Source organism: Lonchura striata, chromosome 5 (genome assembly GCF_046129695.1).
Source record: "Lonchura striata isolate bLonStr1 chromosome 5, bLonStr1.mat, whole genome shotgun sequence".
NCBI classification, from domain to species: domain Eukaryota; kingdom Metazoa; phylum Chordata; class Aves; order Passeriformes; family Estrildidae; genus Lonchura; species Lonchura striata.
In genome coordinates this window covers 51,627,446-51,771,624 of record NC_134607.1, presented here as the reverse complement: position 1 = coordinate 51,771,624, position 144,179 = coordinate 51,627,446, and the positions used below count along the sequence as shown (strand labels likewise).

Below are 144,179 nucleotides of genomic sequence, written 5' to 3'. Positions count from 1 at the left end.
TGTTCTGATAAATTTGGTTGCAATTACAGAGTAAGTTCAAAAATTGAGAAAGTATAGCAAGAGATAAATAGTCCATCTCCATCATATAACTTAAATTATATCTGCCAAATCAAATGCACTGGGAAAAAAATAGGCTATATTAGGAAAAAAAATAATTAAATCAACTTTTAAAAAATTGTAGCAGAAAACATAATTTATTAATAAATTTTAGCATTATTTAAAAGGAGAGATGAAAGATCAAGTAGGCTTCTCATAAAATAAGTAACAGACAGCACGCCTTTTCTATTTACTACCTATTATTGAAAATGTTTGTAAAAAGTATAGGGTTGCTTTTGCAAGGATATTAACTTAGGAAATTTTTGTTTTTTAATTTTCTCAAATCAAACCAAAGGATTGATCTATTACAGAAAAAACTGAGATGATTCCCTTTTCACATACTGGTGACAAGAACAGTATGTTTGCTAAGTTAATGCCTAATAAAAATTCAGTTGGAGAGCCAACCCTGGTATCACTGGCACAGTGGCACAGCAGATGTTTCTTACTCTAACACAGCTGAAATGGCTCTTAACTGTATCCTAGAAATGAAAAGTACAAGGGGGAAAATTTGACAAGAATATGGTACTGTGATTGATAATATCTGGACATCATAGAAAGACTCCTGAGAAAATGGAATTGTTTCCTTAGCTCAGGGAAGTCTCTTGTCATGGACTGACTTTGTTCCCATGCTCTTTGATGAGAAAACCTTTTCATAGTGTTTTTAGTAGTTTTCTCTGGATCTTCTTTTAAAAACTTCATGTTATTTCACGAATCAAGATTGTATACTTCATATTCTGTTCTCAAAACCATACAGCTTGGTACCATTTTTGGCCCTGAGCCCTGCTCCAACAATGGGTTTAAATATTTAATGAGATATAGATCAAGGTTCCGATTTTTCCTGGGGGGTAATCCAGCTATCCATAGATGCATTATTTCTTCTGGGATTTAAGCTAGTACTGCCTCCCTTTTCAGGAGGACACATCCTACAACTTTGAGCAACACTTAGGTCTGATCAGGAATTCCTGACATCCATTGCAGGGCACATGATGTCAGCTACTCCACTTTTGTACTGCTTAGCACAATGGAGCTCTGTTCTTGGATGTCCCTGGGATGCCACCCTGTTAGAAATGACAATATTCTTTCCTGCTCTCTGACCATCTGAATTTCTCTGAGAAATTCTGAATACTGATGGCATTACAGACAGAAAAGCCAAAAGTTTCTTTGAGTTTTATTCTTGATATGCTTCTCAAAATTAAATTATTGCCCTAAATGTCATGGGCGATGTCTACAAGTCACGAATTTTTATACTGATTTTCACAGGGTTTTTTTGCAGATCCACCAAGAAAGGAAGTACAGGAAAGATTCATTATAGCTTGCACTCTGCTTTCAGTAAAGGGAGGAGCAGTCATATGAGTAACTGCTGGTAAATATTATCTTCCCTTTCTCACATTAAAATATCTTTCACCTACAACCTGAACAAGATGTATCAAATTACTACATTATAAATAATCACTTTCCACTCATCACTCAAAGTGCTTCTTCCTCTATTAGTCATTTTATTTCCTTGTAAGATATGTAATTAACTACTCAAGATGAAATACAGAGGCCATTCCAAGTTCTGAGCAATGACAAGTTCTGAGCTTTATGTGAACTTAGTGTGCTGTCAAAACTCAGTAGGATTTTCTGTTTTTCTTTTTAATTTTCCTAAAATGAAATGCAAACAGTTGTAATATTGAATAGTCAATGAAAATGGGTTTATTTTTGATTTGTAGAAGCCGTATGTCAATCCCTCAAAATCACTAGATTTTTATATGGGTCGCTGTCCTTAACAGAACTGACTACAAGCTGTGGGCTCAAAACACCATTTTAAAACATATTTGAAGAGATAATTCTTTCTATGTTGGGTAAATACCACACAAGAAAAAGACGTGTTCAAGTTTTTGCTGTCTTCTATGAGTATGCTGTAAGTTGATAATTCCTAACTTGAATAGAAATCCCTGTCACATGTTCTTTCAAACAAAGGAACTGTAGAATCCTAGGAATCTGACTGCTGTGGACATAAGGTATGGTTGGATGGGGTTATGCTGATGTGTATCTACAAAGAAGAGGAAAAGAAGCAAGGAAGCACCGCTGGGCTAAGACCTCTCAGATGACTAACTTTTTGCAAAAAAAAGTAAGTACCTTGGGAAAGAAAAAGCATTTAAAAAAATTTAGAAAATAGTTTTTGTTTCCTATAACCACAGCAGAATTCCCAACCCTATTTATCCCCATGAATGAAGAATTCAGATTCTAACACCTGGTTAAAAGGATTCATAATGCCCACTACTGTGGGAGGACATGGACATCTCTAATTGCAAAAGCACCTGACAGGTAGAATTGCACTGGCAAAGATAAAGCTCAAGAGGTTTCAGGCAGAAAATAGCTTGTAAGAATGACACTTGGATTTTTCAGCCGTGCCATATTCATCAGAATCCTGACATGGCCTCTGTTGATGCTCTCAGAGCACTGGCACAGCCAAGTGCTACTGGTGGTTTGGGAGACAAGTCCCAGGATCTTATCTTCCAGTTCCCATGAGGTCTGTTATTTTCCAGTGCTTTCTTGTTGTATAAGCTCACCAAACTTTTCTATTGCTAAAGTATCATACATCCACTCAAGTGTAAATGTGAACATTTACATCTACTATTTTTACATCTATATTTTTACAGATTTTTAATTCTTTAACAAATATGTAAGCCTACGAGTATTATATCTAAAATGTCTACCTCCTGTCAGTAGTAGACCTGATTAATCAGATAGGCTGGAAAAAAGTAAAAATTCAGTGGAAGAAAGCATGACAATCTAAAATCAAACATATCAGAAAACAATAGTGATCAGTTACCATATCTAAGTGCTGTAATCAGGGCTTTTTCATATTCAGTTGAATTATGCTAGCTTGGTGTGTCCAAGTTTTGAATGCGTATCCAATGTGTCTCATAATCAAAGGCAAATACTGTTCCTCAAACAACAAATATAAGGTATCATATGTAGTGTATAAAAGATGCACTGCCAGTTCAGCCCCTCAGTTTCTCTTCCCTAAAATCTGTTACTGGTTCCAAAGACACTAATCCTTAGCTTTCAGTGCACACCTTCACTACCTGCTGTGAAGCCCTGTAGCACATCAGCCTTTCAACTTCATGCGCTCTACCTCATCTCTGTTGAGCACATCATCAATGACATTTGGTGGGATCACAGATATTTCACTTGTCTAATGAGAACTCTGGATTTAAATTCTTCTTCCTACATCTGATGTGCTGCCATGGTTCAGGGCTTTGATGAAACAAAACAATGACTATCTATAACCACTAACTACATGCAGACATAAAATAAATAGTTTTTGAAGAAGTTCTTCACTTTTGTTTCTTGTTTTGGAATCTCCAAGGGATCTGACTCCTTCCTTTCAGGCTCACTTACAAGAGAGTAACCCTGGCAGTTAAAACAATTTGCCAGTATGTTTTCTGTACTCTTCAGTTAGGTCTATAAAGTAATCCGATACACTTTAAAATATATTATCTTTCCTTTCCTTATTTACAGTCTCCAGGGTAAAGAAGCATTCAGTATGTTGGGACAGTTAGACATGCTTCTGTTACTCCCTTACAAAGATACTCCTTTCCAGAATATGGACAAGAGAGGAAAGATTTACAGAAAAAAAACCCAAGCAAATAAACAAAAACAAAAAATGTTTTACACAAAACACCAAGAGTATTCTGTCAGGTAAGTGCCAATACAGTACAAAACCAAACACGCTGCCACAGGCTGTGCACAGCACCGAGCTCCTGTCATTCACACTCAGAGATATGCTGAAATGCAAAGTACTGAGTTGCACAGTGCAAGAAATATTGCTGTGAATAACAGCCCACTTTTCCAGTAATCTGAGAGACAATAGCTGTATTCCCATGAATCTTTATTCTTGCTTATATTAAGCAAGAATGCCTGGAATCTGTGGTGATAGAAAACTATGGGATTTCTGGAGACAGTAGGTCCCCCTAACACACAGGAAAAGGCAGCCAGGCACACGTAGAGAATTGACATTCATGGTTTGCCTCAGCTTGTACAATGGCTTTCCCTCAGTTAATACAAAACAGATTAGTGTCTCAGGAGGTGATAGAGGAATTGAACTGTCTTGCAGGAGCAGAACTAAATGGCCTAAGACAGGGAGAGGAAGGAAGCCCATAATCTGGCATTACTTGTGTTTCTGTTGCACTGGGAAAGCACCCATTGCTTTCATTTTCCTTGCCATCCAGGCCTCCTAATTAACTCCAGCTTATTGAATATCTGGGGCTCTGCACATATCCAATTGTTTTAAATGACACCTTCATTTTTAGCCGAAAGGAGAAATTAGCAAGTTTAATTAAAGCAAGATTGCAGTTCATGCCTTGCATTTATTTATTTTAAAAGAAACCATTAGGCATTTTATATATATATATATATATATATATGTATATATATATATATATATATGCTACATGCGTGTGTGTTATGTGTATGTGATATATATGTTATATATATAATATTTTTAATATTTTTAAATATATGTGTGCAAATACATAGTCAAAACAGGCAATGCATTATGAGCATTGCATATAAATGTTTGTGTGAGCATATATATATATATATATATATGTGTGTGTGTGTGTGTGTGTGTGTGTAGAATAATACTGTGTACAAATTAGATATATATTCTTTAGTTTGTTGACTTTTCCCTTTTGTACTTTGACAGGAATCTCGCAAATGAAATTATCAAAATTTTCTGCTCCCCTGGTTTTTGAAAAGTAGTAGAATTTCTAGGTGAAGATCTAGCTAGTAACCAAAATTGAAGCTAAATGACTAGTAGCACTTATTTAGCACAGACATGTTTTCCTGGCAGAAATAAATGTTTTTAATGTTCAGATTTGGTAGTTTGATTCCAAAACAACTTAGGAAGGTAGTAAGCCCCTTTTATAAACTAGAATTAGTATGGAAAACTTCATTATTGCTAATGTTATCTAAACCTTACACTATTAAAGTCCTTTGAAACCATTCTGAGGTACTGTCTTTGACAAGAGATCGCCCAAATACCACTCATATGATGTAGATTGACTGAAAACTGTGTTGTCAGTACATTTATCCTTACATAATCTCTCAACAAGACTGCTCACCCAACAAAAATTACAAATATTTCTAAGAACTCCAAACAAATTCAAATCCATAGATATTAGGCAGAAGCAATGAAATGTTTCAGGTATCATGATTAATATGTCCTCTGTCTTTGGAAGGTTTTTTAATTAACTACTTAGAGATATTTATTGCAAATCCTGCTGACTAAATTTCAGCATACATCGTTTCAAGGTAGCTACTTGGTCATATCAAGCAGTCCAGGTTCACAGCATACAATTTATCCCTAAGACTTCTTACAAAGTAGGAGAAAAGCTGATGCGGACAGATGTTATTATGGGAACTGAAAATAGCTAGTTCTAACTAAAAAGTAAAGCCAAAGCGAGCAGTCACTCTAACAGATGATCCCTGAGGGTATACACTGAAAGAAAAGTATTATGTAGTAAGAAATATGTTCTGAAGTGTCATATCATGCATATTTCACTGTTATGGCTGACTTTTCTGAACTAAAATAAACCTCTGTTGTTGAAGACTTCCTCTATTCATTGTTTCCTGACATGAATGCAACAGGAGTCTCTTCCTGCTTCTCTGTAAGGCAAGAGATAAGAAGAGCAACATCATACCAAAACCAGTTTGAATGAACATTTATAAAATCATTCCTCTTTAGTATACTTTGAAAAATTACATAAGTGCAGTCTGTTTTTCTACAATTATGTTTTCCTACACATTAATGAGTGACAAGTTCAGGTGACCATGTTACAGTTTGGGGCAAGGGGATGAGGGCAGTGTCACATGACATCCCTAAAGTGTAAGGTCTAGTGACATGTCTAAGAAGTCCAAGGAGTTTCAGTGTTTCTAGTTTATGCATTATGTATACCCATAATTTAAGGCAAAAGAGAAGAAGATATCATACAAAGATATAGCGGTGTAAAAGCTGGCCTCTTCTCTCCAAGTAATCAACTGAAATACAGCTTATCTGAATTTTGCAAGTAATAGGCAATATGTGAACAAAAACAACCAATAGGACCAAGAGACTAATAATATATGCTCAGATAATGTAGCCACCACATTTTCTTTACATTACGGATCGTTTACTTAAAAAGAAAGAACTGTCAGGCAAATCTTTTTCCTAATGAATAAAATAACTTATGCCTTTATTTTTTCTATACCAGGAACACAGTTTTAACACGGACCATACAGAAGCACATGTTTATTGACAAAAACACATTGCTGAGAAAGTCTCCCAGTACCTGTACCAGCAATTGCTGTTTGAATGGTAGGGCTGGCCCCCTGTAGCACACCTGTAGTCAAACCCAAAGATCTAGCATAAGGGAAGTGGCTTAATTAAATATGACACAGTTCTGTTTTATTTATCTCCTGAGAGCTGTTTTAATAAAACACCAATGTCTGCAGTACTGTCTGTCCCAGACATCCTGTCTTCAAAGTGAAGTTGCTATAAAGACTGTTTGTAACAGCACATCTTCACTTGCCAGACCAGCAAAGCACCAACAATAGCTCTTATGTAATTGAGAGCTTCAAGGCCTTCTAAAATTGCTCTCTGACATACCTTATTTTGCCTTTTGGACTTGGAAAACCTCTTGTTCTAAGTATTGCTGAGAGATGGAGAAAATAATTTCTTATAGCAGTACCATGTACTGCTATTTATGTGTCTTAAATTGATGTTTCTTTCCAGGAAAAAGTGCAGAATAAATGTTCTTATTCCTTACCAACTGAACATAGGAAGCATGTCAGTAAATCCTTTCCATTATGAGTTTAACTAGGGTGGATGTATAACAGAATCCTTAATGTCTCCATGTCTGGCACTCATTGACTCCTACCATCTCTACCACCTGCACCTTTCTTCTGAAACACAATACTATATAAGTAATTTTGAAGTCTTATCTGTCCATTTATTTTTTTTTTTCCTTAATTCCTATTTCTTGAGTATTATGTCAGTGGCTAATAGCATGTTAATCTGTGCTCTTCCATGGCAACCATGCTAAATATGGATCTGTGTCTGACTGCATTCTTTTTTAGTATGCATTTTATTAGTCTGAGCATTCTCTTTCTGTTAGCCTATGACACTGGTTATAAGCACTAGCAGTCACATATCTAAATCCATATTTCTTTGTAAACTGCCTAAATCATGCCCACATCTCTCAACAAATAGACCCCTGTGAATATAGCAGGACTGAAAAAAACAAAAAATGAAACACATTATCTACTGCTTATCTAATAGAAGTAAAATAATTAAAATAAATTAATAATTTAGTGAATTCAAACCTGTTCATACATATTTAATTTATTTACTCACAGTTTGGTGTATCTATAAAAGACAAAGTTCCCTCAACATTTCTGGTTTTAGGGATGAATACACTACTGAAAGATGGGATAAAAAAAGAACATGGCATGTAGAGAGACTATAAAACTTGCAACATCTCTTCACCACCAACCAAGAATGCTTAGTGTTGTATATTAACACATGTGCAGGGAAGGTAAGATTTTCTAATAACTAAAGAGTTATGATCTTGAAGTTGTCAAGAAAACCACTCCAGTGAACTTTTGCCTTCTTCTGGCCTGCACAGGGGTCTGTATGGAAGCTCTGCTTGAAAACTGTCCTGTAGAGAAGAGAGTTCCAGGAGAGCTGGTGATTTTCAGGGAACATCTCCTACAGGACTAAGAAAGACGGATCTTGACGACCAAGAAATCAGGCAAGGGTGGCAGGAGGCCTTCATAGATACCCAAGTAACCTTTAAAAATCTCAACTTGAAAAGCAGACACACAAGAAACAGAAGCAGGATCCTATCACACAAAAAGAATACAAAACCACTGTTCAGTTGTGCAGAGATGGTGTTAGAAAATGCTCAGCAGGAGCTGAGTCTGGTAAGGGGCATGAAGGGCAGCATGAAAGACTTCTACAAACAGATAAGCAGTAAAGACAAGGGAAAACAGACCTACAGCTGACATGGGTGGGACACCCGGTGACAAAGAACATGGAATAGGCTGAGGTATGCAATGTTTTCTTTGGCTTGGTCTTTACCAGTTAGACCAGCCTTCATTAATCCAAATTTCCTGGGACAAGTGAGAAAATCAGGAACAAATACCACCTACCCTTGTGGAGTAACAATAATTTAAACAAACAGCACATCCTTAAGTCCATTGGTGGGATGCACATTATAACCCATTCCACGCTATAAATCCAATCACATTTAGTAAGATCCCAGATGCACCCAATAGTGTGGGATATACTATATAAATGTCTGTTCTCATTCATGATCAAAGGTTCACATATAGTGTGGTTTACCAATTCAACACTATAAGTCTGGTTGAGCTCAGCAGGAACTTTCATGAGCACAGATACACAAATAGTAGGAGCAACAGATTCTTTTAGACTGATGGTCATAAATTCACTAGACTTGCAAAATATAAACGTATAGTGCTGTGTACAATTGTTCATGAGTGTAGTCTGATGTGATTGGAGGTGCAAATATTACTAAAGAGGTGTCCTTGATTTGGGGAGGAGAGACGAGAAAGCTCACCAACTAACCCATAGGTGGTCATAGTCTCATCCTCTTCCCCTGAGGACTTCAAATTCCAATTTATACTTTTGGGAGAGTGAAGGTGAGACTGTAGTCAAATATTCTGCTGCTGCCATCATAAATGTTGGAAATATTAGAAAGATTACAAAAGCTGTGGGTCTTGTGCAAGGGTGGTACAGAACTGTGATATCTTAGTATTGCTGCCTCTTCCAGCTGGCTGATTGCATTGCACAGGTTGTCCAATCTCCACCTGGCAACCTCTCAGGCCACCAACATGCCACCATGTACATGGGAATCCTATCACCACATATCTCACAGCATATCACATGGCTGTAAGCCCCATTCCCACAAGGCTGTGGAATGTCCACCTCCCTTTTACAACATGCTGCTGTAAAAACTTACCTTTGTACTTTGTTGAATTAGATTTTTTGCAAGTTTTTAGAGATTGTGTCTGCAACACTCTGTAAGTGGTTGGAGCACAGGTCACTTTCTTGAATTCCTCCCACATTAAACTATAACACATGCATTTACTTTCTACCCAGTTTTAAACAACAGCAGCATTAATTTATAATCTGACTCATACAGATTAGTAAAAGACATGAAATCTTCTCATATGCATTTTCTGTTCAAATCAATTATATATATATATATATATACATATATATATATATATATATATGTATTTGGAGGTACTTAAAGTAGGTGTAATATGACCAAATCCTAATAAATAAATAAAGAAGAATAATCATGCCTGTTCTTTTCCATTTTCTCAAAGGCCGTCTTGTTCAACACAGATAGAAGCATTTCAGTGGAAGTTTCAAAGTACAATAATAAATATCTTAGGATGAATTATACTTTCAATTGTCATCAGTACTCAAAATCCTTAAATCTCTACATTTGCTCCTAATTCTTTAGAAGAGAACTATATTGCTCCATGGAAGTACCTGTGGGGAACTAAATTCCATAGTTCTCTCTGACTGGAAATTCGAACCTTTATAAGTTTTCATTTTTTCCATCTTTTATCTTTACTTCATGTCTGTGGAGAAACACTCTTCAACAGCATTTGCAATACACCAGGTTAATTAACAAAACTGAATAAAAATTTTCAAGAATAATCTGTCTCATGGACACTCTCCTCACCAGTAAAGGCAGACACATTGGTGGTTATCTCAGCTGTGCTGTGATCTTTGTATACATGTCCTGCCTTAATTACTTTCAGACCCCTTTTGTCTTTATTAAGAATTTCTCTGTTCTCTAGGAGACATTTTTAAACTCCTTGATTGTCCTGAACCTCTAAACCCACAGTGAAGCTATTCTTCTGACAATAGCATAGGCCTTGGTGCTTCGCTAGTCCAATAACAGCAGCTCTTTTCCTTTGCCCTATATCTCTTTAAATGTGTTATTCACCAATGTATGTATTTCACATGCTCCTTTAGGACAAATGTGCATATTTCAGCTTCTATTGTTTTAATCTTTAAATATGCCAATAACTCAAGCTGTTGTATTCATTCACTCATGATTTTCATCGTTTGAAAACCTTATTTTTTTATTTTAGGAATTAGTTCCAAGTCTTGCAGCAATCCTTCCCTCTCTAAATTTGTCTACAGTGCCAGATGCCAAGAAAAACAAAAACAGGAGAAACTAAAACTCTCTGGGAGAGATTGTCTATATAAAGGTGTGGTGGGTGAATATCTACTCCACAGTGGATCTCTATGGGCTGCAGGGGCACAGCTGTCTCACCATGGCATTGACCACAGGGTACAGGGAATCTCTGCTCTGGCACCCGAAGCATCTCCTCCTCCATCTGCAGTGGTCTTGCTGTCTGCAGGGCTGCTTCTCTGAAATACTGTCACTTCTTTCTCTCATCTGCTGTTGTGCAGTGTGTTTTTATTCCCTCCTTGGAACACTATAATGAAGATGTTCCCTGCATCACTGACAGGATCAGCTTTAGAACAGCTGGCTGCATCTGGCTGTGTCCAATGTGGGAGCAGTGTCTGACATCTTCTCACAGATGCCACCCTCGCAGCTCCATCAGCATCAAAACCATGACACATAAACCCGATACCATTTGGCACAATCCAGCACCTGAATGTCTAGTCACTTCAGATCTATCTCAGCTAGGGTATGCCCTGTTAATTCACTAACAGAGGGTCCTGCCTTGAAAGTATTTGTACTTGGTCAGATCCAAGTCATAATTTTGTCTTCCATAAGTCTTGGTGAGTACTCCTTAGTTTTGCCAAATCTATCATAATTCAAATCATTAGTGTTTTCAACTGAATTAACTAAAACTTTGTGAACTTAGTCAGTGTTACAAAACAGTCAAAAACAAAGCTGCCTCTTTCAGCTGGCCAGCCATGATGTGTTGAACATCTCTTACAACTCCCAATAAAATTAGTGTTGATGTTTAAGTCTCAGTATACCATGATTCATATAAATTACTCCTTTTTTGTTCTTATAAAAAGTTTCTGTATCTATTTTTACAGTTTGCAAACTTTCATACACACACACATATACCCATATATGTATTTTTCTATAACCAGATTATGCTTCACTAAGAGAAAAGCTTTTACTCAAGAGAATTATATATACATACATATGCTGAATTAGTTCTTGCTTAGCCTTAAGCTCTTTAGAAATGGAACACATTTTAAAATAAGAGTTAAGTATATGGTTAAAGTATGAAATAAGTGTGTGAATTAACTTAAACACCCCAGACAAATTCTAACTCCAGTCATTATCTTCTATTGCACCTTCTGTTTCAGCTCCATCTTTTTATGCCTGAGTGAATGATTATGGAAAAGGTAAAGAAGTATTTGTAAAGCTAATTGTAAGCACATCTCAAAGGCTAAAGATAGAATTAAAACTGAAAGTTACAAAAGGGGGAGTGACATAATATTGCAAAGGCAAATTTATTTCCAGTGTTTCCTAAATTTTAAGAGCATCCCTTTGCAACCTAATGATGATATATGAACAGAGCTGCATTTAGGTGGATGAAATATAAAGTTGACTCTTTGATGCAGTTAAACATGAAAGACCTACTGGCCCCAGAATTCAAACTCTTTTAATTCTCTGACCAGCTTAAACTGAAATTGGAAGTGAAAATAGGGACATGTTTTGTGTTTAAAGAATAAAGGCAATGTTAAGTTTTAGAACAGAGGACAAGGTACTGAGTACACTAACTGCGTCTCTAAAGATGCCAGACAATTCTAGGAAGTTTATCAAAAGTATCCATTTTTAAAGAACAATAATATATAGAACATCAAAGAAAAAATTCTTGCCAAGATTTTAATTAACTTCTGGAAATAACAAAAGCTGCATTTAATTCAGATATTTTTAATTTTCTTGTTGGTCTGCTATTATGCATAACAAGTATATTCATATATATACACTTGCCTGTGTAACTGCTTCTGCATAAGTAATGTAGCCATGGAATATCTGCATGTAATTTCAAAACAGAAGTCCTAACATCTCTATTATTTGGATTAATTTTCACATGAGAGCTACACTTGCTTTTCAGTTGTCCCATAAGTAGAAATTTGTTCTTTAAAAGGGAAACCATTTGAAATGCTTCAATTTCTGCAATTAGTCTGTTCTCCATTCTCTAAAAAGATGTCCTTTCCTGTTGACAGTAATGGGATCATGCTAACACAGCTTCTGGACAAATGTGTGAAAAATTAGTGTTATATTTGATGTAATCAAAGAATGATGAATTGTAGAATGATCTGTGTGACAAGATAACTTGACAGGTTACAAGCATGGCAGCTTGTAGTTGTATGTCCTTTCTTAGCACACAACATTGAGGGAAAAATTATTTTTCTTGAAGTGGAATTTAGACAACAGTTGACTGCAAAACTCAGAGACAGTGGACAATAATGTTTAATGTTTTGCCTCATTCAGGTATGAGGCAGGCTTTACAGGCTTTGAGCACTTCTCAAATTACACCTGTCTGATATACTTTAGAATAGAAGATTTAATTGCTTTGACATATCTCACCTACACATTGCTTCTTATGTTCAAAATATATCAGATCTACCATCCACTTCTCATACCAGCTTCCCATTAAAAAACCCACACATCAGTAACACGCAGAGGTTCACAGAATCCTAGAATGGCTTGGATTGAAAAAGACCATAAATATAATCTATTTCCAGCCCCTCTGCCATGGGCAGAGACACCTTCCACTAGACCAGGTTACTCAAAGCCACATCCAACCTGGCCTTGAACACTGAGAAGAATGGGGCACCCATGGCTTCTCCAAACTGAAGAACCCCAGCTCTCAGTCTGTCTGCATAGGAGACATGCTCCAGCCCTCTGATCAGCTTCAACACCCTCCTCTGCACCAGCCTGAGACCTGGACACACTATTCCAGGCAGGGACTCATAAGAGCAGAGAAGAAGGGGAGAAAAATAACCTGCCTTGACCTACTGTTCTACTACTTACTACTAACACTATTCTAAAAAGCTGGCTGTCATATTAAATTTTGTTTTCTTTGTTTGGTTTTTTTCAGAGTGAAACTGAGCCTTAATTTAATTTAAAGACTGATGCAGTAACCAAATTAAAAGCCAGTACAGCAAATAACTACAGGTTAATACAAGTATTAAATTGTCACTTATTTAATTAAATATTAATTTAATTTAATTAAAGTTTTATAACAAGAGGATCAAATTGTAATTCTTAGGCAAAGGTCATTTACAAATCATATATTTTGAAGGAGAAAAGATAAAGCTTTCATTAGCAGGGCTAATGCACTCTGTCTTTGACTCAGCCATGGCATTGCATCTTCATCCATCTAATCCACTAAAATCTTTCACAGAAACACATGTAAAACAGTGATGAATCTTTAAGTTTTCAAATTCTTCATTTCATAGAATCCTATTACTTCAATAATTCTTAAGTCTTTTTTTTAAAAAACAAAGTCTTAATTTTTCTTTTCCTGGAAAACATACAAACAAAAGAACAGTAATGTGTCCTCATGCAGAAACATTTAACAATAACATTTGTTATTATAAAAGACAGTGCATGTTTTGTTAAAAAGCTTAATGAAGACCTCTGAGTACCAGACACAAGAATTTAGCAGTGTCATAAACAGTAATTAATGTCCTTCCTTAAAAAATTAATCAATAATAAGTAAAGCAGGTATGGGTTTTTAAAGGATTTTGAAATTATTTTGGTACTAATTAGTAAAAATCCTGAAAATAATTTTTCTTACATCTCTTCCATCTTATTCTCATTTATTCTGTTCTCATAATATTCATTAAGCCAGCACTTGAATGTAAAAAGGTAATTTAAAATCTTGTGCTCCCTCTCATCTGTACAGCTACCTATGATTTTTCTTTTGTCAACAAATGAGTGTGTCAGAGTACAGCTTTTCTGAAAAAGTCATTTATCTTCTCTGGATTCAGGAGAATGAAGCCTATGTGATAAGCAGTCCTAGCATTTTAAATGAATTCAGAATACTGTTCAGAAAAACATATATTCTGTTTTTAAAATGTATTATTAATTTACAGCATAAGATTTTTTACCAAGATCATCAGATACAATTTTGATTAAATCCATTATATTTCATTTGATTACTTATTTTTCCAACATATTAAATCATCAATGCTTACAGAGAGGAGCAGCAGGCAAGAATAAGGTAAAATGCATAGAAAATAAAAGGAAAAATAAATTGCAGGACCCTAAAATAAGAAATTGTGTCACTGTGTTTAATAAAGTACAGTGTTTGAGACCAGAAATATAAACCCCATTTTTATTTCAAAGCATGGTAAAGCAAAATTTATCTTTCATTTTCTAAAAATAAGGAACAACCACCAACTGCATAATTAACATGTAATGCAAAGCAGCCTCAGCTCTGTTGTCAATCTGCTCATCTCTGGAAGGTCATTGTGTGCAAGCCCACTGCAGTCTGCTGTAAGAATTTAGTGTCAATATACTGGAAGTACTGACGTTCCCACATTTTCTTAGTGAACAAAATGATAAATCTGAAATATTGTTCATTATGCAGCTGCAGTGCCAGCCTTTGGTCCAGTTTATGCTTAGTGATTGTGACCTATAGGAGGTAGCTTTCATTAGAACTTTATAGCAGATTACTCTTTTTTTTTTCTTTTTTTCTTTTTTTATTTCAGGCCTAACTAATCATTCAGTAAAATAAGCACTCTTCAATGACCTTTCTAAGAATCAGATAAATTTCTGAATCCTTTAGAATATAAAGAATTGAAAAAATTCAGAGGGATTGGGTAGTTTTGTAATACTGCTTTTCTTTAAAATTTCCTAGAAACTAACTTATGTTAACAGTCTTAACACAATTTGGTAATAATGTACCACATTAACCAACTCCTTATTGACAGCTGATTGTGAAAGGTGATTTCTAATCCCCTTTCCACTGATTAATTATGATGAAATACTGAAACATTCCCTAGAAGCAAACATTGGCCTAGTTTATGGTAAGTGAATGTACTGACCAGCTGAATCACCACCATTCAACTAATACCTTCACAGAGGACACATAACGCAAGAAATATAGACATTCTTTTCCTATTCCATCTGTTCCTTCCGTTGGCATGCCTTAGTGTTTTAAGTCTGCCAGGGCTGAAATTTAGGTTTGTTGGTGAAAGGGAAGAAGGCCGTGACAGGTTAAAATCTAGCTGGAGTGAGGATGTCCACATATTGGCCATAGCACTAGAGCAGAGCAAGCCATCAAAAGAACCTGGCTCTGTACTGGCTCTAGGACTGGAGAAAATTACATATTTACTCCTCTTTATCCCTTGTACACAGACACACTCCTTGGAACATGACCTCAAAGTGAGGATCTTGAACTAGTATCTGCATAATATTTAATATTATTTGGTACTTGACTGAGAATTTTTGTTTGCATCCTTCATATCAGATGACTGCGGAATATTGAACTCATCAGCTTATTTCAACTTTTTTTATTTTAAACATTATCTTCTGATATCAGAAAATTATGCCTGCTGGACTCACATCATAAATTCAGATTTTACAGAGAAAGTACTTTGTTTCCCTAGTAAAATAATCATCTTGCCAAAAATACTTGTCATGGTTTAAAGCAGAATGAAATGCTGCCAGGACAAATCAGGCAATTTTGATTTCTAGCAAGACCTGGTATACAGTACATGGCATTGAGAAAGTTGTCTAAACTCTACCTGCACTTTTTTAGATAAATAAGACAGATTATACATACATACAAACCACAAAAAACTAAGTGGATGAAATGTATAATTCCTGATACTGGTATGAACTTAAGGGTTTTCAGTTATGACTTCTGATCCATATTTCAGTCAGAGCACAAACTCTGTTAACAGAACATTAGGAGATGATTTGTAATAAATGCAAATACTATATTCTGATTCTGTTTAGCTTCAATATAAATTACACAGCTTGATTTAATGGGCTGTGCAGGAAGGTCACCTTGTCTCAAAAGTCTATCAAACTCATTGTCTATTTGAAGTAGAAATTATTAACTTCAGTAAATAACGATCAATAGGCTTCATATGCGTTGCAAAAGTTTAAAAACTGCACAGAATTAAAACTATACAGAACACAGAAAACAGAGTAGAAATCCAGATGGATGGTTCTGATGTTTGGTATACTTAGTTTGTTAATTGCCCAAAACCCAAATATATTAAAATAAATAAAAGTTCAAAGATATTGAAAAGTACTTCTGGAAATTAAAACAGACCAGGACATTTAAGACAGAAACAGAATTAAATTAAATATACCACATGCAGAATTTGTAGAGAAAGCAAGAGCTGAAAAAAAATCAAGTATTTGCTCATCTAAGACATAGAATTCTTGCACAAAAAAAAAGTATTAAATTATATTTAGTTAAAAGAAAGGTTGCTCTATTCAGAAGCTGAGGCAGGATAAGAACAGCCAAAGAAATGGACATTTCTCAGATTCATATAACAAACTATTTTGAAGAATGAAACTGAAGTTCTATAATTTCTGAATTGCTACTGAAAGAGGGTAGAAATGCATGGCCTAAAGTGACTCAAAAGATAAACATTTATCAAAAAAAGAAAAGACCTTCATCTGCAAAACTTGGGATTGCACATCTGTTGGGAGACGAATCAAAACAAATCCTGTCATGCTCTGAGTGTTTCCTGTAAAAGTGCAGTATGAGCCAGGTTCTCTTACAAATATCATCACTATGTGCTATGCATGGCTACAGCTTCCTCTCGGGTCTGCCTCATCAGTCACTTATCAGAAAGTGTTGTAGAAAGAGACATTTTGCTGATAAGCGCCAGGTAATTTTATCCCCCAAATTAGCACTAATACATAGCTTAGAGGAAAAAAAAAGGCAGGCCATCCAAATATTTCCTGAAAATAATTTGAGAGTTGGAACTACTGGGAGCAGGTCAGGGAGTTTCCACTCCTCATCTACACCAATTTAAGGGATGAAGTACAAAGACAAGTAAGATACACACACCTCTTAAAAACAGCTACCTTACTAATAAAGATATTTTTTAAAAGGAAATAATCTAAATAAATGAAATAAAATTGGAGCATAGAAAAGATTTCCCAAATCCTTAGTTTTGATTTCTATATTTTCTGATTTTCCAATTCACAGAGATCTTCCAACAGACATTACAGTTTCAGAATATTAGAACAAGAATTAATCTAATCTCCTACAAGAAAGAGAAGACTAAAGTTTATTTTTCCATAATCTATAGCAGGTCTTACCTAAGTGCAGGAATTAAAAGGTTGGAGCATTAAAAGCTAACTTAAGTCTTGTTTAGCAATTATTGACAGAAAAATTAAAATTAGTATCTCTGCAACAGCACTAAGCTGAAAATTTTATCACTAATAAGTAAGCCTCCAGATGCTCCATTAAACTAAATGCTGATTTTTGGTACTGTACCATGGCTTCTTTCTCCCTTTCTGTTGTTTTGCTGCTGCTTATAGCTTGCTAACAAAGCCTGATTTCAGAGCTGAAAGAATACGAGAAAAAATTGTGCAGCAGAGAAAAGTGGAAATCAGGAAGCAAAACCAGATTAATTACTCATCTTTCTCCAAGGTCTCACCAAAGATGGAAGAGGTTTCTCGACTTAGATGTACACAGCTAATATCCTTCAATGTTTTTCAGTTTTCAAAACTGTAATCAGAATAAGCTTTAGTATACTCTTGACTTCAGTTTTCTTAATAGAAAATCCTCTACTTCTTTGCTCTTTTTTGTTGTTTGTTTGGGGTTTTTTGTTAGTTTGTTTTGCAGTGGGAATGAATAAATTATCCTTAATGTTCTAGCTATATTTGTTTCATTGGTGTCCTTGCAAATCTGTTGGGAGGTAATACTAACAAAAACTTTCTTTGAACCAAAAAAATAATTATAATCTCAAGAAATATAAAAGTCTTCTTTTGTTTATCTCTTTCTTAATGATAATTAATTAGAGTGCCTAAGTATCTTCCTATATTTGCACATCAAGCAGTAATTTTCACATAAAAGAGATATCAGGCTTGCATTACAAAAAGTTTTACATTTAAATACTTGTAAAGAAATATAACAACATTGATTTGAAAAGAGAGATAATCAAATACTGGTAAATGCCATGATTTTTGACTCAGTACTTAGATAGTATTGCCGGGTATTATGGGTTTATTTCAGAAGAAACGGGGCCATAATTTCTTGTGACTACTAATCATAAACAGAACAAGAGAAGTGATGCACAAGTTTGTTACCTACATTCACAGACAGGAATTTGTTTATCCATTTAACTCTAGTTTCTGAAATGGAAATATTTCCCAAGTATTTCCTAATCCTTACTAGTTACACAATTGATGTTTTTTTTTTCTTCTTCTATTTTTAAATATTTTTTCCAGATTTCAGTCACAATGAATTACTGTACTTTTACATAATATTCATAGCATACTTAATACTGATTACTAGGTAATCCTTACTAGTGTAACTTACTGTTTTTGGGATTTTTCACACTAACAGGCTTTAGAAGAAGAAAGTAGAATGTAACCCAAACTAATGGACATCTTACAAAGACAATAAGTATTTTCATCTGCAAGAAGAAGGTTGGCTGGACATTACCAAGATACCATGTAAAATACTTCAGTCATGAATGTTTTACTGCACAGCAGTGAGAGCCTGTGTGCCTTCACCAAGAACCTGTGAGAACCTGTGTGCACTGAGAAGCATGTGTGCCTTTAAGCTACACTTCAGTCAAAGCACCTTTAGAATTTAGATTTATAACTAAAGACTAACTCTCAGTGAAGGCAAAAAATATTCACACATGGTACTTCTAATAAACATACAATGCCCCTGAAGACTAGGATTCTTCTTTGTCAGAATTTGTTTACTTTTTGAAAGTACTTCCCAGTAAATTGGACGATTTTGGCCCTGACTCTCCTCCTATGTTCTTGGCTACCTCACTGCGAAGAGAATTAGCAAATCTCCTAAGAAGACCTAATTCACAAGGTCACTTACAAGATTACTCACAAGGTCAGTTACCAGGTCATTACAAGGTTGGTGGCCACACTGCTTCCAGCAATGCAGCTTTTCTCAACCTGCTGCTCATCCATCAAACATCCTGACAGATTTTCCCTATCTCAAAGAGACTGCTATGTTGATATGGCCCAGAATTTACTGAATCTTCAAAAGTTCATTTGAACAATACACAATAAAGCTCTATAAATTTGATTAACAATGCTTTACTTAAGAATATGTATTATCCACTATAATGTTGAATCACTCAAATATGACTCTTAGGGATAGCATAAATGATTTTCCTATGACCCTTGATATAATTAACTCACATTTTAATAATAAATTTTCTGAAGCATGGGAGTAATTACTAAACAATTTATATATAAATATCTCTTTTAAATGGGAATACTTGTTACAATTTAGATTATTTATATTTACTGATTTTCCTAAATTATTCTTTCCTAAGTTTATCTGCCAGGCCTTGTATAGTGGCAGTGGTCCAGTAATAATGTTGGTGCCTTGGGTTCGAAACAGAGTATTTTAAAACCTGCCTTTAGAACACAAGCATAGTATCTGTTCTGTGAGATACATGCATCACTACCACCAAGAAAAACCAGTGGTTATTGACACGACAAAGATTACTTTGGAATTTAATTATTTGATCTTTAGTTCCATTGTGAGTCAAAAAATTCTATCTCTAAAAATTTATTGAAGCAAAAGTCACAACAACTTCATTTTTTGTACAAGTTTGAAGTGTTCAATGCCAGTTATATACCCAATATGTGCATAGAATTCATTTCTGCTCAGAATATATAGATAATTTGGACTTCATTCAGTTCACTACCCAGTATTTCAAGGAGAAGTGTACTGGAAAAGATTAAAAAAAATTTTCATGGAGGGCAGTGTTTCATACTAATTTTTTTAATATATTTTTGACCTTAAAAACTAAGAATTTTTATTTCAGTCATATAAAAATGCAAAAAGAAAGAATGCCAAAGATCACATACAGTGTTTTCTTCTGATAATTAAAAAAAAAAAGGTTAGGTTTTATTCTAAGAACATGAAGTCTTATAGACCTACTAGAAAAATGGTCTAGCATGCAATCAGAAGTGCTGACCTCTACAAATGCAAAAGAAAAGCTGTATTTCCAGTATAGTCAAATAAACATCAGGATTATTGAGATAATCTGAGCCATTTAATATTTTGCATACTGTTAAATATCTACTATTTGTAGCATTAATTATTAACAGGCTAACTGCAACAAACTATTAACCAACATATTTTCAGGATTCATCTTTCAGGTTGCTTTGAAAATTATTCCTCAGATTCTCAGTCTGTGAGGTTTGATTTCTAATATGTACATTCTAATACACAGAAAAGGCTTTACAAATATTCTCCTTTTAAAATATTGTTGTGATCAAAGATCCCATATCCTGAAGTATAGGTCTACAGAATTTGTGATTAGCGTTATCAAAATTATATTCCCTCCACCACATTACCTATGTTTTTAAAATCTCATGACAAATTTATTTTTTAAATTTTAAATTTTTGAAGGATTTTGCATCAAAGTTAAATTAATTTGTTGCTGACTAATGCTCAGGTACCTGCATAGTCAGAGTGTGCTAAACCCACATGAATTTCTTTGGAGTTCATGTGTTTTTTCATGTGTTTAATTCATTAGAGATTAAAAAATCCAAACACTGCGATTTAAGAGCAGAACAATTTATAATCATGTGAGAGTTATGAAAGAGGAGATTTAACCCCAGGACCTCCTTTTCTTTCAAGCCCTCTTCCTTTACATCCCACACAGTTTTCTTCGACATCCGATTTCACTTACCTTTCTATGTCATGTACTTACACACGTTACCTGAAAATGTATGTAAAAATTTCTATTACTAAAGGACTTCTTCTATTTGGATAGCATTATTTCCAAATGTAATTACTCAAGAGGAATAAAAGAGCAACCAAAGTGTAAGTAGAAACACAGCTTCCATTTTGAATGCTTTCAATGTGTTTACATAGTAAAAAACATCTGTGAGAATAGCTGTGATAATGACTTAAGAAATCTTTTTGGAAATAATATTTGAATAGGGAATAGTGACAACTCCATATTCATTATACAAAATTCCATTTAATCAAAATAGTATCTTGCACAACAAATCTACTGAAATATTAGGACAACATTTTTTGTAGTTTATTTACTTACTAATTTGAGTTGTATGGCAGGCTGACAATACTGTTGAAGTCCCATCCTCCCAGATTGCTCTCCTCAATTCACTGTTTTTTATACTTTTTGGATCTGAAGCTGCAATGTTGTCCTTGGTTCTTGGGCTGGGAAAGGATTGTTTTGTCTAAAGAGAACTTGCTAACACTCTATATGAAGTTCAGAGTTATATACTATATGCAGTACAGAATCCTGAAAATATGAAAGCCAAAACTCAAGGCATCATTGTAACCAATATTGTTAATAGCTTTCATTCCCTTATTGTGAGAAAAAGGCTATGAATCTGTAGTTGATTGGGAAAAATATCTTGGGTCACACTAGATTTCCTACTCCAGTCATACAATAGCTTATCCATGTGGCCAATATGAATCTTTCTGAAAATTTCAACCCCCCACAGGATCTGATCACATGCTTTCTGCCTTAAAAGGAAAGGATACAGAGCTATGAAAAATAGCATACAGGCATAGACTCTCCTAAGAAACTCATTAAAATGCATTAATAACAATGTAGTAAAACAGCCAGAAAACGTTTAAGAACATATACATTATATAGTATATAATCTTTAGGAGACACTATTATATACCAGTATGTAATAGCATATGTAGGTGAATACAAATCTTGTGTATACTTATATAGGTATCATTTCTCCTCTTCCTTACTCCCATGGATTTTTTCAACACATTATTTTCAAATTACACTCCAATTATATTTTGGAAGTAAAATTGACTCAAAAGAGGAATGAGAGTGAGACTTATTTGCCCTATTGTTATTATCCTTGTATTACCTTTAATATTTCCCATTGATTCTAACCATCTCTCTCTCTACTTCATATGTTTTTCTATAATTATAGAAGAATGCAAGATCTTCATAAATTGAATAAATTTGTTACTGGATTAATTGAGAATGTCTTCTACATTATGAGATAATTTATAAGCATTGATTTAAGCAGACATTTTTCCCAAAAAGAAAATCAAAGCAAAGTGGCTTTTCTCCACCAGATTCATAGTAGAGAACAAAGAAACAAAAAAACCTACTCTGGAATAGAAGTGACAGGAAGAGGAGGAAACATTTTTTCCATAACTAGTCTCATTTATCTCAGGCTGGGGGAAAATCTAATCAAGATTCTTTTCACGTATGAGACATATCTGGGGTCTGAGTTCAAAGCAGAATAATTAGGCACTTAGTTGTTGTAGGTCAGAACTCAGACATATTTAAAAAGCAAGATCCTTATAGTTTTCCATTAGATAGTTTAAATTTTTCTTTCCTTGGCAAAATATATCATTCTAGCTAGAAAAAAAAACCTGCACAAAAAAGATCTTCTCTGTGAATACAGGAGAGAATTAAATAAAGCCCCAAAACTGTCATTTTCAATAAGGATGACATAAAGCAGTATGAAAGATGATGATGCAAGAAGTCAGATGTAATGTGAATAGGTCAAATGTCCAGGGAATTCCTGACTCCTAGCAGCTTGTGTCCTAATCGAGAACTAAACTAAATCCCTATTGCTCTCAGCGGAGTGTTCTCAGGCAGAGAGGATGAGAATTCTTGCCTTAGGATGTAGCTCCTCTGCAAACTGAGGCCAGTTTCAGTCTTCTGCATACAAAGCAAACCTGTACTAACAGTTGCTAGAAGCAAAAAGACCAACCACAACACACCAGAAAACAACAAAAAACCCTAAAACCCAATCAAAGAAAGAAAGAAAGAAATATTTTTAAAAATTAAATGTAAAAAAATTAAATGTATTTTTCTTGACTTATATTTTGGGCAAAGCTGAATCTTCCCAATGCATTAAGTGAAGTAAGTGTCCATGGGAACATAAGCTTACATGTTTCCACCTCCTAAAGGCTGAGAACTGAGCACCTGGGTGCCTTTAATGACTTGGGAACACACAAGCATGTAGTGAAAGAAATGTCACCCCAAAAGATCTCAGCAAGTAGGAGCTGAAGGTGCCCTTGAGGTGTGTGCATGAGGAAACCTCTGCAGGGCAGCAGAGCAGGGTTACTGAGGACTGGCACTTCAGCCTCGTATCCCTCATGCCAGACATTTAAGCACCTCACAGGCCTAGCATATGAATGCACAGAATTGTTCAGAAACAGGTAAAGCCATACATCTAGGAAATAAAAGTTTTGAAGGCAGCCAACAGTTGCTGGAAAGATTGCAGGTAAGAAAATATGATCCTTAAGGGAGGAAAAAAATGGGAAAAGCTACAATATCAGAGTGAACACAAAAAAAGCTTCTTTGGATTGTTAAACCAACCATGTATCTATTTGGTTTTGTGTAATAAAAAGCTGAAATAAAGCTATGTTTGCTTTTTAGAATTTGTTGAATAGGGATGGATGGCAAAATGCCTGCATCCTTTTTTTAGAATACAGACACACAAGGATTTGACTTTAGCACAGCAGGTAGAGACACAGAGGGACCTGTGCCCGGAGGGAATTAAACTCTAGAAAAGAGATTATTATACACCAAGAAGGCACTGAGGGATGAATACTGGGGCACCTTCCTAGGTTTTGGATTAAACCTCTGCTGCTCAGGAAGGTAATTTTAAATAAGGCACATTTTATATTTAAGGATACATTCTCTATGTTCTTTGGGATTGTCATTCCTGATTTTTGAACTTAGATTTTTTTCAATGCTCTTTTTCTTCTTCTGTTTTTTTGGTTTTTTTTAATGGAAATTTAACAAATTATTTCAGCAACCATTTCCCCCTTATTTCTTAAATAAGAGAATACAGTAAGTTCTACTATTTCATTGTAATTATTTTTTACCTTAACTATTTAAAATGTTTCTGGGAAACAATTCTGTGCCTATAATTTACTTTTCATATAAAGTCAGAATTGTATAATATAGTAGAATCCAAGAATATCATCCAGTACTAATAATATATTTTCAAATCTTTAAATTTACAACCAGTTTTTAATCATAGTCATAATTATTATTGTCATTATTATTATTTAGGATAAATAATTTTCATAATATAAATGTTTGTAGTAAACTGGCCTACCAGGTAGGCCTACCAGGGCATGGAAGCAAAAAAAAAAGGAAGGCAGAGAATTACATGTTCTTCTCTAAATTCAAAATACTGATTCAATCTAATATTTTGTAAGGCTTTCACTACCATCTCCAAAACATATAAGACATATAAGGCAATTATTTGCATCTTCAGAAAAAATTAATTCTGCTGCAAATGTTCAGTTAACCTCATGTACTACCCCATGAATTGAACCAGTAATTTGGCACATACAGCTGTGGGACTCGTACATCAATTTGTCTTAACATCATTGAGTTGGCTATTTAAAAGGTCATTTATTTAACCTGTAGACAGAGCATCTTAGTACAAAGGAATAAGATGGCAAAATAATTCCAGAAGACAATAAACATGCAAGTTTAGACAACTTTTCACTGTTACGTTAAGATTTCAGTAAAATTATAATCACTGAAAACAAGACATTTTAACATGATCTATTTTTGTACTGTTGTGTGCAGAACGATTTCACATGTCAAATACATCAGTTTGTGATATCGTTGCTTTCACAACAGTACCTCCAATTTAAACATATGCTTTAAAATAAACAGAGGATACAATGCAAATTCCTACCATTTCTTAGCTTAGAGTGCTTTAAGGAAGCACAAAATTAGAATAAACTTCCTGGATCACAAAATTTACTTCTTTATTATTACAGGTAGCATTTGATGAATCCAATTTCAAAACTGTTCATAGCCTTAGCTTAAAATAACTTTTTTTCCTCCCCCCACCATTCTTCTTCAAAGATAGTCCCAAAATATATTGTTCCAGTAGACAGGGCCTTTTGCCTCATTTCCAGCTTGAGTGTATTTATAATTGTTTTCTCCCTTTTTGTTCTTGTACAAACATTGGCTTTTCGCCTAAGTGGCAATATTTCTTCCAGTTTTAACCCTCCTACTGAATATCTTAACAAAGACCTGCCCTTTTGACTTGTTTACCCTCAGATAACAAGCTCTGGCTCTTTGCAGAAGACATTCCTCCTGCTTTGCTTATCCATCCAGCAGAGATTTTGTGTAATTATTTTAGTTTTAATTTATTGATCTTGAACATAGGCAATGAGAACTAAGAAAGTATTTCAGATAAGTATCACCAGTTTCTTTATTTCTACTGGAGTTGCCTTTCCAACACAGTCATATAATTTCTGGGCTAAATTAATTCACTAATTGTTAATCTTGCTGTTATGTAGGACAGCCAAGTACATTTCCACCTTATTTCTTTGCTAAATTCTAGCTTTCAACAAAAGTGGGATACCAGTAGCAGGGTTGTGATGACCCAGCCCTTTAGAGGAAGGGTACATTCACTTTATATTATCTATTATTGAATTTAATCTGATTTCTAATAATCCAGTTGAAGTAAGTGATTTTTTTTACAATACCATATCCTATATTGACAATTCTTACATATTTGTATCATCAACAAACACAATCTGTATTTTCACTGTGTTTCCACCACAGTCATGACAGACATTATTAAAGAAGTTCAGTGACAAGGTATTTTCGGGACGTCTCTAGTTACTACTGTGCTACCAGATATTTCAGAGCTGTCTTTCCCTGTTGGAAAGCTTTTTTCCATCTTCTAATAATTCCACTAATTCTTGTCATTTGTAGTTTAACTATTAGCTCCTCCTGAGCTAAATTTCAGGAAGAAATTGTATCAGGTGTTTTATTCATCTGTTAAATCAACCAAAAAAAAATAGCATTTCAATTTACATAGAATAAGAACTTTACATTATTTACTTCCACCTTTTTCTGTGGTCTATTGAATTATTTCTGCATATCTGTACATAAAATCTGCCTTTTGCAGATCCAGACGTGGATTGCAGCCATTTAATTCAATTTAATTTTAAAGAAATCCTTTTTTTTTTTTTTTGGTATATTTTCATGAAAGCCCAGTTTTGATATGCTGGGATTTTTTTTAAAGTCATAATCTTATAAACACTCTACTCCTTATCAAAAATAATTTAAAATAATGCTACTTTCTGCAGAATCATAACCTAACTAAAAAATGGCTGGTCAGTATGCATACAAATATCCAGGTCTTATCAAATCCTCAGTATTTTTCCCCAGACCTGCAAAGTCAAAATTCCAAACATTTCTCTGGCCAAAAACATTACAGGCAAGACCTTCATTTATATTGATATAGCCATGGCTGGGTTACAATAGATAATTGTTAATTCTATGTTACTCCAAGTGAAATATTCCTACTTTTTTTCTCTAATGATTTTGAAGTTAAGAATAATATTTTTATTGGATAGGTCAGACCTAAAGTCCATTTAGCTTTATGGAATCCCTGACTCCTGCTTCCAAATGGTTAGGGGAAGAGTTCAGGAACAAGTTTTGGAACTGTGCATGGTGGGCTCTTCTCTTGGTATGTCCTGTGAGGTTTTGGGAGTTTGCACACAGGTACCTTCCTAAATCAAAAGTTGCATGGCATTTTACAGATCTTCACTTTCATGAATGTAGATATTTGGTCCTCATCATCTTTAATACCTCACCAACCCTAAAATCTTGCAACAAACAACAAGATTTAATTGTGTCCTGTAAAGATATTATATTTTACCAACAAAATTGTCATCCTTTTAAGTCATTCAGCCTACTATTAAGATAAATAGTGAGTCACTTCCTGTTCACCTGTACTTTAAGTTGCATGATTCTTCTCTGGAAAATCCTTACATAAGTAATGCATGACATTGCAATTCCTCTGCATTAATTTAGTTGCTGTTGTCTTTCTCTATACATTTTTGAATTCTAACACAGATACGAGGAGTTAGCCCCAGCAGTATTTGTCAGGCAAAATGTCTTATTCTGGCTCTGCTGAAGTGGTTGGCCTGCACACTGCTGTCCTTACCAAGGCATGACTGCTGAGGAACCTGAAGAAGGCAATATGCCAAGGTGGTGATGAGCCTCTGAACAGCAGGATCATCTGCAAATGGGAATGCTGAGAACGATTATTTTCTTGCATTTATTTAGAACTACCCTTGCTGCAGCTTGTGTTAATTACTTTTCAAAATATTTGCTTTTGTGCAAATACCTTCAAGAGTTGAAGATGGCAGTAAGAAGCCCCTGTAAATTCTGTCTCTTGAGGCAAAAATGAACCAGCTGCTTCAGCCTCTCTTTACACATCACATGCCACAGCCCCTGCCCCCTTGGATACGCTGCAGAATTCCTTCTCAGATAGCCACACCAAATGAAACCAGTCTATGTAACCCGCTTCCAGTATCTGAAAGAAAATGCCTAGAGAAAGTGTACAGCAAGTTGGAAGCGATCTTAATCTAGGGTTTACTCAAGCATGCAGTAATCTGTGGAGTATACATGTCTTTGTGCACAAAAACCTTATTATTTTATTACTCCACTTAAGCCTTTCCAGTCATGTTGTACCTGCTATATTCCAAATATGGTCTTCACAGCAGTCTCACTAGTTGGTGCTATTGTATGTACATGAGCTTCAGGATCTATGCATAATTATCTTGAATTAAAACAAAAAAAAAAATGATATGGAAATCAATTATAACTTTTAAAAGCAAATTAGTATTTTCTGTTTAATTATGCAGTTGAAGAAAAACAATAAATTATTCAGAAGAAAATCACAGGCTTGGAGGAAAATTAATAAAAAATAGCATGAAGACTGTTATTTTTCAGTATAATTAAGAAGCTTTGTAAGACCCTAGATTTTGCTAGTCCCAAATATATAATGAAAATGCCATTTTTATTTATTTCCTGGTTTAGATCATCACATTCTTCCATGATGATAAGTTTCTCAGATCAGAGGCCACATCTTACAGTGGTGTTATTTAGAGCACTGCAATTTATCCTGTCACTTACAGAACATGGGTTGGATTGTTGGTTAAGATTTATAGTTACTTACCTAAGGTATACAAAAGTTGCTACCAGGACTATGAAGAGAATATTCAGTAAATAGGTGAATTCAGGACAGAAACACAGAACAATTGTATCTAATTTTGTCCTCATCTGTAGAGTGATACAATCACGATCTTCAGCAAATCGTGTTCTAGTTTTGCCTGTTGAATGAACCCTCTGTTTCACATTTTAACGAGATACTTACCAAGAAGTACAAAGATAGCAGCCTTCACCTCTGAAGTGGAAATGAACAGCAGATAGCAACAGTTTGAACAGCTGCTGCCCTTGGAAGTAGAAACTCCCACCTTCTCAAAACCCTGCCAGATCACGAACAAAAGAAATTTAATCACAATACACAAGAGCAAAAATCAGCCACACAGCGTTATGCTCTCTATATTATACAACTATACTGATTTATTTATGTCACTGCTTTCAGCTGATCATTTCTGTGATTTATGTAGCTGCCCCACAATGGATAATAACCTGAAGCAGTTACTTGGTCATCAGCCCCTGTAGGTATTTTTCTACATTGCTGTTCCAAGGAAAATAATGACAGTTTTGAAAAATAAAGCAAAATTAGCAGTTTTCATAGGGAATGTTGAAATAATTGTGTTCCACTTTTTTAGCAAAGACTTACATATGCAATTTATATACATATATAAATACATATATTCATATGTATTTAACCAAAAGCAAAGAGCAGAACACTGAAGATTCTTATTAGTTATATATAAGGACTTTAGTACTTCAGTTACCTCCTCTTTTCAGCCCTCTGTCCTGGAACAGTGGCAGTGTGAGAAAGTTTTACTGCCACAGAAACAAAAAAAAGACGAGAGAACAAAGGAAAGATAACATAAAGACATCAAAAACAATATAGAGACTGTGCTGCTGAAATTCAATCTCACTTCCAATCCCATTATGTTGGTTCATCTAGAGCTGAAGAAGGAGCAGCATAAATACTAAAAACAGCCCGATGACACAGCTTTTAGACTCTGAAGCTGAGATTGTCAGTAACTGATGAGTTAAAAGTTTGCTTTATTTCCTAATAAACCAGAAGGCTCTTAAAACATCCAGACACAAAAGAGCCTAAGATAACTGTGGTAGGCACATTCTTCTCTCTCTCAAGATTTTTTCATAGAGAAGCACAGAGAAAAGAAAGACAAAACAATTTCTATTTCTGCTCCTTGTTTTTCCCATGTAGAATGTGTTAGAAAGTTGTTCACCTGAGGTGATTGCTTGATTAGATTCTAGTGAGGATTGTTTAATCCTGATAGCCAATCCAATCCACCTGTGGCTGGACTCTCATGAGAGGGTCACAATTTGTTAGTTTAGATATAGTAGTTAGAATAGGATGTAGTTTTAGTATCTCCTTTAAATAGGATATTAATGTATTATAGTACAGTTATAGTAAAGAAATAATTCAACCTTCTGAGCTAGAGTCAGACATCATCATTTCTTCCCACCAGGTTCACCTGCATTTACAATAGATAACAGTGTTTGTTTTTTTGTTGATTTTTAAACTAAACTCCCCCATTTGCTTTCTTGCATTTCAGTTGCTTTCTGTTTTATGTGGTTTTCTTTTTCTAGTCACAGTATGTCTTGTGTTTGTAAGCTGAAGGCTCATTGGTCAATTTTATACTCAGAATTTTTTAAAAAGCTGTTACTTAGGGGAAGAGGTCTTACAGTCAATAAAATAATCAAAATATAAAGGAAGTCAGTGGAAACAAAGATCCTTTTTTAGTACAAGATAAACCACTGCAGATTATTGGAAAACCTTTGAAAAATCTTTAGGCATCTTTGCAATTTCAGTGGTGCGTTTATCTTCATGCAATACATCTGTTTTTTGGTCAAATACATAATTTTTCATGCACACTGATCAGAAGGAAAAAACTCCCTAAACTCAATTATACTTATTTTTCCTGAACATCCAAATTAGCTCGTTTGCAATATTTGCTAAACCCTCTGAAGGATTATCCTTGGAATGGTAAATTTAAACCTACTAAATATTTGTACTAAAACTTTGACTCTATTTAACTATATTACCCAAGTAAGGGGCAGAAATACAGTGTGAATTATACAAATAGTAGCCAGTGTTACAGATCATACTGTAACTTCATTAAAACCCTCTTATATAAATACATCTAAAGAAGAAGCACAGAATTCAGCTTCTTTTATGTTTTTACCCCATATTTGAATTTCATGAGATTTAAGCTGTCACATTCCTTTCCATTCTTTTTATTTGTTTGCAGATATTTACACTGCAAAATTGATAAAATATATATGCATAGAGAAAACCCAATATTCCAGACCTGTTTAAAATTTGTTAAAAGGGTAGAAAGGAAGTTCAGAAGCTCCCTTTAAGCTCTTTTATCAACAGAAAAATTACTGTATCTTGCAAACTGAGATAATCATCCATAATATCTGATACTCCTGTAGATGAAATGAGCAGTGCACCCAAACAAACAAGCAAACTTTGATTATTCAGCTGGAGGCTAAGGAGTGGTAACAACTAATCCCCCAGTCTGTCAGGTCCCATTGTCCCATCTCCTGCTAGCTCTCGGTACTGGGGAGTCAGTGCTGCAAATCGTGCTCCAGTGATGCTCACGTACAACTGAAGTGTAGGGCTGGGTTAACAACTGCAAATGAAATCAAGGTGAGTGCATGTTCTAGATGGTATTTTAAAAATCAAGATTTATGACTTCTACTTTTGGTAAGACATCCTGTAATTGTTGTATTTTCCTCCTCCACCTACTCTCATTGTGAGCAGATGAATACTCATGCAATTAAAAATACCTTGCCATGCCTATTTAAAAAGACAACACCCTGATAATTACATGCAAGGAACAAAGATATATGCTAAACAGGGGTAGGATATCTGAACTACATGCTTTATTCCAATGCATAGAGTACTATGTGAAGTCCTTCAAGGCTTCACATTCACTACAGTTACAGAATTCACAGCCTCATATAAATCTTCTAAGTTGTATCACACTCCAAAACTGCATCAAATATACCAAATTGCCTGCTACAGTGATCTATGAGTAACTAGAATTTTGGAAAGTATATATACATTTTTCCTCAATGCCTAAGTGTAGTCTTGCATGCAACACCTCAAGCCAAGCTTTTAATTTGTTTCTGTCCATAACCACAGAAGACTGAACTCACCCATGCAAGCAGGTAACCCCTAAATTTGCTTTAATGTTATTACCTCTGTATAAGTATTTAGCAAAAGACATATACAGTTCTGTAAGCACTGGTGAAGAAACAAGCTGAACAAGGATTTTTACTCCCTTTTTTTTGGTAGTGTCTTTCTTATAATGTTAAGATGTAGCAGCTAACAATAGTTTGCATTATGCTGGAGTAATAACATGGTATTAATTTTATTCTAAACAGAATTCCTTAGTTGACAGTAGATGGTATCCATAAATTCCAATTCTCTTTCCAGCAATCTTTTAAATTTTGACCATGGCAGAGAAGGTTAAATGTTTTTCTGGGATGATTTCCTAGACCAGGAAAATTATACAGTTTATTAAGTTGTTCCCAAACCAGGATAATTATGCATAAAGTTCAATTAGTTTTTTTTTTTTTTTTCCTTTTCCTGGTTTGATTTTGTCATTATTTCTTATTGTTAGTTGATATCTGTATGTGATTTCCTCTGGCTGTTTGCAAGGGACATATAACCCACATGCTGCACCACTAGTTGGTAGACAGGCACTAGATTGTAGAAAGCAGTTTTAAAGTTTTTCTAAGAATATTAACTGCACTACCACTCAGAGCTATAAAAATGCCATATCTAAGATTATTTAAAACAAAATGTAGTATTGCAATATTTGTAAAATACTAAGCTATGTTATTTTGATTTCAAGAAGGAATATCTTATGTTTTTATAAGCTCTGTTGGAGGTTTGGGGGACAGGTTCTTTTTCCTGTAGATGAAACACTGCACAGAGTGTTGTATTTTTGTATGGAAAGGAATTGAGGCAAAGGATGGGTGGAAAGTGTCTTATAGCCTTTCCGTTCTCAAGGTTTCTGTCTAAGCAAAGAAGGATTCCTAGGCTCAAAGTCCAAGCATAGTTTTAGTTACATAGCAGCAGGTGAAGCAGGACTTTCCTGGAACAGCAGGTTCTGCTGCAATTCCAGACATTGTGCCAAGCAGAAGTGAATTATAGAACTTGCAAGGAAAAGCCTAGCCATGTACACTCACCCAAACAAGGATCCTTCCTGGAGGTTTTCTGCAATGCAAAGTTTGCAAGACTGGGATGGGCTGAAAACTTCCCTGAATTGTTTTGATCTTCATCGAGTCTTTCCACAAGAAACTTCAGGAAGGCACAGATGCCTGCATTCTTAGCCCAAAGGTCCACACCCCTGAAGAAGGCATGTGAGTAAGGCTGTCATAATTTGACATGGGAGGAATTCAGGGAAGTGAAGGAAAAAGTACTTTTTTGTTGCTCCTCTGCATCTGTACAAGCTCTAGATATTCATGTGTCCCAACTATATGCATTCATATCAAATTAATCCTTGTGCTTACGAGTCTAGCTATGCATATACTCACTTGCAAAAGATCAAAAAAATAATCTGACAAATGCATACATCTGTACTCAAATCACATGCACAAATAACTATAACACTTAAAATGCTTACACTGCAGCTGTATGTGTAAGTGGGAAAAATCTAGCATATGGATGCAATTTTTCAGCAACCACAGTAATTGCACTGTATGAATAGAGAGATACAAATTATTTTAGTATGCCTGTCCCACTCTTAGAAATTCCTACTTGTATTTTCAGTGAAATGACGATATTTATGGTGTTTTGCATATGATGGCAGGAAGAGAAAAGATATGTTGAACTGAAAGGGGAAAAATATCTGTCGATTATTCTGTTCTACCTGCAAGCAGAAAAAGCCAAAATTACTCTCTTTTTGATAGTTTTCCTATGTGTAAATGCTATTTTGATAGCTTTTCACAAGGTATGTCACTTCAACTTACTGAACCATTTTTCTTGAGAAAGCCCAATTTTAGAATGGCTGACCCATCCTAACAGGATAAATACAACCTGCTAGTCAAAATACTTGTTTCTACTAACATTCTATTGAGAGAGACAAAGGGGGAATAGAACTTGGGAACAGACTGGAAAACATCCATCAACATTCAGTTTACATTTGTTTGATGATTACCTGATGGCACTTCTTAGCATCAATAAATCTTAACACTTCTTGCTAGTACCTACAGAGCTACTTGAATGGTCAGGATGAGACATAACAGAGGCTCAGATGCAGAGACTGAGACTGTATCTTGACTCCCCTCTTCAATTTACACATCAAATAAAAATGGTGTGGCAATGGCAATAGATTGCAAAGGCAATTGATACAGAAGAGAGGAGACTCCTGACCTTCTCTATCAGAATACCTTTTCATACTATGTAGTTCCTGACATTTTCAAATGAATGTTCCTTCATCTTGCCCAGAACAATGGCCAATCCTTTTGTAAAACAAACATTTGGAGGAAGACTTAATATGCAAGTTAAAGTTCCTATAGAAATCAACGTACTCACTATTTTAGGTGCAAGTATCTGAGTTATTCACAGACAAGTGATTTTCAAGGTGTGGTCAACAGATTCCTGTGAGCACTTCTTTAAAAGCAGCACTTAAGTATTCTTTTGTATGATGAACAGTTGCACACCATATACTTGTTCCTGTCAGCTGCTTGTAAATAATGTTTTTTAAAACATACTCCCCCCCACCACCCCAGTTATTACCATGCAAGCAATTGTTGTGCTAGCATTAAGAATGACATGTAAGAAATAAAAGGTCTGTGAAGGAAAGCCCTTTACCCATTTAAGATATCTCCCACAGAGATAATTATTACATCTTACAGTTGGATCACTGCCCGAGGCAGAAAGTTGAGCAGGTACAGAAAGGATTAAGTTTGAACAGCAGAATTGTTAAAGAATACTTCCACATCATGAAATAAGACAAATCACGAAGAATAAGTTAGATTCAATGATCAGTGAAAATTCTGAGTGAACTCAGCTCTTCTTTTCTTTCTGAGAATTAAGGAGAATATCAGGTTTAGGTAATCTGTAGCATATTTTAACAGAAATGTATGCCTTGCATAAGGATAAAAGCAATACTGAAATTGCAAAGGTTTTTGTTGAGTGTAAGAAATTAAAATGATGCACTAGTGAAAAAGTGTAAATGGGAGTATTTTTAGTAGTCAAAATAAATATTTAATAAAAACCACACACCCAAGACAAAGTATCAAAACAACAGAACTTAGTATTTGAAAGGACACTACCTACATTGTCTTGTGTTAAACATGATTAAATTCAGTGGTTTAATTATTATCGCACTGCCTTGAGCTTATATTAGTGTTGTAAAAAGTCATGAGACTAGAAATACTGCTGCAATGACAGAAATAGTAAAACCAGATTGCTACAAACAAGGAAGAATTTACTACACCAAGGAGTCAAACCACAGCCATTGATATAAAGTCAGCAAAATGGACTACTGCATAGCATACTGGTTACTGTACCAAAGTGCATTTATCAGCATTCAATGAACTGAGGAAGAAACCACCCTTTATAATATAATTTTTAAAAACAATCAGATGACTGACAGTTGAAGAAGCCCCACACATTTTCTTTAAAATAGAAAAGCAGTATGAAGATTTTAAGAGCACCATAAGACTTCTTACCAGGTAAAAGAGTACAAAACATCAGCATTGTAAATAAAGAACATCTAAAAGTTAATATATCATTCCATATTTAGAATGCAACTGAAAATTTTAGTGTGTTGTTGCATCCTCCTATACTACATCCAGTGGTGTTTTGGTGACTTTGTTAAGTTCTGGAAACAATGCAAAGAAAAACCGTCTATCTAGCACAGCAGAGGTCCTAGAAAAATTTCAGCTGATGTTTAAACTGAAATATAGATAATGAGAATACAAACAGATTTGTTAGGGTAAAGAAGGAGTGCCTGGCTTATCCCACTAATTCACCATTCAGTTATTCCACTGAATCTTTGAAAGTAGCATTACTTAATATCCCTGACTTTTATGAGTGCTATGACTTTTATGAGTGCTATTTTCTCATTATTAAGGATTCTGCATTGAAGATTTTTCTCAACCCTTTATCCTTCAATTCCCACCCATCCCTCCATCATATTTAAAAGTTGTGGTTTTCTCACATAGAGCATTGTAATGCCTTATTCTGCTTGATAAGTGATATGCAGTCAACATTATTTCTATTTTCAAAGTACTGAGAACACTTTCCAGTTGGCTCACAAATTAAACAATAATTAAAAATAGGATTCTCCCCTTATTCTTTTGTGACATGGTAAAGACTATTCACCATTTAATATACGTTCAATTTCTTCTAGTCTTTTCAATGCAGCAACTCTCTTTTTCTCAATGTCTTTGATTTCTTTTGTAGATTTTTTGGGAGTCTCTTTGTCCACACTGCTTTTCTCTGTTGGTTTCTTAGTTTTTGAGTGCTCTTTATTATAAACTGTTGATTGGGTGGTTCTCTTCTCACTTTTTGCTTCTTTCAAATTATGAAATGAATTTTTTTTTGCTTCTGTAGCTGCAGTCCCATCTGATGGAAGTGATGACTGTTCCATAGCACCAAGTGATGCAATTTTACTTCTAACTATGTTTAGATGACGCTGAATATACTCTTCATGAGGTGCCAGTGCTAGTGTTTCAACCAGACATTTTTCTGCCTTTATTAAATCTTTTTCTTCAAAATAAACCACACAAAGATTATGTTTTCCTTGTACATTGTTGGGATCCAGTTCCAAAATTTTTTCAAAACACATTTTTGCTCCAACAATATCCTTCTTTTGGTTCATAAGGATATCTCCTTTCAAAATCAGACCTTTGGTATGATCAGGGTAGTATCTCAGTAGGTCTTCCAAGACAGGCAAAGCCATCAGTTCTTTTCCTGTCTGAGAATAAAGCAGGGCCAAATTGAACAAAGCACTTCGGAAGTTTGGTTGTAACCTTATAGCTTTCTTCATCCATGCCTCTGCTTCCAGATCTTTTTTGTCATCCATTGCTAGCATACCCAAATTGAAGTATCCATTTGAATCCTGCGGTTCTTCTTTCACATAATGTAGCAGTCTTTGTTTAGCTTCAGGTCTAAGTCGAGCATCACCTAAGTGACAGAAAATGCATTTAATTCTCAAGATATTTCCTGAAACATTTATTCTGAAGTTTTTTTAGACTGTAAAATGGTAATCTTTATGCAAATTAAAATGCAACTGTAAAAGGGAAAGGTTTTAAAATGTTACGTTTCATTACAGCTGTGTAACAGCAAAACCAAATGTTATCTACCTTCTTTATACAATGAAACTATATACAGTTGACTTCTAGCCAAAGTCAGCATTATTATTCTATTAGCTGTTGAATGATACTTAGGTTTGGTATAACAGATACAAGAGGTGTCTCTACAAGCTTAAGAGAAATTATTTTCATGCACAGTTGAGCAAATGGAATGCAGAGCAGACACCAGTTCTGACAAACCAGCTTTTACAGAGGCAAACTTTGAGTGGAAGATCTCATTTTATTAAATATAGGTTTAAAGAGTTTAGACAGAGAGCACATAGGGTGACTTCTAACGTAGCCAGGCTAAGATATCTTCTAACACCAAAACAACAAAACCTGTAACCCCTATATTTTAATTTGCATCAAAGTTTAAAGAAGATTTAGTAAAACAATTTTATCTGACAATACCAGGATTAGCTAGACACGCTTGTCGTCTGTGCTGTTTTACTGAATAATACAGTCAACATATTTTAGTAACAAATTCCAGACACAGAATTATTGAAGGATAGGGGAGCTGCTTTCATCTGCCCTCTTTCACCCCCTGAAACAATACTGCACCTTCTAGTATGAATAAGTGAGCACTAAACAGTTAATACTTCTGCTTGTTTGAAGCTGCTTGTACTTCTACAGACAAGGAACAAGGCATGTCTTGAACTACATAATTTACAATGTGAGAAGAGATGGAAAATTATCAAGTGTCTTCAGCTTCATTCAACTCTGTTTTATCTTTCTTAGGGGCAATTTACCATCTCAACAAAATGGAAGCAAATCTTAACAGCTCACTTGCCAAATACTCTTTGCAACAGCCTTAATTGACTAAGGGCTCACCCATATCCACGGACCTATACATATGAAAAAACAAGCGCATGAAAATCCAACTGAATTAATCCTAATTAGCAGTATAAAAGCCTATGAAAACATTCATATTTCTCGAGCTGGATTCAAGACCAGAGATGTAAGCTAGATTTTTGAGTCAATAACTAAACCCATTACTATAAATGTGAACCAGGTATCAAACATATTTTACTAAATACTATCTTTGAAGATTATACAGGCATTATTTTGAAGATGTTTGAGTAACACTATTCTTTATACATGTAAGATATATTGTAAAATAGCACTTGTATAAAAGATGCTGATCAACTAAAGTGTATGTACACTTTGCACAAATTCCATATGCTACAAATTACAAAGCTATAATAAATAGTTTATTTTTTGATGATGCTATGTACTTCTTGCCTTTCCAAAAGCAAGAGTTAATAAAAAAATTAAATAGTATGGATCCTATAAATGCAAACATGCAATATGCATGGAAGGGACAATTAACATACCAGATTCTTGCATTAGCAGTGCTGAGTTGAATAATGCCAGTTTATGTGTTGGGTTGAGTTCCAGAGCTCGGTTGAAATTCTTCAGGGCTTCTGTTGGATCTTTCAGTTCAATGTAAACAATTGCCAAGTTGTACCACAGGTCTGCATTGGTTCTGTCTAGTTCTAGTGCTCTAAGGTAAGCTTCCTTAGCTTTCAGAGGTTTGTTCATTTTTAAAAGTAATTCTCCCCTGTTGAAGAACCATACTCATTACCCATATGAAAATTGACAGGTTTTTTAAAGTTTGTCTTCCTACAGACAGTAGATGTCAGGTAACAGTATTTTTTTATTTAGTTTTAAGCACAAAACAACACCCTCTTTTACAGTCTATTCCTAAAGCTTTCAGTTCTCAAAAATCTGTATGCAGCAAATGCATAAGCAGGACAAGAACAAAAAAGGAAGTTATCAATGGTGCCCGATTTGGCTCTGTAATTATACTGCAAAGCATAGTTCAGGCATCTTTGAACATCCCTAAGTCCTAGTGGGAATCACAACAAACAAAGTAGCGCATAGAAGCCTCAATACCCACATCCACATTACTCTTAACTAAAATGCAATAATGTCAACTATATAGTTAGACTTGCATTTTCTGGACCATCTTTAACAAAAAAGTATAAGGAAAGCTCCAAGATTCATACTAACCGAAAGCTTTTTAGTTCAAAACTTAACTATGAGGCTAGAAATTAGAGATTCATAAAGAAATCTGATGGAAGTGTTTTTCTATACAATGTTTGAGTACAGAACCTACATGGAAATATGCCATTTGAAGCAGGAATTTAAAAGAACAATACTTGTAATGAATAATTGACTGTTGTCCCAAATCTTCTTCTCACTTGGAAATGAAACAAGCAGCTAATTGAACTGTATGAACTAAATACTGTTCACAGTATTACAAATACAAAGAAAATTGTTCAAAAATATGTATCTCTAGAATTAGAAAATCTACCTGCTGATGTAAGCTTGCTTGAAATCCGGCCTCATACTTATTGCTTGTCGATACAACTGATCCGCTTCTTCGAGGCGAGATTCATTCGCTCGAATTAAGTTGGCAAGATTGATATAAACATTTAGATGGTTAGGAGCAACTCTTGCTGCATACTTTTTCCCTGGAATAATCTGTCAAAGACAATATATATACCAAACACAGATAAGCAAAAATAGGAAAGGTGATCAGTATAGAATTCTTTTTCACTCTTCCACATTTGTTTTAGGGTACTACTGGACATTATTGTGAAGGCTCTTGATAATGACAAAGAGCAGTAATTCTTTTCCAGAAAAATCACACTGAAAAATACACAGATTATTGGTTTTCATAGAAATAAAGAATAAAAGACATGTACGATATTTAAGATTTGCTACTACTTAATTTGGTTCATGTAGATAGCCATTTGAAACCAAACAGACCTTGCAAAAATTTCCCAAATCAGACAAAAATATTTCCTAAATCCTGAACTGAGATTCTGTCAGACATTTTAATTCTTTATGACCCTTCAGCCTAAGAAAAGTGTAAACAAGATTTTACAGCCAATGATTTCCCTCCTGATATAGAAAATGAAAAGTAACAAGATGAAAATGCTATGACATTGAAACTGCTGTACTGCTTGTACTTTATTCACTTAGAATCTTCATACTGTTTCACAGAGTAAACTTTTAAATGCCATGCTTCTACTCAACATCTCATTTTCAGCACAGTTTTTATTATCTTCACACATTCTTCAAAATATTACTCTGTTTTTCTCTAAAGAGCTTGAACAAGTAAAATTTCATAGGCATAAATGTAACTTAACAACTAGAGAAGGTATCAAAACATGTTTATAAAAGCATGTTCAGGCAAATTTTTTTTGTTGCTGCTCTAGCTACCTTCTCCAACCTCCAGTGCTAAATTTAAGCCTTCTCTGAAGGGCTCAGAAACTCAGTCACCATCAATGTATTAGCTGTAAGTGAAAACAAACCAATTGTGACTAGAAACTGTAGGTTTTGGCTGCTGCTTTCTTTTACGACCTTAATTTCAGGAAACAAACAAAAACCCCTTAAAACACAACACAGCAGTATAAAAAGTAAATTAAAAACAGTTGTAGCAGAATTCCAAGTTAGCATTTTTTAACAGCCATGAGTATATAGCCTATTTTTTTCATATAGCCTATTTTTCTCATAGATAGCTTTTAAAAGAACACTGGTAAACTTTAAAGTATACAACCACACAAAGCAATAGGAAAAAACCAAAAATTGTATCACAAATAGAGGTTCTGTGCTGCCGTGGTAAATAAAGCTCCTAATTACCTGTGGCATCAATGATTTAGCAATCATATATGATTCTTCAGCTTCTTTTGTTTTGTTTAGGTTCTTGTAAGTTCTTCCTACGTTCATGTGGGCACCAATATCATCTTAATAAGAAAAGAATGAAACTTAATATATTTCCATGCACTGAGCATCATGAAATTAAACACTTCTGCGTTCAGGTAGCGTGAAGTACAGGTACTCTGATGAAACATGTCCATCACCCAAAGAAGAAAACAATTCTATCATTTTTCCTCATAATTATAAAGCTAATAATTTAACCAGGAACTGGTTAAAGAGGGATTATAAAATTATGTGGGAAACTCTAAAAAGTTTAAGGCCCTATCACACTTCCCTGTATCTAATTTCTTGCTATAATAGAGGCATATAAATTGAAGGTTATTTTTTAATCTTCTTAAAGGAAAGATTATCCAGTATCACCTAGAACTTCTTTTGTAACAACATGCAAAATGGATTAAATGTACATTTTGATATTATCTAGATTTTTATTTTCTTACATACTACTTTAGTTTTGAATTAAAAAAATAAAGCAATATTTATACTCCATAAGAAATCACAGTTTAAGTTAATACATAAAGAATGTCATGCAAATAATAGTTTTGAAAGTATTTGCAGCTTTTTATAGATAGAAACCTTTTATGGAGGACTTTTTTAGTTTATTTCCAAAAACCCCAGATCAATTAACTTCCTGTATGACTTAGTTTGATGTTCAGTTGAAGCAAGCAGCTGTTAGTAAGGTAAATATACTGAAATACCAGGAGTTTAGAGAGGGCAACTAACCAAAGCTTTACCTGGTTGCACTTGTGTGGCCTGTATGAAAAACTGCAGAGCTCTTTCAAAATTTTTTTCATTTTCTAATGCATGCCCCACATTGTTCCATAGTTTTGCATTGTTCTTATTTACCTAAAAAGAAAAAGATACCAAAGCATAACGTTTTAAGTTGAAATTACTTGACAACTGAGTTTCTCTTACGAATATGAAGACATAAAAATGTACCGCAAATGACAGATTTCATCAAGCTTCTATATGCAAAGAATAACAGAACACTACATACGGAATGATCACACTGATCTTGTGCGACACCAATTTATTTCAGTTATTTGCGCCTAGAAATACTAAACATCTTAAAATTCATTTTAACTGTTATGGGATATATTGCAAGTTGCCTTATCATGCCATATGAACTTAGGAGAAATTATTCTATGCCTCAAACTGTAGATTTTTTATTGAAACGTATCTGGCTTTCATCCAGACAAGAGAATACATCCAACTTTTTTGACACAAGAAAAAATATCAACTATTTTCTCCATATGGATTTCTATGTGTGCATCACACTGCTTTTAAAGCATTCCCAAAAGCAACTAATTAGATGCCAGTACTCTCAATATAGAAATTAATGTGCTGAAACAAGCATAATTTTTGTCCATTTTTATCACGTTCCACTGCAGCTTCTTAAGAACAACAACAAGAACTTCCCATTATCCTTTCCAAACAGAATACAGTACCTTTAAAGCAGACATAAACAAAGTGTACTCCGACTCCCAATCCCAGTTTCTGTGCAGTGTTTTTAAGGCATGAGTGAATAGCACCGCAGCCAAACAAACCCAAGAAATTTTTCTTAGCACACTATTAAATAAAACAAACAAAGACTTGTAAGCACACCAACAATTCTAATTTTTATTCTAATAAATATCTCATATGCTGAAAGGCAAACAAAGGACCACATTTGTGATTAGCACACTGAGTTTGAAAGGAAATAATGTTCAATTTCAAATTAATTTTTTTACCTGCTTTTGTTGTTATAACCATGCAATTCCCTCAATAAGAACAAGCCCAATTCACACAACACCATAGAATTTGTATAGAATGTTTACAGAAATTATACTTCGCTTAAAACTTATCTGTAATTTAGGATAATAAATATGATGCCTAAAAGTGAGGTTCTCCAAAACACTATAGAAAATGTTAAAAATGAAAAAAAACAACCAAAAAATAATTTCATTCTTTTGTTTCACATCAGACAATTTCATACCTATTCTTTACTGCACATATTGCCAATGATTCCCACACTGCAGAACACAGCTTAATGGAGAGGTCTGTGGAGACTACTCAATCTTCCATAACCAAATGTAATCCTAGTGCTATTGTAATATCCAAGTAGGAGAAAGGTTTAGTGTCTTTCTAGCAATTTTATTTTTAAAGCTGCAAACTGGGACAAAGGTCACTCTCTGTCACAAGTTTGTCAGGAATAATCTTCATTTTGTGCAGTTTATTTTTCTGGAGTTTAAACATGACATAAAACATACATATGAACATGCTAATCATTGAGTTTCTGGATTATAATTCAATTATGAAAAAGATGTCAAACATTCAATAGCCTTCCCACAATTATGAATACAATTTGTTTTAAAATAAAATCTCATTCTTGAGTGGACATACAGGTGTTCACCCTTAACCACTACTTATCACATTTGACTTATGGAACAGTTGTTCACTCTGCTGCCTACTTCACAAGGGTTTACTAAAAACTGCAAGGTTCTTTCCCTGTCAACTTCTAAGATAAACAAAATGCATGTTTTGTCTACCATGTTTGGTTTTTAAAATATTAAAAAAGTGGAACTGTAAAATTAAGAGAGTAATTCTAAAACACTACCAAAGTGGTCAAAAAGAACTGGCATATAAAGTAATCTGTAAACTCATCAGGCTTACAAGAAAGTTTTCTTCTTTCCACATATTTCTAATGCAAGGAACCTTTTCTTTCTCATTTTAGATAACTGATTTCCAATATTTTTGTAGTAAATGACACTAGCTGCCTAATTTTATTCCCCAGCCATCCTCTCCTGGCTCCTTGCTTTCTTTCACATCACTTCTATTTTTACTAACTTGCAGTGGGATTTGTGAGAAATCCATACTCCCACAATAGATCACTAATTTCTCATTATCTGGTGCTGTCAGCTTCAGCAGCACCAGTTAGTGTAAATTTTACTGCAAGGCCTCATCTCTAACAATAGTAGACAACATAGACTGCAAATTGCTGCCTTTCCATTTGTCTGAACTGGCATTAGGATACCACTGGGCTAAGGGTAAAGCATCCACATCAGTGGGAGGTATGTCCAAATCAATGCAGAAGATATCAGAAAACACAAAACTGCATGCAAAACATGCTTTTAGAGCACAATTTTTAAGGAGAAATTGTTAACCAAAGAATTGTTTTGTTTAACAAATACTGAACAGCTCAAATATCCATTCCTAGCATGGTATTCCTGAAAATTTAATCTTTTACTGATTAAATTTTCAGCAACTTTAATTGGCTGACTTACCTGCATTGTAGAAACTTCAGTCAGTAATCAACTCTGAATAAAGTTAAACCAGTTTTGATTTATACTCATCTATTATTTTCATATAAGATAACCATATTTATGGCTATGCAAGCTTTCCCATTAGTGCTTTTATCAGTATGAATTTATTTACCTCTTATTTGATAATTTCTTCCATCCATGTGCTACTAAAATGCAGAATCCCATGCTAGGAACATATAACACTCGCTCTGCTACTACGAATCCAACAGGAAAAAACAGGTTTGATGCAGGAATGAATGGCAGCACTATTAAGCAGAGAGCCTAGAAAGGAAATACAAATAACATTAGTAATCAAGATATTGGCAGTGACAAACTGTACCCAAGAAACAAGTTAAAAATTACAAAAATAATCCCATAAAAACAGACATAAATTGAAGATATTAGGTCTTTTTTTTTAAAAAAATATTCAGACCTGTTTCACTTTGAGATCACTCTGAATATGGCAAGTAATAGCATGCAAATTATTCTATTCCTTACTTAAGGGCCTGGAAGTCTATTTGCTTTACTATACTACAAAAAAAGAAAAAATATGTAGGATTAACAAATTAATTAAATTCAAAACAACATTTTAGTAAGAGTTCCAGATGCAGAAACAAGACTGCATAAGACCTTTGGACATTATCTGACAATTAAAAATTTGTTTCAGCCTATTTGATGCATAAAACAGCTATTTTTACAGTACAATAGAGTCTGTTTTGTGTTTCTCTAAGAAATGTGAATAACAAAACCAGAATCGGTCACCAAATAAACATCAGTTTTTGGACAGAGTGCTAAGAGCACCCCAAAGTATCAGAAATTACAATGTACTTAAGAACTGTACAATTGTAGTTCTTAGGTTGGGGACTGACTTCTTATCAAAAATTGTAGTTTATTAAGAGGCAAAGAAATGCATCTGTTGCAAAGATATGACCAGTTGCTTTAAGTCCCGGATGACTGTTAAATAGCAGATTTCCATTCTCTGGTTGCAGAAAAGACATGAATAATTATTTCAAAATAGCTGGCCTCCAAGTTACAGAAAAAAACCCACAAAAACAAACCTACAGAAATGGAATTTTTTTGGAAGAAAGAGTAATTTTCTATAAACTTCCAGTACAACTGGCTATCTAGAGTTAAGCATGACATTAACTGCCTCTTCCATGCTAAAACTGTTAAATAATCCAGTGTGAAAATCAACCCAGGATTACATATATAAAAATACAACACTGATTTAAAACTTTAATTAAGATTTTATATTGTATTTCAAGGATATTTCAAGAATATGCACATGGATCATTGACACAGCTCAGCTGCTGATCCACAGCATTTCATTAGGCTCCATGAAAACAAAACCACAACTGAGCCTCACACCATACAGAATATACTGATTACTTGGGGATATTAATGACTCACTGGAATGCAGCAATAGGCTTTGGCCTATCATACTGTTTCATTTTGTAGCACATAGCAATTAATATTTAATGTAAAATATTGCATTCCCATTTCCTATGAAATTAGCTTCCAGGCACTTCAATGCTGAAGAAAATCAGCACAATATTGAAAGCTATATTCACAATATAGGTATAGATTAAAGGAAAACAACTTGCATTAAACCAGGACTATACTGTGTCAGGTGACATTGAGGCTTGCATGCTGGAGTGAATGATCCCACAAAATCCTTCCTATAAAAACCACTTGGAATAATAAAAACATATGTAAAAAATACCACCCTCAAACAAAAACTGACTTACACCAACATATGCTAAAAAAACATTAAAACATTAACCCTTTCCTCTTGTGAATGTCACCAGGTAGGGAATAAACAGAAATGCAGGGAAATAAACAGCCTTAAAATTCAGGAGGTGTCCTATAAAAAAAGTGAACCACACTCCACACACATTTTTCCTACTAACAGTGCAGTGGAGAAAAACACATGCCTCAGCTTATATAAGGAGGAAAATGCAACTACGCTGCATATTTCAAGTGCTGTGAAACTTCTTTTCCAAGTATGCCACTTTGCACATTTATGGCATCAATAATTTCTTCTCTTCATACACAGCTTCCAAATTCAAGACAAGAAATTTTATCAGCAATACTAGATATAATTTTCATTGGTCTTCTAGGGAAGTATACTGTCTCTCTCCAGTGATAAGAAAAAACATATGAGTAAGAATTGTAATATAATCTTTTAGAAGTGCATCAAAATTTGTCAGCTGCTTAGCAAAGAACTACTTAAATCTTAGGTTATGCATAAATATTTCCACCCATCTGAAACTTCTGTTTGCTGATTAACATACTAAAAAATGCATTATTTCTGAAGCAGACCAAGATAAATGCATGCAGGTCTGTTGTACACATAACTTCATCACTGAACTAATAAAAACTACAGTATCAGGTTATCATTCACCTTGTAATAATTTGAAATGGAATCAACAATTGATGACTGGTTTTTTTTTCAAAAATACCAGCTCCTTTGATCCTTCCCATTTTTTCCAAAATATTATTTTCTGTTAATCCATCTCAGTTTTAAGATCATATATAATAGTGAACAGACACAGGAACTGACCTTACAGCTTGACAAAATTAGTTTTTCATAATATGAAAACAACTTACAGAAGAAAAACAGAACAACAATACAGAAGTAGAAACCTTATTCCTAAATGCAAAAATATGTCCTTTCTTTTACACCTATGAGAAAGAAAATAAAATCTCTTGCTAAATATACATCACAACTACTGACATTTAAATAAAGTAGACAGCTTGCAGGATTAAAATGCATTCTGGTCCTTGAAACACATTTAAATTCTATTGAAAGCCCCTATTTGCCATTTGAGCTCTGAATATCTGAGAAAGGCTGCAATACAGTTTACAAATACATAATAAGGGGCATATTTATTCTCATCTCTAACAGAATCACATACTTAGTTGCAATTTAGCAGTTTTCTTGCCAGACAATTTTCCTCTTATGTGTTCATTCCAGCCTAAAAGGAGATGCACATAGTTTCTCTGGGTCACAGCACATTACATGTGTGACCATACAACCTGTGCCACTTACTCTTAACAAAAGGACAAACACGGTGCATCATTCATACCATCAATACTGTCTTGGAGGAATCTCCAGGGTATCGGAGACTGAAGACCGTCAAAGATCCCAGAAAGAAAAAGAAGGTAAGGGTGGCAATATTTCTAACATCTAACAAAGACTCCACAAGAGGAATAGTTCCCATTGTCCAGTCACAGCATAATTCTGAAGGATTGAGAAGAAGCCAAGCATTTACAGGGAGGAGGTAGTTGAAAGTCAGCTGTCTTGCTGGGGATGGACTAACAGCAGCTGGGTTATCAAACCTAAACCAAAAGAAAGGAGAAAAAAGAGCTTTTAATGAAGAAAGCTATGTTCTTGAATCACTTTGTGGCAAACTTTAGAGTCATAGCTAGACATGTAAAATATCCTAATCTTCCTGCATTTGTCAGGTGTGAAACCATGCACAGTGATTCACTGAAGAGAGGGACAGAATCTCCTCCATGTTTATGAAACTGTTTTGGGATATAATCAACATAAGTTTGAAGAAAAATAATGATTTACACCTCAAGTTGAGTTCAGCAGTGCTTGTTCATGTTTTTAATAGTTCAAATCATCTTTTCAGGGACAGTTTTAGATTCTTATATTTCTACATTGCTCAAACTTAAGATAAATTAGTTTTTCAGTTCTAATGTCATTCATATACATCTTCAAGTAGTCTACCTGAAGACAGCCATGTTTTCCGCGTAGTACATGCCTAAAATGTAAAATATATTCTGTATGTAGAAGAGGAAAAATTTAAGAGGCTTGGAGAATCCAGACAAGATTCAAATAAAGAGACAATAAAAAATACTTAAGCAATAAGACACTTAATTTCTGAATTACTAAGATGAACTATCAACTGTAAACTTTTTTAAATGGCTGCCTGCTCAGATACCTCAACATTTCGGACATTTTATTCAACAGCTGCTGAAATATAACATTTAGCAATTTCACAAAAATACAATATTGTACAGACACTGAATAATAATATTATTAAAATAGGTGAATAACACTTAAGTTCACATATTTGTGGCCATTTCATTCCAACTTCATTAAGTCACATCTTATTTATAAACAACTGTAAATAAGAAACATTTTACTATTACCTTGTAAAGACTGGAAGCTGAGACTGGATAACCTGGACTCTGACAACTACAAGCAGGAGTGTACTGAACATTAGGACTATGAGCTTCAACAGTGTTTGGAGCATAGAGAAAGGAATACTGCCCTTTCCTCGAAGAATCTGTACAGCTGTGTCCAATAATGCTGGCAAGGTGTACTGCAAATTAAAAAATTGTTTATAATCAGGCAGGGTACTCACTAGTTCCTTAGATAAGTATGAGCTACCTAATACTTTTTTCCTTGGTTTCCTGTAAACATCTGCTTCCAATAGTTAATTAATTCAGCTTCTTAGTGCCTTCATGACAAGTCCCCAGAATAAAGTCTCCATTCTAATAAATTAGTCAAGTATTCTTGCTAACACTATCACAGCTGAACCTGTACACCCGTAGCTATTTTGTGCTGACATCAAAAAAATTGTACCATCTTCAGAGACTTGAACAAATGAATGAAAACAATGAAAGGAACTATCAAGAAGAAAAATTACTATTTTCAGAAATACCAGCCCCTCTGAAAACTTGCCTTATAAACAGAATTCCTTATGAATGATAGAAATACTATTCAATTCCTGATTAGCCCTGGCTTTCTATTTTATGCCTCTACTGCAGTAAGTCATCACTCCTTGCCTCATGAGCATCATAATCTTGCAGTTTTCCATTACATAAGCTATTTTCTTCTCAGTGTACCTCTTTCCTTTTGTCTTCATGACTTCTGCTAGTGATGATTTATTGCTTTACATATACCAGCTGGCTAAACTACAGAAACTGAAATGTTTTTGAAGACGGGTAAAACTAAGTTCATGTGACACCTGTGCTTTCAGAAGAAGCCTCAGTTTGCATTTTATCTTTCCTATTCAACTGACTTACACAATCTTGTTAAACTTCAGTGAAATTGAAGATCAGATCAAAAGTTACTAAAAGAAAGGAAGAGTGGGCTGAAAACCAGTCAGGTACTGGTGATTTCCTTAAAAATCCAGCTAGAAAACTGTATTTTAATTCACTAGACCTGCAAAGGCAACAGTTACAAAGACATCTATGTGATTTTGGTATTTAAGCCTTGATTATGTGTCCCCAGGATAGACAATCTTTTGGCTTTTATTGGTGCATGTTTTGCAAAATTTTCCCACAAGCAATTAAGGAATAATAACTATAAAATTTTCTTAAAATATGGAATGCTACAATTTTAATGGCTACATTTTAATTTTTAATTTATTTTGGTTATTAAAAAGTCTAGAATTATTTAATTGCAGGAAAATCTGGTTTCTTTAGGGAAAAGTTACTATTAATTTAAAGGCTTATCAATGCTTAAAATGAAATCTATCAGATAACCATATTCTTAGAACAACAAATTTCTTAAGAATATTACTTATTCAAATAGGACTATTCTAAAACAATTGGTTACGCAATAGAAAATGATGAAATGAATTTGTATATAATATGTTCTCTATTTTTACTACAGGGATTAAAAACAAATAATCCTCCACCTTTATGCACCTCAAGGCTTTAATCAAGGCTGTTACATGCTAGGATTTGCAAATCACAGTCAGCTAAAACCATGGGCTTCCATTAAGACCTGTCAAGTCTTTACTGAGTATATTTGCTAACATCTCTGCACAGGACATAAAGGACAACTTAGAAGTTATTTGATTCCCTCACTGTCATCTGTCAAACAGGAACTGATGCAAAAAAACCTGAAAAATGTAACAGAACTATTGAGTTGACCTTAAATGAGAAAGATCAGTACCAAAATATGATGCTTCAAAGTACTTAACATCGCATGACAGAAATCCACTTTATTTTTCAACAGCTTACCCCTTGAGCAATAAAGACTTCATACACACAGCATATTCCCACCACTGTTATTCCTTGTTCTTTACACAGTGTTGCAACAGCTACTAGAAATACAGTCACTGCAATTGGAGTCCACACTGCAAATAAAGAAGACATTACTGAAAATGTTCTATCTTACAAAAAACACATTTAATAAAATAAATTACTTTAAAAAGTGAAGGCTTTGGGTCCTCATGTTTGAATATGCCATGTTCTGTAAGCTTGTTTAGTGTATGTAATGTCTTATGAAAGATGACTACTTTTACTCTACAGAAAATAATACACACGCACCAATTTTTAAATTGCTCTTTTAAATTGAAAGAAATAAATTAAGGGTAAAAGACTAATTTATAATAAGCAAAACAAAGCATCTCAGTATTTTGTAAATCATCAGAGCACTTTTTCAAATTGAATACTTTATAGGGAGTCATGACTTCTCGCCATGTCAATCTGACTCTGGCAAAGATGGAAGCCTCCTTCATCTGAACTGAAACCTTGGAGTTTACTTGTGACTGACCATCTGAGGCACTTCAGCATACTTCCACTGAAATTGCAATAATGAAAGTCAGTGCAAGCATCTCCTAGGGTAGGTGTTATAAAACTAATTAAAGAAATGCCCAAGACTTGGGGAAAAAATGCAATTATAATGGAAAGTACTATTACATGGGTATCTTGGCTCTGAAGGAGTTTTGGTACACACTTGCTGAATAACCAGTTCACCTCTATTAGGGTTTTAAGAATGATTTTATCAGTGATAAGTAAATTAAATTATTTCTGTATTTGTCAATCATTTACCTATGGTATTATCTGGCCCTTTAGACTTTGTGTATGACAAAAAAGCAGCTAGGAAAAAAATAGATGATAAAAGCTCTGCTCTGCCCACAACTCCAGTTACCTGAAAAATAAAAAGAATAAAAACCTTAATTATTATTCAATATTTATTATTATTTGATATTTTAAGATAGCATTTGCTATTATATTATTTGCTCTTATTAGCAGTCTAGATATATGCTACTAGATATTTATTATCATATAAATATAGCTGATCTCTAAGGAAGTATTCCACAGAGCACAGGAGTCACCAATCCCAAGGAGCAAAAAATTAGGTACGGAAAGCAAGAGGTCAGTGCTGCTGAGCAGAGAACTGTTGGTCAAACTAAACTGAATAAAGCAAATGCCCAGGCAGCAGAAATAAGGACCGGTAACCTGGGAAAAATAACCTGGGACAAAGCTCAGTTGTGCAGAGATGGGGTGTGGAAGGCCAAGGCAAAGCTGGATCTGAATGTGGCAAGCAACATAAAGAATAACAAGAAAAAAAAAAAAAACTGAAAAAAACTGATAACAATGGAGAAGGCTGAGGTACTCAACAACATTTCTGCCTCTGTGTTCACCAGCAACGTCTCTCCCCTTGATGAGACAGAGAGGAGTAGATTTTATGAAATTCTGAGAAGCATTAAAATGCATGTGGCAAAGGGTTGTTTCAGAATCCTGAAAGAAATACAGATTAATTCCCATTTCAAGAACTGTTTTCAAAAAACGCTAAAGAAAAGTCAACAATCTGATATGGAAGACAGGTCATTATGCTCATGGTTATTGCAGTACCACTGTGTTGCCTACAGTACCTTCTAAGACTATCATTCTTTGTCACTTGTCCTCTTCTGTAGTGCCTCTGATTGCTTCCAAATTTTTACAAGTAACATGGCTGAAAAATATCAGGCTGTCCTGAGGCAGATGGTCATATTTAGTGAAGGAAACTGCATAGCTCATGATTTAAGTATGACAATGCTGAAAACTGACTTTTTACCATCTGGACCCAGCTAGAAAGTTTTATTGCTAGTACATTCTTGGTCAAGCATGATTGATCCAGCACAGCATAAAATGAAAAAGTAACTCAGTATCCAAGGTCACAGTGTAAAGAAAAGTATTCTAATCTGAATCTGAAATCATAATCTAGTATTTATCTTGGGACTACTGTATGTTTACCAAAGGATTCACTGAATCACATACAAACAAAACTGTTTCACAGTTGGTAAGACACTACAGTTTGTGTTAATTTTGAAGAGCATCTAAGTATTTGTTTCCAAAATATCTTAAGATGTTTCAAAGATTGTCTAGCATTAAGATATTAAAGAGAACTTTATCTGTAGATCAGTTGAAAGAGAACATTAATAAACCATGTTGGTGTGCTTCCACAGTTGCCTGCCTCCAAAAGAGAGGTTCTATTTCTGGATACAAACGTGACTTATAAGAGAAAATTGCAGCACTCACAAGGTTGACATCCTGTAGTTATAAAAGTGGTTTACATACTTCTGGCCACAACAGTAGCAAAGTAACTAGGAAGACTGAACTGAAATTGTAAAAACAAGGACAAATGAAACGATGGTGCTGTTATTTAACTCATTTCCTAAAAATTTCCTCTTTAGAAAACCAGATATCATCACTGCAAGAGCCTAGCTCCTTTCTGAACTCCAGCAAAAGATGATCTTCTATTTATCCTGCTCTGATAACTTTTCCAGGAAAAATCTGTTGACTGTAAGATAAGCAAAGAGTTAAAATATTTATGCATTGTATCTGCTGTTTCAAACTCTTGTGCAAGTGACTAATAAGTAGGAGATTAATTAAAGGAATTAATACCAGATACCTTTCAATTATAATTATAAAAGATATAAAAATCCCTAGTCCTAACATGCATCTCATTATTACCTCCTCTTTTCTGTGTGAGGAAGCTTCTACTTGTTCTTTTTACACACTGCAAAAGGTGAGGGCGAGAAGAAAAGGAGCCCTTATCTGACTCTGCACTGAGTACAACAGCAGAGGGATTCAAGGAGAATCGCAGTTTCGCATTTCCAGGCCAGCACCACGTTGTAGCGCTCCTTGTGTTACAGCGCCCTCCGGTGGCCCAGAGCAGGCCTTACACTCCCTCTGCCCTACGGCTGCGAGCTCCGCGACAAGGCCTAACACGATTAGCTTCTGCTACACAGCGCGCTCTAGGGTTTGCACGGTACCTTGTGCTAACTCTGATGCACAGTACTAAAAGCATCTGTGCTACTTGATATTTCAGGCAGAATCTGAAAGTTCAGGCATACTAAAGAATCACTGAAATTTGGAATGAAAGTGATAAAATTACAATGGTTTATCTAACCTGTGAGCCACTAACCTAAGCCACTGGCAACTTGCTAATACTGCTGCGAAGATCCTTTCACATTGACTAAAAAGAGGCAAAGCCAAATTTGCAATTTAAAGCATGTTTTTTCAAAGAACCAGAAACCAAATGAAGTAAAGAATTTTGCTCAAGTTTTTATAGGAGTTTGTGCTTTTGAGTAAGCAGAAATTTTTAGATGCTTAACTTCCTCATTTTAAACATCCCCTTAACTTCTAGCAACCATGTATTTGTAGCTTAAATATGAGACAACTTTATCAACTCAATTCCTGTAAAATTTGCTCAAAATACATGGATGCAGGCTTCTTAATTATTGCTTAAAGGGATCGGTACTATTAGTATATAAGAGATAGGTATATAAGAGATAGATGGAAACTCTTTACCCAAAAAATCAGGAACAAAAAAATTAAAACAAAGTAAGAGCAAACCCCTTTTTATTACAAAACACTCTACTCCCCCCTTCTCCACCCAAAAAAACTCTCTCCACTTAATAAAGCGGTATCACCTCCAAAGCAGTAAAAGATTCAAATATTTTCAGTTTTCTGAAAATAAGCTAATACTATAAAGAAAAAAAGACAGGGCTTTGCAACACCTGTGTATTGATATCCAGGAAAGCAAATTGAAGGGGAGCAGAAATAACAACAGAAAATGCCACAAATTTGCTTTATCAGATTTTCTGGCAGAAAGAAATGTTATGAATGGTGATCACAAGACTTAATTTCCTCCACAACATTGCAAGCCTGGTTGGCCCTTAAAAAGTATATAATCAGAAAATTTGTACAAATAAAGCTTCTTGTTTTTTTTTTTTTTTTTAAATAGCAGTGAAGAATTCCTTCAGAATCAAAGAAAGAAGAGAAATGTATTTTTTCTTCCTTATATGCTATATGTTAAAGTGGAAGGTTCAAACAAAATGGGGCCTAAGCTGGCTATAGCATAGCAATGACAATCCTAGAGAAAGTCCCACTGGGACAGACACTTTGACATAAAAGAAAGTAGACAGAAAGACATGGTGATTAGCCACAAGGGATTCTGGAAATGCATTAGAAGGCATTCATAGTATTTGCAAAATAGGATACTGTACACAAATATCTAGGTAAAGTCATAAAAGCCAACGTATATAGCAGAGGTCTAAATTATTTAGTCCCTAAATTCATGTTTCTTATTTTCCGGTAGCTGCAAGTAATATAAAAAAACCTCTTGAGCATGGAAATTTGCCACTTCACTCACTGAAAAGGGAAGAGTAAGCACAAATAATTTCTGGTTTTACATACATATATATATATATATATATATATATATATATAAACAGATATAAAAACCATGAAATTTGAGTCTAATTAACACAGCTCAAACAAATTAGGCACATCACAGCTGCACCTACCGCTTCAGTATGTATTGGGTGCACTGCAAAGAGCAAGGATGCAACAACACTGCTCCTGTTGTCCAGGAAGAGCTTACAGACTTTGAGGAAGACAATGCAAACCACCACATGAAAGACCAGATTTAGAAAGTGGTAAGAAACTGCATTTAACTCGCTGAACAAGTAGTTTAAGCGAAACGTTAGAACTGTAAGGGGACGATAAGATTTATGACTCCTCTCCTGAAAGAAAACAAAAAAATCAGTCACCACTAACTTACAAAATGACTTTCACTCCAAAATACCTTTCTAAACACCTATCCATACCTGAATCCCCTTCTACTGTCATGAATCTACCTTCAAAACAAAGACATGAAAAGCAGTAGCCCAACAAAAAAAAAAAAAAAAAAGGCTTTTTTCCATTGGATATGGTTAAGGATTTTTTTTCAGTAAAATCATGTTAAAAAGTACTATTTGAAATTCACTGGGGGAATTTAGGAACCTACTCAACCCTCAATGAATACAGAACTAAATGTCATCTAGAAGCTTTGGTTAATTATGTATCAGTGTCTATTTGCAGAGCGAACAAGTAGTATACCACATGGAACTAATCCTGTAGGTTATGAACATAAGATTATAAAGTGGAATGCCTTGATAAGCAGAAAATGCATGAATGGGAGTGAATTTTTATTCATTTGCTCAGCAATAACACCATGTGTGACTTTTAAAACTGTATGACAATCCTTTAGCTATTGCCATTTAACAATGTTTATCAAGAGCTTCAACACCAATGCTGCTTTTCAGATAATACATAGCTACTCTATCTGGGCTACAAATCAGTAACTCTGAATTAATATATATCTACATATATATAGATATACTTAAATACATTTAAAGGATTCAATATCCTAATTCCAAGCTTTGTTGTTTAAGTGTTATCTTTCCTTCCAGGTTGCATTTAGAAATAAATGTCCTTGTATATCAATATCTAACTTTTGCAGGAGAAAAATTGGTGAGAGTTGCTGTTCAATTTTGATATTGTGATTACATAGGAAATAACATCAATGCAGCTGTCAGTACAACTTCATTATGAAAACAAAGCTATTTTATTGAGCAAAGGGAACAAATATAAGCTATATCTTCCTGGTACTATTGTACACAACACTAACATCATCAAATTCCATCAAATCCAAGCTATGCTGTTAAAACCACACTATGAAAAAGAAGTGCAAAAACACTCTGCAAGGTTTTTTTCAATTTCCTAAATGTTTCAAAGTTTTTTACAAACCATTTACCTCAGACATTGGAGTGCCCCAGAAATCATTCTGAAACAGATTTCTTAATGGAGTAGAAGGATGCAAATCTTTATTGTCCAAAATCGCTGAAACATCATCAAAAACAAACCCACAAAAGAGACTGTTCCAGTAGCAGGCTGCCACCACACCAACTATTAGTGCTGCTTCCTTCAGGCTTACGTCAGCCATCTTCTCAAGGAGGTTTCATAGATAAAACCTGAAATATACGTAGAGAAACTTGAGTAGTTTTACTTTATTTATCAAGTTAGGAAGCCAAATTAAGACATCAAATACTTTAGAAGTTAATGACACTCCATACATAACAGTCAGTAAGATAGGAAGGTTTCTTCAAGTCCTACATGTAACATGGTTTAGTGTTTAAATTAAATACTCCCATTAACATATCTTACCCTTAGAAAGCCTTACAAAAAGTGGATACACTGCTACTTTTCATGTTTTACTTGGGGGAAAAGGAAAAAAAAGCATTGATAATAAATTGTGATGTAGTTTTCAGCAGACAGCTGTGCAGTTCAGGAGAATGATGCAAACTGATAAACTATGAAAAATAAGTTCTCTGGAATTCTGACAGTTTTAACATACACAAAATTCTAAGTTAGTATAGAGGCAGATACTGTGTCAATTATTTATGGGGTTTAGGTCTAAAAGTGTTTCTCAAAATATTTCAAAATCAATTAAAACTAAAACTTTAAACATTCTGATGAACAAACAGGAAACTTGTAGAACTTCATACAGGGGGTTCAAGGACAGGTAAAGGACATTAATAATAATAATAATAATAATAATAATAATAATAATGATAATAAGTTAAACTTACCATTGAAGGTCACACTAGGCTCACTTGCATTCTTTGTATTAGTTTTCCCTCAACTGCCAGTTGCTCTGATGTCACTGACTGTTCATGAGACTACTGTCTAAAAAAAGTAGCATGCATAAAACCCAAAATTAGCTTTATCTCATATCATTTTTTCTCATCTTGCTTAACTTTCTAAGCCCTAGAAATTATTAATCAGCAGTTTTATGATGATTTACATAATATTATAAGGGTGAACTGATCAAAAGGTGAAATTACTTTGTATTGGGTTGCTCAAAAATACTGTTGTGCCTCGGAAGAATAAGAAGGTGACTACAGGTCAAAGGCATTTCTTTTGACCACTGGTTGACTCTGCAAAGACCACAGCCAACTGCTAGGATCGAAGATACTGAAAGGCTACAGACAGTTGAACAATAACTTCATTTTGAAAAAATGGACATGACTGAACAAGAGTATTTTCCCCCAAAATGTAGAGGGGGAGCACCTGTAAGGACAAAGAACAGTTAATATTAGCCAGATAATGTGGATCCATGAATACATAATAACTGCAGCCTTATGTTTACACAGTTCATACATCAAAGCTGATGAGCTATTTGAAAGCTACAGTCTGCTTTATTGTACTAAACCCTGAAATCCTGGTGATTTTTTTCTTTTCCTTTGGGGCTTTTTAAAAATTGCATTCAGATTTATCATAAAACATGCTGAACTAGAAGGGACTCACAAGGACCACTGAGTCCAACTTCTGGCCCTGAGCAGGACACCCCCAAGAATCACACAATGTGCCTGAGTGTTGTCCAAATGCTTCTTGAAGTCTTAACACAGGCCACAGAGATCTAGATAGGTGATCTTGTTTGTAGTTTGCAGTGTGGACCTGAGAGCTCACAATCACTCACCACCACCTAGTGGTGCAGTAGGTACAGGAAGGAATACACATGCAACAAGATACAGATGCAGCTAAACTGAAAATCAGGACACATATAATTTCAAAGAAATCAAACCAAACCATTTGGTGTTCCTCACATAATGGCAATTAAGGGCTTTTGTAGTACTTGGAGCACTGGCTATTGATGTTACTTCAACAAAGAAAGCCTTTTTTTAAAGCTGCCATCACAGCTTTAAAAAAATAAGTAAAATAAGCCACCACAATGTTGAAGGATGTTGCTACACCTTTTTCATAGAATCATACAGTGGTTTGGGCTGGAAGGGACCTTAAAGATCATCTAGTTCCAGTCCTCCGGGCTCATGGGCCATGGGCTCAATCCGAGTACTTTAAAACACTAAGATAAGTTTATAACTGAACATATCTATGGTCTTCTTGGCAGCCAGAGAAATCAAACAAAGCATGCTACAGGAATACTCTTTTGCACTTGAGCTCAGCACTTTTTAGTTCCCCTGTCAAAGAAGGTGGATATGAAACATATGCTTCTACCCTGCCATAACTTGAAATTCATTTTTTGCAACAGTTTCTGAAGAGTCCACTTACTTGAAGTTAACTACTTCTACTGAGAAGCAGTGATATCTGAAAAGGACCTACAATAAACATGTCAGGATTTTCCAATATACAAGCCTTTATAATTTTAAATACTGTGACATACTAATATTACAACACAGAACCAACTCTAAGATTTATTTAAATTCAACCTTTAAGAAAAGGCTTTGTTAGATGAGTAGGGTTTAGGTGACTTCTTTAACAACACTTATTCAGAAACAGCTACTGTAGTAAGTAACAAGTAACAAAAACCCAAAATTGTTTCCTAAGTATTGCCTCTTATCAGAATGAAAAGCTTAACCAGCCTTAATTATTAACTCTTTCAACTTTTACAAGTTTTTTCCAAGATTTTCACTTTTGCACATGTGAAAAAGTAGGTCAAAACATCTACTATACTTATCCCTTAATCCCAAGTGATTCTGATGCCTTCACATGCCTTTCATTTTGCTCTGAATTTCTAGTATTCCTTCCACTCAGAACTCCACACTCTACACCACTATTGACCATGCTGCTCCCTGACCGAGCTCCACTCACCTACATGCCAGCTGTAGGGAAAATATTATTGTAATTTGAATGAAAGGGAACTCTTAAGCATAAATAAATTCAGGTATTCTATAAATCCAAAGTTCATGTTTTAGTGGCTAGCCCACCATCAGAGAACTCCAGAAAAGACCCACATTTAACACTGAAAGATTTTATTGCAATTCACTTTCTCTTTTACATGCACATTTCAATCACAGATACAATTACTACTACATGCAAATACATGGCTATACTTTGGTCTTTCAAGACAAGTATTTGAGCCAGAGACACTCCAGGCAATCCTGAAAAGTTTTACTAAATTTACTGTAAGCAATAATTATATGCAACAAAATGCACTGTCCTGGTTTTAGCAGCAAGTCACCAAACATACTGCTTGAATTGTACCAAACTTGGTAACCTCTAAAGCATCACACCACACCACTCTCAAATTTTATTTGTGTGCTAAAGCACTAGGACTTAAAAAGCAAGAGGCATAATGGAAATCTGTTAAAGCCCCCATATTCAATCACTCTGCTTCCAGGCTAAGCACAAAGAGAAAAATGGAAAATGTAAGGCCATGTAGAACTTGTAGATTGCACAAAATTGCAGCACAGGTACTTTACTACTTCTGACTTGCATTCTGGCATTCTAAGGTCTTATTTTCTTGAAATGTACCATAATGATACACAGAGTTACGAAAATTACTTTTTTCCACCTGCTTTGATTACAGGGTACTTTTAATGCTTTTGCTGACTTAAAGCATAAATATGGAATAAAAAAATTGCATTCCTTTATGTTAGCATAACAATGCAGATTTTGAGCAAGTCTTGCCATCAGAACTACCACCTCCTATCTGCTACTGTAGCTGGGTCCACCTTCACACTCCAAACTCCAAACCTGCAATGATCACCAACATGTTGAGAATGCAAAACTAAAGCAGAGGTTTATAAAAGATCATCTGTACTTGGTAAGCCAGGCGAAAGTATGACTGCCATTAAACTCAGTGGAAAACAGCAACTGCTTCTTGGCAACCAAAATTGCTTTCACACCAACCAATCTATTATCAGTTTGATGTTGGAAAGTAAGAAGCCATGTAAGGAGTATATAAGACTGAGATCCTTGCAAATCACAGACGTGCAAGAGGCTGCTGAAGCCTTGATATGACTGGGCTGCTCACGTGAGTGGAAATAATTCTCCTTCTTATACCCAAGTGACATGCTGATCAACCCAAGTATGGTCTTGCAAGTGCCAGAACTTCACATCCAGTGATGGATGTATTTGATAAACACCTGCAAAATGTTGCTTAACAACTTCTTTGTTAAAAGAGACTTGCTGCAAGGGTGAACTGCCCTTGTTCCACATCACTGCCTAGTCCTAAACATGCAAACAGACTGAACATCCCTCAGGTTATTTTTTCATCTCACCTACCTACTACTTTGACAGCTTCTAAGACTGCCCCTCAGATACCTTAACCACCCCTTGGGTATGACTGCCAGCTTTTGGTCTAGTGCACAGCCACAGACTGGATGAAATCAGGACAGACATACTATATTACAAAGACTTCTATTGGATACTTTAATTTACAACAATATCTGACCATCATGAAGAATATACAGATGAAAACAATGAACAGCAAGGTAAACCTTGATAGTCAGAAAATGCACTGTAGTCATCAGAGTCAACTGCAAAAGAAAGAATACCCAGGCTGCAAAACAGCCTATCATTGGACTAAATTTCTGAGGCTGTTTGGCACAGAAATCTGCACTTTGCACTGCACCATTTTCACATTTGTACAGAGACATTAAATGGAAAGGACAAAATAGAACCAGAACTCTCAAGTCCATTTGGCTCATAAAGTACATAGTTTTCCTGTTCCAGCTTCTTGAGATCAATCTAATACTTCACGCAGTCTTCAAGAATAACAGACAAGAGTAAAACGTAAGAGTCTCACAAAACTGAAAAAAAGCACCGAGAAAAAACAAAGTAACAACGACCAAAATAGTCAAAGCACTTTTAGAATATAAGAAAACACAAACATACATTTAAATTTGTTTCTTCTATTGAGTAATGGCACTTGCATGGATTGAAAGGCATTAACAACGTGCTAAGCCAATTTACTAAAGAATAATGAGGCAATACTGGATATTTATGTACTAGACACAAACTTTATTCATCACTGAAGGTTCTGAACTGCTTAGAACATTATTTACAGTTCACGCAAAAAACCTTCAAATTATCAAAGGTGATAAAGTTAAAAGCTGTTAAAACCACTCCTAGGGTTACTTTTATTTTTAAATAGGTGAGCAACTATTTTTAAACAGGTGAGCAACTAGTTCATCTAAGAGCTGGTAGCTGAACATCAGCAGAGATATATACAAACCGCTGGTACAGTCACTTACAAATTAGGATATTAGCACAGCCTCAGAAGCTGAATTAAAATGATATTTTTATTTCCTACTTGCTAGCCTTTGCTTATTTTTGCCACTTCCAAGACACAACTCCAATATGAAGCAACTTAGATGCACAGCTGAGATTGGGCTTGAATCTCATCTAGAAAACAAGTATTTGGAAATATGAAAGGAGAAATAATACAAAACATGCCTGAATTTCCTTTTTATCTTGCTGAAATCCTAAACCAGGATAAATATTACACGAAAAGTTTTATTGTGAAAACCTTCTGCAAGGTTTTCACTACCAGATCAAGAGGCATGGGACTACTAGGAAATACTCTTCACTATATAGGAAGCTCATGGCCTCCAGCCTTCTCTTCACATGGTTCTGAAGGATTAATGAGAAGAGCACTGGAAGTTCTGATACAAAGTCAGAACACGTGTTGCAAGCCAGATGAAAGATCTCCCACTGGAAAAGAACTTGCTGGCCACCTGGCGGCTGGACTAACAGTTGTGACATCTTAGGTTACTCTGATGAAACAAGGACCAAAATGTAACACAGTTTAAAATGGGTGAGACAAAGATACTGATTTAGCTGGTGGTTTATCTTCAATTTGTTCAATGTAACTGGTACATGCCACTTGAAATATAAACCACACAGGTCTTGCTTGTACTTTAAGGACTTAGAAACTTAAATTAGTAACAGAATCTCACATTTCAATGTTAAACAGTAGCAAAATAATACCCAGTCTGTTTAGTGACTACATAAAACATCTTTTGTGGCCTTACTGATACAAAAAGTGTCTCTAAAATAACACTTATCGCTCTCAGTGTTCCAGAAATGCAACAGCAGAAACTGCTTGCTTGTTTACTCCAAAGAATAAATGAACAAAAGCTACATGTGAGGTATAAACTGAGAACACAGCCTTTAGACTCTGCTACTCTGTCCTTACTTACGCTGGGTCTGTATACGATTTCCTCCGTACTTTAAATAACATTCCATTAGGCTTTTCAGGGTGAGGTTTTTCTGTTAGGTCTTTGCAAGGGCACACTGTTATCAAAGCTGTGATTTAACAAGTATGCCTAACTCTTCTAACAGAGTAGGTCAAACCGCTCACTGTGCAGTTGAATTTATTTATTGGCTCCAGAACTGTAAGTATCTAATCCCACTAAAAGAAGATTCACTTACACAAAGTTCATCATATGAAGTGGTGCAAAACATAAGAAAAACTAATTTACTTGGTCCATGCCATGCTGTATTTTGAATATTTTCATTTTCATTTGGCATTAATACTTCAATTCCTTTTACTGTTTTTTAACTTTTGGAGTTCCCATGCCAGCTTCAAATCCAAATACCTTTTACTTCTGCACCAATGGTCTTTACTAGCTGCACTACACAATTGAAACCCAGATATGGTTTCACTACCAGTAAATGTAATAACATGCTCTCTGCTGATTCTGCAACAGAACACTCAAAAATGCTGATGCATATTAAATAAAGTACATTAAATAGCTACACTGGCATTAACAACTGGTTATGATGATGATGATTTTAAAAAAAACCTCCTATACAGAAGCATTCTAGCATCAATGGAATATTTTCTCTACCACAGAAATATTCCTTTCCTGAAGGCTTAGTTTGTGACTAAGGTGACATTATTTTCTGTGTCACTTCCTATACCTATAAAATTCCCTGCTACTAAGAAATCATTGTTTTACACTTAATCATAATTAATTTTATAATTTTTTAATTTTTAGTAACATTACCCATTCATTAAATATACCCAGTCTTCTTCCCTTCCCTAAGTATACAGTTTGCTTTCTGTACCTAATACAGAACTATAATTATCCAACCCCTAGCTGAGATATGGAAGTCTTTGGAGTTGTGCTGTGACTGGAACAACTGCATAACTATAAGGAGTGCAAGGCATTTTGCATCTTGTCAGTCTCTAGTAAACATCAACATGGATTAAGAGATAGCAAAACAACTGAAAACAATTATTAATCCAAAAAAAGGACGAAAAAAAAAGGACCTTTCTCTTACCATTAAAAAGAAACAAAAACCCCAAATCCACTTCAGCTCTCCACAGCTATTGAAAAAACAAATGCAAAAAGATAAACACGCCTACAATGGTACTGTTTTTATTTGATAAGATGTTTTCACACCCATTTAACTAAAACACAGGATCCCAAACTTCCTCCGTTATCAGACCACAACCAAAACTCAGACTTGCTGGCTAACAGTACCCAATGGATTCAAGTAGTTTATAGGTGTGATTTTTCCCGTGCCTTCCGGCCCCCACTGTTCCCTCCGTATTCCCAAAGCACAGGCGCACCCGGGCAGCCGCCGGCCGGGCAGGAACCGACACGCTGCCCGCAGCTTGGGGCGAGGCAGGGAAGGAAAGGGCAGGCTGGGCGGCGGAGCCAGGGCGCGGTCCCGGACGCCGCTCAAGCGCCGTGGCAGCGGTCGGGGCCGCCCGGCAGCGCGGCAGGCGCGGGTGCCCAGCGACGCGGCACGGCGGGCACGGCCGGCGGACCGAAACCACCGCGGGCAGCAGCTACACCGGACCCCTCCACCCTCCCTTCCTCCCCCCATCCCCGGCAAGGCCCGTGGCGGGCCGCAGGGGCCGTGCCCGCCCTACCTGAGGCCGGGACAAACACCGGGACCGGGACCGGGACCGCGGCCCCGCCGCCGGAACCGACACCCACCGCGCGCGCCGCCGCCGCCGCACACGGCGCACGCGCGCCGCGCCGCTCTCCGCCCCCTAGAGGCTGTCGGGAAAAAGGCGGGCGGTGCGGTCGGCCCGGATGCATGCCGGGAGCTGTAGTCCCGTAGACCCCGCCCGGTGGCGGGGGCGGCGCTAGGGGCCGTTGCCCCGGCGAAGCGGCGCTGTCGGCGGGGATCGCGCCCTGCCCGCTTGGCTGCCCATCGGGACCGGGAGAGCCCGCTTGGCGCCGTGGGGCTTGTCTGTGGGTGCCACGGAAGCGCTGACTTTCCCTGCGCCCACGAGTATCCGGATCTGCGGGAGAGTCCGATGGCGTCGCCTGGCAGCGGCCACCGTCATCCCCCGGGAGCGGTGAGGCCACGGGGCGGGGGGTGCTCCGGGCAAGGAGACCGAAGCTGCCGCAGCCCGAGCGGCCCGCGCTCCGCCGGGAGCCCCGGGCCGGGGGCGGCGGGGCTCTCCGCTCCTGCGGGCCCCGGGCGGCGCGGGCGGCGGAGCCCGCGGCTGGAGCGACCGCCGCGTCTGCCCGCGGCTGCTGCTCTGCGCGCCTCGCTGCGGGGGCGAGTGCAGAATAAGGCAAACTGTTAGTTCAGTAGAGCTGCGATGAAACGGGGACAAAGCTGTCTCAGCAGCATCCTGGAGGGATCCCGGGCTGTCACTGTATCCTGTGTCTGGGGTATGCCAAACAGGAAACAATGGGAACCTGCGAAGATCCTCTCTTGATTGGGGTTTTGTAATTAAGATCTTGTGCTTCGCAGAGCTACTCCGGGTAAATGCAATTTGAAAGTCGAAAGCAGCTTAAACTGGAATACCCAGTGTAAACAAATGCGGAGTTAGCAGATCACATCTCCCGCGTGACTGTGGTGCTTCTTGATGTTAAGTCTCCCTCCTGTGCACATTACTCTGCTGCCCATTATACACACCCTGGTGGGAAAAGGTCAGCTCTTCCCAGTGGTGCTTGATCTCACTGCAATGGTAAGATATTTCCATGTGAGCTTGGCTCGCGTGGTTTCCTGTAGTCAGACCAGGGCACTGTTGTTCTGGTAGTACTTGAGCATACCCTCCAGACTTCCTTTTCCATCTAAGTCTGCTGAACTTTATCTGGCCGTTTTATGTGTGCTTAATTCCCTGGATAAATCCAGAAAATCTTGTGGTAACTAATACCAAATCCCCATCTATTTCACACATTTTGTAGACCCATGAGCTCAGCGCTTCATCACATGGATCATCTGTTTACTAAAACCACGGGTTTTAGTTGATGACAACAGATGAGCAAAATGATGAAAAACTTTTCACTTAAATAAATTCTTTCACACTATGTATATACTGTGGAACATAATCCGTGCATAGGTTGTGCCCCCCTACTTTACTGTAGCTGCTCTCCCACCAAGTTGGATTCAGTTGTTTATGTACAATTCAATTATGTTTTATCCTTCTGGATAAAACTTTAGGACTGATATTTTCTTAGGACATTATTTTGTAAGCTAAGGGGAAAAGATATATGAAGAGATGGAAGGTAGGAAAGGATTAACAGTAGTGAGTTTGTGTGTTTGCTTTCAGAATAGTTTTGATTGTTGAGCATTTAAAAATCCTAAATTTTACATCTCATTACTTAAGAAAAAATGAATGTGTTTAAGACTTTTGATCCTTAGACAAGTATGTTGCTGAAATCAAGTAGTATTCAGTTAACTGAATGAGTCAAAGTGCCAGTATTCTCCTTGGATTATCCTTTGCCATTACAACAAAACAGAAAAGCAATAATGTATACAAGGTGTTATCCTTGTGAAGTCATGGGTTGAATATAATACATGTTATATGATTAGCAAATATTGAAGAAATTTAGTAAATATAGGGGACCTTTCAAGTAGTTCACATACTCAGAAAGGATGAAGGTTTTTTTTATCCTCCATTAAGTGTACAGTTGTATTTCTGTGACAGCTCTTCTTTCGGAGTGCTTAGACATATTTGTTTTGGAAAGTAATATCAGTTTCAGCCTTTTATTAATGAAGGAGGTTTCAGTTGTTGAGTCTTTAAACTGCTGAATGAGGAACAGGGTGTGTGCTGGATCAGATCTCAAAATGCTGTATTCCGTATACAGCATTGCTGAAGTTATTGATTGAGCTTGATTTTTTCCTATAAAATATATACCCCTGCTGTGTCATTAGTTTTTTTGAATAATACTGCATTTACTATTGTAGTTAGCTTTATTTCTTTCTTAATTTTTATTAACCATTTGTGCTATAATAATAATTTAGGGCAATAAGTCGATTAAATATATTCTGTTCTAAATTTGGCAGAATTTACTTTTTGAAATATTGATCAGAAAGTCTAGAGACAGCTCCAAAGAACAGAATAATCCAAGATTTCCTATCCCTTCTGCCTTTTTCAGATACTGCATTGACTTTCAGGTATGTGAGAAATCACTGTGGCCCACAACAACCAGTAGGTAAGCAGTAGAAAAAGCTTTACACCACTTTCTGATGAGATTTTTCTCAGTTTCCAGGTTTATTAATGTCCTTTGTCAATTCAAGTATTCTAACCAAAAATAAATGTTTAATACAATGTCAAGAAGTTGGTGCTCACAGTATCAAACTGAAAGTGTTGTGTTTTAAATATTAGAGATAATAATTCTTGTGTTTGTTCACTGGCATAAAAATACCAAATTAAAAGATAGGGAAGAAAACAAGGATATTGAAGTTAACATACAGGTTTCATGTGTGTCCTGATCTTCACTAATAGTTTTAAGAATTCATTGAGTACGGATGGTGTAATTCTTAACATAAAGAAAAAGTATTTTTATTATAGCCTCCTAGATTGCAATAGATCAAAATGTGAACAGAATGTTGATCAGTGTTACAGTTATTAGAAGTCATCTGGTGTGTTCAGTGGCCAGCCTCCATTAAATCATTTGACCTAAAATTGGTTTGCACTGATAATACCTGATAACTGTTATTTTAATCTTTGTTCCAGGAAAAAAGAAGTCATACCTTCAATATGGCACCTGTTTTAGATTGGAGGAAGCTCATGAAAGTTGATCCAGATACTCTGCCTCATCAAGAGGAGCTAGCAGACAGATTGCTGGATATCATGGTCAAGGTGCTTGAGAAGAAGGGAACTTGAGGGTTTTGTTGTACCTTCTTCCCTAAACCATTTCTGGTCCTTCACATGCATGAAAGATTTATTTTGTGTATTTCATTGATATTAGTGTAAAACCACTTTTGTCTCTTTTGTTAGGTTGATGGGAAGGACTTAAAAACTGAAACTCCAGAAAAAATGATGCATCTTTTTAAGATTACTCAATCACTACTGAAGGTTTGTATTAAGGCTTACTTTCTTCAATTCTGCAGATGCATTTGTTTTGTGGGTTTTTTTATTTTTTGTTTGTTTGTTTTTGTGGGTTTTTTCTGTTTTGGTTTGGATTTTTTTGTTTGGTTGTTGTTTTGTTTAAATGGAAGCATCTCTTTTTCTCCTGTTCCTGAAAATACTGCTTACTCCTAAGGTAATTTATATGCCAAATGTGTGCTTGCACCAGAGTATCTTCTTGTGTAGCTGTTGGAATTTAGTAGTGGGAAGTGAAGTGAGTTGGAATAACATAGTTATATAGATGGAAAATGCAAATAAATTTATCAAAATAAATATGTTCTAAACATAAGGTTTATGGAACAACCTTTTAATTTATGGTAGTAGTAAATATTTCTTCTTTGCTTGCTATGCTTCTTAGATGAAAGCTCAAGAGGTAGAACTGGCACTAGAAGAAGTTGAAAAAGCTGGGGAGGAGCAAGCCAAATGTGGTAAGCAAGCTTTTTTATGCTGTTCCTAAAAGATTTTTTAAAATGTGATTTTAGGTTTTTGTTCTTGCTGTTTTGTGTTTTTTTCTTTTTTTTAAGGTTAGAGAGCAGAACAAAATACCATCTGCTCGGAAGTCAGTTGCTTTAATATACTATTTTTTGTGTTTTATACCTTATTGGGTAATTCACTATGTCTGTTCTCTTTTAACAGAAAATAATTTTAAAACCAAGCTGATGAAACTTCAAAATGAATTAGAGGTATGATTTAAAATTTTATTAGTGTATAGAGTGCTCTGGTGGGGTTTTTAAAATAATTTTATTTTAGACTAGTATTTAGTCTTGTAAAGTCATGAAACAGCCCTACATTTTAGCAAATGCCTTTTATTGTTTTTTGAATATGCACCAGTCTTGGATGAATAATTACTTGAGTTTTTTACCCTTGAGAAATCCCATTTATTTTAGTCTTAGTATCTGCTTTGGTTCTTTAGTTCTTTCTACTTTGAATATCTACTATATTTATAATGTTATTTTAATGCTCATAAGATGGCACAAAAATCTGCTGGTGGTCGTGATACTCGTTTTTTGCGTGATGAGATCCGCCAACTGGAAAAGCAATTGGAACAAAAAGAGATACAGTTAACAGATACAGAAAAAGAGTTGGAAAAGGAGAAGAAAGTGAATGAACAGGTATGAAGGACTTGAGCTTGACATCTCTAGAAGCTATTCTGTCAAATATTTTTAAAAGTTGATGTTCTGGAAAAAGCATCTGAAATTAAAGAAAAAAGAAACCATTAATGAAATAGGATTGCTGTGCATTTGTTTCCTTTTTTCATTTCTGGAGTTCTTTGTGGTGTCAGTGATGCATATAAAGGTTTTCTGTCTTGTAGCTTGCTCTTCGAATTGAAGATGCTGAAAATGAAAACATCAGATTCAGGAGAGAGGTTAGCAAAAATGATTGCTGATTTATTGTATTTTCAAATTTAAAAAAAAATATGCTACTATTTTTCTGTATTTATAATTCTTGAGGTGATGTTTAATTTTGGAACATTTCCTGTGTACTAGTGCAAAATAAATATGTGGTACATCTGCTCCAATGAAATGTAGGTAATTGAGGTCAGGAAGTGTCTACATTTCAATTTGAATAGTCCTACTGTGCATTAGCTTGGTATGATTTTGGGTTTTGAATTTTTAACATTTTTGGTAAATATTATTTCCAAGTAAATTTGTTTAATTATTGTCCTGGGATAAAACATTGATAATCATTTGTCAAAATATCCTTCTGTATATGTGTGTGTACATATGTATATGCATGCGGAGGTATAACAAAAGCTATTTTATTTTTTCTTTATATTGATTAGTATTTAATCTTCCAAAAACAAAGCTAATTTCTAATATTTTTCATGCTTTGTTCTCTTGATCTTGTTTTCTCCTTTTTAATGTGAAGAAAAAGCACATAAAGAAAAAGGTGAGGCTTCTAAGACTTCTAAAGCAGACTTTAGGAATTTGGATGGGTTTTGTGTGCCTTAGCTCTTTGTGTTAGCTCACTAGAAATGCAACAACTTTGTCTTCAACACTTAGGAATGGATTTAAGTTTGGGTTGCTTTTTGTGCAGAATGAACAGTTGCGTCAGGATGTGGTTGACTATCAGAGACAAATAGATTCTCAAAAAGAAGCAATTCCATTACGAAGAGGAGACATATCTGATTACACATCACAGGTGTCCAAAAGAAGCTCTGAGCTTGTCCAGTATTTGGATGAAATTCAGGTAAAAATCTATGCATTCTATTGAGCAGCAATTGGAGTTTTACTGACCATAGTGTCTTTCATGACAGTATGCCGATTTACAGATAAAGTCATGTGGAATAAGGGAATTCATAATAAGAGTTCATAAGGGTTCAGTCATAGATACAGTCTGCATCTATGAATTTGGTAGAGGTGATGAAGTTACTGACAGGGAGAGAGATACATCTTATTTGTTGTGTGAATTTGTTGAAATTGATAATCTAGAGGGGAAATACTTTGTTCTGTGCTAATTTTGTATAAGACTTACAGGTTGTTATTTGGGTATTAGCTGAGCACTTTCTAAAAGCAGTTTTTCCTTTTTTTTCCAGAATTTGACTGAAGCTAATGAGAAGTTAGAGATTCAAAACCAAGAAATGAGGAAAAACCTTGAGGAATCAGTGCAAGAAATGGAGAAGATGACTGATGAATATAGCAAAATGAAACTAATTGTGCAACAGTCTGATATTATTATGGATGAGTTAAGAAAAGAGAAAGATCGGTACAAATTTCAAGTAAGAAATAACTCATTATTTAGTATAGTTCTTTTTTAGGTTTCTACTCTGTTTTCATATTTTAGCTTAAGACCTATCTATGCAGTTAAAACCACCCACTTCTCTAAAGTGATGCTCTTTAGAAGTAGTGTGATCTTTGAATGTGGTACAGAGTTTAAAATTTTATTGCAGATCACAAAATTTTTTTTGTATAGAATGTTAGTTATTCATTGTTCTCTAAAGTAATTTCCTTGCTGTTGTAAATCTAATCTGTTAAATATTATGTACTTGATGTAGTGTGTTTGTATATATATACTGGTTAGGTCCAAACCTTTTTGTAATGTGATGTTCATCCAAATGGCACATCTAGGTTCAGGACCTTTCAGACCAGCTGAAAGCAAAGAATGAGGAAGATGATCCCCTCATGGCAGCTGTAAATGCAAAAGTTGAAGAATGGAAGGTATTTTTTAGTACTTTTAAAATCCTTTTTAGGAATTACTTCAAGTGTTCTGATGGTATTTTATTTCTTTTCAGAAAATCTTAGCTTCAAAAGATGATGAACTTCTAGAGTATCAGCAAATGTTAATTAACTTGGAAGAGAAAATGAAAATGGTCCAACTTGATGTAGACAGAAACAATATACTGTCCCTTCAGCAGGTATAGTTCATGTGAGACATTGCACACATAGAAATCACCATTAATTAAATATGCTGTTGACCAAATATATATTTAGTTTTTCATAGTTTGCAAATATGAAATACTTAATTCTGAGAATTAAGAGACAGGTCAATTCATTCCACTACAAAGTTAGCTTAATAGACAATGTGCAAAAGAAACTTCTCTGTATGTGTGTGTATGACCTGAATTCTTGGTAGATGGCCCTGTTACTTTCATATTTATCTTTTCTAACTATTATGTAGTGTTTCTAAAATATGGCTTTAGCTTCCTCTAAATTTGTTAGTTAAGGAATGGTCTTATCTAGTACATCATTTTTTGTGTTCATCTGTCTCATCTTGTTAACTCTGTGGTTCATCACATGAGTATGATAGAGCTAGCTGAATTTGTGTATCTCTCATATTCAGGCAAAATAACATAGTTCTTCATGATTTTGAATGTCTCCACTTTCTTAAAAAACATAACCCCCTCCCTGTCTCCCCAGAATAATGTGGCCCATTAGGAATCCTGAAATAGTCTCTATGGAAAGCATACTCTCTGATTCCAGGATGATTTCCTGCCTTGCTTCAAGTTTTTTAAGCAAATGTGTAATGACATTTATGTTACATTTTGCGTTCTTGTAAACTGAGCAGTATGGTGAGATATAATTATGCAGTCTTCCAAACCTAGTGATAGATAGCTTCTCAAAACACCTCAAATTACAAATCAGCCTTAGGTATCAGAAGAGGAAAGCAACTGAAAGTAACTTTGATAAAGAGTTGTTTGGTTTTAGCTGATTAGATGGCTATAGAGGTTGCTTTTTTGTGGTGGCTGGGGGAAGAAAGGGGCATTATTAGCATGGCATTTTGAAATGTTTTGTGTAAATAAGCATGTATTTTAAGCAGACATTTAAAAATTAATCAAGTTACTACTCAGGTTTTTACTCAAAATGGACTGAGCTTGATATCCTTCAACGTATGCTTATATTCTAAAGGGTTGTGTCTAGGTATTTACAACTTTGCTAAGCTCTGTGCTTTTAGGTTTCAAATATGTTTATATTTTTAAGAAATCATATAAATTGTTTTTCAGAACATTGGTTCTGAAATTGAGATTATTATGGTTTTATTATTACATTCTGTTTTATTATTATTAATGCCTGTAACTTTTTTTTTAAGACTCTTTTTTATTTTACCACTTTTTTATTAATCACAGAAAAAATAATGCTAAGCTTTCCATGTTATTTCTGAAGTTTATGTACAAGTACAGAAATACAATAGTGTACATAGAAGTCACCTCCACAGTCTTAGTGTACCTGTGAATGTATATGCATCCAAAACAAGATACTATATGAACTTTGAAAAGTTAGGTGGCTTGCTGAAAGGCTGTCTGCAATTCTTGTCATGTATGATGGATCGTTAGTCCTTGCTATCTTGAACTTGTATCTCTCAGTTCCCAATGGCAATTGTTTATGAGAAAGCTGACAAGAAACTTGTATTTCATCTAACTCTGGCAAACTTTTCATCTAATGTTGGCAAATGGAACTGTTTCCATTTAAAGTCATTATATTGAAATACTGCTTATTCTTCTGTGTTTGAGTGCTTTATTTTTACTTTCTCTTTTATTTTTCCTGCTTTGCATTTATGTACCAAACTTCTAGATAATATCTGAACTCTCTGTTGTAAGTATAGTATATTTGATGTTCTATAAATTGTTTTGTATTAGCTACATGTAATTTTTTCATTTCCCATGTGGTGTTCTGTATTGGTAGTTTGCCTGCCAGTAAAGAAGGATCCTTTAATAGAGTTTCTTTTTTCTGCATGCATAGGGTGTGCAAGAGCGAGATGCTCAGATAAGATTGCTCACTGAACAAGTTGAACAGTATACCAAAGAAATGGAGAAAAATGCATTCATTATTGAGAAATTAAAAGATGATCTCCAAAAAGATAAAGGTAACATGACTGTTTCGTATTAATGTCAAAATCAGGAAAATTGGAAACCACAAATTTACTTTGCATTCTTTACTTTTTTAGAAATACAGGGAAAAAAATGCAGTATTTGAGTAATTTTAATCTCTAATATTTCTTCTTAATTTGCTTTTATTAAACATCATGAAGAGTTTAAATTTATCCAGATTACCTCAGTGGGCTTTATGGGTAATAGAATTACACCTGATCGTGTAAAAGTTAGAGCATAAAATATAAGGTCTCAACTCCATGAAGAATTGAAAAGTAGTAGTAGCTTGCAATTCCAAATAAATTCTGCTGTTCCTTCTGTGCACTAACTCTATGATAAATATTGTTTGAATGAATGTTAGGGGGAAGAAAAGCCAGCCTCTTATATGTAGTGTCTTATAATTTCCTAATTAAAAAGAGCATGAAATGAAAATCTCATTTATAATATTTTCTGGAATGTTTCTATCTTGATTGATGGCACATACCAAGAATTCCTAGTGCAATTGTAAACATCAAGGTTTTTCTTTCCAGGTCACTCATCTCTTGCTCAGCAGAACCAAATTGGGGATATGCAAGAAAAGTTAAAAATGCTAGAGGAGAAAACTGTGGAGGCTGAGAAATCAGCAGAATTGGCAGAAGCACATGCTAGAGACAAAGACAAAGAACTTGTTGAGACTTTGAAAAGAATGAGAGACTATGAACTGGTAAGCAGTTTGTCAGAGTGGAGAGGGTACTAATCTTATTTTTAGGAGCTTGTTTTGTCCTCCCATATTTATTTAATTGTTCTGATTAAAAATTAAATAAATTACTTAGATACCCTTCCCCTTCCTTCTTCCCTTCCCTATTGAACAGTAATTGAGTGCTCAAGATACAATTCTTCAAAGGATCATGTAGTTGGAGGACTCACTTTTGAAATATGCAGGCTCCTCTGTGGCTAAAGACAGATTTATATGACTTGCTTTTTATTCAATAACTTTTTTCACTAAGTATAATGCAGAAGAGTGCTAGAGGTTGAAAAACATTTTTTTCTTGTCTGCGTAATGATGAAAGAAAGATTCATGATCTATTTTAGTAAGTCTTCTATTGGTTGTTTTGTTCTTCCTGTATGGGGTTTTTACAGGGAATATATGGTTTGGAAGAAGCTGTTGCTGAAATCAAAGATTTAAGAAAGCAAGTCAAAATACGAGAACATGAGATTGAATCATTAATTAAAGAAGTCAATAAACTTGAACTTAAAATAAATGACTTTCTTGATGAAAATGAAGAACTCAGAGCACGCTTAGGTATGCTGTATCTAGTACATGTTCAATTATTTGTTTTGTAAAAATTGAAATAGGATTCTGTAATGGAAATTTTTTACTATGCCAAGTCACTGGAAATAATTTGTTATATTCTGCTAATATTCCCAAGTAGTTTTAATTAGTTTGGACAAACTGCATGAATGAACTTGGCTCACAGGTTCCTTTCACTGAAGAAAGTAAAGAATAGGTTCTCTACTCCTTTTTGGTTTTGATTCCTCTTCCATCATGCACTGCGTAAGAAACTTCATAATATGGTATTTAGAAACCATATCATCCTGAAGTTGTAATGCTAGATGAAACACACAGAGAAAACTTCAGATCGGCTTATTTTTAAATAAAATAATTTAAATGTAAATACATTTAATTTTAGGTGCCACTTTATTTCATTTTGGGTTTTGAGTAACTGAGGTATACAAAGTATACTGAGATTTAAGTATAAGATGTGTGTTTATGTTATATAGGTAGTTATATATTTTTATAGTTGTATGAAATACAATCAATTATCAACAAATTATTTTTTTAACTCCACTTCTCTAGTTATGTTCTTACATAAATTAACTGGATTAACTAACATTTGTGTTCCTCTGAAATAAATGACTGTGTTATGTTTTGTTTTAGGTCTTGAGCAAAAGACAATGATTGATTTAAATGAATTCAGAAACAGCAAAGCATTAAAGCATCAGCAATATAGAGCTGAAAACCAGATCCTTTTGCAAGAGGTAAGTGATAAATCCTATTTTTGTGTAAGCGCTACATAATAAAAATGCATTTGAACAAAATGGAATACTGATGTGTGAATAATAATATGCAGATTGAAAGACTAGAAGAGGAAAGAATTGAACTGAAAAAACACATTCGTAAGCTGACTCAGGAGAAAGGAAGAAGAGTTGCAACGATAGGTAGGGTGTTTTTAATATAAACTGTCCTTTCAAAAAAATTCTGTTTTTACTTAAGCATAAAAATTCTTTTTATAGTTAATGTAGCTATGTTATATTTACTCATTTGTTTAAATTAAAACACTTAATACATTGCATTGAATCGGTAGGAAGAGGTGAATGGTTTTGGATTTCCTGATCTTATCAGTATTTTCTTGACTTGTGATGACTTGTAATGCATCACTGAGCCTTCTGTCATTGTCTTGCAATAGGTGTAGAATGATCTCCCCAAAATTTCCAGTAAATATACTTAATTCACGTGTTTCAAAATTCTTAAAATTTCAATTCCATGCCATTGCTCAGATGGAAAGATAGAAAAGCAGAACTCAAATATAATAAATTGAGTATATTCTTTTGATTGAAGACCAATTACAATTTCCTAATAATTTATTACTTTTACGTCTACTTGCACTTAGGATTGGATGCTGACGATATGCAGATGACTGATAGCTTTACTGAAGAGAAGGAAAAGAATACGAGGAAATTGGATTTCTTGAATAGACATGACATTGCTGAAGTAGAAGCAAAGGTATGTTCATAAAACGAGTTTATGACCATTTCTTTTATTTCTCTTTCAAAAATTAAAATGCACCTATTTTGACAAGTGAATAGTTACATTTTTTGTAAATAAATCCTAGCAGCTCATGTAATGTGAAATGGAGAAACACACTTGCAGATAGAATAGCACCAGCTAAAATTCTGGAGACAAAGAAAAATATAGCTGACAACAGAAAAGCTGTGGGAAATCTTCTTAGAAAAACTTGTGGCATACATAAGAATTTAGATCACTTGGAAAAAAACAAATAGTTTTTCAGTTCATTTAGGTTCTAAGCCTATGTGATAGAGCGACAACTAGTTAAATACAAATGTAATTTTGAAGCTTTTGGTGTTTTCATATCACTAGAGCTACAACTTACAAAGCCCCACAGACTTCTGGTTTGTACCAGACCACTATTCCAGTGGCTTCATGACCCAAGAGCACATATTTTGCTATGAACAGTATTATATGGGATACACCTCTTGTAACTATTCCAGTGAATACATTCCTGTTCCTCTTTAGGCCAGAAATCAGTATGTGGATGGGGAAATTCTCTTGAATGCCTATTTCAAATTTGAAAAAGTCTGGGACTAAAATATTAAACAGCTAAAATTATATTCTGTGTATGTTTTGGTCTAGGAGAAACTTTGTTTTTTTTCTTTAGAATGAATATCTTGCTACTGAATTACGTGAGAGAGAGAGAGATTTGGAGAAAAACAGGACTGTAATGGCCAAATTTCAATCTAAATGTAAGTTGCAACCTGTTTTAAAACTAGGAAACACTCTCGAGTACCTGTAGATAGTTTGCTTGTTTAGTTGTTCTGTTTCTATAACTGTGATCATAAATATCTGACTTGTAAAAAAAAATCTTGTGTTTATATTAGTGTATATCCTTGTATCTATGTGTAAATATACATACATGGTCTTACCAAGCCAGTGATAGTACATGAAACATAGTTTATTCACACTACATACGTTAAAATATTATCTCTCATTTTTTTCCTTCTTGATTCGGACCTAGTAAGGGCTTTACGTTATGTGAGTAATCCCACTTGTAACAGTTATACATCTTGTGTTGTTGTAGGACTTTTCTCATTGAAACAAAGTATTGGGGAATTGAAGCCACTTGCTACTATATATATAATCTATGTTAGCTGAAGTGCACTGTTTGAAAACTCAGAAATAAAAGTAATTCTAATTTTTCTGGACAGGAAGCTTAATTTTTTTCCTCAGAAAATATGAATTCTTAAAATTCTTTTTGAATTTTTAAAATAGACCTGGCAGTTCACTCCTGGGTTTTCAGGATGATTAGGTACATAGTTTGAATGCAGAGAATGTCCTGACAGGTTTGTTGCATTTTTTTTTAATTTTCAGACTTCTTATTTTGTGCTCGAAATTGGAATTTCATTGAGAAACTGCAGGTGGTAGGAGTTTTGAGAGTCCTTGACAGTCACATAATTTAAATGCTCCTTTTTTCTTATTCTGGAGAAGTAATTCAGGCAATTCCTAGATACATCATTGTTACACCCAGACATTTCCAACACAGCCATGTTTCTGAGCTGGTAAAAGTCAGACAGACTAATACAGATGTTTAAAGTGAAGTAAATAATGAAGACTGTAAGATTCAGTGAAGTTGGTTGTGTCCCATGAAGCATTTAATTTTTTTTTTTTTGATATTTCATCACTAAGATACATCTCCCAGATATTCCTAGCAGCTCTTGATTTTAATTTCATAATTGCTTATGCCTATGTATGTGTAACATGAACATTCTTCTAATTTTTCAAATCAACAAGTATCATGAAATGTCCTAGGAAGCCTTAAATCATTTTTCAGTGCTTTTTAACAGATTTACAAATTTTATTACAGTAAAAGAGTTATCAGAAGAGAATAAACAACTTGAACAAGGAATGAAAGAAATATTGCAAGCCATCAAGGAAATGCAGAAGGATTCTAGTATGAAGGGAGGAGAAACAGCCTTAATAATCCCTAGTCTGGATCGCTTAGTTCATGTAAGCTTCCCTTCTGAATTATTATTTAGCTTTGTAGGATTTACAGGGATAAAATGTTATGGTTTGCTAATTTCATGTAGTCTAAACTTGAGGGCTCCAGTTTACTCTAAAAAAATAAAAGTTTTTCTACACTTTTTCTTTGTTATGTTAATTAACTGTTTATTGCATTAGGCAATGGAGTCAAAGAATTCAGAGGGGATCTTTGATGCTAGTGTGCACTTGAAAGCCCAGGTTGACCAGCTTACAGGACGAAATGAAGAACTGAGACAGGAGCTAAAAGAGACTCAGAAGGAGGCAACAAGTTTGTCTAATCAACTGGCAAGTGCCAATGAAAAGGTATATAATTTATTTTATATAATTTATCTTCTACTTCAAAAGTGGCTGTTCTGATAATTTAGAGCAATCCACACGATTTATAAGTCACTGCATTCAGGTTATGTGAACAGTGTCATTGTACAAATCGTACAAAAATTTATATAATGGACCTACTAATTTGTCCTTTTTAACTTCAGATCTTACTCTTCTTAATGTTACTTTATCTTTGCAATATTCCATCATATAAATCACCAGGCATGCCTGTCTTCTGGGGAGAGTTGTGTCCAAAAAAGCTCACAGATCTATGTCTTCAAAAAAGCCAGGAGTCTTATATTTTTGATTTATAAATACGTAACAAAAATTGTTGAAAATGATGAGTCGTTCTTTAAAGTCCTATATCTTGTTTCATGTTGTACAGTTTATTCTGTGGAATGGTTCTTCCAGGGAAGGAAATGATGAATGAAATGTTATCTTACAAGAAGCTAGCTAAGTTTAAATTTGCCTTTTATCACGGCTTTGGTGATAAACTAATACTCTAAAATAGCGGTCTAGGTACTATTAGAGAACCAGAGAGCTTTTAAATTAACTGAAAAGACAAAGATTTATTTAGAAAAAGCTGTCAAATAACCACTGCAATAATTCTTTCCAAAAGTTAATCTTACTAAAGGAGTAGGAATGCACCAAGTTTTAAACAATTGGGAATAAAACTGTGATGATATGTATAGTTGCTCTGATTGATGGGGTAATTTGATAAATTTGGATTAATTTATTATGCATTTATTGATTTATGAAATCATAGCATTTTTAAAAGGATATTTTAAGAAGTATTGGAGTGTTCTAGAATATAAGTGAAAATTGTTAGGTTGTTAATAACAACTGATGTAGCAATGTATTTTTGATCTTTTTTTTTAATCTAATAGCAAGAGCTACTTCTTTATGAGAGTTTTGTATCCTGTCTTTAGATTGAACAAATGAAAAATGAAATTTCCTTACTACATCAGTCAGAAGGTGCCAATATTGTCTTCCAAACAGTGAATCTTCCAGAAGGAATGGCTCCTTCAAGTGTTAATACAATTAATTCTCTGAATGAATATTTAATACATCTTACACAGGTAACTCACATATTCCTTGAAATAAAGAGTATTTGCAACAGATATTTAATTCCTTTCAAGTCTAGTAGAATGCCATGTATGGACGTGAGAGATGTCTCCAAAATGATTTTGGTGTTCTAGTATCTACTAAACTCTTTGGGATATTCTGTAATTTAAAGCTATAAGTATTTTGCTGTGCTGTAAGCCTGAAAGGTAATAGCTAACTAAATTTTGGACAGCAATTCCGATTTTTTTTTTTTTGTTTTAAATCTGAATTTTGATCTAAATATTTGCCCACTCTTCCTTCTACTTCCACAGTTACACTTTTTCTATGAGAACTTCTCTCTTACTGCTGTCTGGATTCCACACCTGAGTCTGCATGTGCAAATCCTACTTGAACAGTTTTTCCCTATAGAGCCAAGGTCTCTATTAATTTACTATATGACTTTTCATTCTGTTATTTGTCAAAAATACATCAAAAATTGTAAATAAAGGCATAATACATTGAAACCAATTCCAGTGATTGCCATGGGAAGCATAGCAAACAGGCATGTAGTAATGAAGAACTATTTCAGAATTCGAGTAAAAAAAAGTTACCTTTTTATTTTTGTTAATTTATCTTTTTCTGTCTTTGATATTTTTGAATGAAAAAATAAAAAAAATATTTTTTCAACTTTGTGTGCTTATAAAGTAGAAGAGTATTTGAGAAAATGAGAAGAAAATGCCACTTGCCAGTTAGACATTCAGTTAGTATTTTTTGAGCTAGTTTTTGAATTTTGAGGGCTGAAACCTGCAGTGCAATTGTGCTCTCTTTCACACCGATTAATGTGAATGCTGAAGCTCATTGGATTTTTTTTCATCTGTTACTTCTAAAGAAAATACATACTTCATATTCATAGTTCACATAGAAGCATCTATCATGAAAACATAAAGGACTGCTGTTTTGATTAAATTGTTAGTTTCATGTTTAAAACCTGTATTAATAATTTCTGTATTTTTATTTGGAAAATAATAATTAGGAACTGGAAAACAAAGAAAAGTTGCTTCAACAATTAGAAGATGCAGTGGAGGACTACAAGCGAAAATTTTCAGTAATTCGTCACCAACAAGGCTTGCTGTATAAAGAATATCAAAGGTATTGCACTCTTTTCAGAATTATGAAACTTCAATTATCTAAATATTTAACAGTCCTGAAACAAGATTTGCTGCTGTGTTGAAATAGTTCTTTGGTTAATGTCATAAGTGCTGCCATGTTTGGATATGGGACTCCATGTTTTCTTTAGTCCTGTAAAGATTCAGAAAACTACAAAACTGTCTTCTGCTGGATTCTTCTCACTTTGCATGTTTTATCATGAGGATTTTATTGTGCTTTCTGCAGCTGATATCTTTAATTTTACTGGAACCTGGTATGATAGACTCTTTAACTTCACTTTCTTTTGCTTTAAAATATGGAGTCTAATAGGTTTTTGGGAGCAGAGAGGAGGGGAGGGAAAAAAGCAAACTGCTGTCCAAATACAGTCAGAAATCTCTGAAAATTTCAGGTGGTTGGGATTTTGTGGTTGGTTTTCTTTCGGACTCCTAGTTCTTTTAGATGCTTCAGTGAACCCAAATTCCATAAAATTTTTCTTATGGTCAAAAAAATTTAAAAAGTGTTTTCATCTTTTGGGAGGATAGGGATGAATATGATAATTTGAATTTTTCAGTTAACAAATTATTAGTTGAATACTCTCTGGATTGGAATGAACAGTCACCTGGATGGCTTCTGGAATAAGGATTTAAACTTTCAGAAACTTCAGTTTGTTCTTCAAATCGATTAAGATTCCCAGACAACGTTATCTCTTTTTTTAGGCATTAAAGAGGCATCTTTTTTATTGAAGGCTGTAACATACTGCCTAATTTACTACTAGGTGAGATATCTCCAGTGGCTTTCATAAAATGATGATTCCAGATTCCTTCTGTAAACCTGATAAGGATTGAAGTTACAGGAAGAGATTCTTTGACTTGGCATCCCATTAAAGTAACTTTCAAAGAATTTTAATTCTCCTCCATTTTACTCCATTATTTAAGAAATTTAGATACCCCTTTGAAGAGAAAATACCACTTCTAAAATACCCTAGATGAACAATTTTTTAAACTATCCTAAACTATGCCATATAATCTATAGGAACTTCTTTATTAGACATGTATGAAAGATCATAGTTGTTTTTTTTTTTTCCAAATAAATAAACAAAAATCAATAGAGGAGAGTAGTTCAGGCCAAAGTGAAGCTGAATAAGCCGCATCTTTTTGTGTTTTGGGTGTGGTTCTCACTGAAATAACAAAACAAGGGTGGGAAGTTGATGTCCTTTAAGCATCTGTAATATACATTTGAAGAAGAAATAAGACACTAAATAATTATTTTCATCATTTATCCAGCTGTAGGCTAAACAGAGGATATTGTTTTCCATAATCCATCTACAATTTATCATGTGCTTTTCAAATTATATTACTGCTAAAAGTACCTTGGTTTGCAATATTTCAGAATTGCTGTTGAAGTTACAATTTTAAAAATCATCAGTCTTTCATTATAATAAATGAAAATTTGTTACTGTTTTAGTCAAAAGGAAAGCTGGCAAAAAGAATCAGAAAATATTAAAAAGGAAATGAAAAAACTTGAAGAGCAAAAAGAAGAGGATGCTACAAAAATAAAGGCATATTCTGTAAGTAATTTTGTTACTTTCATTTTTCAGAAATATTTTCAGACATTGAAAGGAGGTTTTAATATGCTGCTCTAGTTTATTAGGGAAAATGTGTACACACACCTCTTGTGCATGTCCCAGGGTGCTGTGTATGGCGTGGAGGTGCTCCAGCATTGCGTGTGCCTGTTGGCTTTCCTGCAGTCTGCGAGTCTGGGGAGAAACCACCCCAAGAGGTCACATCACACACCTGATGAGGTGTGGGTCCCCAGTTGCTGCACTTAGTACCCCCAGACCATTATCTGGAGTGCTGAGGCATGGTGTCCAGCAGGAAAGAGTCACTCGCAAATGTGTAGAAGATGCAGAGACAGTGGAGAAGCTTCTGAAGCTGAAGTAGGTTGAGTGCTGCATTATAACCCTTTCTGCCCCTGCTGTTAAAAGTTTTTATGCCTTTTTTATGCCAGTCTTCAAGCTGACATCTTCTTCATTTGAAGTCTCTAATTTTATCGTTACTCTTCAATGTGGTTAATGGTGACCTTTCTCTTACCGGTTTTGAGCAAATGCCTTCTAAGGCAGTCTCTCTCCCTACCACTGCCCCTCCTGGGATTTACACATGCACACATACACATAAATGTTATGTGATGATCCCTATACAAGGGATCCTGTGGTTACTTTTACAAGTACAGGTTTGGTCTTCAAAGTAGGAGGTTATTAGGGTTTGTTTGGAACCACAAGACTTCTATTTTATGTAGAAAATTGTTCCAGTGTTTTTTTTTTTATTCTAGTATAAGTGGGAAGACTGATGATAGTGAATGCAGAGAATCATTCTTGTTCTAAATTTTGAAAGTGTCAGCATTAATTAAAATTCCAGTTAGGTGGTCAAATGTACATAGCTACTGGTTTTGAAGATTCATGCTTTTCTTAGAATACTGTATGTTTGAGCATATGTTCAGTGTGTATGTATATTTTATTAGCAAAAAGAAATTATTTCAGACAAATTAATGGAATTTTTCCACCTAGATTAAAAAATATACAAGAAATCTTGTGTATGTAGTTGTGCTTTACCATGTTTATATACAAGGGTCTTGTTAAAAAAATGTTTTACAGAATTTACTCGATGCACTTCAGATGGATCCTGATGAAACAAAGAAAGTACTTGCAGAAAATAATAGAAAAATAACTGTTTTACGAGTTAATGAAAAATCACTAACAAGGCAGTGTACCACTTTACTTGAAATGGAACGGCATCTCAGAAAAGAAAATGATAAACTAAAGGGTGAAATAACACATATGGAGACTGCAGTTACAGGGAAAATTGGAAACTTGCAACGATTCAAGGTATAGTTTACAGTTGTAATAACACACATTTTTATTTTTGCAGTTGGGAAAGAAACACCCTTGTTTTTAAATGGAGTTATTACTAGTTCCTTGAATGCATTTTACAAAAGCTTTCTAATTGCTGTTACAAATCTTGTAGAAATATTGTTTGTATTTATATAAGTATTGTGACCTGGACAAGCTCAGTAAGTGAGTCTGTGGGAACCTCATATGGTTTAACAAGACCAAGTGCAAGATGCTGCACTTGGGGTAGTCTGGTATCTATGCAGGCTGGGGAATGAACAGATGGAAAGGAACCCTGCTGAGAAGGACTTGGGGCTGCAGGTGGGTGAGAGGCTGGACATGACCCAGCCATGGCACTCACAGCCCAGAAAGCCAAACGTGTCCTGGGCTGCATCCAAAGCACTGAGACTACTATGAGGAAAGGCTAAGAGAATTCAGACTGGAAATGAGGAAGCCTCTGTGGTGACCTAAATCTGGCCTTACAGTATCTGGAGGGAGCCTGCAAAAGATATGGAGAGAGACTTTTGACAATGGTATATGGTGACAGAACACGGGGGACAGGCTTCAAACTGAAAGAGAGTAGATTTAGATTGGATATTATTAAGAAATTCTTACCTATGAGGGTGGTGAGGCACTGGCAAGGTTGCCCAGAGAATTTGTGGATGCCTTATCCCTTGGGGTATGTTGGATGGGGCTCTGAACAACCTAGTCTTGTGGAAGGTGTGATTCTGTGATCATTGTATAAAACCAGGTCTTAAGTTTTGGTCTTGTAGGTTGCTAGACCCTGTAATAATTTTATAAGATATGTTTTGACTGTGCCTTGAGAGGCAACTATTGATAAAATTACCCAGAGAGTTGGAATATCAGAGAAGTTTTGTCAATGTTTATTGCAGGTGATTTTTAAAGATGAACAGTTAAAAAAGTATTTGTTTCTAAAGCACTGTATTAAGTATTATTCTTCTTACGTGCAGTAATTTTATATTTAAATTTCTAGGTGACCTTATTAACCTATTGTGCTGATTATTTTCATAGGAAATGGCTTGCTTTAAGATTGCAGCTCTGCAAAAAGTGCTGGATGGTAGTGTGCCGTTGTCTGAGCTAGAAGTGGCCAATAAGCAGTACAATGCATTAACTGCTAAATACAGAGAGATGTTACAAAAAGATAATTTGCTTGTGCAACGGACAACAAATATGGAACACATGCAGGTAATGTTTGTGTTACATTTTAACTCTAAGGGAAAAATTTGGCAGACAGAAAAGCATTTCATTTTGGTTCTTTGCTTTTTTGTTTGTTTGCTCTTTAAAGTTTGGATATGTTCTGTTAGAAATTTTTTTTAGTTTTTTGATTACTAAACCAAGGGTGGCAGAAGAAATATTTGCTATCATCTTCAGTTTTGGAGGTCATAAGGAAACTGGAATGAATGTAAACACTTTCAAAGCTTTCTCTCACAGTATGTGCTCTTACTAATTCCCAGCTTTCACAGGAATGAAATGTTTAGTTCCAAAAAGAGTAAAGCTTTGGAGTTTTACTTCCATAAAAGAAGCCAAAGATTGTTCATAATGTGCTTGCAAAATATTGTAGGTACTGCAAATATTTAACTCTTCCCATGAAACTTTTATTCTGAAGTAGAAGGAAGTTTCTTCTCAAGAACTGTGAAGCTGGCTTCAAAGATATGTTACTACCTCCCATTTTTCATGGGTCATTAAGAATGAAGGACTCCTATGTCAATTTTATGGAATTTTTTGTGTATGGAAATGTGCTTTGCCTATTTCAGCAACTTCATAGAGCTAGAGAATAATGTATCAATTAAAAACGTGTCCAGAAAACTAAAAATTACTGTGAAGTATTAAGTTAGTTTTATTTATTAATGTGGAAATTTTTATTTCTATTTGGAGTAGTGAAAGAACATTTACAAAAGTAACATTTAGCATCATATTAGATGCCTAAAAAATCTAAAAGAAATGTGATCTGTCTCAAAGAGGTATTTATGTGCAAGATGAAGTATTCTTTGTGGAATGAAGTAATCCTCCAGAAGTACTTCTTTCCCACTGTAAATGAGGTGCTTAGTATGACAAGCAAAGATTTTCTCATCTAATTCTAGCTGCTGTAGGAATCACAGTTGCTGGTAATAAATATTCACACTATTACTAGCTGTGACAGTAAGATATAGAGGATGAAGACCAACATTTTTACACTTTACAAACATCTACGCTTTACAAACATATACTCTTCTGTTGCCATACATGTAGGTTATGGGTTGCACACAGCTTAAGTCTGTTACTCTGAAAGATTTTGTAGATACTAAACAGGAAATCTGTTACAATAAAATAGTTTGCTGTTATGCTGCAACTTTTCTCTCATATAGCATGAGAATGAATCCTTGAAAGCACAGATAGCTTCATTGAATAAGGAACTGGAGATCACGAAAGAAAAACTTCACACTGTAGAACAAGCTTGGGAACAGATTACTAAACTGGGCAAGTATGAAAGTTATATTGCAAGCTAAAACACCAAATGGTATATCCTGTATAAAAGTAATACTTTAAAATATTTTAAAATTGATGTGTCTTAAAATAACAAAAATTTTAAAAAATCGTAACTAGTTTATGTCTTTTAGTAATGATGTCCATTTTTGTGCTGCATTTTTTTGTTTGTAAGTTTCATTAGACTAAAAGCAAGTTCTGTATTTTTCTTGTGAAACTACTCCTCTTTGACTTTCTTGGGTTATTGAGTCAAGGGTTTAAAACCTTTTAATGCAACATCACCTGAATTTTTTTTTCTTAATAGGTTCTAGCTTGTTTGTCAGTCATAGTGTTCAGAGGTTGTCAAAAAAGTAATTTCGTTTTGTTGGTTTCATGCCTTGTAAAAAAGAATTATTTCTTAATATGTGGGATTCCTTTGTATAGATTTCATTCCCATTATTCAGTCCTGTTTCTTTTACAAATTTTAAATTAAATTTCCTGAAGGTTTGCTTAAGGTTTGTATTAAGCATAAGGTGAAAGGCAGCACTGAAAATAGCTATCAGTCTCAATAACCATGGTTGCAGATACTTGCATTCATAATTGATAGTAGTATTTTATTCAAGTTGCATACTTTTTAACCATGTAGTAAGGCAAGATAACTTTGTATCCAGATGCACAGATATTATGATAAAGTTTACTTGGCACAGATAAAGCAAAACTCCTTTTTGGTTTCATGGTGGATATAATTTTCATAGTTGAATTGGTTTGTGTATTCCTTACTTTAAATATTTTTTCACGTAGGGGATGACAATGCCATGGACAAAGCCACAAAAGCAATAACCAACAGTGAGATTTTGTCCATTTCTAAGAAAATCACAATGTTGGAAATGAAGGAACTAAATGAAAGACAGAGAGCAGAGCATTCACAACAAATGTACGAGCACTTAAGGAACACTGTAAAGCAAATAGAAGAACGTAATTTTGAATTGGAAACAAAATTTGCTGAGGTAAATCTGCTGAGATTTAACAAACTAATTTGATACCTCCTAAAAACATATTTTTGAGCTTTTCAAAAATTATTTATATCAATAATATCAATTTGTATCTATAAATAACTGTATAAATAAGCCTATGATGCAAAAAATAGTTTTGCAGCCTTTAAGAGCTGCAATTTTGCATATGCAAGACATTGGTAAAAATAGAACTAATTAATTTGTTAGTAGTTTATTTTAAAAGTTAGTTAATACTAAAACACATGATGAGCATCTTTACAGATAGTTCCCTGGTTTTGTCAGTGGACTGCAAGAAAAAAGTCTGTTCCAAACTTGCTATTTCTTTTGTGTAATCTGTATGATCTTTTTTTCTTAAAATTTTTTCCTTACAATTACCAATTGTTAAAAAAAAGAACTTTACATCCCTTGTGCAAATGATAGTGTTATCATTCTGTTATGGACTGGCTATGTCCTATGCCACACATTGTCTATAATACAGAAATAGAAGTCAGCTTCATTGCCATTGAAGCTGAGGAACCTTGATATTCCTGCCGTATCATTCTTAAACTTGTTTTTTTTTTGTCCGCACTATTAATTTTTGAATTTTTTATAGCAGGAGACTTTGTTATAGTTTCTACAATAAATTTATTAATAGGAAGTGTATAGGTTTGTTCTTGTGACATTACTGGTCTATAATTTAAGCACAAGGGCAGAAATAGAATAATTGATAGGAATGCGGATAGATTGTATACATTTCCACTCCTTGTCCTTTACTAGAGTGTAGTCTAACTATTTTAGATTGCTGTTGTGTGACTTCCTGTTTCACTGTTATTTTAGTCATGTTACATTGTTTTGATTTGATTTAATCTGGGAGATGGAGTAACTGAGAGTGTATAAAGATTTTCAGCAGCAGTATTGCTAAAGACTTTTCTGATGGGATTGGTTCTTTTATCTCTATAAGAAATTGGGATGGGTTCTTTTATTCTGTAAGAAATGCTTTAGGTGGTGCACCCTAGGTCACATTTTTCATATTCTCTTTTGTATATATTATTTGTTTTGTGATACTTTTATACTTTAGGTCTGATGGTCTTCCCTTTTTTGCCCCATTTCTGTAGTTCCAGGACATATATTTTCTGTTTCATATACTCCTGTTGTCAGTACCTCCTAATCTGGTATAATTGCTTTTTTTTGTTTGAGAAAGAGATGACAAAATTGTGCAGATGTAATTAATGAAAGCTGTAAGGAATACCAGCTTAAGAACTGATAACTGGAAGTCTACTAGACATCTTTTTAAGTCATAAATCAACTTCATCATTCTACTTTTAGTTTTCTAGATACATGAGGATACCCTGCACTTCTTTTTGTTTGTTTAGGAAACAGTTATTTTATTAAGAAGAAGTGGTATCAGAATAATGGGCCACAACTGTATCTACTAATGGAGTCCTAGGACTTCTCTGTGTTAAGATTAAGATAGATTATTTATTTTAATGCTTTTTGGTTTGACTTGAAATATTGGTTACTCAGTATTTTATAATCAACTTGAAAAATCAGGCTGCTTGAAAGAATATAATTTAATTAAGAAAGTTTTTTTTTAGAAGGAATAAAAGAACAATATTATTGGCAGTCTTAGAATTTATAGCTCTGTTTGTGTTACCAATGCCAATATAAAAGGCAGTAAATATGTAAGACTGTTCATTTCTCTAAGTGTTTAAAGTCAGTTTTTTAAATTTGTTTTTATTTATCATTTTAGTGTAAGAGCAAGTTATTCCAGTAATTGTTTTAAGAAAATTCACTAATAAAAATTGTATTTAGTTTAGAATCCTTTTCTGTGCCAAACTGTGTATCTAGTTTTGGAATGGAATTAATTTGTTTGCATGGAATCCTGCAAACAAAACTGTTTTTTGACTACAACCTCGTCCCCTCTCAACTGTGATTTTGTAATGACTGAAAAAGAAAAAATACTTTTGATGCTTTGCAGAGTTTGAGCAGTTATATGCTTAGGATACCATTTTGTTTGTTTGTTTCTGGTTTTGATTTTTTTAAGCTCACCAAAATCAATCTTGAGGCTCAGAAAGTGGAACAGGAATTAAGGGATGAACTGTCAAAGAGTGTAAGTAAGGCAATAAGTGATGCAGATAGACGACAAATTATGGACCTAGAGAGGCGTGAGATGGAGCTCAAGATTGAAGTATCAAAGTAAGTCTTGAAGTTACAAATTTTGAATTCAGTATGTTGAGAAATGTGTGAAAATTCAGGCATACTAATCTTACATAATACACTACTTGTGTATCACTAACATCCAATTTTCAATGTCTGATTTTTGTGCATATATACATGCCAAGTTTGGCATTGAAAATGAAGCATTCAATTCCTGACTATAAAGAATGCAGTTTGTTTCATTTTAATTTGAACAAAGAATTAAGTGCTGGCTGGGATAGATAGGGTAAGTGTGTAATTAGATACTTATTTTTACACTAATTAATGTTGATTTTGTTTCTGTGCCACAATTCCTGTTCTGTGTATGAAAATCTCATAGAACTAATTGGAAAGCAGTTTTTCTTCGACAGACTCGTATCTCGAACATTAAGATACAGTAGGAGGGAGGTTTTCCATTTACTTAGAAGAGATTACCTTTGCAGAAATTGGAAAACTGAGCTTTTTAGATATATTGGTATGAACATTTGTCTTTGAGTAATTAATGTAATCCTGTTATATGCCTAAACCAGCAAAATCTATAGGGATACTTGCAGAGGTTGTTGGCACTGAAAGTAAGTTATTAGATTTGGGGAAGCAGAGAAGGGAATTGAGAATGAAATGTTTTGAGCATATAGAAAATGTTGAGTATTTATATCTTGAAGTAGGAGAGAAATAGAGGACAGAGATGCTTAGGTCAGTTAAAACACCCATGGCATTATTTTCCTAGAGTAGATTACTGCTAGAAAACTTCTGTATAATGCATAGGAAAGTGTCCTGTGAAAAAGTTGAGAGGCAATACAGAAGAATTTTCTTACACATAACTCTAAGTAGTAGAGAAGAGTGTGCTGAGAAGAATGAAATACAAATGTTTTGATATGAGGAAACATACTTAGAAGATACTAAGAAAAGATACGATGTAGAAAAACTTAGTAGGTTATTCACTGGTTTCAAGTGACACAATACTCTTGTTTTCCCTTCCAGGTTAAGAGAACTCTCTGATGTAGCACAAACACAAGTTGAAGCTCTGGAGGCACGCCAGCAATACAGAGATAAAGAAGTGGAATATCTTAGAATGCAAATTTTAGACTATCAGGTAAAATTCAGCCTTTATTAAAAAAACTTCAGTTTGGGTTCTTTTATTTCCCTGAAGTGAGAAGAAATGAAGTAATTTTGAAATTAATTAGAAGACTGCAAAAGTATTTCAGAAGAATCTTAGCAAGCTAGTCCTTATAGTGCCCATACCCTTTCAAAAGTTCTGTATTACATTAATTATTCCCTTCTCCATTTATTACATTTCTAGCTATGCAGCTATTAATGATCCTGACCTTTTTTCATGTTGTTTACATAATATTAATTCCTGTATCATTAATAGTTCATGGTCAAGGAAAAACTCAAGGTGAGGAAAGTCTGATGTTTTTTTACAAAGTGATATATTACTTGTAAATATTGAAGATTTGCGATAGGTTTACTATTTTGTTTTGTTATTAGCTAAAACAATTCATTGGAAATTGGTTTTGTATTATAGAAAGTTTTGAAACCTTAAATCTAACACTTATGTCAGCTTTTACATTACTGTTTAAGTACAGATTTCTTCCTCATTTTCTGGCATTTTGGAAAGAGACCATTTTTAAGATCAGTATCTGAAAAGGTGTACTTCTATATTGTGGCTGTAGAAACAATGTGGAAAAATTAAAAGCCTGTTAGAGGCTGATTCTTACTCTTCTCTGTGGAATACAATACATGCAATATATAACACATATATTTTTAAATAGCTTGTTTATATTTATACATAAACTGTGTTAACATTCTGCATTAAAATGAAAAATAAATTTGTTCTATCAATTTTGTTATTAGGCACAGTCAGATGAAAAAGCAATTATTGCAAAACTACATCAAGATATTGTAGCCCTTCAAGGTAGGGAATCTGTTGCTGTAGACCAATTGGAGAAGTTTAAGTTGAAACTACAGAAGGTGGAGATCCATAATCTACGTTTGGAGCAGAAGCTTGATGAGAGAGATCAAGCCTTATATTTTGCCCGACTTGAAGGAAGAAATAGAGCCAAACATCTACAACAGACGGTTCAGTCTTTGCGGCGGCAGTTTAGTGGTGCTCTGCCTTTAGCACAGCAAGAAAAATTCTCTAATACAATGATTCAGCTACAGAATGACAAACTGAAGATCTTGGAAGAAGTTCAGCATGCCCAACAGGAGCGTAGAAATGCAGAAAACAGAGCATTAGAGCTGGAGCTGAAACTGAAAAGTTTAGAAGAATTATTAAGTGCATTGAAGGATACAAGAGGAGCTCAAAAGGTTTGTGATTTTATAGCTTTTAATAGCTTTGCTTATCTGATCTGCATTTAAATTAAGTTTCAGTTCAGTTTGTTTACTAAATATATGTTTTAATGTAAAATTTACTGATTTCAAAATACATTATTAGAATATGACAGCGATCATATTTTGTTTTCTGTAAGTCAGTGCAGTTATATGTAGTAATTATCTTCTTTTGTTTCCAATAAGGCACATAGGAACTAGATGTTAACTATAAACGCATTTATAGTAAATGGAATTCAATTATTAATCTAATTAAATAATGAAATAAATTAAATTAAATACAGAGTAGCATTCTGAAGTTTTATTCCATGAGCTTGCAGTAAAATCTTCAGATCCATGTCTTTTAAAAAAAATAATCCAATGGCAGTAATTTAGACAGCATGGTTAGAAATGTTACTATGCTCATGTAATTCTGCTTAAGCATATTTTGCAACTGTAAGCAATATCCCCCTGAAGTCTTAAGAATGCTTTCTCACTTCTCTTTGAGATCACTGCATGTTAGATAATATGATTATATCTGTTGTGACTAAAGTTGTCTGCATGTAAGCAGCGCTTGTAATGTTCTGGGCATGTTTTAGTTTAAGTCAGTTTTCAAATATTTTTCTAGAGCATTTTGACATGTGTGTCTGTCATTCTTAGTACATGTGCATTTTTTTTGTTTTAATGCATACAGTTTTTAATGGTTTTGAATTCTCTTGCTCTTTTAGAAAATACAAACCAAACTTCCTGCATACTTTTTTTTTGTTCAGTCTGGACAGATACATAAGATATAACTTGAATAATTTGAAAATTGCTTGCAACACACTTTTGTCAGTGTAAGGGAAACCTGGACTCTCCAGTTGGCTGCTGCACTTATCAGTCATTCCCCTTGCAGTTTCATACATTTGTCATGCTTCCTCTCTCAAGAAAAGTGAAGAAGTTTAAAAAGGCAGAACATGTGATGTGTCTTTCAGTTAGTTTGTGAAGTTCCATCCTGCCTCAAAGCCAGAGTGAAGCTGCATCTACTTGGCCTGTGGTAAATTGTAATATACTGTGTGTTATCCATTGCAAGGTAATTGTATGGCACATGAAAATGGAGGAACTCCATCTGCAGGAACTTAAACTCAGTAGAGAATTAGTCAAGCAGAAGGAAGAGGTGAAGTATTTGCGCAATATAATTTCTGAATATGAATGTACAATCAGTAACCTGGAAGAAGAAATTGTACAGCAGAACAAGGTATGTATTTCTACATGCTATTGAAAAAATATACTATTCCTTATTTTACTAAGTGATTTTCTAATAAATTTTTAACACAAGTGTTTATATCTTGGTTCCATAATAATTTTTAAGAGCTTGTTTGAGTGTTTTACTTTTTGGTAACTATTTTTTCAGTTGAAGTTGTCTATAAAATTCCCATTGCCTTCAGTAAATAAACTACTTGTTTCAAACATTTTTTACAGTTTCATGAAGAAAGGCAAATGGCTTGGGACCAGAGAGAAGTAGAGCTGCAGCGCCATTTAGACCAGTATGATCATCAACAAACTGAAATACTTAGCACAGCTTTAAAGGTACATGCACTAAAAGTAGATACATTAGCATGTTTTTCAGAGCTGTCAGATTACATGAATATGAATCTTTCTCTGCAGTTTGAAGAGGCTACAGACTCAGTTCCAGACCCTAGTTTGCCAATCCCACAACAACTTGAGTTGGCTTTAAGAAAGATTCAGGAACAAATTCAAACAATCCTGGAAACTAGGGCAACCTGCAGATCACTGGAGGAGGTAATTTAATGTATAATTTAATTTAATTACATTTTAAAGTGACAAAGTTTGTGTTTCCATACTCTTCTACTTTTTTTTCCCATAAAAAATATCCTTTTTAAAATGTCATTTAGACATGTTTAACACTCGGAAAGTGTAAATAATACAATCAGACCATGAATAAATGAAATATTTTTCCATTGGAAAAAACATAGAGAATTTTCTAATGTTTTTACTCATCTATTTAGTGGTTAAGATGTCTCTTGCTGTACAAAATTCAGTTGACTATACCTAGTTAAATTTAGTAAGTACTACAAAATATTTTATCTTGGGTTCTTAAATTGCTACTCTGCTACAGAAGATACTTTGTAGTTCTTAAATAATTTGTGAAACACCAGCTTCTTCATTTGGTAGGACAAAATAAGTTAAGTGTCATGTGCCAAGCAAATAATACATAAAGACATAGTAATGTTATTCTGGGACATTTTTATCTAATAGTAACCCCATACAGATGGAACCCAGTACAAAGTGTTTTGTGTTTTTAAGTACATTTAGACAAATATTTCTGGTACATTTCTTGAAAAGTAAGATCTTTTTGCAGTGTTTGAATTCTGGAAATGCAGAAATTGCCTTTTGTTGTAGAAGTTAGAAGAAAAGGAGACCGCTCTGTGGAAAGCTGAACAAAATGTTATATCAAGAGACAAAGTTATTAATGAATTAAGACTTCGATTACCTGCAACATCAGGAGAGAAAATAATGGCTGACTTAAGCAAACAAGAAGATGACTCAGAGTACCATCATGCCATTAAAGTTGCTCATCAAACCATTGCAAATATGCAAGCAAGATTAAATCAAAAGGAGGAAGTGTTAAAAAGATACCAATATATGCTTGCTAAAGCAAGAGAGGTAGTTAAACCTTTTTTTCTGAAATTTCTTCCATTTTCAAGTTGTTTTAGTTGATTCTTTGTTTTCTCATTGCTAATGAAATTGAAAAACAAAAGTTTCTGATCTCACATAGAACTGAGACAATTACTTTATATGTGGAAAGTTCATATAGAGTTTTTTAGCTTTTTAGAATAGTAGGTTTGCTTAGTTAAGAGGTTAAGGAATTAAAGTAGTGTGACATGAAGAAAATTAAAATTCCGCTGAAGTGGTCTCACTCTATTTTGTATATTTCTTTGGGAAATATATTTTCTTGCAGCAGGTCTCTGGATTGTATCTGGTAGTGATTTTGGGAAGTACAAGAAAGACATACATTTATGGATAACATTCTTCTTAAAGCATATTTTAAACTAAAGCATTTTTTTAAAGCATAAACAGTGTGTCTAAGCATAATTTATATTATTTAAGCATAATTAATATTGTTTTTTCTTTATATCGCTAAAGTGTATTTTAAAGCATAAATGTTTTGTCAACAAGGTACTTCAAGACCAAACATGCATTGGTTTTAGTGTAGATCAGAAGCACATTTCCAAAGCAGACTTTTTATCATCTTCGCTTTGATTAACACATGGAGCTATTTTTTTTGGGAACAATCAAGAGGTTTTGTTTGGATAACACCCAGGAGATGCAGTCTTGAAATGAGCCTGTTGTGCTCTGTGTGCTAGCATTCCATCCATGGGATCACACTGTAGTCCAAAGTACATACACTTGAAAGGTACCTGGTATGGCTATTACTGTCCATGCTGATGGTCACAGTTGGTGAAGACCAATACCTACTGTTTTGTTTTTTGTTCTCCAGCTTCTGTGCTGTTACACCATACTGCTTGTTACATATTTTAAAAATCCAAGAGTTGATTTTTTTTTACCCCAATAGTGTAAAAGAAAAAAAGAAAAAAGAAAATCATTGCTTATAGATAGAAGAAAAGAATTTTAAAAACTTACAGAATTAGAGGAAAATCTGGGGAGCGTTATTGAGCAATGAGTGAACAAAAATCTTGAAGGCACTGCAGTTTCATAATTTTCTGTTATAGTGTATATCACTAGAGTTTTATTTTGAACTAACAGGAACAAGAGGAAATTGCAAAGAAGCATGAGGAAGACATAAGAATTCTACACCAGAAGTTAGATTTGTACACTGACAATTCCCTTAATAACTTCAAAGAGACTGCTTTGGTGAGTCATGTATTTGTAGAATTTGTGAAGTTGTTCCTATATTTTTTACTTTGTTCCTGGAAAGAACTGTTTTGCAGTCAAAAGTGAGTAATAACTGATGACAGGAAAAATAAAAGGATGATTGATTTATATTTTTTGTATTGTTTTTGAGAGATTTCACATGAGAGGCATTAGAAATCAAGTGTAAAAAAGCAAGAGTTACCACCTCTGGATTATGGGCATTTTGCATATCATCCGAATTTATGGAGAATTCTAGGAGTGAGAGTTATATATTGCTTTCTGTTCTTCTCATTCAATGTACAGTTATATTAAGCTAATTCATTTCAATTCAGACTTCCTCTCTGCACTTTATGATAAGGTGAAACCTGTATTTTGCTATATTCTGTTAATCATTAGATGTACAAAGCTCTTTTCAAATAAGGCTATTCCTCTGTGAACTAAGAATCACATCAGTAAATAAATTATAGCTATTAATGATTGATTATATTTAGGAATGAGTTAAAACACATCAGTAATGTTTGTTTTTCCTTAAAGTTTAAAATGTTTATCACTTGCATTTGTTGTGTTTTACAGGAGTTAGGAAAAAAGACTTCTATGTCCCTATCCAACAGCAAATATTTTCATCACTTAGAGCAAACTGTAGCAGAACGGGATAATTCTCTTGCTTCACTTGTTGGAAAATTAAAGAAAACATCATCTGATTTGGAGAAACAAAAACAAATTACTATATTGAAAATCAACGAGTTTGAGTCAATCAGAGCCCAGTAAGTTTTTAAACTATTAACATAAGTCACAATTGGAATGGTTCAAGTCAATTATATATTGCTGCTACAGGACTGATCTATCAAATTGAATGTGTTTTTCCTGACTTTAAGATTCAGCTAAAAAAAAAAATAATCTCAAAAGCATTAATATAGTTGGCAATTAAAAGTTATTTTTAATCTTTAGTCCTTCACTGGAGCTAATACTGTGGCTTGGAAAAATGCTATTTAGTTGTTAGCTTTGTGCCATTTAGTGAAAAAGAAAGTTGTTTTTAAGTTACTATATTATTTGCTGGCTTGTGTTCTGTCATTTTTCTTCCCATGACACAGCCATTTGGGTTTGCTGCCGAACAAGTTTAAACTCATGAAAGTTTAACCCATGTTTAAAAGGAAAAAGTATGATGCTTTCTTTACTGGTAAGGGCCAGGAATGAAAATGAACAGTGCTGTAATGTCATTTTGCTGACCTTCATGAGTAACTCTTCTATTAAATGAGGGTTAACTTTGTTGAGTCAGTCTTTCTTTGCTGCTTTCAAATCTCAGTGTCTTTTTCTTTAATAATAATAAAAATGAAATAATGTGTCCTTTGTGATTTATTTAGAGTTTGCTAATTATTACACTGTACCCTATTAATGCTTATTTTTTATTAGGCTTCAAGAAAAGCACACAGTTGACGTGGAACAAATCAAAGAAGAAGCAAATGAGCTGAGGAACATATTATATCAGAAGGAGAAGGAATTAGCAAATGTTAAAGCTGAACTAGAGGTCCAAAAAGAAGCAAATAATAGAGCACCCACAGCAACACTGAAAAACCTAGTGAAACAGCTGAAGAGCCAGTTAGCCATAAAAGTGAACCAGCACAAGGTTAGTCAACAAAAATTAATCTCTATGTCACTTAAAGACTAAATCTTTTGCAGTGCTTAAGAATTCTTTGTATAGCTGAGCAGGAGATACAAATATAAGTGCTTAACATGACAAAGTAAAATATAACTGCCTTTTTTGTTTTGTAGCAGCATCTTCACTTACAAAAAAAAAATTGAATTACTTTCAGGCTTTGAGTAAAGCACTTCTAGAACTCCGAGCAGAAATGACTGCCAATGCTGAACAGCAAATTATTTCTGCTGCATCACAAAAAGAAGCAAATATGAATGTCCAGGAGATTGTTGACAGACAAACCAAGGGGCTTACGGTGAGTACTAGGTAATGTCATTGTACTGCTTTGTTGTGTTTTAGAGGAGTTAGGGAAAAAGGCTTCAGCCTGAACTGGGGCCTTTGCTGACTTGTTTGTTTTCTTCTAGACACAGATAGAGGAATTGAATAATCAGATTACAAAACTTACAGAGAACCTTAAAATAAGTAAAAACAAGGAAACTTTGTTGTCTGATGAAAAGGATGAGTTAAACCAAGAGCTTCAGAAGAAAGAAAAAGCACTTGCTAAAATATTGAAGGAAAAAAATGAAATAGAAAAAGAAAATGAAGAGCTGAAGAACCGGATTAGGAGGCTAAGCAGTAGCATTCAGGTAGAAGTGACTTTTCAAACTATCTTTCATCTTGATCAAGTTTCTGTATAGATGAGCTGGTTTGGTGGGGATGAGAGATTTAAGTATCTTACACTTGATTAAAAAATTTATGTTTTCCTCATCAGCTGGGTTGCATGTAAGCTATTAGCTTGTTTCTTTGCCTCAGCTAAAAAAAAAAAAAAAGAAATTACGTACTTCTTGAAATATGTTTGAAAGAGTCTGAGGAGTTAAATGACCACTTTCATAGCTTCTTGGAAAAATGGTATTTTGTCTTCTTCCTGGCTCTCCTTATTTCCCCTGTTAGAAGAAAAGTAATGGATTTACTGAAGAATCATCTTATCTATTTTCTAAAAATTTAGCTACTTGCTGCTGATTATTCAGGTCAGAGGGAAAAGTTACATTCCAATATTTTAATAATTTAAAGATAATTTTTTTAAGATAATTTAGGTTTTAAACTAATTTTACCAATTTGGAATTAAAATCCTTATTTTTCGACTAGAGAACAAGACTCAGTAGTCACTAAACGTGAAGCTATAAAAATTTATAATTTTTCAGAGCAAAGCTGATGAACAAAATCTGATAGATGTGCTTCAGAAAAAAATTAAAAAGTTGGAAAATGAACTTGAGAAGAAGTGTGAAGAAACAGAAAAAAAGGGTCTAAGAGAAGACAAGGTATGTGATATTTATATCATGGCTTTGAAAGAGCTTATCAGCTGAGGTCAAGGTCAAGGTTGTTCACCTCTCCTTATTTTTTCTAAAATCTACCAGCTGAACTCGATCAGAGAAAAAGCTGTTTCATGGCTGCAACTTCTCATGTTTCCCATGCTCTTTGTTACTGCTCTTGTTACTTAGTATCTTAATGTTTTCCTGCCTTTTTCTAATGGATGTTTAATTCTACAAAATCTTAAAAAACTGAGATTTTTTAGGTAACTGTGAAATTGATTACATGAGTTCTGCCAAATGTGCTTTTTTGAAATCAATGCAATAATAAAAGCAAAAAATACTGAGGAGCAAAAGAGAATCTTAAAATGGATGATGTCTCTATAATTGATTATTCTTGAGAATTGTGATCTCCACATGCAAGAAGTTCTTGCATGATTAGAGTTAATTATTTATAGGTTTTTTTCTGGTTTCTTAATTGTTACTATGTCAGTAACTAATTAGTGGCTTCTCATATTAATTATAAAATATGCTGGAATATTATAGCGTACTTGTGTAATGAGAGTCAGTCTATTTATGTATGATGTGAAATATTATTCTAGAACTGCACAAATGCTTTCAATTAATTTGAAATGTTTTAAATACCTGTTACTTTGTGTCTAGAGGTATTTTTCTCACACTTGGCATGCATTTTTTCCTGTTTTCCAAGATTTTCCTTTCATTCCATTGCTTCATAGCAGTAACTGTTTAGAACAAAAACAGCAAATGAAGTACAAAGAATAACCAGAGAAGGAAACATTCCAACTAAAAATAAACAAAGAAATCCAAGCCAAAAATTTCTTACAGGAATATTGACTGTGATTTTTCAATAGCCATTTGTGATTCTATCGGTACAGGTTTCAACCATTGTATAATTTACAGTTACTGAGTTATTGACTCTAAGTAGAGATTCCATTTCTTGTAGGCAAAGAAGCTGTGCAGCAGGGGCATGTAAGCCCCTGGTGAGTTGTAGAAGACAGATCTGTTGTAAATTGCCATGCAAAAAACCTACTTTGTCTTAAATCTAATGTGTAATTTGAAATAAAAGGACACATTGCACTAGTACCTCTAATTTCATGAAATGCTTAACCCCTTTTTTTGTAAAATGAATATTAAAATCTAAGGAAAAATTTGGCGGGAGCAATCAATTGCATTAGCTTTATCCACCAATCACAGCAGTGTATCCAGCTGAACCTGCTACTTAGCTATGGAAATAATGTATGCCTGGTCTGGCTTCCTGGTTTAAACTGATAAATGAAGAATATATCATTCTTAGTTTTCAAATGTGTTTGCTTGTTTTGCTATAAGAGAAGAAATCAAAGAGAAATACTGAATCTATTTATGTTCTTTACAGACCTCCAAAGAGGAGATAATTAGATGGGATGAAGGTAAAAAATGGCAAATCAAAGTGGAAGGATTGCGGAACAAACTAAGGGAAAAGGAAAAAGAAGCAGAAACTTTATCCAAACAGTTGAATACATTGAAGGAAATTTATACAAAGTGAGTTGGTTTAAACTGATTCAGCTAAAAAATGATGACATAAGAGAAATCCAGATATGTTTGACATACATTAATTATTGCAGTTTGTTATATTTATAAGATTGATGGAGAGAATTTGATATTGCTGTTGAGACTAAAAGGATTAGTTAATTTTCAAGCAGCAGGCTACTAACTCTTCTAGTATCCTTTCCCTTGTGGAAGCCAGCTACCTTAGAAGAAAATGTCTCAAGATAAAATTAATTTAAGTTCTTTATTATGCTTCCTGGTTTAGCAATCTATGATTCCCATAATGCAAATAAGACCTTTATGAAGACAGGCTGTTTCTCACAGTGGTGTTATTTAACCAGGTTGCTAGGACTGGATACTTGTAGTGCTACTGCAGTAATGAGAGTTATGGGATTTTGAGTTGGAAGCCTTTTCAGGACACAACCGTATGTCCCTATGCGCTGCAGATGTTTACTTCAGTGAAGTAATGGCAAGATCTCACTGATAAAAGATGTGGTGGTGATTGTAGATGTTACTAAATTGTCATTTGAAACGGCTTCAAAATGGCTCTTTTTCTTAGCAAGCCTTGCCTGAATTTCACATGCAAGACCAACAAGTGGTTTATGACGTGCATGATGATATTGACTTAATGTCCATTGGTTTTTTTTTGTGGTTTGAGTTGAGATTTTAGTAAGGCTTTAGTGTCTGTACAGTAACCTTATTAAATAGAAAAGGGACTGTGGTTCAGTGAGCAGATGAAATGCAAATGTGATTCTTTAAGACAGAAAACATTTTCTCCTCAAGAAAGCAGGTTAGCAAATAAGCTTTAAAATGTAAATTTACTAATGTTGCAGGAGTGAAAAAGAGAAGATTGCTCTGCAGAAGAAACTGAAAACTACTGGCGTCACTGTTGACCGTGTTGTTGGAGTAAGAGCCACAGAAACTGAAAAAGAAGTGGAAGAACTAAGAAAACAGAATCTAGAGTTAGAAAATGAAGTTGCACACTTGAGGTGAGAGACTTTTTAAAAGAATATAAAAAATGAGAAATCTAAACTAGTAAAAAATATGTGCAATGAGATAGTCTCTAATAAGCAAACTGTAATTCAAGAAGGAAAAAACGAAACAGGAATTTTAAAATTTCTTCTTAAAGTCCATGATGAGGAAACTTAAAAGTATTTGGGAGCAGTTGTGCACATTCAAAGAATATGAAGCATTGGTTCATTATTCGAAAAAGCTAAATAATGTGAAAAAGATATGGCTTCAATAGTGAAAAAATTTAACTACAGTTCAGAGTTGGAGAAAGTTACTGGAAGTGCTAAGTGCAGTTGGGAAGTGCTTAACCAGTGTGTCCACTATCACAGTAAATAATGTACCTGAGTAATAGAGATGTTTATATCTGAAAAGAGCAGATTCCTTTTGCCAAAGCAAGTATCTTCCATTTATTTGGATTAATTGAAATATGGCCAACATTGATTCATAATAACTAGCTTAGAAACACTTGGAAAATCCAGTGTAAAAATCCAGAATTTCACAGTACTTTTACATTAAGGGATGTTTGTCTTCATTAATAGCCATTTGTTTGTTTTGGCTTGATTCATTTTTTGATGTAGAACACTGCAAGCAATCCCACGAGACTCTGTTGTAGAAGATTTACACTTCAAAAATCAATACCTCCAGGAAAAGCTTCATGCATTGCAGAGACAATGTTCAAGAGACACATTTTTGAAAGCCTCAGTAAGTTAATTATGTAACCATATTACATAGACTACTACTTATGAAAAGTATTTGTTTTCTCTTTGGTATTCTATGTCATTTAGCTGGTTTTATTTAAATTACAGTATCCTACAGCAGGATATGATATACTCAGCTTTTTGGGTTTTAAAAAAACCCAACAAACCAAACACAAAAAATCTCCAAATCCCCAAAACTTAGTTTCTGTGCCCTACAGGTAGAAGCTGGAATATTCAGCATTCTAGCATATGTGGAGAAATAAGGAAAATATATTTTTAAATACGAGTCTGCAACCGAGAGACTACTTTTATATTATATAGTGATTCAAAATTAAGGATGCACAGAGTTTGGGTAAATACTGAGCTACATTTCAGTTACATTAGGTGTTTTTGTGCCACTTCGATTTTTACAAGGTTGCTTACATAGTAAATGTTGCATTATTAAGTTTTCTTAATCTTTCAAGAATAGACTTAACAGTACCTTCTTGTTTCCTTTATTTTTACTGTGTTCTGCTTTTCTTTCATGCTTCACTCTATCTTCAACTTGACTCAGAGTACATGTGACCAAACTGAACTGACCAAGTCTGTTCCTATCACTTTCAATAAACAAAAGTATCTGAATTTCCTTCACAAGAAATCTATTTCAAATAGGGCTGAAATCAAACATCAGACTAATAGTAGAGTTACTGATGGCAGTGAAGTAGATGAGGATAGAGACATGAAAACATGCATTGTGCCTAATGAAGGCCAGGAGGCTGCTGCAGATGTAAGCAGAGAAATGTCTCCTGAAGAGCACCCTGAAGATAGTGAGAAATGCAAGGACAGAGAGATCTCTAGGGAAGGACTGAAAACCAAAATTATAGCTGAAACTGGTAAAGAGAACTGTGATGAAAAAGAAGAAAACATAACCCAAGCTGAAAATGGAAAAGTTAATGAGAAATGTGAAGAAGAAGAGAGCAAGCAAGAAATCTTCAAGCAATCAAATGTGGATAAAGAAGAATGTTTAGAGGACCCTTACACTGAAAAAATGAGCTGCAATCAGTCTGATTCAGGGGAACCTCCTAATCAAGCTAATGACTGTGAAGCAGAGAAAATAAATATGAATAATGAAATGAATCAACACACTGCAGAGAATAAACGGGAAAATGACCAGAGCTGTACAGAAGGGGTTGAAACTACCCCAGAATTTGGCGAAATGCCTGAGGTTTGATACTGTAGTGACCCTCTAGCATTTCTTCAGTACAAATGAGATGTAGAAATAGAATCGTTTTATCTTGATAAAGCAGTGCTTTCTATGCATGGTCTGCAGGGATATTGAAGTACTTACCAAGTGATCCATAAAGCAAACCTTATACTTTCATATTAGCATGCATGTCAGCTTGCAAGTAAGCTACTGTCAATTCTGAAATTTTGATCCAGAGAGTTTACAAATAACCCCAAAGATACATGGAGCTATATGATGTCCTTCACTCTCTAAGAGACTTATGATACTTTATTATTTACATGAAAGAAAAATAAAAGCTTTAATGAAGCAGATACTTGATTGCTGTAATTAGTGATAAAGAAATTAATCATACAGTTCATTCTCAAATTACATAAGTAAAAAACCACTGATTATTAAATTATTAAAAGGTGATTCTTTACTAGTCAGGTATAATAATTTGCTGTATCACTGTGCTTTCTATTGGCACTATTAAGTATGCAAAGCTGTCTTTGTGTAGTTGAAGTCACTATCCTCCATGGATAAAGACTTAAGATTTTGGGAACTGACATTCAATGAGAGATACATACTACTATTCCTGGCTTGCCCTCTGATCTGTTTGACATAATTGAAATTTGTTATGACGTATGTGCTACTTAAAAAACTACCCAGATTAGGTGCTGTTCCCAGGTACTGTGTCACATCTTACTTCATTCAGTGACTTCTTTATCTTTTTAGTATTTGAGGTTTACTTCTACAGAATAATTTGAGAAGTAATTTTGGTTTGACAAAGTTTTTACAGATCTATACTGATTTGTAAACTTCCCTTAAAGGTTAAGCAAGTTTAAGAAATGTAGAAGGTGGTAAAATCAAAGCAGATTAGATTAAAACTGGTAATAATACTTTCTCTTTTAGTTTCTCTGAAAAATACTAGTTTTCTGTTGCTTTTAATCAGCTACAACTGATAGTTGTATTGAATTAATACATTACTACTTAATAATAATTTTTCCTCCTTTTTTCTTAAGACATCAGAAATAGGATCAAGTGATCAGTATCGAAGAGAACAAGAAAAGGAAAATTTAAGATTGTCATCTGAAAACATTGAGCTAAGATTCCAACTAGAGCAGGCCAATAAAGATTTGCCAAGACTAAAGGTAACATCTTACTTTAGTCCCCTTTACTCTCACACTGGCCAGGGAATTGCTTAAAAAGAAATGGATATTTCTTCTATGCATACTGTAAATTTTTCATGTTTTTACAGATGATGAGAAGGTTGAATAGCTGGTAGAAATAGTAGAAAATGCCATTGAGATGGGAAATTGCTTTCTTTTAAATTTTTCAACGTAAAACAACTGTACTTTTATTCACTAATTTTTCACTTCGAGATCTAAGTTGCTTATGACTTTTTTTTTTATGTTGTTTGTAGGACCAAGTAGATGACTTAAAAGAAATGTGTGAACTTCTCAAAAAAGAGAAAGCAGAAACTGAACGAAAGCTGAGTATCATTAGAGGGGTGAGTATTCTAACAGCACTTCCCCATCATAATTAAATGAAAAAAAAAATACTAAAAAAAAGCTGAGTATTATTGGAGAAAAATAATTTGGAATCAACCAAAACCCAACATTAATTGTTCTTGTTTATTTTATTGACAAAATGCTGTAATTAATTAATGACATTAAATTAACAGGACCATTAAAATGACTAGAGCTAAACTATTTAATATTTGCACTATCATGGCCTTGTGTTGTCATTTGGATTAGTTACCTTCAGAAGCATATTTGTACAATAAATAGCAGTTACAGCCATAATAATGAAAATTATATTGATGTATTTATGTAAATCATTTGATGCAGATGTAGAAAGGGTGAGTTACTGATAGTGGAAGTTTTTGTTTGTTGTACTGTGGAAGGTGACACATCTAAATTTTACCCTAGCAGAATAGAACAATCTTTCCAAAGTTAAAGGGAAAAAAGTACTCAGCAGTGTGTCTCCGGCTGCTCACTTATCAAACTATTTGTGTGAACTAATAAAAGCTCCTAAGTGACTTCGTAGCTCTTTGTAGCTCAGTATACAAGGAGAATTGATTTCTGCTTCTGCATACCTGGAAAAGATCAGATATTTTTCATTCTTTTGCTCATGCTTTGCATGGACTGCTTGTGTACCTGTCTTTGTTATGCAGTGGTATTCCTGGACAAGAAATTTCGGTATATACAGCCATTTCATGCAAAGGTTCTAAGGAGAAATGCAGCATCTTTCTCCATTCACAGGAAGCAAGATGTGACAGGTTTTTCTTTAACTCTACTGTGTACCAACACATACCTCCTAATCCTTCCAATTATTTTAGAGAAGAAAATTAAATAGTTTTACTCCTTAAATTTGGTCACTATATATGTTTATGTTGAAGTTGAAGTCCAGAGAGTAAAATCCTCCCCAGTTTCCTTATGAGGTACCTTATGGCCTGAGAACTAGAATCAGCAGCATCTTTTCATTAGAAAATCAGCAGATTTTCTAACTCATTAATTAATGTAGTGAAAGAAGAAAAACAGATAAATAACAAGATTTCCCCCCACATTTATTTATTTACCATTTTGCAAGAAGAATATATTCCTTTGGAAAGGGAGATCTACTTATGCTTTATGTAGTTCTTCTGTCACTTTAAATTCAGGAGAAGAAGGGTTGCTAAAAAAGGGCCCTCTTTTCTTCCCTCAAGCTCCCAGCCCAGCATTTTTCCCCAACAGTAATTGCATGGTCTGTTGGATTGTGGAATTTTTCTACAAGAAAAGCTAAATAAATTAAGTAGTTCTTTGATTTATTTTCCTAATGTTTCAGTTTAGTTGACGAGTATAGCAGATTTTGAGACTTAACTGCAACTCTCTAGGGTAACATAGAAAATGAAGGAGTTGATTTGTTGACTTGGGGAACTAATAACATTAAAACATTAAAACATTAGATATTTTGGAGAGGTAAGTCTGCTAGAAGTTCTAGGGTTCAAGTCATATCAAAATAAAGCATCTTTTTTCCTATAAATATGAATTGCAATGGGAAAATAAGCAATGAAGTAAGATGTGGAGTACCTCAGAATGTTAAGATGAACTATATGCTCACTTTTACTTTTTTCCTTCCACCTTCTGTAGGCTGGAAGAAGTGGAAAAACCATTCCAGAACTGGAAAAAACAATTGGCTTGATGAAAAAGGTTGTAGAGAGAGTCCAAAGAGAAAATGAAGAACTGAAAAAAGCTCCAGCTGTGGTTTCTAATGAGAAATCACTTGGTCTTGAGCAGGAAAATGAGAGGCTAAAGGTATAGATTTATCTCCAGTAACTATATGTTGGTAACAGTTTATATGCAAGTTAGTAACAAAATGGAGTAGTAAGCCTGTTGATAATGATTGGCACAAAACTGTTTTGAAAATGCCAGATATTAAGTATATAGAACAGAAAGGGAAAACTTCATTTTAGCATAACATACTGCACAGTTTAAGGAACTTTGTATCTTAAGGATATATTTAATTATGTGATAAAATGTTCACTGTGCTAAGTAGCTGTAACTATGCTGTGCTTTAAAAATGGAAATCTGAAATCTTCTACTAAGCAATGTAAATGTGTTTTAACAAACTTTTTGATCTTTAGTCTGAAATGGAAAAAACAAAACTTGATCTGGAGAGCCAGCTGAATGCCCGTTACAAATCTAAAACCAAAGGAATGGAAAAACTCATTACTGAAAATGAGAGACTACGTAAAGAACTGAAAAAGGTATGATCATTTTAATGCATCCCTTTATTTCCAGTAGGCACTGGTTATAGTATGTGTTTTTTATTTTTCTTAATGGTTGATTTAACACTTGACAGATTTATTTCATTGTATGTGGAGAGGATCAGCCCAGGATCAAATGTGGAAGTTGTAGAGCTAGTAGTCTTGGATGCAGTTTTCCTCTACATCAGCCCTGACCCTATCTCACTGTCATTTGAGATAATACCATGCTTCATGTGAGGTTAAGTATTCCATAAAGCTTTTTTTTATTGAATAATAGGAAGCTGACAGTGGAGAGAAGCTACGGATAGAGAAGAGTAACTTGGAGATATTAAATGGGAAATTAAATGCACAGCTGGAGGAAACCATTAAGAAGCTAAATTTGGCTGAGAGCCAATTTGATGGAGCTGATAGCAGAAACTGGAAGTCTATTGTATCAAGGTAGGAATTAAGAATGTAATAAGAGGACAGAAAAGTGATACAATGCTTATGCTATTAAGATAAATAAATAACCTGTGTCCTGTGTAAGGACAGTAGAGAGAAATTTTTTGGTAAGAAATACTTAGTCCTGGACTCTTGGATGACTTCAGGGTGAAGTAAGTTGATGTATTGCTCTTTACTCTTTAATATATACTTTAAATAAATAAATGTTTAATTTAAATAAATATTATTTAAATGAATAAATAAATAAATACTTTAATGTACTCTTTAATAAACAGAAATGGAAGGTGTCTACAAAATCTGGCAGTAAACTTATTAGGGCATAAAATCAGCTGGACAGAAGAGAGACTTGTCTAATTTCATCTTAGGTCAGATCACTGTTGATGTCCAAGATTTTACTCCCTTCCAGTCTTGCACTCCCCCAGGACCCTTTGGGGAGTCTAGTGCTACTCTGCCATATTGCTGAGCTGTTTCTTCATTGAGACTTTAGAAAGCCATTTGGTTTTTTTTAACCTTCCCCTGAACTATCTAGTGAGGCAAAATGTCTCTGTGCAAGGCCAGATGACAGCCATAATTTGTCTAAGGAAGGAGGGCAAAACACAGGACAGAAGTAGCTAATGGCCACAGCAGAGAGAGAATATGAGTGTGCAGTGAAGATGGTAGGCCCTTAACAGCTGGCTTATTGGCTCAGCATTCATACATTTATTCTTTTTGTTCTTCACCTCTTTTGAGAAACATTTCTACTTGGTTCTATTTAGTTGAGAGATACATAGTTGTGTATACGTACAAAATACATGATCATGTTTAATTGTACTTTCCCATTTCAACTCGTGAATAAAGCCTTCTACTTGCATTTACTTTAACATTAATTTAAAGTAACTTAATAACGTAACGACCTTACTAACCTAGAGAAGCTGCTTGGGAAACTTTAACATACAATCCATCTCACCAGCACATCTACAAATGCATATACATGGTAACAATAGTAAGCGTTTCTTAGGGCAGACAAAGGGGTGTCCTCCCAGTGACCCTTCAGAAGATTCTGGCAGGTAGCAAGGTATTGGACATTGCATTGCTATCAGAAAATCCAGATGGATTCAGATGGGAGACTGGGCTACATGACCTCTAGAGGTACCTCACAACATTTCAAATTCTACACAAACCTTTTTGTAGCCTTGTAAAGCTCAAAGCCAAATGGAATCTTCATCAGACTGCTCTTCCTCCAGGGTAAACAATTTACTGCAGAAGTTTTGGCCTTGAAGTCTTCATCTTCTTCATCTGTATTAGCCCTTTTCTCAGTACATTTTCCATAAATTACTATATCATTAAAAAATATTTTCAAAGTTATAATACTGAAGTAAGGTCCAACTAGTGTACATACTGCATCAGTAACATGGATCCTTTTAACAGCAGGTTTTTGGGGTTTACGTGCAATAGCATAAAAACATTCCTGTCCCCATTTAATAACGTGTAGGTACAAAAAGAGAACCACAGAAGTGTAATATCTAGAAAAGTCTGTATTTATTCTAGGATTAAAGATGTTTCTCATTATGCTTCTTTCAGCAAAATAAAGTCACTTGTTATTTCAAGACCAATGCCCCTAATATATTTTAGGGTGTATTTTACAGCATTTATTCTCCTAAAGATATTTTAGTGTCTGTTTCTGCATAGGTGTTAACTTTTGCTCTTATTTTTTCTAAATAAAAATACTGCCAGAATGCACGAAACTAAGTTGAAGGAAATGGAAATAGATATTGCTAAAAAAAACCAAAGCATTGCTAACCTTAAACGGCTGCTTCAGGAGGCAACGGAACGTGAACACATTGCTGATAAAAATTTACAAGATCTAAAAGAACAAGTGAGTAAAATTTAGCTAGATAACTCTGAAAATAGAATGCTTAATTTGTCTTTGTAATCTCTGTAGTGGCAGAATACTTTGTTTTTCTCCAATCCTTTATTTTATAGGTTTTTATTTCAGTCATAGTTTCTATATTTACATATTTTAGCCAATTAATGAGGTTTATCACATATTATCAATATATATTCTTGACTTGCAGTCTGAGGAACTTTTATTTTTCTACTGTGTTCTTCCTAAGTTTTTTTTTTTTTTTTTTAATTTTAGTTTCAGTGATGACAGGAAAGCCTGTAGATGGATGCTTCAGAAGGTCTTACAATCTTTCTAGCTTGTTCTGCAGTGAGGTTCCTACAGAGACTTCCCTATTCCCTCCAGTCTGTTTTTTTTTTGGTGGGGGGCAGGAAAGTACCGAGTTCACTATCCTAAACAGGATCCTCATTTCTGTTTCCAGTCTGGCCTCTTACATACAGACTCCAGTAGTCTGACAAGTACTATTGTACATGTGGAAGAGTTAATGGATGTTGAACCCAGGTACCTTTGAACAGATGTATCACGTTTTGGCTTTTAAGTACAGCGATGCAGTCCTAGCCTTGCCCCTACATCAGCTTTCATCTTCTTATTTATTTATATGCCAATGATTTTCTTCCCCAAGCACCTTATACTGGCCCTTCTCAGTGTAAGGTATCAAATACAAAACTTCCAATTTAGGAAGTCATATATATAATTATGTAAGGAAGTAGATGTGTTCAGTAAATAGAACTTGGAATTGGTTCCTGTAAAACAATTACTTTGTTAGTTTTTCCCCATTTTTCCTTTTCTAACATCAGTGTTATTAACATGAAGAATATACCAGCAGTAAATTTAACAGTCTTTCATTTTTGTGATATTACCCTGGGAGCAACACACTTTCCAGTTTCTTTCATGTCTCAAGTACTGATGAAGGGATGAGATCAAAGTTAAATACATTTCAAAAAACAGCCTGATTGTGTAAAACAAAAAAATCCAAATCCTTACCATGTTTGGTAATAACAGAACAAAAACCTATCATTATCAGTAGCCTCATGCAAGCTCATGAACTGCCACTGCATTTATTAACTATATACAATCACTTATTTAAACCACTGTTGTGCTCCTGCATCTTTACCAGGTGTCTCTTTCAGAGGCTCCCTCTCTCTCTGGTGAGGGACCTCTTCTAATTTAACTACAGGTCACCTCTATGCAATGTGCCCTTATTGGGGTTGTCATTGCAAAATCACAGGCTTTTCATAGAATCTTTCAAAATGAACTGGGACAACCAGGTATGCAAATAAGCACATCAATAATATTTTTACAGCATTTAAATTATTTAGGCATATCAATTCCTTATGGATATGTATACTGAATATATATGGTGTATATACTGAATATGTATTGGTGTAGCTATGTATCCCAACTTTCTTTGTAAATATAACTTCTAAATACTAATTTCTTCACCCTTCATGAAATACATAGCAATGATCTTTACTAACTTCGGAAGGGCTATCAAGAATGAGCTTTGTGTGTAAAAACTGTACAGGAACAATTTTTTTTTCCTGATAACCCTAATGTTTGGTTACATCCTTTGTATTATTTTCATTCTCTCTTTAATCTTGTGCTCAAGAGGACTCTATCTGAACTGCATTGCCATGGATATTGTTTTAAAGAATAAAACTTCCTTAATTTTTCTTTTAAGATTGAGCATCTTAAACATCATCCTCAAGGTGCAGGGACAGAGCAAAACATCATCAAGGAGCTTCAGCTTTTAAGGTAATGTACTTAACTAAACACCTCAGCCAATATACATGAAATAAGATCAGGAAATGGCCACTGCAATTTTCAGTTAAATATTTTATGTTTTAAAGTACATCAATAATTTAAAAAAACTTTTTTTTTTTTAATATTCCAGATTAACTAATAATCGATTAGAGAAAGAAAAAGCAGAACTAGTGCATCTGATGAAGACTTGTAAGCATGAAGAACACATCTCTACAAGTGAGGGTCCTGCAGCTGGTAATAATTTTCAATACCTTAAGATAATGTTGTTCTTGTATTTAGGGTCAAAACTACCTAATATTTGTGTGCAAAATTATGATCTACAGAATTATTTGAAGTAGATAAATGCTAAAGCAGTGTAAACTGAAGCAGATTAAGGTGTCATGGTTTGATGTTGGCATAATGCCAGTGCCCTCATGGAAATGTAACTTCTCAATTGAATGCTGTGAAATGTAATCAGGAATAGAGCAGATTAGGCCTAAGCTTAATAACAAAGGAAAAACCTTGTTAAATTACTACTATTATAAAAGGAAAAAGGAAAAAAAAACCACACACTAAATCCAAAATGAAAATCTTCCAAAACTTTCTTCCTCTCCCCCCTAATTCTATCAAACTATAGTCAGACACAACTTGGACTCCTAATCAGGTTCTTACTTTTCAGATAATCAATACTCAGTCTGTTGAGGGAGAAGAGTTCTTCTTGTGTCATAGACTCCCTAAGTTGTTACTTCTTGTGTTTCTATGTCACACATGGCACTGCCCAGAGAAGAACTTGCTATGGTGACAACTCTCCTTTCCATGCACAGTGCTCTCACCACAGTGCATGGATGGACAGATTGTTTTTAGGATTTTTTTCTTTTAAGGATGCTCTGCCAAGAGGGAAAAAAACCCCAACTGTTTAATTTTTCATTTTTGGGACCACAGTCCCCCCTATTCTCTTTTTCTGGGGCTGAGGGTCTCAAGAACAGAGATCTTTTTTGCTTCTCTGAAGACAGGGGGTATCACTACAAACTTCTTCAACTTCTCTCTGTTCACTCTACTTTTGTCTTTTTTCCTCAGATGCTGAAGCAGGTCTCTTGGCTTACTACATATCCTCTTAAAATACAGTCTCTTGGAGGAGAAAATTTTCTCTTGGAGGAGAAAATTGGTTTAGTTTATGGCTAACAAGAAAAAGTCTAGCTAAAAAGCTACTCTATCATCTTCCTCTCCAGTCTTCTTTTCTTAACATCCCAGGTCCCAGGCTGTCTCTCTTCTTCTCTTAAACTGAGAAGGAGTAATATTTTTAAAAAGCTTTCATTTTTTAAGGAAGGGTTAAAAGTCTCAGATTCTTCGGATTACAGATGGGCACCTCCCTTTGCTCCCCCCTCGCTTTTCTCCTTCCCTGCGGTGTACTGCTGGCAGATCGTCATTGTGTCTCTCTCTCGCTCTGAGACTCTGGCGGGGGGAACAGAGACATTCTCTGCTCTTTTATCTGCAGGGGACCAGCCTGGTTTTAGTCCCTCTACCCTTCAGCCTTACCTCATTCAGGCTGTGGGCCTTCCCCTCCCCTACCCAGGCACCTGGCTGGGCTGGGGACAGTCTGCACTGCACTCTGACTGGAACTAGAGAGCAAGTTTTCTTGCGAATTCTGCTTTTAAACCCTCTGTGTTCTCAGAGGCATGTTCAGTCTTCAGTTGGTCATCTTAAGTGCTAATATCCAACTTCAGTCACTGACTGGCTTAACCTTTATCTTTTTGAGAAAATCTCTTTTCGTATTAAACCACAACATAAGGTCTTGGATTTTTGGATACATACACAAGCTTTTTGAAGAGAATTTTCAGTAAAAATCTCCATAATCAATTATTTTGACCAACAGGCTGTAAACTTTGTATGATTTTCCCCTCACAAGGTGTGTACCACCTGCCCCCACTTACTTTATTAACCTCAAAAGACTGTAAGATGTCATTCATTCATTGAAGTCCTCTTTGCTACAGCTCTGGCTTTGGGTTCCAAGATGCTAGAGGATGACTATTTATTTCCAGTTACCAGCTCTGTGAAGGATTTAAGACCTAGCAGGCATCAGTCCGATGGGAAAAGCAGAGCACTGTGGAGCAGCATGCTGCCATATGACTGGAGGAAAAAAACCAAAACTAACCCTATTGAAATTATGAATATATGCAACAAGATCCTTACAGTATTTCCAAACTTCCTGCATTTAATTCAGAGGATTTATCAAGTTGTATTTCTCAAAGGTATGCTAGCAGACTGGCCACTGGGCTACTGCATTCAATCACAGGAACTAGACACCACTGCCTAACAGGTACAAGAACTAAGGAAAAGCCCAGGTGACTTTGGTGATCCCAATTGGCTTTATATAACTGCTTCAGCTTTCAGGAGATGCGGAATTATTGAAAAAAGATTATTTGTGCCACGGGTTTTCACTACTTAAAAATTCATTAAAATATCACTATTTTTGCAGGACATAATGAAACTGTAGAGGATAAAATTGACAAGCTGCTGACAGAAATAGATGACCTCAAGTCACAACTGGAGGTTACAGAGCTCGACAAACAAAAATTAAAGGTGAGCTGCAAGGATCATCCTAGGCAAGATAATAAGCAAAACTATGGTTAGCTAGAAAGAGCTGTTTAATAGCTGAATTAATAATTAATGACAAAGTAAATTTTAAACACTGTTTACAAAGCCTGTTTTGTCTTTATGAAGACACTGTTTATAGATGGAGTTTTTTGCTTCTGGACAAGATTGTTATTCTCTTATCATATAATCGCTCAAGAAAAAGGCAAAGTGTTGTGTGGCATTAACAAAGTTATGGATAAAGGTGGTACTCCATTCTTTTCAACAGGAAGAGACAAAAGAGCTGAAACAAGAACTAGAAACCTATAATCCTTCCTTTTTTGAAGAACTTGAGGATCTAAAATATAACTACAAGGAGGAAGTAAAAAAAAATATTATCTTGGAAGAGAGATTGAAGCAGCTTTGTGAAGAGTTTGGCATTCAGGATAGTTCAAGGTAGTGTTCAGTATCCTCATCATTGATACAAAAAGTAAAATTGTCTGTGTTTATCTTGGAATTATACAACCCTCTTAAAGTTATGTTACACACACCTATAGTTTGCACACACCTATGAGTGCAGAATTGAATTATTCAACAGTTCATTGTCAGTATTTATATACAACAGTCAAAACAAAAGCGACTTTTACCTCTTCCAGCTCCTGTGCAATAATATCTTTTAATTCAGTTAATTTGGGTAATAAGGTGTCAGGTGAAATTGAAACTTTGGGCTTTTCTTGAAAGTTAATAAACTTTTAAACTGTCAGCATACTTTAGCACATAAGCATGCTAAATCCCAGATCAGGAATTTGCTCTTGTTGCCTTGTGCAACCATAACGTTTAATTCTGAACTCAGGATGAGTGTGCTGGATGTCTGTTTTTACATTCTTAGTTATTTTTACCTCAATGTTAAAAAATCCAAGAACAAAGAACTGAAAATGAGGCTATAATATTCCAGCCAAACCAGTGATATTTTTGTACATAACTGATTGTTCATTTTGTTTATTTTATATTGCTGGATGTATACTTTTGTAGCAGAGATGAAATAAAGCCAACTCAAATGATCATTCAGTCTCACCTTTATTATTTATATACCTTATATTACTTAATATGCCTGTGATAAAGTTTCCTAATTGAGAAACAGTTGTAATTGGGAATTACTAAGCCAAGTCATGTCTCTCTCCACTTACTAGGTTCTCCAAAATAAAACTAGCGTATTTTCTATTATTTACTCTTTTTGTTCTAAAATAGTGCAAATGCCTGTAGGATACAGGTTAACTGGGTTTTTAAGTAATAGCATAATGCTGCAGATGTACAGTTAAATGATACCAGGAAGTTTTCCCCCGTAAGAAACTGTTACAACTTTAAAAAAAGTTGTCAAATTTTAGGACTAATTCTGGTCCCAGCTGATGTCTTTTTACAGGTAAGAAGCTTGATGGTAAGTCTCAAACCAACATACAACAATAATTACATTTGTAGAAGCACAACCTATGTAACTTTTCCAGTTGATCACACGCATTAGTAAAGCTTTTAGAACCAGCCAGTGGTAGAAAACATACTTCCTACACTTAATGCTAACAGTTTCCAGGAATGTGTTCAGAAGTTAAGGATTTTTCATAAAATAAACATGCTGGAAGCTAGATCTCTGCTCTGGCTGTCATATCTCTGTTATTTAAAATTAGTCATTTAGGATAAACTTAAAATGATACAGTATTACTTGGGCTGTTGCCTAAGCTTGAAGAGTATTCATAAAGAATTCTGTGATAGACACAACTAAGAGGAATGCAGGACATACAACAATTAACTTAGAAGAAAAATAATTTCAAACATCAAACTTGATATCTTTGAGTCTGTCAAACCTTTGTCCATCCAACATTGAAAAATGGTGAAACAAACTCTTTGGTTCAAAGTCATAGTTATATTTAGTTCTATTAAAAGAAATTACAACAGGCTGAGAATTCAGGTATGTTTCTGCAAGTGGCCAAGGTAAACCAAGATGATGGCGATGGAGCTAAAAGAAAAGGAAAGAAGATAAGTTCAGCCATTTTGATAGAGTAGCACAGCAATTCCCAGCCTGGAAGTGTGTGGGTGTCTATGGATTTTAGGATCCTCTGCATCAGGGCACTTAAAACCATTGATTAGTTATCTCTATAACATGAATAACAAAGCGCAAAAAGCAAACCAAGGTGTCCTCCACAGGTTCAGAAATAATACAAACCTGCTAATTAATCAGAAATCACATTCTTATTAATAATACTTGTTCTGTTAGTCAACATAATGCGAACTTAATTTTTATATAGAGGAATTAAGCTTTAAAACAAATTATTTATATACAGAGGGGCACAAAAATATGTTCTCAATTGCTTTATAAGCATGTTGGGAATGAAAAAGTTCAATATGTTGTTATTGTAGTGATTCAGTGGCTTCACTAATTGTACTGTCATCTCATTTGTTGGAGAACATTTACTGTTAGAGAATTTAGAAAAAAAGACAAAAAATGAATACAGTACTTCACATTTTATGAATTCTTACAGTGCTTTCCCACATGTCCATCCACATACTTACCTTGATTAAACACCCATCATGGCAGTGCCACACAATTCCTTCAACTTTACCCTCCATACAGCTTTCAAACCAAGACAGTATGTCATTTTGCTTCAAGGCAGGTGGATTCTTTATTTCAAATGCTCCGTGTGGGACCAGAAGATGTACAGGGTGCTTCTTGTTTCCCAATCCTACATTTAAAGAAATAAATACCTTCCTTCTAGTTACTGTGTTCCCTCACTTTTGTTATTGCAGACATCTTTAAAGCACTCTGTAAAGGTAAACTTCTATTAGATACTACAATATTATCCTGCCTTTAACAGAACAGTAATTACATTTTTAAGTATCAAATGCAGCTGTCTCTCCTCACATTTTAATTTATGTTTTTAAAACCGCATCCTTTGTATATAATAAACATGACACAGATTTATACAGTAGTCTGTTTTCTCATTGTGGTCACCTCCCCAGTCACCATAAAGCTACCAGCTAAATCCTTCACACTTCAGATCATAACCAATGGCACAAACACCTTAGTTCCTGAAAATCTGGCGTATCTTCTCATGAATACTTAAAACTGGGCTGTTAACAATTGCATTGCCTTTTCCTGTTAACATATATCTTCATTTAAGGACACAGCTATTAGAACTTTTTGTTGCAATTGTTGTACATACTGAGGAAATGCTTAGGACCAGGTAGGACTATTTTTCCTATGCATCCTTGCAAGTTATCCTAACAGCAAAACACAGAAATTAGAACTCACTTGTGCTCATACGTAATTGGTTTCTCATTATAAGGCCTTTAAAGGAAGAAGCCATAACTGAAATTTAACCTAAATTACATTTCTTAAAAAAATTCCTATTTTTTAATTTAAAAATTGCAACTTGTGACTAATTTTAGGAGCTCCAAATATAGCTGAAGTTTTCTACTTCAATTAATCAAAAGAGCATGCAAAAAAGTGAAGACTCCAAGAAACAAACTTTAAAAATTATACTAGTATTTTAATAGTAATATTTACAGCAGTTTACCTAGTCAAAATATTTTTTGAAAGGCAAAAGCAATGCATTTTTATAGTAACTGAGGTTTAATAGACATAACTAGTCCCTTGACAACTCAGCTTTCTAAGGTTAGTATTTTTGGGTGAGAGTTTCTTCAGCCAGCCCCTTCTCTCCTTTCTAAGAAGGTTGCTACTGGAAAACTCTTTAAAAAAACTTACACAAAGAAAATGCACTGATTTCCCTCAAAAATACTAGGAAAAAAAAAGTATTTAAGAACAGACCATACAAACTTACCATATGGATTTGCATTGATATTGGTTCCAATAAGCTCCAATGTTTGTTCTAAAATTTCTGATAATGGCACAGGACTAATTTCCAGAAGCCCTGGATCAGCATGGTGTTTCAATACCAGTGCTACTCCAGCCTCATAATTTACAACAGATGAGTGCCAGCAGTACTGCTTACTATTCTTCTCCACGGGCACCCAACCTATGAGAAAACACTACATTTTACCAAAGTACATATCTGATGTTAAATGCAGTTAAACTAGAAGCTGTTACATGCATTAAAAAGACCCTATTTAGTTAACTAAACAGAAAGAGTAAAAACTGTTATATCTCAGAAGAATGCAAATGTGACAATTATGCCTTCAGCTGAAGGCCTGTAAGTTTGTACAGCAATCTGCAATTATTTCCATGTGTCAGAACAAAGCATTTCTGGACAGCAAATGAATGATACAACAATTTTTTTTTTTTCTGAATATGTTAGCTACTATTTTTAACTCTGGAATTAATTGTAATTCACTTCAGAAATTCACACACACCTTTCCCCAGTTTTACCTGTACTGCATCATAGGTACCTGGCATATGTCCATTTTCATCGGGCAAAGGATTGCCATTAGAGAACTCTATGTCCTTTGCTGGAATCCAGGTATCTGGAACAGGCTTGAAATCCTCTTCAATATTCCAAACAAATTCTGGACATAAATGCAACACTTCGGTTTTGGTAAACTGTTAACCAACTTTGCTTTAGTTGTCTTTCAATGCAATTATCAAAATACAATTACTTTAAACCTTGTTTTACAGACAGTAGTCCCAGTTACTTTGTACCACCATCTGTCACACTCAAGTGGTTTACCATTAGGCTAGTTAAAAGATGCATTTAGCCTTTACGAAGATTAAAGGTTCAAAAATTAGGATTAAAAATTTAGCTACTTATTCCAGTTTAAAGCTCTTCAATGCAAAGGGTGATGTTAAAAAAACTGGAGCAGGATAACTGATTATTTCTCGTGTTAGCTTAGTTGTTTTTCTAACTGGCTAACTTACATTGTCAAAAAGAAGGAAAGAAATCTTCACTAACCTTTGCAATCTTCCAATGAATACAAGAATTGCTTAAACCTTTTTTCACCTTGTTTGGTGGGTTTTCGATCCAATCTGGCCCATAGATAGGGTAGTCCTAGGAGTTTCCAAAGACAAAACGAGCACTTTACTGAGGTGACCATACCCTGCAGAGTACCGAAATCAACTACGTAACAGGCAAGATAGGAATTCCCATTTGCCACTAGAGAAATTTTTTAAGCAAAGTCACCCACTATTTAAATTCAAAGTACACTATGTGAATTTCCAAATCTGTTTTAGATTCTATGTACACACCTGCCTAGCAGAATACAATTTCCTTACAACTGCAGGCGAAGGCATGAGCCCCAGTGAGTCAATGAACCACAGTCTTCTCAATTCCTCCCAACCTCTGTACTTCTGTAAGTCTCCCCCAAGGAAATTAGACACATGACCCAGTTTGCAAAGAAGACTTACTAATAGGAAGCTAAAAACTTCCTATTAGTTCCTGGATGTTCATATTCACTTAAGTCATACTTCATATATTTTAGAGAGTAAATGCTACAATAACTATAGAAACACCTTCTAAGTCTATGGTAACTATTATTTTGTGGTATTGAATTCACAACAGCTGTAGATAAATCATACAAAAAAAAAAGTGAAAAACTAAGTAAAACAAGTTCTAGTCAGCATGAGAAATCTGCAAATGGATCTTCATTACCTTTATATGTTGTTACATAACAGCAGGTTCCATCCACCTTTTCAGTAGGAACTGCATTGTGTACATCTGCCTCTAATGCCTTTCCAGTTATAGTGTCAGTTGCCAAAACTTTAAATGGCTGAAAAGAAGACAAGTGGCTACGTTACTGCCTTGCTCTCATACAGATTCTTGCTCCTTTTACAGTTGGCCTCCATATATCCTCCTGTTTAAGTATTACACATTATAGGGTTGATTTCTAATAATTTCTTCAAAACTTGATAGCTTGTAAAATACTCTAAGACAGAAGAACTAGAGCAATCTGTTTGTAAAGTCTCTCCCTCTTTCCCATCCTTGATTATTATTTAGAGATCATTTTGCTTTCCACTTTAAACAGGGCATATAAACCAGTCGAACCAGTCGAACACAGCAACATTTTGAGATCCACCTCCTTTCATTAGGGTGGAAATTGAAATTCATCCTGACTAGCTCTCCCCAGCTTTCAGTTTGGAGATTAAAGTCAATAGCACCATGTTAGTGCAATATACAGAGCAAGTGTGCTTTTGCAAGGTAGCAAAAGCATCCTGGTATTAAACAATTAGTATCCGCGTTGTCAGTTAAACACTTTTGTGCTTCAAAAGAGCAAAGAAATACATGATCTGTGGATCTTAAACAGCCAACTAGTACAAATTTCTAGGACTTCAGTACAGCTTCTCTAACAGTTTTACTGCAAACATGCAATCAGTTGTGTTTGGATGCAAATCTTTTCCTCTATAATCACCATACCTCCCTCTTCTCTCCCCAGTCATCTCTGTCTTTAAATTTGGACTCTTTCTGCTAGCAAAACACAAAGCAAGTCCTTGTCTTGCAGAAATCTTGAAACAGAATGTGGAATTCATAAAATGAGAATCTGTGTTACATGACATTACTGTTTCATATTATAAGACGTGTAACCATAACAAACAGCATATATGAAGATTACATCAAAAATTTCAGGGTAGTGACAAAACATTCCCATTGGTTTTGCCACCCCCTTTCTTCCCTACCAGTTATAATCACGTTTTATCCTTGCCTGAACTTTAAAACCCAAAGCAAAAACCAAATCAAAGCAACAAAAAAAAATCCTAAACAAAAACAAAACAAACAACAAAAAAAAAACCAAACCAAAACCAACCAAACAAAAATGGCATGTGCCAGTTCCAGATCTATTACCCTGTTACATTTATCTGTGTGAAGAATCACCAGTAGGGAGGTACCCCTGTATTAGCATTATTGAGATGGTTCAATTCTGAGTTGAACAATTATGATACTCTTGTTTTGGCAATCATTTCAGCTCTCATCCAGAAGCCAATCACCAATAGGAGAAGGTCACCCACAGTTGCATTCAATCTCACTACATAGCTGCTACTAAAATCAGGGAACACAAGCTGGAGGTCTGCAGCTAGGCAGATGAGTGTGCAGCCCCAATGTGTCCACATCTCACAGCCTCATTCTTCTTCTATCATAAGCCTGATATTCCAGAAAGGAAACAACAAGAAAAAAACTAAAACCAAATAGGATACAAGGTCATTTTTCTTCCTGCGAGGCTCACAGGCGGCAATGGCAGGATGGTTTCACACAGGCTCCCCGTGCGGTCATGCTGAAGCGGCCTTCACTTAGAAAAAGCAAACACAGCATCAGGGTGAACACCTGTATGCACGTGCCAGGAAAAGCACCGGGCTGAGCTGACACGGCACTCCGACGGGCCTTCCTCTCCGATTTCAGCGGGAGAACCCTCTGCAAGCCTCTCCCGCGAGGCTCCCTTGCATCTACAGCCGGCCTGCACTCGGCCGTGGCTGGGGACTCCGGCACGCTCCGTGCGGCAGCGAGCCGCGGCCCAGCGACTCCCCTGGGCTCGGGCCCAGCCCCGCCCGCCTGCCCCCCGTCCTCCCGTCCCGGTGCTGCCGCAGCCACCTGTCGCTCCCGCTTGGCCGAGGGCTCGTCCTTCACCTCGGTGACGAACAGACACGGCACCTTGCGCTGCACCGCACCCCGCCGGCTCATGGCTCATGGCCCCGGCCGCTGCCGCCGCGCCTGCGCCCGCCCGCGCTGCGCCACGGGAAATGGAGTCCGCCGGGGCGGGGCGGGGCCGCCTCCCGTCCGACACGGGCCCCGCGGGGCGGCGGCTCCGCCCGGGGCGGCTGCGCTTTCGCCAACGCCGGCGCCCGCAATAGTGGTCTCCCATGGACCCCTGAGTCTATCGTTCTGCCGGGAACCTGCTCCAGCGCGGGCTGCCCATGGGGTCACAGCCCCCTTTGGGTGCAGCAGCCTGCCCTGGCGTGGGGCCCTGCGGGTGCATCTCACCTCCATGGGCTGCAGGGGCACGGCTCCTCGCCATGGCCTGCATGGGCTGCAGGAGACACCCTCTGCCCCGGCACCTTCTCCCTCCTTCCCTGACCTTGGTGGCCCGGGGTTCTTTCTGTCACACATATTCTCACTCCTCCCTCTGACTGTTGTATCTTTGTGCTGTCGGAGATTTGTTTTTAAGACCACATTAACATCAGCAAGAAAGAAGTTGGGTATTTAAGCTTCACTAAATTGGTCTCTCCAATTTCACATTTAAAAAGAAGTAGAATGGGCAATTCTTTGAAATTATGTGATATTCTATATTTTACTTGGATGCAATAGAGAAAAAGGAAGGTGTTCATCCTGGACAGGTCATGTAGCAGCATCATGCTGATGTCCCAAGCTGGAAGAGCAGTTGGCAACTGTTAAAATGCAACATTCCATCCTGGCTAACAACTGCTCTCAGTTCAGTTCAACAGTTCAGCCTCATGGAGAAGGTACCACATGTTTCCCTAGACTATCTTTTGTTTTAGCTACACTATCCACTGAATTTTATGTCATCTGAGGGTTTGGCATTTGCGAGAAAACTGCTTTCGGGACAAGATGATTTGCCTGACTGCCAATAGCTTTAATTCAAAGAAGTACTTACATTCCAACTGGTAAAAATCCAGGGATGGTTTTAGGGCTCTTGGTTATTCCAGCCATTTTTAAGGGTCAGGGAGTTAGGTGTTAATGCCTGGGAGATAGGCTTTGTGTCTCAGGGGGTGGCCCAATTGTACTGACTACAATCCAAAAGTTTTTAGAGATGCTGCTCTTAGACACAGCTGTTAATGCCTGGAACCTTCCAAATATTCCAATATTTTCAAGTACGGCCTTTTCTTCATTTAAAAAATTACTCAGAAACTCATTAAGAAATAACCCCCAACCTGGCATTTACAGTTCTCAGGTGGGATGCCATTCACATCCAGGATACAAGCCTGAGTTTATGAATTCAGGGTAAATCTCATGAGCCCTTGCCTCTTTGGAATTACAAGTTTATCATATGTTTGAGAAAGATACCTTGGGTTATAAGGATAAATGAATTGTATCATCAGAGATGGTGCTTAAAAATGCTAACTCTGGTAAGACAGAGATGCAGAACAACAGTTTTATGTATGACTAACAGAAGTGACTCGTGTTGTGAAAGTGTGATCTCTGCGATGTTATGCAGACTTTTTAGCTGGTGCCACATTGATCAATAGAGGTACTGTAGCAGTATGAGTATGAGTAAAGAAGCAATAATTAAACAAATCTATGTAGACAGTCTATTATTCCCATTAGGTTTTTGTTTGTCATCTTTAAAAACAGCTGAAGGTCAAAGATGGTGTGAACAGTGTAATAGCAGCAGTGCCAACATCAAGTCCCAAATTTTTTTAGTTTTTGTTGTGAATCTTTTTGGGTTTTGTTTCTTACCACATGTTTTCCCATAGATTAATGTCCTTTAATAGTAAGGCAGTACAAGCACAAGATTTGCACTTGTACAGCATGTTTCATTGGAGATTGATCTGATTTTTCCATTGTACAGAAAAGTAAATTCAGCCACATGTCAGTTAAATGACTTAAGAGATTTTTTTCCTTTCCACCAGCTCATGAAAAGTCCGCAGTAAACCAAGTAGACTGTCTTACCCCTATTCTAATTTAGAAACAATTTTACATCACCAAATACCATTTACTTAACTCAGTAACTTTAGAGCTATTTATAGTTTATGACAAAAGTCATAAAAGAGAATTTAAATGTCGTAAACTATAAGAATGTTGTCCCACAAAATCTCGGTCATATGTTTATAGCAGTGTGAACTGTCATATATTCAATCCTATGTTCACACAGCATGTACTAATCCATTTATTCCATTTTGATTGTTACATTTACAATACCTGAAAACTGTTTTCTCTGCAGCAAAACTACAGCAAGTTCTCCTGTTTCTGGGAGACAGAGCCCGTAGGCTGTAGGAGGATAAGCTGTGACTTCTTTCACAGAAAACCCCGTAATATAAATGGACTTTATTTGCCACCTAGTAACAGTGAGTAAAAATATTTTCTCAACAATTTGCTCATTAGAGTAATGAAATAGACAAAAATGTCCTTCCAGTGCTTATGTAAGAAAGCATAATAAAGTATTGACTTAAGATCAAGAAATGCACCATGATGAATCAATCAGGTATGATCTAACCCAGCAAGTTTAAGGGAAAGAAAGGAATTTGAATAAGATTGCTACATGAATTATTTTAACTGTCATATTATGAATCTTCATACCTATTAGTGATATAAAAATGAAGTCACATTTATGTTGCTGAGATCCATGGAATAAAAATTTTGCTTAACTTGAATTTCTAATAGGTTAAATCTCTCTAGTAGTTCAAATAGTATGCAGGTAATAATTTAAGAGAAATCAAAAGTAGTGTGTGTGTGTGTGTGTAGTAGGAGGAGGAGGTTAGTAGGACACAAATATCTGGTGATAGAGCCCAACAAGTATGGACGAGACGCCCCTTGTAGAGATAACATCAGATTACAGAGCTGTTTGTGCAGATATATTTCCAGTTTGTTGTTTTGCATAAAAATGTAGGGCTTGAACATTGGTTAAATATGACTGAAGTACTACTGTAAGGCAGCACTCTTATTTTTGGAAACAAGTTGGGTTTTTTCCCTCATCTGTTTCTAAGAGTAGCTCTTGACTACCAGAAATCCTGGTAGACAGCTGGAACCTAGACCAGGGTAAGAGTTCAGGGCAAAGAACAAAGACAGCTGTCAGAAGAAGGAGTGAGGAGAGAAAGTCACCATGAACCCTGATGTTCCTGAAATTGCCCCAGGAAAATGTAGGCTGTCATGTCTGGGCATGTGGAGCCTAACTAAGCAGACAGGATCAAGGCAAGACCTGGAGTGCTGTTTTTCCAAGTGCCCATACTGCCTTCAGCACAGCTCCCACTTACATAGCACGCTTTTGGCTGTGGTGCAAGACAGAGACTGTACCCAAAAGGCTCTGTGGGCAAGGGTATCCTGTGCAAGAGCAATGTCTGACAATCACAGCTAGAAAACAGACCAATTACTTTTTACTGAGATATGTACAAGTTCAAAGCCTGTGTGTGCCACAATAGCATTGCAGATATTAAACCTGCATTTTTTTTTTTGTTCTTATAATTAAAAATCTTGTTAAACTAATTGAAGTTTAATTTGGCTTATTCTACCTGGAGCTAAAAATAGCCTGTTCTGAACATTGAAAAGGGCTCCATCAAGTTAGTGTTGTATCCTACATGATATCTTCACATCTCTTACATTAAATACAAGTCTAATTTGCAATCATGTTATGAGAAAAGTTTAACATGAGATACATACTACTCATAGGCAAGCAAGAGATGCACAAGAATAAAAACAACTGGAATAATAGAAAAACGCCCACGCTTTCTTTTAGACTTATATAAAATATATCTTACTTCAAGATTTTTAATATAATGTGCAGACTACTGTGGTTGAAAATCAGTCAACTTGAACAATACTCATAGGCTCACCATCTTTCATCATTTTACTTTTTAGTCCATTGTATTCCTGGTTCTTGGAATGTGTTATCCCAGTGCTAAAGCCTTTTTGATGAAAATATTATGTGTGGAGATAAATTTCTTAGGAAAATAATATATTTTATGATTTTTTTTTCTGATTAAGTGTAAATTATTTTTGTCTTCACATTCCTTCACAAAATCTACATTTTGTACCTAGTAATGAGAGTTGAGATTTAGTTTGATATAAAAAAAACTATTCAAATTTAAAATAAGCAATCCTGTGCTTAGCATTGTTAAATTCTTCAAAATGGTTACTGTAGGGATTGATACAGCATGTTTGCAGCTTTTTAAAATAGTGCAGTGATGATAATGTTCCCCTTTTCAAAAGTCTGTATTCAGGAGCGCCCATGTCCCTTCAGAGGAGTTGGCACCTGTGTTTTTCATACTTTCTGGAGTTGGAAGGTGCTTTCTTGCCAACCTCTGCATAAGATAATGTCTAATACTGATAATGTTTTCAGAAGTGTGCCTGCTGCTGTCAACATGGATGTGATACTTTAGTTTCTTTCTAACAAAAGAAATTCAATGTTCTTGTCTGCAGATACCCCATTGAAACAGGATGTCCAAGGAGGCATTCTGCACCTAGCCCATCGTCAGGACTCACTCAGAAATCAAGACAATGTTTTAGTACCAATTCATCCTCCACTGATTATAAATCTTGACGATGAAGAGGATGATGAAGAGGAAGATGAAGAGGATGATGACGAGGAAGACAACTGTAAACAGTTTTTTTTCTTTTATAAGCAAGTTGAATGGGTTTTGTCAGCTCTTGCAATGTACCTCACAATTGATTTGTTATAACCATGACATTTTTAGAAAAGAGTTGTTGAAAAGTTTTTTGAAATAGTTTTCAGCTAATATTTAAATACTGGAACTGTTAGTCACCAGATGTAAGCAACAAATAGTTTCTAATACCTGTGATCCAATTCAAATGGCCATCAAAAACACTTCAAAATTTTGGGATGAAATTACAAATTTAGGAGATACTTTGTTTCTGGAAACAAACACATTTTTGAACAAGGGCTATATGCACTCCTCAGTGAAGATGAAGTCACAAGTTTTTTAAAAAAGATAGTTGTGTGACTTTAACTTAAGTAATTTTTTTAGCTGTTTTACCAAACTCTGTAGACAGTCATTTTTTTAGACAGTTATTCTTAAATCTAGCAAAGGGAATTGATGCAAAACTCTCCATTAGTTGAACTGAATGTTCTTACATATATTTACATATATGTTAATACAGTTAAACCATTAACTGTATCTCAGAGATAAGAGACTCATGGGGATGGAACAAATGACACATTCCTGGAAAGTAAAAAGTGAAAGAATGACCTACTTTCAGGCATGCATTCAGCAAATTACTGTGCTGCCCCAAGCCACTTTTCACTTTCCCACTGCCCATCAGCTTGGCTGGTAGACTAGTGTGTTAGTGCTTCCTAACTTGGTTTCAGCCTGAGTATGCCACTTAAACAGTATAGAAAGTAGGGCTTTACTAATCTTCATAGCTTTAACTGTGAGATCTGGATCACTTACTTCACCAGCTCTGCCAACAGGCATTACAGGGTAGAAGTGTTCTGACAAGCACTCTCTGGTGACACCTTGAATCTGATTTCCTTGTGAAAGATCACTTTGGAAATGAATTTTGGAGATATTTTTGAATCCTTTTGAATTAACAAAGATTTGATTTTTAAAATGCATTTTAACTGGAATCCCGTTGCACTTGAAAATACCTAATAGTAAGTAATCATTTTTCAGTCCAGAAGCACAGTTGCAGTCAAAACCAAAAGTAACCAATGACAAAAATTAATTATCATATTTTATTATTAAGAAATATTTAAGGTTTAATCTTTTACAAATATTTCCTGCAGATGTTTCTAACTGGATGCCTAAGACTGTTATAGATATTGAAGAAGAAAGAGCAATAAGGGATATATGCTATAAATCTGGTAAATATGAAATCAATCATTCTTTCCTTAAAAGCAATGCTTCCAATACAGTAAACTTTAGGGCTTTTTTTTTTCCCCTCTTGGGGCACGTGTAGGAGAGTATTATGGGATTCAGAACCCTTACAAACACCAATCAACAAAAACTGTGTCTTCACCGTGGCAAGATGAGTTATTACCCTTGGAAACTACTGAACAAAACTTGCAGAAAGGCAAGTATTTTGATTTCTTTGGATTGTATTTACCACTACTAAAACTGCTGTAACAGGGAGAAACTATTACATAGTTTGCACTTCCTCCGTGCTTTTTCTATTTAGTGAAAATAAAGTATTGCAGAAACATATTTGTATTTGTCAGCAAATTACAAAAAAACTTCATTCATTTTTGCCATATATATAGTCACACTTGTCTTGATGACCTGCATCAATTGTGTATGGAAAATGTAGAAATGGGCTATTAACCCAATCTTTTATGATATACACAGCATAGGTATTTCATATAATTTCATTATAAAGATTTATGCAGTCTAATTTTTACCATCTCAAGGTTAGGAATGTAGTTTAATTTCTCATCTAGGCTCTCTGGTGAAAATGAGAGACAGGAACTCCAATGAATCTCCTTTTTATTGAATCACCAGACAGTGCCAAAGAGTGAGATGAGCCACTTCTTCAGAGGTGCTCCATGATCTCTGCTGGCTATCTTGGGTGTCTTGATGTCAAAATGTAGGGTTAAATCAAACTTTTCTATAACTAAATTTAGATTGAATACTTGATTCAATTGTCTTGTAAAAGAGAAGAACAAAAGAATTACATTTTTTTAAATTATGGACTATCCAATATAATTAAGGTTGAAGGAATACAAATTTATAAACATTTACCAAATTCTTAGGGTTTTTAATTTACTATTCTATTCTAATTTCTAAATTTGAAATGTTTGTTATTAAAATAGTTTGGATAAATTCTTTCTAACAAATACATAGATATATTTAGTCAATAGATGAAAGACTCAGTGACAAGTACATTAATATACCTTTTAAGAAGTGTCTTTATTCATCATTAGCTACATTAAGAGAAAAAGATTGATATGTTTCTCTAAAACAATTTTTCTGTTGAGTTCTCTGAGGCTTCAGGTACAATGATGACACGCATTCTGAAAATGCCATAAATTTAATTAGGTAGGATTAATAAATATAATTCATGGGTAGTGAGAACATGAACAAGCAGGTAATTTATAGCTGGGTCTTTACTTTGGAGGCACAGTCTTCTTTAGTCTATGAATTATGATATTTTCTTACATAGCATGAAAGATAGACATCCATTACACTAGACAGGATTCAAATAATTAATAAAAGAGAAAGAAGGTTATGAAATGAGAGGTTAAGAGAAATTGCACTAAACTAATCAATGGCTCATAGGGGTGGGAAGAAGAGAATGTCAGTGCCATTACCTGTGCTTACACACAGCTAAACATTCTTTCTGTTGCCTTTCCAGGTGATGGTAACACAATTCCTACAAGATTTAATAATACAAGAAAAGAAAAGGAGAGTTCAGAAAGGAAGGTATCAATAGAGAGTATTCCCAGAACAGATCATAAATCCTTTGACAATGGAGGTAATATACTGTAGCATCAGCTTCTCATTGATGAATGTCATGTGGTAAATAAAATAACTAAATATGCATGCATTAAACTTCCTCATTTTGCATTTGAGTTATTATATGTTCTTCATGTTCTAGACACTCTTTCTCACACTGAGCCATTAATTATAACAATAAATAATTAGCATTGTTTACAATTACATATTATGCTTATTTTAGGATTGCACTGGAAAAAAAACTTTATGCAGATTACAGTTGGTTTTGTGAAAGAAAGGGTTCTGTGGAGTTATGAAAAAGGAGGTGTAAAGATGCAGACAAATTGGTTAGAGCCTGGTGCTAGTAACACCAAGGACGTGGGTTTGATCCCTGTATGGGCCATTCATTTAAGAGCTGGACTTGGTGATCTTTGTGAGTCCCTTCCAACTCAGAATATTCTGTGACTGTGAGTCTGTGACTGTCTGAAGTCAAAATGCTTTCAAAAACTGTTATTTTTGTGAGACTATCCATATTTAAGATGAATGAGCTTTGTATTTTTCAGTTATCCTACAGAAAAATAGCAAAACTGCAAGCCTGCAACTTGTGTAACAGGTTGCATAAACTTGGTTCCCTCTGCATAAATTTGGTTCACCTTAATGAAGACACACTGTTTGACCAATTGAGTTCAGTGTTGAAGCATGTCATTAAAGTTGAAGAATGTCCCATTCTCCTTGAATTTGCTTGATACTTTGTGGTATTCAGTCCTTTTTTTCATAAATATTTACTAATGATAAAAATAGTAATAACTGTAGTATTCTTTTTTCTCTCTTAGTTTGTCAATTAAAAATAGTGCAATACCATGCTAGGGCTGCTTGCTCTAGCTTGGAACAAACAGGTGTGTCTGCTAGCTCCAGAAAGTAGAAATTAATCTTACATTCTACATCTTTTCCTGTGAGCTTTATATACAAAAGTATCTTTCTTTTTAGATATTCTTTGTGTCTGCATAAACAGTTACCACTGAACCACAATTCAATAATTTAATCTCTGTTCACAATTATATGTATTTAAGCTTTTAACAGACTATTTAACAGCTCTGCTTAACTGACTATTTTCTCTAATTTTTGTGGGCCTTATTAAATCAGCTATTTGGTTTCTACTTACTTCAGCTAAAAACATGCCATTTAAAAAGCAGACTCTTTGCACTGTTCACCTTTCTCAAGGTGCTCTCACGTATTGATAACTGTGAGACTCCTTTCCTACAGGAGGTGGTGGTTTTGTTATGCAGAGGAACACATTTATTGATGGGAACAGATTTGAGGCACTACCTCGGGAAAAAGAACCAATTACATCAAAGTATTCCAATGTGAAAGGTACTTCATTATTATATATTTGCAAATTTTTAGATTAGATTACTATTGTTCCTCTGCAAGTGTGCTGAACATTATATATTTTGTGTAAAACCAATCTGAAGTGAAATTTCGATTAACAGTGTGAATTCTTTCACTGCAAGATGACAGCAGTTGTTGTATGGTGTGGTTTAATTCTGCTTCTTTCAGCCAGTTTTCATCTTCTGATAGATTCAGTTATGAGTCCCTGAGTTACTAAAGTCTTTGATGCTCATGATAGATCATGGGGAATGCTGTGCACTTTCCACTTCAGACAAGTAAAACAGATTTGATTCTAGGTAGTATCTCACAGAACACAGGACTTAATAAAACAAGGAAAAAATATAGTTAAGGAAAGAGCATAACACTTGTGATAGTGTATGCTTATCAAAAACTAGTCACATATAGCAAATTAAAATGCCTATACTTAAAGTACCTTAACCTTTCATCCTTTTCACAGGAGAGTTCCACAACATATTTGTCAATTTACAAAATGTTATTGTGAGTAGATTGTTATCCAGTTATTTCTTTGCAGTTTTAGAATAAAAGGGAAAAAAAGGACATATTTTGGTCTCTAAACTATCCCACAAACTGAAGCAGAAATAAAGCATTTCTACTGCATTTTGGCCTGAAATGACAGGAACAAAAAGTGCTTATTTATGTTAGCAGGAAAAAAGGGAGAACAAAGCCCCATCTTCCCAAAGAGTAGCGGCGCCAGGAGAAGAATACTGTGGTTACTTATCAATGCAACTTTTCTTGTGAAGTTCAGGGAAAGTGGGCTTACCTGTTCAACCAGTGCTGTTGCAAATTTATCTCCTTCATTTGTAGTATTTTGTTATGTTCATCCACTGCACATGTCCAGGGTGTATCCAGATGCTATAGGCAGAAGTCATTCACAGCCAGACATCCTTAGAAGTGCATGGCTTGGTCTCCATGGGCTCAGCCATGGGTGTTGTTCACACCTATGAAGTGTAGAGAAAGGATGATCTGATGATCTGATTTTTGCATTTAGAGTTAAGTTTTGAGTTGGTCTTCAAGATTTCTTCTGCTAGAGGAAATACAGGCACTTTTGCTTCCCTTCTGGGGAATGACACAGATTAATTAATGTGTGAGACCATGTTCCACACAAAGGAACCTATTTATGAATTAGGGGATTATAAAATAAAAATACCACAGTATTTTTGAATATGAACATTTTTTGTGCTTTCTGAAAAGTGAAGACATGTTATTTTAATTCCTCAGACACAAACTACACTGAACTGGTAAAGGGCCACCACTTTAAGGAAGTAAAGGAAAATAAAAGGATTTCTGAGGAGCGAAGAAATGCAGCCATTGCAGTAACTGGCAGAGGTATTTTGAAAAAATCATCAGCTTATTAATTTCTGTTTACTAAACTGTGAAATGATTTAGCACTATCTAGTAAATTTCTCTTAGTGTCAAATATGGACAGTCCATACTTGGGCTGATCCATCTACAAAGAACATTTTTTAGATCTTGTTTGGTCTCCAGTTGCATGGACTATGTAAAATTTTGAATAATAAGATAACCTTTCTTGTATTTTCACTTTTAGGAATTCACACTCCAGACCCCAAAGTAAAACCAAGTTATCAACAAAGGGGTCAAAGTAAGGAGGATGAAACTGCTTCTTCGAGTCCATATGGGAGAGACACTGGAAGATACACTCATTTAAATTCTTCAGAACCTCGACGATCAGCTTATGTAGTCTACCGGACTGTCACTCAAAAACCGAAATTCAGTGGATCTGCAGGTGGGTTCCTGTGTGCATAGAATTCTTAAAATGCCTGTCTATATTGTACTGCACTCAACTGGGTCCCTGCAGCTGAATAATAAGTTATTTATGCTTAAATACAGGCATGAGTAAATTTGATCAAGAATAATTTTCACAAGTAGATTTCAGCCATATCCATAGACAGAAATGTAAAGATTTGTAAAGCTTTACAGTTTGTCAGGCAGAATATTCATGGACAATGTTTGAGCTATCTTTACAGCAGGAATTCATGGATGATACAATGAAGTAGTGATGTGCACAAATATAGTGATCGCCACTTTTTACAGCATGTCTTATGTAACTTATTATTTTCAAATATTGAATAAACCTTGAAAACTCCACCTTTAAGCTCTTATTTTATTGTAACTACTTATAGTAGAAGTATGTTTTGCGTAGAATCTCAGTTTTGTCTTGAGAAATGTTTCTTGTTCAACCTTATTTTTCCCAGTAGGAAAAATATGCTGCTTGCTTTGCAGCATATATTTCCATAACTGGGATTTCACTGGGGTTTTCATTATTATGAATTTGTATTTATTTTCATTATTTAGGATTTTTTTTTTTGTCTTGAATAAACAAGGGTTTGGGTCTTATTCACACTTCTGTTATCAATTTAAATGCAGTGCAAATATTTGTGTTTAACATTAGTATAATTTTTTTCACATTAATTATGTTGGACAGAGGACTGAATCTATTCTTTCTGCTGCTCATAAAGGATGGCACTTTCCTTCATCTTACTCTACTGTCTTCTTGATGGTACATGCTATGTCATTAATTTGACAAGAAACCTACAGGTGGGATTCTGAGTCTTGCATCTTTCTTTCTGGCAATCTGCTTCAGATTTATTATACCTTTTGCTTTATTTTTATCTTGCTAATGTATATAGCCTCACCCAATCTAGTACATCATTTGGGCTTTATTTGAATTTTCAGTTTCTGTGTCCATGGTTTCTCTGGATAATTTGTTTTTTCATTTGTCATTTTGTCAGCAGATTTAGTGGTAATTTAAATAATTAGAAATTAAAAAAGTGATTTCATCTTGCCAGTTTCAGTCATCTCTCAGGCTGCATTCATTCTCCCTTTTGAGGTGCATCCCTGTCTTAATTTCTATCAACAGGGACCTCCTTCAGACAGAGTAATGCCTCTTTTAATGTGAATAAAATGAAACAAATTCTGACATTGGTGCTTTGTCTTGAGGACAAATAGTTGTGTCTCTTTTTTCTTTGAATGTTTGCTTTCATTACATGTGGACAAGGTGGTATAGAGATTATAGAGAGAACATTCTTTATGTGAAGAATGGATTTTATTAAATTTCCAGGTTAAAAAGAGATAGAACATTTTTGAAAAAATAGGAATCAGCATTTTTGTTGATTTTTGTAAGAACAATCATTAACATTTTTGCTGACTTTCTTTCCAGCAGTACCTGAGTCCTATGGTCTGAAAGGCTCCAAACAAAAGAATCAGCCTGACACCAATAGGAGATTTTGTACACAAACAGAAAACTATGGTAACATTTGCACATTATGTATAAAGTGAAAATTGTAGAATTATTACAAACTTAGTAATTTTAATTAATCACATTAAGATGGAACTAAAAGAAGAATATTAATAATATTCATTTTGATCAATTTTTAAAGAACATGGTTTGTGATTGGGCAACATATTCTGAGGCTCAATCAACTGTCTAGCAAAAAATCCATAATATATCCTTATATATAGGGCTTTCACAGGGAGGGATAAAACAGAAGCTATTGATGTCTTTGGGAAGGTCTTCAGGCCAGGAATAATCCCTTGTTAAAACCAAGGATGTTTGTAGCAGAATCTCCTCTTTTGGAAGATCATATGAGCCTCATGGAAATACTACAATATTGCAAACTATCTTTGAAGTTCTAAAGACTCTGCCTTTAAAACTAGCTTGTATTTCAGAGGCGATGTCTGACTCATCTGATACATTAATTGAAACTTCAGCTCATGCAGTATTTAATTCACATATCAGACTAAGACTCTTCCTGAAATTGTGGCTGAAGTTAGGAAACAATGTGTATGTTTTTCCTACAGGCAAATATACTTCAGGATCTTCTAATTCTCCAGCTTGGAAGAAGAGAAATCCACAAGCAAAACCATTCTCTAAATTTAAAATAACTACTCAGGTAACTGATAAAAATGATTATAATTCAGCCTTTTTAGGAGAATTGGCATGTCTCTTCCCACCTAGAAAATGTAAAAGTGCTTGTAAAACTTCCTCATTCAAAACCTGATTCTGATAAATGTCGAGTTGCTGAAAGAGTATTAATAGTTTTATTTGTTTTCAGTCATATACCTTTGCCTGCATAATTAACCTGTGATTTCTGGGTTTTTTTAACAATAGTACTTATATGAAAGAAAAGTGTGTACTCTAAAGTGCTGCAAAAGGCAAGTTTTGGATTCTAGCACCAGACAAACACAGTAGAGACCATATGAGTTTGATCTCTTTCTCTGCTGGATTGTTCATGAAGCTTCAGCAATGTCTGAACAATAAACAGCTGAAGTCTGAAGCTATGAAAGGACTCAGGCTACAAAATGTTTGCAAGATACCCTAAAGACCATTCATACATTTTACAGCTGCCTTGAAAGCTGAGATTAGAATCTCTATTTTGTGTTTCATGTTGAAATTTTACTTCTTAAAATGTTTATGAAGGAGCATGTAGTTTTACTCTAAGAAATTATGCACAGAATTTTATGTATATCTGTTTTTGACAGCAGAGTAAAGAAGACATGGAAATGAATAAAAAAGGAGAAAAAGAAACATCTAAAGGGAAATAAGGAAATTATCAACTGGAATATCCAAAGATGAAGAAACTGCAAATTCCAAAAAGAAGGTGCAGGAAGGAAGCACACTATAGTGTTTCAAAACTGGTTAAACATTTTTAAAAGTATGCTCTGCATGGTGACATATAAAGATCTATATCCACTATGTTTAATGTACTATAAAATTTTGCAGTTGAAGTTATTTTTACAGACTACAGCTCTACACCATAGACTGATAGCTCATAGAGAAAAACAATCCCTAAGCAGAGTCTTCTCCTATTTTATTTGATAGATGTTTTAAGGCATAATTCCTAATATGAATAAATACTATTAGTTATACTTAGCAGTTTCAGAGGACTTTTAATGTAAACAGCAAGAGTGTAATGCATGCTAGAATGTGGTTTGCTGGTATCCAGATTCCTACATGGTTTAGCTGTTTTGCCAGATGTTTGGGGACTCAGTCTAAGTTTGATCTTGAGATTTTCCAATTTTAGCAGACCATAATTATGTTATGAACTAAACGAAATTCACAAAAAACCTCAGAATGAACTGAGATATGTATTTAAACGTGTTTCAAACTAAAATATGAAAAGTTGTATAAAGACCGAGAGAAAGACTGGTAAGAAGGGTAGGTTAATATTGCTTTCTGTGGAAACAAACCTCTTACTGAAGTGCTACATATACATGACTTCATATCTTTTTTCTCAGATGTTTTTTCAGGTTTTTTTGCATTTACTTGACCTTTGGTCATTCTTAGAACATAATCTGTTTTTGTAAAGAGCCCTTCAAACTTCCTTCTGTAACACTAGGATCCAGTAATTATCTTGGTGGCACCTGTAACTGTGAGAATGAAAGCATTTTGCCACCTTGGAGCCTTTTCTTCTGTGACTGCTTATTACATGAAGCTGGATCAGACACCTTCCAGGGTACTTCTACCTGAAATAATTCTATTGTTCTATGAGAAATATATGTTTCTCTGCCCTACTTGATTATGTCAATAGTGGTGTAATTTTTATTTTATTTTTAAATTGAATTTTTAATAATTTAAGTTAGAACATGCTGTACTGATTATAGACAGGTATGGTTACATATCACTGTTCTTAACTGAGAGAAAAATAGAAAAATCTAGAGGATTTGGTTTAGCTAAGTAATAATGTACAAAACAAGAAGCATCTTTTAAAAATCAAACACTAGGTGTGTTGGAAATGTTTCCTCCACCTCTAATTATACATTAGTGTTTCAAATTGTAGCACATGATGCCTTGAAGCAACATTTCATATGTGGTCTGCCTGAGGCAATTTAAAGTCTCAATTCAGAGCACTGTTGTACCAAGTTATTTTTTAGTATCTTGATAAAGGCCTTTAATTCCTTTTTTTTTTTTTCCACATAAATGAAATATACATTTGCTATTTGTCCAATGTCTCCACAGATTAGAGTATTACATTTGATACGACTGAAAATAGGCATAGGCAAATGTTAGGTTGGTCTGATTTTAGCATTCCATTTAAAAGGATTTCAGTATTCATTTTGTGCAAGTGGTTAATATTGTTACTATATGGGTATATAAGTGCAGACTGTGCTGTGCTGCATATGCTGCCTGCTGACTTGTGCCGCACAGATTTCTTACCACAGGAGAAAATCAGCAGCTCCTGCTTGGTACAGGTGATTACACTCCCTGCTGGGCCTCACCTTTATTTAGCAGTGCAGCAAGTTCTCAGGTGGACACCCTTTCTGTTTGACAGTACAAATGAGAAATAGAGTTGGCTTCTTTGAGAAAATTCTGTAAGAGTTCCAGTGACCAAAATAGGGTAATTTCCCATGGGTGAAATCTGCAGGGTATGCTGGGCTGTGGTCAGAGGACCCATTTGGCTTGGAGGTCCCAGCATCTGAAGGGTCATATAGTTAATTCTACTATCTTCTTTTTCTTTTTAGTGTGGTCTCAAAAAATCAGGATCTTCAGAGGTTTTTTATAGAATCTTACTGGGGGTCATAAAGAACAAGGCACCTCCTTGTACAGTTTAACCCACCTCCCTACCCTGACAAAGCAACCCAACAAAACCAAAGCCAAAAGAAAATAATATTCTAATATCTTAAGATGTGAATAGCTCAGCAGGTGGTGTCCAGCTCTTCTCAAGGGAAAGACAAGGAAATGCAGGAAGAAAAGGATGTGACCATGAAGGTAATACTGAGCTGATCCTCAATTTTTGCGGAATCACAGCTTCAGTACTCTTTTCACTGGAGCTTCCTGTAGAGAAATTACAAATACGGTTCTTTCAGTCATGACTTGCTCAACTGAGGAATTCACAGATACCAAAAAATATCTCAGCACTGCACATTAAATATATGACTTAACAAGATAATTGCAGTTCCTGTGAGGTGTTAGCTGCTTTTGATAGAAATAGAGGAATATTAAGGGATCAAGTGCTTTGTGTGATCTAATCCTTAATTAAGATTTCCCTTTCACAGCTTCAAAGATCCTCTAAAATAATAAAAATCCCGGTTTGTTTTCCAGATCACAGACACTTTCCCTGTTATATTTTTTAATCTTCCCTGGTTTTCTCTGTCATTAAAACCCCAGAGAGGAGCCAAAGAAAATGGAGAATATTAAGCATTTCATGCAGTAAAGCCTTAAAGATTGATTACATTTCTGTACTTCCACATAATCACTGCATGACAGACCCACCCCTCCCCACTAATTTACACTTATAGTGGTTGAAAATTAGCTCTGAGATAATGAGCTAAAGATCAGAGGTAGAGGACCACTGAAGCGGAGTTGAACTTGCTCTGATATCAAGTATGCGTGGCCATAATCTGCTGCCGAATTGGAAGGTCCAGGGGAAATAAGTGATTTGTTGCTTTCATCCTTGGCATGTTAAAATATGCTAATGTTTTTCCAGATGATATTTCTAAAAGCACATCAGACATCTAATCTAGGTGCATCATATTCCTTAGTAAATAGAATAACAGTGCTACCACCTGTATTTTGACAAAAGTTTGCAAAGTTTCCAGTCTCAGATCCTGCATTCCTTAACAGACCTATATGACTAAATTAATAGCATTGACTCCCAGCATCTCAGCAGCACTGATATTTTAAATATTCTGTTTTTTAATTAAGGTAGGAAAGTCCATCTCAAGTTAGCACCTGAACAAGAAAAGCATTAGTTGTTGTAAAATAAAAATGGAGTAAATTTTTATTTACTCTGGGAATTGTAGACATTGTTTAAAAAGAAGGATTTTGACATTTTTCCCCAATAAATATATTTTATGATGAAATCTCCCTTGTATAGCAGCGCATTATGTAAATATATAAATTTATTAAAACACCAACCGAGTCTGTCAATCATTTAACTGCGTGTTCAGCCACCGGGGGGCGGTGCAGCCCCAGGAACGGGTTCGAACGCCGCCCAGCAGGATCCTTCCTTGGATGCGCTTGGCTCCCTCCCTCCAGAGCTAAAACCTCCCCGCGGTGTTCTGCACGGCCTTCACATTCAGAGAAAAGGCCACAATAGTCTTCTTACGGCCAGCTCGGGAGAGAACTATGACAACCTACATACAAAAGTGCTAAATACCTTTTTTTTCCTCATAAAACAGAGTGATGATATAATCCTACTACTCTCTCTTCCTACACACTTTCCAAATGGTGTTTTCTGTTATCTCCTGTGTAGGAGGATGGATTGTGAGAGAGCAGAGATAGTGCTGAAAGCACTCCCTGAGGAATTGCAGCTGTACTGATTACCAAAGAGTAGGAACAGCCTTGCCTTTAATGGGGCCCAGCTGTGTCCAATAAGGATGGGTGGTAAAAGAGTGGCTTAGCTGGGTGAGAGGAGAGTTGGAGTCGGTTGGCTCTGCTGCTGCATGGGGTGAGGGTCCAGTGGTCGTGCAAGGGATGGTATGGGTTAGTATGTGCTGCAGGGGACAGAAAGGGTCAGGTGTGTGTGTTGGGGACAGGAAGAAGTCAGCCAGCCATGTAGAAGAAAGGGAAAAGGACTCAGTGCTCTGAGGAACTGCCTGTGAGAACTCACAGAGAGAAGGTATGGAAGTTTTACAGTAGGATGATAAACTGATGGTGATGGTTGTTTCCCATCCACTGTTGATTGGTGCCAAGCACTGAGGCTGGCATCCTGTTCTGAACAGTTCTCACTGCAAAATTCTCAGGGACACTGAGAAGTCTTTGAAAAAAGATGTTCCAGACTGAGAGTTTCCTTTAATCTTTCCAGTCTGGATGCATTTTAGATGTTTTTGAATGCCTTTCATTTCATATTTGGGGTATTTTACAAGTGGAAACAATAACAGAAACATGCTACTATGATATATAAAATTTGAGGCAGATGAGATTACAGCTATTATGCTTAAAATCCTCTTCCCTCTTTTCTTTTTTTACTTCCTGAGAAAAAAAGGATGTTAAGCAATATTAGATAATAAATTGACAGGGCCATTTGAAGAGGTAATATGGACCAAAGCTTGCCCAACTGATCCTCATTGTAATTGCAAGATTTCATTCCTTCTTCTGAAAAAAATTCTTGAATCAAAACTGAAATTGAAAAATCCAAAAAATTTGAAATGGAATTACTAAAACCAATTGAACTGAGAAGAAATGTGGTGCAGTGAAAAGGACCAAAACTTGCCAAAATTATTCTCTTTGAAGTCCCTAAAATTAGGGAAGAAAGGTAAATAAAAAGACTGAAGATAAACAGAAGAATTGAAATTAATTGAAATTTCTTTTTTATTTCAAGAAATTGAAAAAAAAAACCCACCAAACCAGGTAAGATGAGAGAACAAGAAAAGCCAATGGGGGTGACAAGAAATGCAGGAATATGCAGCAAAGCTTGCCCAATTAATCCTCATTGAAATCACAAGATTTCATTCCCTTTCCTGAAAGGAAATTCTTCTTTTCAGTTACCACGAAGTTGTTGAGATTAAAATCTCTTTTGACAGGAGGAGACATACAAGGAAAACTTCAACCCTGTACTTGTATAGGAGGATAACTGCCCCAAGTCTACTCAGAGGATTAGTGAGTGAAATCCTCTGGGTAAACAGTTTTGCTGGTGCTGGCCTTCATGAGCACTGCTCACTTTTTAAACATCACCTCCTAAGATCCCAGGAGAAAGCAATTCCTAAGTGTTGTAAGTCAAGCAGATGAGGTAGAAGGCCAGCTTGGCTAAGCAGAGATTTCATTTGGAAATTAAAGAAGGTGTACACACAGAAGAAGCCAGGTCAGGTGACATGGGAAGAATACAGAGATGCTGCTTGCCACTTTAGTGAAAAAAATTGCATAGCCAAAGTTCAGTTGAAGATGAAGCTAGCCAGAACTGTCAGGGACTATAAAAAGCTTTTTTGCAAAATATTATTGGCAAAAGGCAGTGTAAAAATAACATCATACTGTTACAGGATGAGGATGGTTGATTTACAAATAGGGATAGAGACAAGACAGAGGTGTTTAATGCATTCTTTGCCTCTGTCTTCAACATGGATGATGGACCAAGGGAGTCTCAGTGCCCTGAGCTGAGATTTTTGAGCAGTCTTGGAAATCTGGAAAAGTCCCAGCTGACAGGAAGATGGAAAATGTTGTCCTGATTTTCAAGAAGGGCAAGAAGAAGGATCTCAGAAATGACAGGCCTGTTTGTCTCATTTCAGTGCCTAGGAAAATCATGGAAAAATTATTCTGGGAAGTCTTGAAAAAGCACCTGGAGAACAATGTGGTCATCAGTCACAGCTTCATGAGGTAGAAGTCCTGCCTGTTAAACCTATTTTTTTTTTCCTGTGACAGGGTATTCCACCTAGTTGATCATGTCTAGTATGTGATGCAATGTCCAACTTGTGGGGAAACCTTTTCCTAAGGGTGGGGGATGACCTGCAATGAATACAGGCAGACCTTTGGATGTGGAAGGGCACCATGGAGGCTTTCTGCCTAAAATTAGCCCCATGACTTTGTAATTGTTCAACTGAAATGCTTTTCAGGAGTAACTGTTCAGGATGGTGGCCTACTGCCTGTACACCTTGGTTCCCTTTGAATTATGGTCTGTGTGTGCCTGGTTTCCTACATGAAGAATGCTAAATAAAGAATGAAGGATATTGTGAGGTCAGCTCATACTTGTGAAATCCAGAGTGATTCAGTCTGGGGAGATTTAGGATTTTCTGCCTTTCTATGAGCCCAGTGTTATTACATCTAGAGCTTCCAGAGCACCGCAAATGTTGAGTTTGAAATTCTTGTTTGTCACTACAGTGGCTTTGTCCTGGAATCCTGAAGCTAAATTATCATTTGCTCTGTGTCTGAGGTGGTCTGTGACACACATCTGCCATAGTAAGTTGGGATCCCAGATAGCACACTTGGAGGGAACAAATCAGTTTTCTAAAGGGAGAAAAGCCCTTGACAAGAAGTAATCTTGGCTGTTATTACCCTGATTTTTTTTTTTTTTTTTAATGGTATATTCTGACAGAACACTTCTGTTTTTACAAATTCATATTCTCTACTGGAACCAGGTTGTTAGAAAATTCCCAGCTCTCTGTAAGTTCAATTTAGTGAATGTATTATTCATGGCACCCTAAATAGTACTTCTCAAAGCTGAACTGTCACAGTCATTTAATTCACTGCATAATCAATGTTTACCCAAGCATCTCTTCATTTGTGTTGTCTGTTTGTAAACTGTTTGCCACATCCCTTTTTGATGAAGTGGTCAGCACTGAACAGTGGTTCAGAGGAAGCTCTCTCATTGATTTTTATGATGGTGTTCATTTTCAATACTGTTTTTAACATCACCCTGTTTGCATCCTAACATTTTTCTTTTGATCAATGCCATGTATTGAGCAGAGACTGTTATTGACTTGTTCACAGAAGTATCCAAGTCCTTTATTCCCCTCTGCAATTGCAGATAATTTAGAGTCCTGTAAGGTGCATTAGTAGGTCAGATTATTCTTCCCGATGTCTATCACTAGCTTTTCTTTTTGAACCGTGCAAGGCAGGCAGGCAGGCAGTGGTGCTGCAATCAGGCTTCCCCCCAAGGTGCACAGCTTGAAATTTGGTCTGGGACTCTGCAAGCACACTGCAGCAGCCGCTGTCCAGCACAGGTGTGGAAAGTCTTCCCCACAGAGACCTGTACTCTTTATCATCAGTGTGACCCACCCCCCCTTGCTCTCACAATTACTCATTGCAGTTGCCAGTTATCAGAGGAGAAAATACTAAGGAGAAGGTGACATGTCCTTCCTTCTCTCAAAGAATTCTGCCTCAGAAGCCTAGCTTTTTGCAGATGATGAAATTATTACATGAAGTAATATTAGTATTACCCTAAAAATAATCAGATGCATATCTGGTGAGCACTGTGATTTAGGATGAGAACTAGCAACATGACTGCCTTAAGTTGCTAATCTCAGACCAGTAAAATTGTCTGTGGCCTTTGCTTAAATATTCTATTTTAAGGGAACTGAAGGCTTCCTGAAAACTAACCTCACGGCTGGTGTCAAAATGCTCAATGTTTTGGGATTAATAATATGCTTTAATGCTTTTAATTGGTGTTCCTCTCTGAAAACTATCCTGTGATTTGAGCACACCATATTGGGGAGCTGAGCACACTGAACAGCCAACACAGGCTATCTGGTACAGGAAAATACCAAGAGCAAATTACACGGGGAAAGAAAGCAAAATGTATGGTAACAAGGAGATTTTAAATTTTTTTTCCACCAAAATGAAGAGAAAGTTTAATAATAGAGTGGTCAGCTTGGAAAGCTATTTGAATGAATGAATTATCTAGATTTCATGGATGAATGTTTTCTTCCTTTAGTAGGCAACTGTTAAGAGATCAGTTTACCCATTTGGGCTTTTGCAGTGTAACATTTTCCTGCTTGTAAAACAAATAACAAGGATTAGACTAGATTCTTTTTCATTTTTTTTCTGGCATATTAAGCACCTGCCTTCTGTCAGGTTCCCTGCTTAATACTTCTTGCCAGTGCTTGCTCATAACAGAAATTTGTCAGCTGCTAAAGCATTGAACTAGAAATGATTCTTTGCATACATTTATAACTCAATAGTAACACAAGTTATATCTGCAATTTAACTTTTGATTACTTCCTGGAGGAGTATTGTCCAGGAGAGAGCCTGCTCATCGTAACTTGCTCAGTCATGGCCTATAAGGATGATTAAAAGCAAGTATCACAAGAGACTCTTTCTCCTGATTACACCTCCTTCTGGTTACTCTTGCAAAATGATGTAAATACAGAAAAACTGTTACTACTGAATTATCTAATAATAGGCAACCCATTAAAAAAAAAAATAAAAAAACTCTTCCCCTTGCCCAGACTTACTGGGCACAAGCTGTTGGCACTAAATTGTCAGTTAGGCTTCTAGAAATATGAAGGTTTTTTAAAATTTTATTTTACTTTCTCAAGGATGGATCAATAGTCAAAAATGAGAAAGAATCAAATTAACTTCTCTATTACTCTTGTGCAAACTCTGCTCTTCTGACTAATTTATTAACAGGACCATGGTTAATCCAGGGCATACAGTCAGAATTGTTGAGGTGTACCTTAGCAGAGTTTAAAAAATAAGCTTGTTAATGAAGCATGAGAAGTGGCAGCATCCTGCTCAGCCTCTCTGCTGTGTTGGGAGTAAATGCACAAGATTTCTTTATTCTGCATAAGTTTTCTCTATCTAATGGAATTTAACTATAGAAATATGAAGCTGATAGGGTATATGGTACCTTCCCTGTAAGGTGACACTTTACTCTCTGGTTTCTCTTCTCTCATCTGGCCCCAGGAATTTCCCTTAGAATTGCTGAACAGCCATACCACTCTCAGGGGCATCAGGGAGAATGGTTGTTTTTGTCCAGGTCTGTGGCAGGCACATTCTTCTCTCTTTCAGGAATTTTCATAGAGAAGCACAGAGGAAAGAAGGAGAAAACAATTTCTATTTCTTCTCCTTGTTTTGCTATGTGGAATGTGTTTGGGGAATTGTTTATCTGGGATGATTGCTTGATTGGATTGTTTGAGCCTGATGTCCAATTCAATCCACCTGTGTATGGAGTCTCAAGAAAGGGTCACGGGTTGTGAGGGAGTTGGAAGTTTGAAAAAGTTATAATAAATCATTCACCCTTCCGAACTGGAGTCAAACATCATCATTTCTTTCCACTAGGTTCACCTGCATTTACAGTACAGGTCTTAAGAGTTTTCTTCACAGTGTGAACTGTAAATTGGACGAAGAGAAAACACAAGGTAGAACAAAAGGCTTCAGCATCTGACAGTCACTCTCCAAGGCATGTTATGTGGAGCTACCCTACAAGGCTGTTCAGGCTGATGGGAAAGAAGTGGTGTCTCAGTGTAACCTCCCACAAACAGTGAGGACTGAGAAGTCATGAAAATTAAGCCTCATTTCTAAAAAAACCCCACAACATTGTTTTGTTAATCGAAGTGTAACCAAGATAACTGAAATGCCAGGTGTGGGCCAAGTAGAGACCAAGCATGAAGCACAGGATTTATTTGGGAAATGCTGGAGTCAAAGTAGGTGAAGAAGTCACCTTGGGGGAAAATCCTCAGGATGACTCAAATTATATTGATTTATGTAGTGCCTGACCCTTTGCTTTATGCATACCCCAAGCATGAACATGTATGTGAGGTGTCATGTAGATGCAGTGAAAATGTATTGGGAAAAGTCCTCAGGTACAGCTGGATGGAATGTGTGGAAAGCAGCAGACCTTCTGTACTATTACAGAAGCTGGAAATATCTTCTGTTTCTTGGTATTATGGTTTGCCTTCTGTATTCAGCTTTTGGATCAACTTGAGATTTTAAACAGCTTTTCCTGGAAATGCATTCTGAGACTGAGGAGCTCTGTGAGGAGACAGAATTAGGCAAAGGAATTTGGGTCTTTTTTCCCTTGTAGTTGCTTGCCTATTTTTTCATAGCATTTATAGGAACATTGATGTTTTGTCAGACTATTGTTCTTCCCTTTTTCTACAAGTTTCTTGGCAGTCAAAACAGCATTTTACACAAGATGGTAGCAAAAATCCAAAAATATATGTCCATTTCTTGTGGGAGCTGGTTTCTTTCTGAAAGAAGATTGAAAGCTAAAATCATAGAGGGTCGCTATCAAATGAAACAGAATAAACAGAATATAACTTTATTTATAATTTTTGGTTGATTGCAAACAAATCCTGCTATTATAATGACTTACTTTGAGATACCAAGTAGTGATCAAAGTTTTACTCTTTCTCACTATGCTCTGCTCTTGATACTCTGTACTGGAGAAAGCATTATTGTACCCAACTTTTGGCAAATTTCTGTCGCTGTCACTTCAGAACTTAGTAAATGTGAAATAATCTTCATTTGGCCAGAAGATAACTGTTCAGCAACAATCAGACATTTCTTTTGTGGCCAATGCTCTCTGGCCTTGCCTGATTTTCTCCTGCAACATTCAGATATATCTTTTATGAGTTCAAAATCTCAGGTCTGGTGAGGTTCTGCCTCTTGAGCTCTCTCAGGCCATCACTGCAATTGCATTACTTTCTGTCCAGCCAGCCTTTGCCCTATGAATGAGTCACTCATGAGCAGAATGCCATTGTATCATGTCAGCTTGAGAGTTTAAGACTAATTTTCATTGCATGGTATCCACACTGGGCAAAAGAATGTGCTGGAAATAAAAGTGTTAGCATTAATGAATTATCGGGAAATAAAAAGTAGGCTCTTGTGTTTGACCTGTTGCAAAATACAGATGGAGAGAAAATAGAGGTGGAAATTGATCAGAGTGAAGAAAACCAAAATGATCTAGTGAACAGGTAATTAACACAATACATCCTGTTTGGTGAAATAGAGATAGCTCACAAAGGATTCAGTTCATGATATAGCAGATAGGGGCAACCCACATATTCCTGTGACCCAGGATGTAGATCTACAACAGAGTGACCTTTTCCCATCAAGAAATAGTAGCTGTGGGGGGGTGCCAGCAGGAACTCCACTGTCAAATGCTGCCTTTAAATGCATTGATGCACTGAACATCTCGGTGTGCTCTTTTCTCCATCAGTATTGCTGGTGAATTAGGGTAGGCCACAGTCTGTGGCTTTCCTGAACAATCAGAGCCATCCTGTACTACTGCTGTAATATGAGCAGGATTGATTTTTCTTTCTATCCAGCTGCTTTAGCTTAGCTCTATTTTCTCTTCTTCTTCCTCCTATTAAATACACAGGATGAATCTATGCCAGATACTATAGTTAATTGCATTCACTTCTTAACTAAATATGGCAGACTGTACAGCATGCAGTCTAAATTATATGCCCATTTATTAACACCTTACAAATTTTGCATGAAGAAATGTAGATAAACTCCAAGTATTAGGTGTAAATTGAAACTACTGAGGTGGAACAGTATGTGGTAGAGAAAAATGCTTTTGCCTTCTTTT

General features: G+C 35.2%; 4 protein-coding genes across 6 annotated transcripts; 2 read left to right on the top strand and 2 right to left on the bottom strand.

Annotated features, from left to right (window-relative positions):
• Positions 1-34,689: 34,689 nt before the first annotated feature.
• On the bottom strand, positions 34,690-63,384 carry TMTC3 (transmembrane O-mannosyltransferase targeting cadherins 3). 2 transcript variants are annotated; one of them, XM_077783552.1, is made up of 16 exons: positions 63,281-63,352; positions 62,683-62,728; positions 56,241-56,337; positions 55,406-55,622; positions 54,135-54,353; positions 50,389-50,488; positions 49,576-49,691; positions 47,752-47,924; positions 46,677-46,929; positions 43,721-43,869; positions 41,755-41,875; positions 41,041-41,152; positions 40,232-40,335; positions 38,898-39,067; positions 37,915-38,141; positions 34,690-36,413 (listed from the first exon to the last, which is right to left on the bottom strand). In XM_077783552.1, exons 4-16 carry the CDS (start codon positions 55,592-55,594, stop codon positions 35,602-35,604), a joined length of 2,745 nt encoding a protein of 914 aa, XP_077639678.1. In that variant the 5' UTR covers positions 55,595-55,622; positions 56,241-56,337; positions 62,683-62,728; positions 63,281-63,352; the 3' UTR covers positions 34,690-35,601. The 2 variants fall into 2 exon arrangements, with proteins under 2 accessions (XP_077639678.1, XP_021383695.2); XM_021528020.2 differs by lacking the exon at positions 62,683-62,728 and having other exon boundaries at positions 63,281-63,384.
• Positions 63,385-63,468: 84 nt separating this feature from the next.
• CEP290 (centrosomal protein 290) lies at positions 63,469-112,916 on the top strand. 2 transcript variants are annotated; one of them, XM_077783550.1, is made up of 56 exons: positions 63,469-63,715; positions 64,120-64,336; positions 65,751-65,807; positions 66,332-66,457; positions 66,596-66,673; positions 67,083-67,152; positions 67,361-67,407; positions 67,693-67,836; positions 68,037-68,090; positions 68,762-68,914; positions 69,261-69,443; positions 69,793-69,882; positions 69,957-70,079; positions 71,902-72,025; positions 72,560-72,732; positions 73,149-73,311; positions 73,948-74,048; positions 74,141-74,228; positions 74,681-74,793; positions 75,467-75,551; positions 76,670-76,812; positions 76,984-77,148; positions 78,090-78,239; positions 79,238-79,353; positions 80,815-80,917; positions 82,001-82,231; positions 83,267-83,440; positions 84,601-84,708; positions 85,495-85,704; positions 87,734-87,885; positions 88,867-88,978; positions 89,740-90,195; positions 91,268-91,432; positions 91,657-91,764; positions 91,843-91,977; positions 92,599-92,862; positions 93,964-94,071; positions 94,645-94,835; positions 95,482-95,695; positions 95,883-96,020; positions 96,130-96,351; positions 96,907-97,023; positions 98,405-98,550; positions 99,390-99,545; positions 100,146-100,269; positions 100,819-101,469; positions 102,492-102,620; positions 102,893-102,979; positions 104,601-104,765; positions 105,095-105,217; positions 105,495-105,655; positions 107,372-107,513; positions 109,222-109,295; positions 109,435-109,538; positions 111,760-111,863; positions 112,144-112,916. In XM_077783550.1, the coding sequence occupies exons 4-56, from the start codon at positions 66,356-66,358 to the stop codon at positions 112,312-112,314; spliced, it is 8,010 nt and encodes a 2,669-aa protein (XP_077639676.1). In that variant the 5' UTR covers positions 63,469-63,715; positions 64,120-64,336; positions 65,751-65,807; positions 66,332-66,355; the 3' UTR covers positions 112,315-112,916. The 2 variants fall into 2 exon arrangements, with proteins under 2 accessions (XP_077639676.1, XP_077639677.1); XM_077783551.1 differs by lacking the exons at positions 64,120-64,336; positions 100,819-101,469.
• RLIG1 (RNA 5'-phosphate and 3'-OH ligase 1) lies at positions 112,913-119,504 on the bottom strand. The gene is made up of 7 exons (XM_021528027.3): positions 119,375-119,504; positions 117,446-117,563; positions 116,750-116,845; positions 116,250-116,366; positions 115,685-115,879; positions 114,417-114,586; positions 112,913-113,862 (listed from the first exon to the last, which is right to left on the bottom strand). The coding sequence occupies exons 1-7, from the start codon at positions 119,462-119,464 to the stop codon at positions 113,674-113,676; spliced, it is 975 nt and encodes a 324-aa protein (XP_021383702.1). The 5' UTR covers positions 119,465-119,504; the 3' UTR covers positions 112,913-113,673.
• A 730-nt stretch (positions 119,505-120,234) lies between these two features.
• Positions 120,235-132,816, top strand: C5H12orf50 (chromosome 5 C12orf50 homolog). The gene is made up of 11 exons (XM_077783155.1): positions 120,235-120,243; positions 121,683-121,806; positions 123,875-124,051; positions 125,199-125,276; positions 125,372-125,485; positions 126,764-126,883; positions 128,107-128,214; positions 129,472-129,579; positions 129,800-129,997; positions 132,073-132,164; positions 132,757-132,816. The coding sequence occupies exons 1-11, from the start codon at positions 120,235-120,237 to the stop codon at positions 132,814-132,816; spliced, it is 1,188 nt and encodes a 395-aa protein (XP_077639281.1).
• The last annotated feature ends 11,363 nt before the right edge of the window (positions 132,817-144,179 follow it).

Excerpts from the sequence above, each read along its gene's own strand:
- RLIG1 (XM_021528027.3), bottom strand. The coding sequence starts at position 119,464 with ATGAGCCGGCGGGGTGCGGTGCAGCGCAAGGTGCCGTGTCTGTTCGTC. Across the intron at positions 115,880-116,249 it reads TGAAAATGGACATATGCCAG|GTTGGGTGCCCGTGGAGAAG; the intron begins GTACCTATGATG and ends GTTTTCTCATAG. Across the intron at positions 113,863-114,416 it reads ATGATGGGTGTTTAATCAAG|CTCCATCGCCATCATCTTGG; the intron begins GTAAGTATGTGG and ends CTTTTCTTTTAG.
- C5H12orf50 (XM_077783155.1), top strand. Across the intron at positions 125,486-126,763 it reads TGAACAAAACTTGCAGAAAG|GTGATGGTAACACAATTCCT; the intron begins GCAAGTATTTTG and ends TTGCCTTTCCAG. Across the intron at positions 129,998-132,072 it reads GAAATTCAGTGGATCTGCAG|GCAAATATACTTCAGGATCT; the intron begins GTGGGTTCCTGT and ends TTTTTCCTACAG.
- TMTC3 (XM_021528020.2), bottom strand. The coding sequence starts at position 55,594 with ATGGCTGACGTAAGCCTGAAGGAAGCAGCACTAATAGTTGGTGTGGTG. Across the intron at positions 40,336-41,040 it reads GGCCACACAAGTGCAACCAG|ATGATATTGGTGCCCACATG; the intron begins GTAAAGCTTTGG and ends TTTCTTATTAAG. Across the intron at positions 36,414-37,914 it reads ACTGCTAATGCAAGAATCTG|GTGATGCTCGACTTAGACCT; the intron begins GTATGTTAATTG and ends TCTGTCACTTAG.
- CEP290 (XM_077783550.1), top strand. The coding sequence starts at position 66,356 with ATGGCACCTGTTTTAGATTGGAGGAAGCTCATGAAAGTTGATCCAGAT. Across the intron at positions 74,049-74,140 it reads ACCAGATCCTTTTGCAAGAG|ATTGAAAGACTAGAAGAGGA; the intron begins GTAAGTGATAAA and ends AATAATATGCAG. Across the intron at positions 92,863-93,963 it reads TGCTTGCTAAAGCAAGAGAG|GAACAAGAGGAAATTGCAAA; the intron begins GTAGTTAAACCT and ends TTGAACTAACAG.